Raw genomic sequence first — 144,179 nt, forward strand, 5'->3', positions numbered from 1 at the left:
GTTCGAGACAGTCCAGCCAGGGGAATCAACCTCTCAGCATCTCACCTGTCAGTCCCCTTCAGAAACTTGTATGTTTCAATGAGATCACCTCTCATTATTCTAAACTCGAGAGTGTATAGGCCCATTCTACACACTATCTCATCATAAGATAGCCCTCTCATCCCAGGAATCTTGTGAACCATTGTTGCACTGTCTCCAAGGCAAGTGTTTCCGTCCTTTGATAAGAAAACAAAACTGTGCCCAGTTCTCCAGGTGTGGTCTCACCAAGGCCCTGTACAATTGTAGCAAGACCTCCTTACTCTTATACTCCAAACCCTTGCAATAAAGGACAAACCATTTCCCTTCCTTATTGCTTGCATACCTGCATGCTCACTTTCTGTGTGTCTTGCACAAGGACACCCCAAATCTCTCTAAACACCAATGTTTAAAAGTTTCTCATAATTTAAAAGATACTCTGTTCTTCTGTTCCTACCAAAATGAATAACCTCACATTTCCCTACATTATACTCCATCTGCCACCTTACTGCCCACTCACATAGTCTATATATATATATATATATATCTTGCAGACTCTTGTGTTCTCACAGCTTATTGTCCCACCTAGTTTTGTATCATCAGCAAATTTGGATACATTACACTCGGTCCCTTCATCCAGGTCATAAATCATAAAATCATCGAAATTTACAGCATGGCAGGAGACCATTTCAGCCCACCGTGTCCGTGCCGGCCGACAAACAGCTATCCAGCCTAATCCCACTCTCCAGCTCTCGGTCCGTAGCCCTGTAGGTGATGACACTTGAAGTGCACATCCAAGTATTTTTCAAATGTGCTGAGTGTTTCTGCCTCTACCACTCTTTCAGGCAGTGAGTTCCAGACCCCTTCCATCCTCTGGGTGAAGAAAATTAACTTCGTATCTCCTCTAAACCAATTACTTTAAATTTGTGTCCCCTTGTTGTTGATCCCTCTGCCAAGGGAAACAGGTCCTTCCTATCCACTCTATCCAGGCCCCTCATAATTTAATACACTTTCATCAGGTCTCCCCTCAGTGTCCTCTGATCCAAAGAAAATGGACTCTGCATCTCCAATCTTTCCTCATAGCCAAAATTCTCCAGTCCAGGCAACATTCTTGTAAATCTCCTCTGCACCCTTTCCAGTACAATCACATCTTTCCTGTAATGTGCTGACCAGAACTGCACACAGTATTCCAACTGCGGCCTAACCAGTTCAAGCATAACCTCCCAGCTCTTGTATTCCATGCCTCGACTAATAAAGGCAAGTATTCCATATGCCTTCTTAACCACCTTATCTACCTGGCCTGCCACTTTCAGGGATCTGTGGACCTACACTCCAAGGTCCCTTTGTTCCTCTACAATTTTCAGTGTTGTAGCATTTGATGTATATTCCCTTGCCTTGTTAGACCTCCCCAAATGTATTACCTCACACTTATCCGGATTAAATTCCATTTGCCACTTTACTGCCCACCTGACCAGTACATTTATAGTTTCCTGCAGTGTGCAGTTTTCTTCTTAATTCTCAACCACACAGCCTATTTTAGTGTCACCTTCAAACTTCTTAATCATACCCCAACATTGAAGTCCAAGTCATTGATATATATCACAAAAAACAAGGGACCCAGCACTGAGCCCTGCAGAACCCCACTGGAAACAGCCTTCCAGTCACAAAAACACCGAATGGCCCACTCCTGCAACTATTTTCTATGTTTCTATGACCCAACTTCCACAGCTCTCTGAGGCAGCAAATTCCACAGATTTACAACCCTTTGAGAGAAGACATTCCTCCTCATCTCAGTTTTAAATGGGTGGCCCCTTATTCTAAGATTATGCCCTCTAGTTCGAGTCTCCCCCATCAGTGGAAACATCCTCTCTGCATCCACCTTGTCCCGCCCCCTCATAATTTTATACGTTTCGATAAGATCACCTCTCATTTTTCTGAATTCCACTGGGAAGAGGCCCAAACTACTCAACCTTTCCTCATAAGTCATCCCCCTCATCCCCGAAACCTTCTCTGACCTGCCTCCAAAGCAAGTATATCCTTTCATAAACATGGATCAGGAAGGCCAAGATTCCGTTTGCCTTCCTGATCACTTGCTGTACCTGCATACTATCCTTTTGTGTTTCATGCACAAGTACCCCCAGTTCCCGCTGTACTGCAGCACTTTGCAATCTTTCTCCATTTAAATAATAACTTGCTCTTTGATTTTTTTTTTTCTGTCAAAGTGCATGACCTCACACTTTCTAATATTATACTCCCATCTGCCAAATGTTTTCTCATTCACTTAGCCTATCTATGTCCTTTTGCAGATTTTATGTATCCTCACACATTGCTTTTCCTCCCATCTTTGTATCGGCAGCAAACTTGGCAACGTTACACTCAGTCCCTTCTTCCAAGTCCTTTAATATAGAATGTGAATAGTTGGGGTCCCAGCACTGATCCCTGCAGCACTCCACAAGTTACTGGTTGCCAACCAGAGAATGAACCATTTATCCGACTCTCTGTTTTCTGTTAGTTAGCCAATCCTCTATCCTTGCTGATATATTACCCCCAACCCTGTGAACTTTTATCTTGTGCAGTAACCTTTTACGTGGCACCTTGTCAAATGCCTTCTGGAAGTCCAAATACACCACACTCACTGGTTCCCCTTTATCCACCCTGTTTGTTACATCCTCAAAGAATTCCAGCAAATTTGTCAAACATGCCTTCCCCTTCATAAATCCATGCTGACTCTGCCTGACTGAATTTTGCTTTTCCAAATATCCTGCTACTGCTTCTTTAATAATGGACTCCAACATTTTCCCAACCACAGAAGTGAGGCTAACTGCTCTATAGTTTCCTGCTTTTTTTCTGCCTCCTTTTTTAAATAAGGACGTTACATTTGCAGTTTTCCAATCGCTGGGACCTCCTCAGAATCCAGGGAGTTTTGGTAAATTACAACCAATGCATCCACTATCCCTGCTGCGACTTCTCTTAAGACCCGAGGATGCAAGCCATCAGGTCCAGGGGATTTATCCGCCTTTAGTCCCATTATCTTACTGAGTACCACCTTCTTAGTGATTGTGTTAATTTCCTCCACCCTGTAGCCCCTTGACTGTCCACTGTTGGGATATTGTTCGTGTCCTCTGCCGTAAAGGCTGATAGAAAATATTTGTTCAGAGTTTCTGCCATCTCCATGTTCCCCATTCCTAATTCCCCGGTCTCATCCTCTAAGGGACCAACATTTACTTTAGCCACTCTTTTCCATTTTATATACCTATAGAAACTCTTGCTATCTGTTTTTATATTTTGTGCTAGTTTACTTTCATAGTCTATCTTCCCTTTCTTAATCATTTTTTTCAGTCATTCTCTGCTGGCTTTTAAAAGCTTCCCAGTCTTCTGTCCTCCCACTAGTTTTGGCCACTTTGTATGCCCTTGTTTTTAATTGGATACCGTCCTTTATTTCTTTAGTTAGCCACGGCTGGCTATCTTTTCTTTTACACCCTTTCCTCCTCACTGGAATATATTTTTCTTGAGAGTTATGCAATATCTCCTTAAATGTACACCACTGTTCATCAACCGTCCTGCACTTTAATTTATTTTCCCAGTCCACTTTACCCAACTCTGCCCTCATACCTACATAGTCTCCTTTATTTAAGATTAGTACGCTGGTTAGAGATCCAACTTTCTCACCCACCATCTGAATTTCAAATTCAGATCATGCTGTGATCACTCATTCCAAGGGAATCCTTTACTAGGAGATTGTTTATTAATCCTGTCTCATTACACAGGACCAGATCTAAGATAGCCTGCCCCCTGGTTGGATCCGTTACATACTGCTGAAGGAACCCATCCCTTATGCACTCTATGAACTCCTCCTCAAGGCTACCCTGACCAATTTGATATATCCAATCAATATGGAGGTTAAAATCACCCATGATTATTGCTGTTCCCTTTTTACAAGCCCCCACTATTTCCTGGTTTATGCGCTGACCAACAGAGTAGCTCTTGTTAGGGGGCCTATCGACTACACCCACCAGTGACTTTTTCCGCTTATTGTTCCTTATCTCCACCCAAACTGTTTCAACATCCTGATCATTTGAGCCAATATCGTTTCTTCCTATTGCAGTGATTCCATCCTTTATCAATAGAGCTACTCCACCTCCTTTTCCTTTCTGTCTGTCCTTCCGGATTGTCCAGTACCGCTGAATATTTAATTCCCAGACCTGGTCACCTTGCAACCACGTCTCTGTAATGCCTATCAGATCATACCCATTTGTATCTTTGTGCCGTCAACTCATCTATTTTGTTACAAATGCTACGTGCATTTAGACAAAGTGCCTTGTTTTTTTACACTTTTTTCCTGCTTGTTTCCTCTCTCCTTCAAACTCACTTTCTTTCTTTTTGCTTCCTAATTCCAGCTTTACTCCCCTCCCTACTGACTCTATTTTCAGGTTCCCATCCCCCTGCCAAGCGAGTTTAAACTCTCCACAACAGCACTAGCAAACCCCCCGCGAGGTTATTGGTCCCGGCTCTTTTAAGGTGCAACCCGTCTGGATTGTCCATGTCCCACCTCCCCCAGAAGCAGTCCCAGTGCCTCAGGAAACTAACGCCCTCCCGCCTGCACCATCTCTCCAGCCAGGCATTCATCTGCTCTATCCTCCTGTTTCTGTACTCACTAGCTCGTGACATTGGGAGGAATCCGGAGATTACTACCTTTGAGGTCCTGCTTTTTAATCTCTCTCCTAGCTCCCTAAACTCTGCGTGCTGGAGAGGGGAGGGAGGGGAAACAGTGAGTGTGGAATTGAACACAGCCAGAGTTAGCGCTTTAAGGGACAGGGCAGATGGGAGGGAGGGGAACCACTGAGTAGACAACTGAACCCAGGCAGAGTCAGCACCTTCAGGGGAGGGGAACCAGTGAGTGTAGAACTGAACCCAGCCAGAGTCAGCACCTTCAGGGGAGGGGAACCAGTGAGTGTAGAACTGGACCCAGCCAGAGTCAGCACCTTCAGGGGAGGGGAACCAATGAGTGTAGAACTGGACCCAGCCAGTGTCGGCATCTTGAAGGGATGAGAGGGGAACCAGTGACTGTCGAACTGATTCCAGCCCGAGACAGCACCTTCTGGGGCGGAGAGCGAGGGGAACCAGTGAGTGCAGAACTGAAACCAGACAGATTCAGCATCTTCAGGAGAGGAAAGGAGTGGGAGTTGAGAGAAGGTTCATGAGGTTGATTCCGGAGATGAGAGGGTTGACCTATAAGGAAATATTGAGTCGGGATAAATGGATCATTCTCAGTTTGGCAATCAGTAACTAGTGGGTTGCCGCAGGGTTCAGTGCTGGGACCCCAACTATTTATAATCTATATTAGTGACTTGGAAGAAGGGACCGAGTGTAGTGTAGCCAAGTTTGCTGATGATACAAAGATGGGAGGAAATGCAATGTGTGAGGAGGACACACAAAATCTGCAAAACAACATTGACAGGCTACGTGAGTTGGCAAAAATTTGGCAGATGGAGTATAATGTTGGAAAGTATGAGGTCATGCACTTTGGCAGAAAAAAAATCACAGAAGAAGTTATTATTTAAATGGAGAAAGATTACCAAGTGCTACTGTACAGCGGGACCTGGGGGGACTTGTGCATGAAACACAAAAGATCAGTATGCAGGTACAGCAAGTGATCAGGAAGGCCAATGGAATCTTGGCCTTTATTACAAAGGGGATGGAGTATAAAAGCTGGGAAGTCTTGCTACAGTTGTACAGGGTATTGGTGAGGCCACACTTGGAATACTGCGTGCAGTTTTGGTTTCTGTATTTACGAAAGGATATACTTGCTTTGGAAGCAGTTCAGAAAAGGTTCACAAAGTTTATTCTGGAGATGAGGGGGTTGACTTATGAGGAAAGGTTGAATATGTTGGGCCTCTACTCATTGGAATTCAGAAGATAGAAAAGTGATCTTATCGAAATATATAAGATTATGAGGGGTCGTGACAAGGTGGATGCAGAGAGGATGTTTCACTGATGGGGGAGACTCGAACTCGAGGGCATAATCTTAGAATAAGGAGCCCCCATTTAAAACTGAGATGAGGAGAAATTTCTTCTGAGGGTTGTGGATGTGTGGAATTCACTGCCTCAGAGAGCAGTGGAAGCTGGGACATTGTATAAATTTAAGACAGAAATAGTCACTTTCTTAAACGATAAGGGGTTCTGGGGAGCGAGCAGGGAAGGGACCTGAGTCCATGATCGGATCAGCCACGATCGTATTAAATGGCAGAGCAGGTTCGAGGGGCCACATGGCCGACTGCTGCTCCGATATCGTATGTTAACCAGTGAGTGCAGAACTGAACAAAGCCAGAGTCAGTGCTTTCAGGGAGGAGGCACAGAGGTTTAGGGAGGGAGTTCAGAGCTTGGGGCCTCGGCAACAGAAGACAAGGCCACCAATGGTTGGGCGATTATAATCAGGGATGCTCAGGAGGCAGAATTAGAGGAGTGAAGACATCTCTGGGGGTTGTGGGGCTGGAGGATATTACAGAGATAGGGAGGGGCGAGGCCATGGAGGGGTTTGTAAACAAGGATGATAATTTTGAAATCGAAGCGTTGCTTAACCGGGAGCCAATGTTGGTCAGCGAGCACAGGGGGTGATGGGTGAACGAGACTTGGTGCGAGTTAGGACACGGGCAGCCGAGTTTTGGATGAGGTGAAGATTACGTGGGGTAGAATGTGGGAAGCCAGCCAGGAATGTGTTGGAATAGTCAAGTCTTGAGGTAACCGAGGAATGGACGAGGGTTTCAGCAGAGGGTGAGCTGAGGCAGGGGTGGAGAGGGCCGATATTACACAGGTGGAAATAGGTGGTCTTGGTTTTCTGGGGATATGTGGTCGCAGCATTCTGGATAAGATCATCCGCCATTTTCATAGAATGAAAGCGCAGGAGACCATTCGGCCCATCGTGCCTGTGCTGGCTCTATGTTCGAGCTATCCAGTTCGTTCCACTTCCCTGCTCTTTCCCCATAGCTCTGCAAATATTGTCCCTTTAGTATTTATCCAATTCACTTTTGAAAGCCACTATTGAATCTGCTTCCACCGCCCTATCAGGCAGTGCATTCCAGATTGCAACAACTCGCTGCTTATACAATGATTCCTCAGGTCGCCTCTGCTTCTTTTACCAATCACCTGAACTCTGTGTCCTCTGGTTACCGACCCTTCTGCCACTGGAAAGTGTTTCTCCTTATTTAGTCTATTAAAACCGTTCATGATTTTGAACACTCTATCAAATCTCCTCTTAACCTTTTCTATTCCAAGGAGAATTACCGCAGCTTCTTCAGTATCTCCACATAACTGAAGTCCCTCCTCCTTCGGACCATTCTAGTAAATCTCTTCTGCTCCCTCTCTAAGGTGCAGATACCCTTCTGAAAGTGTGGTGCCCAGAATTGAGCACAATGTGTCAGCTGAGGCCTAACCAGTGTTTATAAAGGTTGAGCAGAACTAAACATCAAATGCTGCTATTTGTGTGATGGGGTTTAGACGGGCGAGGTTTATCCAGTCAGTTGGATGTGAGCTGAAACATGTGCACTTGGAGCGGGGAGCCAGGGACACGCTGTGTAACCGGGCACAGACACTCTGCACAGCCCACACATCACTTGTTTCCCACTTGGCCCAGAAGGATGTATTAAATGTAACAATTCATTTGATTTGACTTTTAATAGTTTTGTTCATAAATTTAATCATTTATTTCTAATTTTATTTCTTAATGCAGATTCACGGCCCCATTTTATTTCTTCCTCTGAGCCTCTCAACTTAATCTGTCAGCGTAATGTTGGCGAGTGGTGATTGATTGCCCTGGGAACCAACAGGAAGAGAGGTCAGAGGCCGGAGGGCCCAGGGAGCAGCGTGTTCTGCAACCAATCGCGGTGCTTGAGGGGTGGATCCTGAGTCGGCCTGTCAGGTGAGTCTGTGTGAACCCCTGTTAAACAATTTTATCTTTTAAAGTTAAATCGAGATTTCTTTTGTCAGCAAAACAGTTTACCATTTGTCAGTATTTTGTTTCCCTGGAGTTCCTATAATGAGTTTCAGACACTTCAGTGCCAAGTGGACCAGGTGTTTAAAGGTCATTCATTTCCCTCATGTCGCTGTTAGTTAAAGATACAGAGATTGATTTCCCTTCATTATGCATCTTTTGTAAGTAAACAAAAATCCTTTCTGTTAGCAGTGAGTCACATTCTGCACTGGGGGAGACGGCTGGTGGCTTCAGGCTTTAAAATTCTCATCCTCTTGTTCAAATCCCTCCAAGGCCTCGCCCCTCCCTATCTCTGTAACCTCCTCCAGCCCGTCAATCCTCTTAATAAGGAGAAACAATTTTCAGTGTCAGAAAGTTCAGTAACCAGAGGCACAGATTGAATGTGATTGGTAAATGAACCAGATGCTACATGAGGGGACTAATGAAGCAGCGAGATGTTCTGGCCTGGAACGCACTGCCTGTTCGGGTGCTGGAAGCAGATTCACTTGTAACTTTCAAAAGAGATAAACATGGGTTGAAAAAATTTTCAGCGCTATGGGGCAAGAGTAGGACAGGAGTCCCCTGAGTGCATCTCGCTCGCTAACCGGTTTTCAGTTCTGGATACTGATGAGGGCGATGGTTTCTCTGGGGAGTGCAGCCAGAGCCATGTCCACGACACCATGGGTGGCTCAGCTGCACAGGGCGGGGAGGAAGAAGAGTGGAAGAGCAATAGTGGTGGTGGATTTGATGGTTAGGGGAACAAACGAGCGCTTCTGCAGGCACAGACATGATTCCAGGATGGTATGTTGCCTCCCTGGTGCCAGGGTCAAGGATGTCACTGAGCGGCTGCAGGGCATTGTTGAGGGAGGAGGATGAACATCCAGAGGTTGTGGTCCATATCGGGACCAATGACACAGGTAGAAAGAGGGATGAGATCCTGCAGGCAGATTTTAGGGAGCTGGGAAAGAGATTAATAAACCGGACTTCAAAGGTAGTAATGTCCGGATTACTCCTGGTTCCCCATGCTGGTGAGTACAGAAATAAGAAATAGAGCAGATGAATGCATGGCTGCAGTTTGGTGCCGGAGGGAGGGCTTTAGATTCCTGAGGCATTGGGAGCGTTTCTGGGGGAGGTGGGACCAGTACAAGCCGGACAGGTTGCACCTCAACAGGACCGGACAATATCCTCACTGCGGGTTTTGCTAGTGTTTGGAAGGCAGAGGAAACAAAGGCTAGAAAATAGACAATAAGGGAGTTTGGCAGCGCTAAATGCCAGTGCCAGTGTGTTTCAATGAGATCACCTCTCATTCGTCTAAACTCCAGAGAGTATAGGCCCATTCTACACAAACTCTCATCATAAGACAGCTCTCATCACAGGAATCAATCTAGAAATACTTCAATGCCAATGCAAGGAGTCTAGGGATTAAGGCAGATAAGCTGAGGGCACAGACAGACATGTGGGGGTATGGTATTGTAACTATTGGTGAAACACGGCTAAAAGAACTGCAGGAATGGCAGCTCAACATTTCTGGTTACAGGGTTTTAAGACGAGATAGAGACAGGGATAAAAAAAGGTGGGCGCGCCGCAGTGTTGATTAAAGAAACAATTCCAGCTGTGGAGAGGGATGATATGTTCGAAGGATCATCAAATGAGGCCACATGGGAGAAGTGAAGAACAAAAAAGGGCCGATCACACTGCTGGGGATGTACTATAGACCCCCAAACAGTCAGAGGGAGACAGAAGAGCAAATATGTCGGCACATTTCTGATACGTGCAAAAATAATAGGGCAGTAATAGTCGGGGATTTCAACTACCCAAATATTAACTGGGATAGAATTAGTATGAAAGATATAGAAGGAGCAGAATTCTTAAAATGCATTCAGGAGAACTTTTTTAGCCATTACGTAGCAAGCCCAACAAGAGAGGGGGTGGTTGTGGACTTCGGTTTAATGAATGAAGCTTGGGCAGGTGGAAGGGGTATCAGTGGGAGAGTATTTTGGTGCTGGTGATCATAATTCAGTTAGATTTAGGGTAGTGATGGAAAAGGACAAAGATGGACCAGGAATAAAAGTTCTCAATTGGGGTAAAGCTAATTTTACTAAGCGGAGATGTGATTTAACCAAAGTGGACTGGAAACAGCTACTTGAAGGTAAATTAGTGTCAGAGCAGTGGGAGACATTCAAGGAGGAGATAGCGAGGGTTCAGAGCAAGTATGTTCCCTTAAGATAAAGGGTGGGACTATTAAATCTAGAGCACCTTACATGTCAATATTAGAATATCAGAGATAGGAGCAGGAGTAGGTCATACGGCCCCTCGAGCCTGCTCCGCCATTCAATAAGATCATCGCCCTCAACTCCACTTTCCCACCTGATCTCCATATCCCTTGATTCCCCGAGAGTCCAAAAATCTATCTATCTCAGCCTTGAATAGACTGAGCATCCACAGCCCACTGGGGCAGAGAATTCTAAAGATTCACAACCCTCTGAGTGAAGAAATTTCTCATCTCTGTCTTAAATGGCCTCCCCCTTATCATGAGCCCCCGAGTTCTAGTCACTCCAGCCCGGGGGAATCGAGCTCTCAGCATCTACCCTGTCAATACCCTTCAGAATCTTGTATGTTTCAATGAGATCCCCTCTCATTCTTCCAAACTCCAGAGAGTATAGGTCCATTCTACACAATCTCTCATCGTAAGACAGCTCTCTCATCCCAGGAATCAATCTTGTGAACCTCCGTTGCACCATCTCCAAGGCAGGTATATCTTTCCTTAGATAAGGAGACCGAAACTGCCCAGTACTCCAGGTGTGGTCTCACCAAGGTGTGCCCTGTACAATTGTAGCAATAGATCCTTACACCTATACTCCACCCCCTTACTGCTTGCTGTAACTGCATGCTCGCTTTCTGTGTTTCTTGCACAAGGACACCCAAATCTCTCTCAACACCAACATTTAAAGTTTCTCACCATTTAAAAGATATTTTGTTTTTCTATTCTTCCTACCAAAGTGAATAACCTCACATTTCCCGACATTATACTCAATCTGCCACCTTACTGCCCATTCACATCGTCTGTCTATATATCTTTGCACTCTTGTGTTCTGCTCACAGCTTACTGTCTCACCGAGCTTTGTATCGTCAGCAAATATTACACTGGGTCCCTTTATCTAGGTCATTAATATAGATTGTAAATAGCTGAGGCCCCAGCACTGATCCTTGCTGCACCCCACGAGTTACAGCCTGCCGGAAGCCCCGCCCCTCACACACTCCAATTGGTTGGAGGACCAACCGCCCATTTGGTCCTCCAGCCCCGCCCCACTCTTCCTATTGGTGGGGAGATGCCGTCAATCACCCGGGCAGTGTGAGCTGAGCATGTGCAGGCGGCGGTGGCAGACGCTGACGCAGGAGGTGAGCGAGATCCAGGGAGTGGGTTAAAGAAACGCTGGGGACAACAACACCGAGTGCAGCCCCGGGCCCAGATATAAACCGGGGAACATTCTCCCCACACCGGGGGGGGGATATAAACCGGGGAACATTCTCCCCACACCGGGGGGGGATATAAACCGGGGAACATTCTCCCCACACCTGGGGGGGATATAAACCGGGGAACATTCTCCCCACACCGGGGGGGGATATAAACCGGGGAACATTCTCCCCACACCGGGGGGGGATATAAACCGGGGAACATTCTCCCCACACGGGGGGTGGGGATATAAACCGGGGAACATTCTCCCCACACCGGGGGGCGGGGGGGGGGGAAATAAACCGGGGAACATTCTCCCCACACCGGGGGGGATATAAACCGGGGAACATTCTCCCCACACCGGGGGGGGATATAAACCGGGGAACATTCTCCCCACACCGGGGGGGGGGGGAGATATAAACCGGGGAACATTCTCCCCCTGCCTGCCGGGTCCTGGGTCCGTTTCAGCCCGAAGGAGCGGTCAGTGCATGCGCTGTGTCTGCGTCAAACTCTCGGAGCGTCTGTAAATCAACGAGAAATAGTAATGGACCAGGGAGCGTCTGTTAATGAAGGAGCAATGGTGACTGAGCAGAGAGCGTCTGTAAAGAATTCTCGAATCACAGAATATTGCAGCACAGAAGGGGGCCATTCGGCCCATCAAGTCTGCGCCTATACTTTCGGGGAGCAATCCGGTTATCCCGCTTGCCCCGCCCTTTCCCCAAATCCCTGCAATATCATTCTGCTTCAAGTGTTTGTCCAGTTCACTTTTGAAGGCCACTATTGACTCTGTCTCCACCGCTCCGTCAGGCAGTGCATTCCAAACCCTAACCACTCCTTGTGTGAAAATGGTTTTCCTCATGTGACCTCTGTTTTTGCCAATCGCCTCAAATCTGTGCCCTCTGGTTATCAGTGTTAGAAACAGTTTCTCTATTTATTCTATCTCATCTTCATGATTTTTATCACCTCTATCAAATCTGGTCTTAGCCTTCTCTGCCCCAAGGAGAACAATCCCAGCTTCTCCAGTCTCCACATAAATGAAGTTCCTCATCCCTGGCACCATTCCAGTAAATCTCTTCTGTCCCCTCTCCAAAGCCTTTGTGTCCTTCCTGAAGTGTGCCCAGAATTGGACCCAATCCTCCAGCTGGGGTCGAGCTAGTGTTCTATATCGCTTTAGCATAACTTCCCGGCTTTAGTACTCTGTGCCTCGATTTATAAAGCCCAGGATCCTTTACGCTTTATTAACAGCTTTGTTAACCTGTCCTGCGACCTTCAAAGATTTATTAAACTCTTTAAATATTTCAAAAAATGTAGCAGAAATGGAGAGTGGTCAGGGAGCGTCTGTAAAGGAAGGAGAAATGGTGACTGGGCACGAAGTTCAATTTTAACATTCTCATCCTTGTTTTCAAATCCCTCTGTGGCCTCGCCCCTCCCTATCTCTGTAACCTCCTCCAGCCCTACAACCCTCCAGGATCTCTGGCCTCCCTCGCATTCCTGGTTTTAATCACACCACCATTGGTGGCCATACCTTCAGCTGCCTCGGCCCTAAGCTCGAGATTTCCCTCCCTAAACCTCCTTCCTACTTGAAGACCCTAAGAACATAAGAAATAGGAGCAGGAGTCGGCCATTTGGCCCCTTGAGCCTGCTCCACCATTCAATAAGATCATGGCTGATCTGATCATGAATTCAGCTCCACTTCCCTGCCCACTCCCCATAATCCTTTACTCCCTTATTGTCAAAAATCTGTCTATCTCCACCTTATATATATTCAATGACCCAGCCTCTGCAGCTCTCTGGGGCAGAGAATTCCACAGATTTACAACCCTCTGAGAGATGAAATTTCTCCCCATCTCAGTTCTAAATGGGCGGTCCCTTATTCTAAGCATGTGTCCTTTAGTTTTAGTTTCCCCTATGAATGCAAATATCCTCTCTGCATCCACCTTATCGAACCCCCTCATTATCTTGTATGTTTCAATAAGATCACCTCTCATTCTTCTGAACTCCAATGAGTATAGGCCCAACCTATTCAACCGATCTTCATAAGACAACCCCCTCATATCCGGAATCAACCGAGTGAACCTTCTCTGACAGCCTCCAATGCAAGTATATCCCTCCTTAAATAAGGAGACCAAAACTGTACGCAGTACTCCAGGTGTGGCCTCACCAATACCCTGTACAGGTGTAGCAGGACTTCTCTGCTTTTATACTCTATCCCCCTTCCAATAAAGGCCAGCATTCCATTTGCCTTCCTGATTACTTGCTGTACCTACATACTAACTTTTTGTGCTTCATGCACAAGGACCCCCAGGTCTCTCTGTACTGCAGCACTTAGCAATTTTTCTCCATTTGAATTATAATTTGCTTTTCTATTATTTCTGCCAAAGTGGATAATCTCACAGTTTCCCACATTATACTCCATCTGCCAAATTTTTGCCCACTCACTGAGCCTTTGCAGATTTTTTGTGTCCTCCGCACAATTTGCTTTCCCACCCATCTTTGTATCATCAGCAAACTTGGCTACATTACACTCTGTCCCTTCATCCAAGTCATTAATATAAATTGTAAATAGTTGAGGACCCAGCACCGATTCCTGCGGCACCCCACTAGTCACTGTTTGTCAACTGGAAAATGACCCATTTATCCCGACTCTGTGTTTTCTGTGAGTTCGTCAATCCTCTATCCATGCTAATATATTACCCCTAACCCAGTGAGCTTTTATCTTGTGCAGTAACCTCTTATGTGGCACCTTATCGAATGCCTTCTGGAAATCCAAATACACCTCATCCACTGGTTCCCCCTTTTCCACTCTGCTCATTACATCCTCAAAGTACTCCAGTGAATTTGTCAAACCTGATTTCCCTTTCATAAAACCATGCTGACTCTGCTTGATTGAATCATGCTTTTCCAAATGTCCCATTACTGCTTCCTTAATAATGGACTCCAACATTTTCCCAACGACAGATGGTAGGCGAACTGGTCTATAATTTCCTGCTTTTTGTCTGCCTCCTTTTTTAAATAGGGGCGTTACATTTGCGGCTTTCCAATCTGCTGGGACCGCACCAGAATCCAGGGACTTTTGGGAGATTACAACCAATGCATCCACTCTCTCTGCAGCCATTTCTCTTAAGACCCGAGGATGTAAGGCATCAGGTCCAGGGGACTTGTCTGCCTTTAGTCCCATTATTTTACCTAGTACTACGTCATTAGTGATAGTAATTGTTCCTCCCTACCTATCGCCCCTTGATTATCCACTATTGAGATGTTTTTAGTGTCTTCCACCGTGAAGACCGATACAAAACATTTGTTCAACGTCTCTGCCATTTCCCTGTTCTCCATTATTAATTCCCCAGTCTCATCCTCCAGGGGACCAACATTTACTTGAGCCACTCTTTTCCTTTTTAACCCTCTTTAAAATGTGCCTCTTTGACCCTCAGTGTCAAATTCTATCTGATAATGCTCCTGTGAAGCACCAGGGGCCATTTTACAGAGTTATTTCAAGGCTGAGATAGATACATTTTTGGTGTTTCGGGGAATCGAGGGATATGGAGATCGGGCGGGAAAGTGGAGTTGAGGTTGCTGATCAGCCATGATGTTATTGAATGGTGGAGCAGGCTCGAGGGGCCGTATGGCCTACTCCTGCTCATAACTCTTATGTTCTTAAAGGTGCTATATAAATGAAAGTTGTTGTTGTCTATAAAGGAAGGAGAAATGGTGATGGGTCAGGGAGAGCATTTGATCAGAACTGGGAGATATGGCAGATGGACAGCTTATAGGGAGCGATAGAGTGAGGGAAAGGAGAGAGAGAGAGAGAGAGACCATGTACACAAGAAATGAACTGTAAAGTTGGGTGGGGAAGAGGAGGTGGGGAAGTGACAGCAGACAAAAGGAGGCACAATGGGAGAAGGGAGAGCAATAAAAGACATATAGAAAATAAAAAGACTTGCATTTATTTTGCACCTTTCACCACCACGAGATGCCCCAAAGCCCTTTACAGTCAATTAAGTTCTTTTTGAAGTGTAGTCACTATCGTAATGTAGGAAACGCAGCAACCAATTTACAATGTGATAATGACCAGATAATCTGCTTTACTGATGTTAAGGGAAAATATTGGCCAGGACATCGGGGATAACTCCCCTGTACTGCTTGAAATAGTGCAATGGGACCTTTTACGTCCACCTGAGGGAGCAGACGGGGCCTCGGTTTAACATCTTATCCAAAAGACAGCACCTCCGACAGTACAGCAGTCCCTCAGCACTGCACTGGAGCATCAGCCGAGAGTTTTGTGTTCATTTCTCTGGAGTGCGACATCAACCCACAACCTTGTGACCCAGAGGCAAGTGTGTTACCCACTGAGTCACAGCTGACACAAATACTGACATAGTTAGAGCAGGTTAGCTCAGTTGGAGATGTTAGATGATGCATTTATCAATGCTTAGATATTTTGTCTATTCCTCAAAATCAGTAACATTTTAGAACGTTCAGGTCAAGGTTCACAGATTAACAATAAGAAATAGGAGCAGGAGTAGGCCATTGGATCCCTCGAGCCTGCTTTGACATTCAATAAAATCATGGCTGATCTGATCTTGACTTCAACTCCACTTTCCTGCCTGCTCCCCATAACTCTTGACTCCCTTATAATTCAAAAATCTATCTATCTCCCCTTTAAATATATTGAATAACTCAGCCTCCACAGCTCTCTGGGGTAGAGAATTCCAAAGATTCACCACCCTCAGAAGAAATTCCTCCGCATCTCCGTTTTAAATGGGCGACCCCTTATTCTGAAACTATGCACCCTAGTTCTAGATTCCCCCACGAGGGGAAACATCCTCTCTGCATCTACCCTGTCAAGCCCCCTCAGAATCTTACACGTTTCAATAAGATCACCTCTCATTCTTCGAAACTCCAATGAGTACAGGCCCAACCTGCTCAATCTTACTTCATAAGACAACCCCTTCATCTCAGGAATCAACCTCGTGAGCTTCTCTGAACTGCCTCCAATGCAAGTATATCCCTCCTTAAATAAGGAGACTAAAACCGTACGCAGTACTCCAGGTGTGGTCTCACGAATACCCTGTACAATTGTAGCAAGACTTCTCTACTTTTATACTCCTTTCCCCTTCAATAAAGGCCAACATTGCATTTGCCTTCCTGATTACTTGCTGTACCTGCATGCTAACTTTTTGTGTTTCATGCACAAGGACCCCCAGATCCCCTCTGTACCGCAGCATTTTGTAGTCGCCATTTAAATAATAATTTGCTTTTTTATTCTTCCAACCAAAGTGCATAACCTCACATTTTCCCTCATTATACTCCATCTGCCAAATTTTTGCCCACTCACTGAGTCTATCTATAACCCTTTGCAGATTCTTTGTGTCCTCCTCACAACTTGCTTTCCCACCTATCTTTGTATCAGCAGCATATTTGGCTGCAGTGCACTCCGTCCCTTCATCCAAGTCATTAATATAGATTGTAAATAGTTGAGGCCCCAGCACTGATCCCTGTGGCACCCCACTAGTTACAGTTTGCCAACCTGAAAATGACCCATTTATCCCGACTGTCTGTTTTCTGTTAGTTCGCCAATCCTACATCTATGCTAATATATTACCCCCAACCCTGTGAGCTCTTATATTGTGCAGTAACCTTTTATCTGGCACCTTATCGAATGACTTCTGGAAATGCAAATACACAACTGCTACTGGTTCCTCTTCATCCACCCTGCTCGTTACATCCTCAAAGAACTCCAGCAAATTTGTCAAACCTGATTTCCCTTTCATAAAACCATGCCGTCTCTGCTTGACGATTATGATTTTCTAAATGTCCTGCTACTATTTCCTTCATAATGGACTCCAGCATTTTCCCAATTTTAGATGTTAGGCTAACTGCTCTATAGTTTCCTGCTTTCTCTCTTCCTCCCTCCCTTGTTGAATAGTGGTGTTGCATTTGAGGTTTTCCAATCCACTGGGACCTTGCCAGAATGCAGGGAATTTTGGTAGATTATAACCAATCCATCCACTTTCTCTGCAGCCACTTCTTTTAAGACCCCAGGATGCAGGCCATCAGGTCCAGGGGACGTCCACCTTTCGTCCCAATAGTTTGTCTGGTACTTTTTCTCTAGTGATAGTGATTGTTTTAAGTTCCTCGCTCTCTGTGACCCCTTGATTATCTATTATTATTGGGATGCTTTTAGTGTCTTCCACCGTGAAGACCACACAAAATATTTGTTTAAAGTCTCTGCCATTTCCCTGTTTCTCATTTTTAATTCCCCGTCTCATCCTCTAAGGGACCAACTTTTATTTTAGCTATCTCTTCCTTTTTATATATCTGTAGAAGCTCTGACTGTATTTATATTTCTTGCCAGTTTACTCTCAATCTACCTTCTCCCTCTTTATTATTTTTATTAAGACAATACTTAAAACCACATAGCAGAAGGAAAGAATGTTCCATAGAAACGAGAATTGTCTCTTCTGAATATCAATCCTGTACTTACAGTGATGACTTTTGTAAACTCCTTTTGCAGGGTGTTAGAAGGGGAGGATTTGAAGGAGGGAAACTCAAACTAAACGTCACGTCAAGATCAGATAGAGTCACTCGATGCATCAGAACTTGAATATCATCGGCCTTTGAATGTGGAAGGAGAAATGTTTGTTTGTTCTGTCTGTGGGGAAAGATTACAAACATCAGTGTGACTGTGAAAGCAGAGACCCACACACCCGAGTGAGAGTGTTTCAGTGCACTGATTGTGGAAAGAGCTTTAACCAGTTACACAGCCTGAAAAAACCATCGTACCATTCACCAAGCACACCCGTACCACGGAGAAACCGTGGAAATGTGGGGACTGTGGGAAGGGATTCAGCTACCCGTCTGCACTGCAAATTCATCAACAGTCACACTGGGGAGAGGTCGTTCACCGGCTCCGTGTGTGGGAAGCGATTCACTCATTCATCCGACCTGCTGAAACACCAGCTTGTTCACACTGGGGAGAGGCCGTTCACCTGTTCTGAGTGCGGGAAAGGATTCACTCAGTCATCCGACCTGCTGATACACCAGCGAGTTCACACTGGGGAGAGGCCATTCACCTGCTCGGAGTGTGGGAAGCGATTCAGTGTGTCATCCCGCCTGCTGACACACCAGCGGGTTCACACCGGCGAGAGGCCGTTCACCTGCTCAGAGTGTGGGAAGCGATTCACTCATTCATCCAGCCTGCTGACACACCAGCGAGTTCACAAGTGACTGCAGTGGTTGGATTCTGCTATCATTGCAGCTGTTAATCACATCCCGACTGAATCGTGTCCATTCCGACAGTTGAAGTTTGTTTCTGATGATAATAACCCTATAACTGGGCTGGAATATAATATTTTGATGTTTCAATAACACAGTGTGTCGACATTTAATGTTCCAAGATAAGAGGAGACTAATTGATATCCTGTTACTGACTGCACCATTTTGGGGCCTTTTCTCCTTTCTAACTCTGGATTATTTCAGTTCTCATACCTTCGGTTACTCTCGTGGACAAATGCCACTTCCCCTTACCTTCCAGAGTGCCTCTCCTAGCCTTGGTATTGTGGGATGGTGTCGGTAACATGCCTGTGTGCCCTGAACACAAAACCCAGTCTGTGAATTACTTTCAGATACTGGACTTAGCGTGTGCCCCACAGCATCTCTCTCACCTTCGATGTGTGAATGGAGCATCACGCCTGCAAACCTGGGTTCAATTTAAATTTGAATCCACTCAGGAAATGTATTTAAGAGAATACAGATCACATCAAATAATTGGCAACGGTTTTGAGTCAACAAGATGAACAAGTAAATACATCCCGGCCCAATATTCCAGCTCTACATTCACAGGAGAAAGTCTGTTATCAAACTCCTCGAGTAGACAGAATAGAGAACAATGCTAACTCTAAGAATATCTAGCATCTGTTGTAAATATCTTTCAAATCCCGACCGATGCAATCTGGCATTTTCCTTTCAGTTGAAGTGAATGGAAGATGAGAGGGGTGTTGGCATCGGGAACTCGGTTAATTCAGCTTCTGAAAGGTGTTGATGTTTAGTTCATTCCATATCGGGGAAAATGTGGTTGTTATCATTCGAGAGAGATTTCACTGAGCAACAGTTGGTGTTTGCAACCAACTGGCCATGGATATTTTCATCATAGAATGTTTAGATTAGAAATATTGTGTTAGAATAAAAAAAAGTTCAGAGACGAGTGGTTTGTGCTTGTCACAGGAAGACCAGTGCTTCTAACATTGTTGATGTATGTTGAAGAAAATGCAGACTTGTGTCTCTGGACTATGCCGTAGCCAAAGACGACCATATCAGGCAATGCCAGTTCCAGTTGGATAAGAGGTTGATGGCACAGCAAAAGATCCAGCCGTTAAAACAAAATTATCTCCAGTTATCTGCAGACATCGAATGTCGCAGCATGCTGACAAAGTTGGACTTAAGAATTTAAAGTATTGAGTTAAATTATTGGGATTGATTGTTATTGAATTAAATTGTTATAGAATGGAAAAGTGGTGAAGTTATGCTAAACTTGTATCGAACCTTGGTTAGACTTTGTGTGTGCAATTCTGGTCACCATATTATAAAAAGGATATGGAGGCACTGGAGAGGGTGCAGAGAAGATTTACAAGGATGATACCAGAAAGGCGAGAGTATACCTATCGGGAAAGGATGGACAGGCCGGGTCTCTTTTCTCTTGAAAAAAGGCTGAGGGGTGACCTAATGTCTTTAAAATGATGAAAGGTTTTGATAGAGTAGATACAGTGTTTCCACTTGTGGGGACCAGCATAATTAGAGGCCATCAACATAAGATAGTCACCAAGAAATCAAATAGGGAATTCAGAAGAAACGTCTACCCAGAGAGTGGTGAGAATGTGGAACTCACTGCCACAGGGAGTGGTTGAAGTGAATAGTATCGATGCATTTAAGGGGAGGCTAGACAAGTATATGAGGGAGAAGGGAATCGAGGGTTATGTGGATATAGTTAGATGAGGAAAGAAGGGAGGAGGCTCGAGTGGAGCATAAACGCCGGCATGGACTGGTTGGGCCGAATGGCCTGTTTCTGTGCTGTATATCCGATGTAATCCTATTGTCCAAGATACACTGCTCGAAGGGGAAGATAAATGACCTGTATCCAAACGCGATTGTTACTTTTGTCTTCTTTGTAAAATGACAAAGCCTGGGCATAATTTGTTTGTGAAATTAAAACTGATTTTATATATATATATATTGCTAAGCATCGCTGGTCAAACCCATGGGAAGGAAAATTTACTGAAAATTGAGATAATTAAGTTTTATTTTTGAAAACGTCCCGTCTCTGTGGTTCTGTCCAAACTATGTATTCAGAAATAAATTTTTGGGGGCGACTGTTATGCTAAAGGTAACTAACATCCTTCTTGTTGTCGACTGAATTGCTCTCTGGCATATTTTGGAGAATAAAAGGTCCAAGAAGAAGTTCGGTTAAATAAAATTAAACAAAGAAACTGGGTCAAAACTTGGACCAAGTGGGAATGTTTGATCGATGTTTAAAGACAGTATGATAATATTGTATTCGACAGTAAAGTTCCTCCGGGCTCATGAATGAAATGGTGAACACTGTATAAAATGTAATGAGAGGAAATGAGTGAGGATATAAGAGGAAAACAGGAAAGTTACACCTCCAAATAGAAATGTTTCTTCACTCATTGTTCCTGGGCGAATTGTCATAAATCACCTGGGTACAATCTGGTGAAAATGTAAATTCTTGTTAAAGTCAGGGAAGTGTAGGAAATTGCTAATATTTCTCTGAGATGTTTGTGTCATTGCCTATACTGAACAATAAGTATACTGAACAATAAGAAAACTGAATTTGATCGCCTGGTCACTACCGGAGACATCGGGAACATGCAGAGGGAGATGAGCAAAGATCTTCAGACATCCCACGATCTTTTGATAAGATCACCTCAAATGGCTTGGATCAGATGTCACATGTGGCATGATACTGGGATACCGCTGCGTGTGTGTGTGTGAACGAGTCTCAGGCATGCTCAGTTATCGACAACAGCACAACATGAAATGGCTAATGTGGCACAGGAGAGTGAGAGAACTTTTTAAACCATCAAGGTCATGAAACATTCTCCATAGAGAAACCGACTTTGAAATAATCCGGATAGAGTTAAACACACTGTTACCTGTCAGAGGCATTAGAATTAACAGTAGCGAGAATGCTGACCAAATTAGGATTTCGTTACAGCTGGAATGGTCGTCAGTTTCAAGGCCTCCACTAAGTACTGAACAAAGGAAGCTTGTAGAGAGGCTAAAAACAAAAAAAGTCAGCCGGTCTCTGTCTGGACAAGGTGGCCATGGCAGTGTACAGATCAGCTACAAGCTGAAGGTGGGAGATAAGGAGGCCAGACCTTACAGGTTCCATAACAAAACATGGATCCAAGTGAGAGGCGATCTCCAGGAGGAAGCAGAGGACCTCAAAAGGGTTAGTTTTGGAATCTGTGATAAACCGAGGTATAGACCCTCAAAAGCATAATTTTGGTGGTAATGGAGAAAGAACCCTAAAGCGTGCTCCTTGGGAAGATTGGGAGACCAGGAAGACTCCCCTGAACCAGGTGGGTTGGGACACATCCTGACCCCAAACATTAAATTAATAGTGTTCACTTAAAGAGTTAGTATCACTCCAGGGCAATAAGTAATTCAAGAACATTATAAAATACTTCAATACAAACTTAAAAGATAATGACAGCAGATTATTTTAAAGTAAGAAATGTTGTATGTTGATCAGTAATGTTAACTATTGGTTTGCCAAGTACAAATGCTGATAGTGATCATCATATGTGGAACTTAAATAAAATGACATCCCACCTCACAAAAAGAACTCGACCTGTCCGATCCAGTAAAAGAACCCACATTTTAATGGACTAGAAGTAACTGAATCAGGAAATGTATTATATAACAATGTGTGTTTTTAAATTGTTCATTGAAATCAAAAGTTTTAAACATGAGCTTGAATCTATCAACTAGATTATGTGAAGGGAGATATTCACAATTAATAGATAAAATGGGAAGAGAATTAGTAAAGGATGTGTTAGTAAAGAATAGAAAACAGGAACCAAGGGATGAGGAAGATGGGGAACACAAGGAGAATCAGTTTAAATCGCAAGGAAAGTGAGAGCTGACAGGATAGCTCAGAATAGGAGCCACAGCAAGGTTAGCAGGAGTAAACAGAATAGATATAGAAAATGAATGGGAACACGATGTGGCTTACTGGTGGTATTGTGTGTAGCCTCTGTGACATTTATGATGAATGTGGTACAGAAGGGACTGGACAAGAGAGAGAGTAATCAAATCCCTTTGTTTATTCATGAAGAACAACTGAGAAAATGGTTTAGGGGAACCAAGTCATAGGCTTTGATGTGATGCAGCCAATAGGAATGGGGATTTTGACCCCCCAGGGAAAGAGAAAGAAGTGAAGATATTAGACCAGTCGGACTGGTCTTGCCTTTGCTGAGGAAAAATGGAAATGAAATGAAACCTTGGCCGGTGTATAGGGTAGAATCGTTTGCAAGGCTGGAAGACTGAGTTAAGTCCGATCCATAAACAGTATGAGGAATATCCAAGATATCTGATTGAGAGGGGAGGAACTTGGATAGCACCAGATATACAGTGTTGTACTCTGAAAGGGACAACATGGGTTTGTAGATGTTCCAGCTTGTGGGTTCACCCTCGACAAAGAATCTCCAGAATGCCAGATTGAAATAAGTAAATGGGGCGAAGGCCAAACGAATACAGTGTATAAAGGAAAAGGACAGTATTGTGTGACTACTACTGTCACGTATATGACTGTTACTGTCACGTATATGACTGTGGGTTCAACCCGATGCCCCATACTAGAACATCACTTTAGCTTGATTCCACCGAGGAACACATGTATCGGTGCTAAACATTGGTTCTGGTACATCATCATAACGCAACTTATCTGCAGATGAGACTGCCTCTGGAGGATGAACCCATTCGAGTCATTCCACATATTGGACACTATATTCTCCCTGTTTCTGGCTTTAAAGCTCATAATTCAGCGAATTAGGACATCCCAGAAACACACAGTGCAAATCATATAGAGGAAGAGAGAGACAGAACGGGCAATCCCGAGACATGAGAATCAGGAATGGTGGAAAGTAGCATCTAGTTAGATTGTTCTAGCTGGGATTGGTGATAGCACGGATAATAGCTTCAGGGATTCTGGTCATTGCATTATGCTGTAAGGAAGTCAATAAGGGACATTGAAAATATAAGAAAAGGGAAGGACGCTGAGAGGAAACCAGGATTAGTAAAGACAAAAAAAGATATAAAACACTTTGTCAACAGGTAATGTAACCCATAAAAAAACCTGTGGGACAGGTTGACATGTGGACCCTGGTTAATTCAGCTTCTGAAAGGGGTTTATGTTTCATTCATTCGATAGAGGGAAAAATGTGGTTCGTATTATTAGGGAGAGAGAGACAGATTTCACTTAGCAACAGCTGGTGTTTTGCGACCAACCAGGCTTCGATATTCATAATAAAATGGATTAGAAATATTGTTTGGACAAGGTAAGTCCAGAACTAGTGGTTTATGATCACCGTAGCCAGGCCACAATGCTTCTAAATGTGTTGCTGATGTAAACTTGTGTCTCTGGACTATGCAGTAGCCAGAGACTACCATATTAGGCAATGCCGGCTCCAGTTTAATAAGAAAACAGTCTATAAATGTAAGCTTTTTCCTTTGTTTGTTAGCGTGGAGATACCCATGCCTGGTTACACGTGCTCCATCTGTGACTATACTCCACTTGTAAATTGATTATAAACAAAAGACTGAATTTGTTACTACTCAAGTGAACAAACAGAAGTTTGTTTTAAATCAACACTTGGTTCTTTTTTTAAGTTTGGAACTTCAAAACTTCCTTCGGAATTAAAAATACGTTAAAACAGCAAAAATCATTCGTAAAGCTATCATCATTAACCTTGAATAAAACATAGCTTAGTTAATTTCAATAACTCCAATTTAATTCGGACCAATATTTTATTAACTAAACACAATACAGAACAGATAAAATAAAACAAAATAGCACATGCTTACAGAACACAGTAAATTACATCATTGTTACCTTCAGGTGCTTTTAAGGAAAGATAAACTTGCTATAGAGGGAGTGCAATGAAGGTTCATCAGACTGATTCCTGGGATGGGGGTATTGTCCTATGAGAGATTGAGTAGACTAGGCCTATATTCTCCAGTGTTTAGAAGAATGAGAGGTGAGAGGCGACACCCACATCCCATGAACAAATTTTTAAAAAGATGTGAGATGTTTAAATTTGATCAAGGACACCAGCCAAATTAATAGAGACACTCCCTGTCCTTCAGGACCTGTGTCCAGGGGAGAAGCTGATGGGTTTATCTGATCATCTTTGGGATAAATGTTGTGCTCATCGAGCTGAGCAGCTCATGCCAGCATCAAACACTCTCCAGTCGGGCACAGCACGAGTTAGATACAGAGTGAACCCATCGGTCACTCCCCGACACAGATACTGAGGGACAGGGAGTGTCCGGGACACTGACATTTCTCACTCAATAAGGTATAAATTGATCCTGTACCTCTCCCCATTAATCCTGGGCTCCACACGGGTCGCACCCTGCTCCTGTTTCCCTTCCTGTAACAGCACTGAGCTCAACCCAGCCCATAATGAGCAGGGCTCAGGGAGGTTGGTTGCTCGGCACTGCAGTGATGTCATAAAGCAGAGCCATTCAGCCCAGCTGGTCCTCTCCATGTACCTTTAAAGGTGGAGAGCTGGGACATCCTGTCTCAACACACATCCTCCTGTTCATACTGAGTCCACGGGGAAGGCCCAAGGCCCAGGGCCCAGAGTGTGGAACACAACCAAGGGGGAAAGAGGAGGAGAGAAGGGGAGGTAAATCAAGGAGTGGGGACTGAGGGCCACCAAGCTTCAGTTTTAGAGCCTGAAGACTTCAGGAGGGATCAGTGAGTTCTGTAGTTTCAGGATCCAGGGAGAGAACAAGGAACAGATGGGGAGACTGGTGTAGATTCCAGCACAGTGAGGATGTAGGGGGAGGGAGATTGTGTTGGGCTGTATATTAGGGATGTAGGAGGGACAAGAGAGGAAAGGTCAGAGGAGCAATTACTGCAGCAGTGTCCATCAATAGTGAGAGAGAGAAGGTGGAGGTCAGAGTGGGCCCTGGACAGGCAGGTAAACTGTTTGTTTGCTGTGAACAGCTTTCCTTCTGTCACAAATAGCCTCCTGTAGCCCAGTGACACAAACAGCCCATTAAACACCACCAATGTCCTTTGGTCTGGTGAGGTCTCCCTTTGTGAAACATCGGCTGTTGTTAAAGCTTCTCATTCTAACTCGCTCACAGTGAGACAGTATCCATTGTCCCTTTTATTCCATGGGCTTCATCTTTGCTGGTATTGGTAACACGCCCGGGATCACTAAACACAAAACCCAGTCTGTTAATCACTTTCAGCTACTGGACTGAGTGTGTGCCCCACAGCATCTCTCTCACCTTCAATGTGTGAATAGAGCATCACACCCGCAAAGCTGGTTTAAGTTTATATCCACGTAGCAAATCTATTTAAGAAAAGCCTGTAGACCAATGAGACACTGTTCAGGTGCCAGTGTGCTGCTGGTTTGTCCGGAATTTTGCCAGTAATGGCAAATAACTGAACATTTCTCCCAGTGTAACCTTTGCTGTAATGAAATGTGTCTTTTAATAAGCCTCATGTCCTTGCTCATGTCTGCTGCAATTGTGTAGAAAGAGGATGTGTGAAATGATGGTGTTTGTATGAAGATGTGAGACAAGGAAACAGTATCTGTGTGTGGCAGTGACACAGTCTTGTGGTCACAGGCAGAACCATGCACCGATATCCTTGTGGTTATGGTTTGAGCAGGGTCAGTTCATGAATGCTCAAGCTAAGATGTGCCAGGGATCGGGAGCAGCGGCAGTAAATAAAATCTAAATGTAAATTCCGATGTAGTTTATCTTCATTTATTCCTATTTTCATAGCTTTTGCTGAGTGTGGCCCAAGCCAAGTGCCAGGATATTGGATCGGGCCCACCATAGAAAATGAGTTTGACACCTTGAGGTAGACAATGTCAACCAGATTCCCCCATCCACCAACCGAACAACTTCTTTACAAACTGAAGATAGTTTGTAAGACGTGACCATGTTTACCAGAATCCGTGTTCAGTATCTGTAATGGCCCCTTCCCTTTCCCCATGATGGAAAACAACAGCTCTCAGGATCCCTTCAAGCACCTTCCCGGTGATCGAGGTCACGTTGATGGGCCTTTAGTTCCCGAGCTCTGACTTGTGGCCAATTTGGAAAATGGGAACTAAATGTGCTACCTTCCAATCTCAGGGAACAACCCCTGACTCTACTGAGCTGTTGGAGATATGGGCAAGGGGCTGACAGAGCACCCATCCCATCTCTTTAAATACCCTTGGGTGGATATCATCTGCACCTTACACGTCAAGGTTAACCCACGCAGTGACTTTGCTGTCAGTGAAGAGAAATGAGAAAGACCAAAGTGCCGTTTGCCCCTCTCAGTGTGACCTTGAAGGACTGTATCCAGGCTGAAGTTTTCTCCCCATATGATCCTCCCCCCAGTGTGTCCTCTCTGAGCTCCAGCCAGGTGATGATAAACACACAGGTGGGAAAGACAAAAATCTACAGCAATGTGTTGAAAGCAACACGAATTTATTTGTCTATAACCCAAATATTAAACTCCAGTCCAGTTACTGGAGTTATTGACATCAGCAGAAACAAACCCCAACTGTCAGAATGAACATGGTTCAGTCGGGATGTGATTAACAGCAGGATTAATAGCAGATCCCAACCTTGCAGTCACCTGTGAACTTTCTGGTGCCTCAACACATGGGCTAACGTACTGAATCCCTTCCCACACTCAGAGCAGGTGAACAGCCTCTCCCCAGTGTGAACTCGCTGATGTGTTAGCAGGTTAGATGATGTAGTGAATCCCTTCCCGCACTCAGAGCAGGTGAACGGCCTCTCCCCGGTGTGAACTCGCTGGTGTGTCAGCAAATGGGATGATGTACTGAATCCCTTCCCACACTCAGAGCAGGTGAACGGCCTCTCCCCAGTGTGAACTCGCTGGTGTGTCAGCAAATGAGATGATGTCGTGAATCCCTTCCCACACTCAGAGCAGATGAACAGCCTCTCCCCAGTGTGAACTCGGTGGTGTTTCAGCAGGGTAGATGAATGAGTGAATCCCTCCTCACACTCGGAGCAGGTGAACGGCCTCTCCCTCGTGTGAACTTGCTGGTGCCTCAACAGATGGGATGAACAACTGAATCCCTTCCCACACTCTGAGCAGCTGAATGGCCTCTCCCCAGTGTGAACTCGCCAATGTATTTCCAGCTGGGACGGGTAGTTGAAACATTTCCCACAGTCCTCACATTTACACAGTTTCTCCCCAGTATGACTGCACTTGTGTCTCTCCAGGTTGGATGATCGGCTGAAGCCTTGTCCACACACAGAGCACGTGTACTGTTTCTCCCCGCTGTGAACAGTGCTTTTCCCTTCCATGGTCAAAGGCCGATGATATTCCGTTCCCGATGAATCGAGTGACTCTGTCACATCTTAATGTGATGTTTGGTTTGAGCCTCTGGTCGACAAATCCTCCCCTTTTAATACCCTGTAAAGTGAGTTTCAAACAGGAAAAAGGGTGGGTGAGAGAGAACCCACAAAAACACAAAGGCAGGTTGTGAAATTGAGCTGAATGAACCTGGCTATTTGTGCGGCCATCAGCAGAAAATAAGTGACCATGAAAGCTGTTGGATTGTCGTAATAACCCAACTGGTCACTAATGTCTATAGGATTCACAACATTCTGGGACCCCCTACTCAATGGACATGTGTCTGGAATATAAATTGGAACTGTGTTAGACTTTTGGAGGAGAAATGTGGACAGAAATATCTCACTATTAGGTGCCTTTGGACTAAACTAAGGCCTTTTAGATTGAGTTTGGACATTTTAAATTGTATGCTGGGTCTGCATAGGGCTGCTAACCCACCTGGGAGGCAGGCCCCAGGGAGACATTAGCAGTCTAACAAAAGCCCACTTACCAGGGACCCAGATACATACATATTTTAATAGTTCTTAAAACGGCTATACAGAAAAACCCTGGATTCAGCAAAACACACAATGGACAGTATCAAGACCCGATTACATTCTAACGGCACCATTTGAAAACCCCATCAACACCTTTGGGAATCTTGTATCAGGCTAATACTCAATCAGCCCACCAAAATATCTCACAAAGGGATCACATTAGAGTTGATCAGCCTGCCAACATCGCACAAAAGCAGTCATCAGAAATCAATTGTGCACTCAGGTATAACTGGGGGCCTTGGTGGTGACTTTTGGGCTGTGGTACCTTTTGGGCATAGAAAGTAGGTGCAGGAGTAGGCCATTCAGTCCTTCGAGCCTGCACCACCATGCAACAGGATCATGGCTGATCATTCACCTCAGTACCCCTTTCCTGCTTTCGCTCCATATCCCTTGATCCCTTTCGCCGTAAGGGCCATATCTAACTTCCCCTTGGATATATCAAATGAACTGGCATCAACAACTCTCTGCGGTAGGGAATTCCACAGGTTAACAACTCTCTGAGTGAAGAAGTTTCTCCTCATCTCAGTCCTAGATGGCCTACCCCTTATCCTTGGACTATGTTCCCAAGTTCTGGACTTCCCCAACATCGGGAACATTCTTCCTGCATCTAACCTGTCCAGTCCCGTCAGAATTTTATATATATCTATGAGAACCCCTCTCATCCTTCTAAACTCTAGTGAATACAGGCCCAGTTAATCTAGTTTCTCCTCATATGTCAGTCCTGCCATCCTGGGAATCAATCTGGTGAACCTTCGCTACACTCCCTCAATAGCAAGAACGTCCTTCCTCAGATTAGGAGAACAAAACTGAACACAATATTCCAGGTGAGGCCGCACTACGGCCCTGTACAACTGCAGTAAGACCTCCCTGTCCCTATACTCAAATCCCCTCGCTATGAAGGCCAATGAAGCATTTGCCTTTTTCACCGCCTGCTGAACCTGCATGCTAACTTTCAATGACTGATGTACCATGACACCCAGGTCTCGCTGCACCTCCCCTTTTCCTAATCTGCCACCATTCAGATAATATTCTGCCTTCGTGTTTTTGCCACGAAAGTGAATAACCTCACCTTATACTGCATCTGCCACGTGTTTGCCCATTCACCTAACCTGTCCAAGTCACCCTGCAGCCTTTTAGCGTCCTCCTCACAGCTCACACTGCTACCCAGCTTAGTATCATCTGCAAACTAGGAGATATTGCACTCAATTCCTTCATCCAAATCATTAATATATATTGTAAGTAGCTGTGGTCCTAGCACTGAGCCCTGCAGTACCCTACTAGTCACTGCCTGCCATTCTGAAAAGGACCCATTTATCCCGACTCTCTGCTTCCTGTCTGCCAAGCAGTTCTCTATCCACATCAGTACATTACCCCCAATACCATGTGCTTTAATTTTGCACACCAATCTCTTGTGTGGGACCTTGTCAAAAGCCTTTTGAAAGTCCAAATACACCACATCTACTAGTTCTCCCTTGTCCACTCTACAAGTTACATCCTCAAAAAATTCTAGAAGATTTGTCAAGCAGGATTTCCCTTTCATAAATTCACGCTGACTTGGGCCGATCACGTCACTGCTTTCCAAATGTGCTGCTATTTCATCTTTCATAATTGATTTCAAGATTTTCCCCACTACTGATGTCAGGCTAACCAGTCTATAATTACCCATTTTCTCTCTCCCTCCTTTTTTAAAAAAGTGGTGTTACATTAGCTACCCTCCAGTCAATAGGAACCGATCCAGAGTCGATCGACTGTTGGAAAATGGTCACCAATGCATCCACTATTTCTAGGGCTACTTCCTTAAGTACTCTGGGATGCAGACTATCAAGACCCGGGGATGTATTGGCCTTCAATCCCATCAATTTCCCCGACACAATTTCCCACCTAATAAGGATTTCCTTCAGTTCCTCCTTCTTACTCTACCCTCGGTCCCCTAGTATTTCCGGAAGGTTATTTGTGTTTTCCTTTGTGAAGACAGAACCAAAGTATTTGTTTAACTGGTCCACTATTTCTTTGTTACACAGTATAAATTCACCTGAATCTGACTGCAAGGGACCTACGTTTGTTTTCACTAATCTTTCACATATATATATAGAAGCTTTTGCAGTCAGTTCTTATGTTGCCAGCAAGCTTCCTCTCATACTCTATTTTCCCCCTCCTAATTAAACCATTTGTCCTCCTCTGCTTTGTTACAAAATTATCCCAGTCTTCAGGTTTGCTGCTTTTTCTGGCCAATTTATAAGCCCCTTCCTTGGATTTAACACTATCCTTAATTTCACTTGTTAGCCACGGTTGAGCCATCTTCCCTGTTTTATTTTTACTCCAGACAGGGATGTACAATTGTTGAAGTTCATCCATGTGATCTTTAAATGTTTGCCATTGCCTATCCACCGTCATCCCTTTAAGTATCATTCATCAGTCTATTCTAGCCAATTCATGTCTCATACCATCAAAGTTACCTTTCCTTAAGTTCAGGACCCTAGTCTCTGAATTAACTGTGTCACTTTCCATCTCAATAAAGAATTCTACCATATTATGGTCACTCTTCCCCAAGGGGCCTCGCACAACAAGATTGATAATTAGTTCTTTCTCATTACACATCACCCAGTCTCGGATGGCCAGCCCTCTAGTTAGGTCCTTGATACATTGGTCGAGAAAACCATCCCTAATACATTCCAAGAAATACTCCTTCACCACATTGCTACCAGTTTGGTTAGCCCAATCAATATGTAGATTAAAGTTGCCCATGATAACTGCTGAAGAGAGAAAGCAGTGTGCAACTGGTCTAAACTGTGGAGAAATCCTTTGGTGAGCATAGTCCCTGCAATTTCTGAGCCGAGCTCAGTTAGTGTAGTGGTGGGAGGTGTTTTTATTCCACTGCATAGCCTCTGTACCCGTTGCGTATATGTTTTCCCCCTTTTTCTGTACATTTTGTTATATGCTATTCAGGTAATTAGTGTGGTGTGCTATTTCCTAAATAAAATATTTGTTCTTGCACCAAACAGTTGTCTGTCTACATCTATCACATCTGCTAAATAATTCCAAGCCCGAGAACCAGGGAGTGAGACGATTCGGACCATCAAGGTCAGAAAAGGCTGACACACCCACCACCCCCTACATGTCCTTCAGGGACAGGAACTCACCACCCGGTCTGGGCCGACACAAGACTCTGGTCTCTATGCGAGGAGGGAGGGGTGGGCGGGGTGAAGGGGAGGGAATTTAAACATCTGTAACTCGACCAGAACTTTGACAGAACCTCCCAAACCCACAACCTCTCCCGCCAAGATGGACCAGGGCAGCAGGTGTATGGGAAATCCATCACCTCCAAGTTCCTCTCCAAGTCTCACACCATCCTGACTTGGGCATATATCACCGTTCCTACATCATCACTGGGTGAAAATCCTGGAACTCCTCACCTAACAGCATTGTGGGAGGGCCTTCACCACACGGACTGCAGCAGTTCGAGAAGGCCCACCATCACCTTGTCAAGGGGCAAATGAAAATTGGAAATATATTCTGGCCCGACTGGTGACATCCACATCCCAAGAATGGATTAAAACAAATCTGTATATTGAAAGCCCCTACAGAAATATTTGTTCCTAAAACAATACTCTTCTACATTGTGCGGGCAGTGTCTGTTTCACAACCTAATCTCCCCTAGAATCCACCGCTGTTGACACTCTCTCATCGGAAATTGTTGGGCACGACTGGGCCCAGAGGTACTGGGGGTTAAACCCAGCAGCTTCTCCCCCTCTCCACTCCAGCTCAAACTGATGCAACAAACAGACCCACACAGGAGGCCAGGGAGCGACTTCCGTATCCAGCGCCCACCCTGATACAGAGCGGCTCTGGATTGGTCGCTCTGTGTTTCCAGTATCGATGCACTGAAGATCAGCATATGAGGGAGGTGAATAGAGGCTGATGATGAGAGAGTTAGAACCATAGAATCAGAGAATGGTTACAGCACGGAACAAGACCATTCGGCCCGTCGAGCCCGTGCCAGCTCTCTGCAAGAGCACCTCAGCTAGTCCCACTCCCCCGCCCTTACCCCACAGCCCTGCAAATGTTTTTCTTTCAGGTACTTATCCAACTCCCTTTTGAAAGCCACAATTGAGTCTGCCTCCACCACCCTTTCAGGCCGTGCAATCCGGATATTAACCACTCGCCACGCAAAAAGGTTTTTTCTTGTGTCGCCTTTGGTTCTTTTGCCAATCACCTTAAATCTGTGTCCTCTGGTTCTCGACCCTTCTGCCAATGGGAACAGTATCTCTCGACCACTCATGATTTTGAACACCTCTATCAAATTTCCTCTCAATCTTCCCTGCTCTAAGGAGAACACAAGAAATAAGAGTGGGAGTAGACCATTTGGCCCCTCGAGCCGGCTCCATCATTCAATAAAATCATGGCTGATCTGATCCTGGACTCAACTCCACTTACCCCTCGCTCCCATAAACCTTTACTCCCATATCGCTCAAAAAATCTGTCTATCTCCGCCTTAAATATATTCAATGATCCAGCCTCCACAGCTTTCTGGGGCAGAGAATTCCACAGAATTAGAACCCTCAGAGAAGAAATTCCTCCTCATCTCAGTTTTAAATGGGCAACCCCTTATTCTGAAACTATGCCCCCAGTTCTAGATTCTCCTATGAATGGAAACACCCACTCTGCATCCACCTTGTAAAGCCCTCCAGTATCTTTTATGTTTCAATAAGATCACCTCTCATTATTCTGAACTCCAATGAGTATAGGCCCAAACTACTCAACCTTTCTTCATAAGTCAACCCCCTCATCTCAGGAATCACCCAAATGAACATTCTCTGAACTGCCTCCAATGAAAGTATATCCTTCCTTAAATACAGAGACCAAAACTGTTCACAGTACTCCAGGTGTGGCCTCACCAATACCCTACAGTCGTAGCAGGACTTCTCTGCTTTTATACTCTATCCCCCTTGCAACCCCAGCTGCTCCAGTCTGTCAAGGTAACTGAAGTCCCTCATCCCTGGAATCATTCTCGTAAATCTTTTCTGCACCCTCACCAAGGCCTTCACATTATTCCTAAAGTGTGTTGCCCACAATTGGGCATAATACTCCAGTTGAGGCCGAACCAGTGTTTTGTACAGGTTCATCATAATATCCATGCGTTTGTACTTTATACTTCTATTTATAAACAGGGATACTGTTGTTGTAGAGAGTAGAAATATATATAGACTTAGGCATTAGGCACCTGCTGGATATTTAAAACTCACATAAGCTTAAATGGACACACACATAAAATGGCTGCCCAGGCATGATGGGAAACCAGGTAGTCAAGCTGTGAACTGTTGAACGTTCACTGACCGAGCAATAACCCTGTGAGGCCCACTGTAGGAATGCCTGGGAAGACAGAGATAAGAAGGAAACCATCTCCTGTGAACAAGGCCATGAAACCAATTATTTCAGGAAGAAAGATAAGAGGGAAACCATTTGCTGTAAACAAGGCTATATACCAATTATTTCTCCAAGAAGAAAGAACTAGTGAGAGAACCTATATCAATCAGCCCAAGCTGACAAAAGACGAACACATGGTTCCTGAGACATAAGGGGAATTCTATTGGGTTAAAATAACCTATATGTAATCTATAATCGTTGTGATTGGCTTGTGTCCAGCCGTGATGAGCTGTGTAGCTGCAGTAAACTGTTTTGTAACTGTTGTGAAACATATAAAGGTACATGTAACTCTTTGTTCTGTGAAGAGAAACCTGGATACGGTCCTGAGTTTTTCCTTCCCGCTGAGCGTAATAAAAGCTGCTTCAGCATTGGAACCGACCCTGAGTGTTGAGTGATTCTTCTAAGAAAACACTAACGCTAACAATGGCGTAGTCGACGGGATTTCCCGGAGTCGCTGGACGCCCTTGGAAAAAAACCCGGGTGAGTATAAAAAACAATTTTTAAGTATAAAGGGTGCGGAAGGTGGAAGCTGGTTGATCGACATGAGGAGACGGTCTAATATCTCAAACGCCTAGCCTGAGCCTGAATTAAGAGGACTTTTGTCCCACGTGACGGCCAGGAACCAAGTAGGCGTAGGGAACACACTTAGACCGTGGGATCGTGATACCGAGAGACATCTTCCGGACCCAGTAGTGAAATTTGAAATACCCCGGGGTAGAACCAAGCGGTGTACAGCGGCTAACGGAATCCAAACCTGTGAACAGGGTCGGACCAACAGGCTGAGCGGTGGTAGGTAGTCGTTAAGGATATGTAGAGCACTGCGGGAATTGCTTAAACGCGTTTTTAAGAATTGTATAAGTTTGTGTAACAGCAGAACTTGTGACCTGACAGTAGCCAAGAGACAGTTTACTACAAGTCGCGCTAGAAAGAAAGCGGACCGCTGAGAGTAGATTCCTAACGATACCAGTCCTACCCAGGAATGGCCATGAAAACAAGTAAACTCGAGTGGGGACCAGAAGGGTCGCTTACCCGCCACCTGGCGGAAAAACAAAAGAAGCTAATTGAAAAAATTCCCTGAAAGGTCATGGATCCAAAAATAGAGCCGGCCAAAACAAGAAGAGAGACTTTGTAAATGTCTGATCGTTGAGTGAGAAGTGTCTGTGTGATTTTTGACTGCAGAATGAATTTTTGTTTTATGTTTTCATGTTCCGAAAGCCTGGTTGGAAGAGGAATGCAAGTGTCTGTTTATTTTAGAAACAGAGTGAAAGTCTTTTTTTTTTAAACCCTTTGTAATGTTGTCCTGTATGTGGGAAGTTTTAAGACATTTAAGTTAGAAACGCAGGTGTGGATTTATTCGGATGATAAGTTACGGAGCTAGGAAAATAAACAAATAAAGAATAGGTTTGTTGAGCAAAATATTTATTTGACATGCTCACTTACTTGCCGAAAGAAAACATGCAATGATTGATTGGGTTGAAAGACATAAATTTAGTCTCGGAATGAGATAAAGAATGCTTTAAAAAAAAAGAGCTTCTAAAAAAAAAAGTTTTAAATAAAGATTGAAATTACAACGTTTGAATTGGGATTTTGAGATATTCAGAGAAGGCACAGGAAATACTGAGGTGGATTTAAAAAAAAAAGAGAAAGATTAAATTAAATCTGATCAGGTCAAACTCCTGGGCAAGTGGCGAGCTATCTGCGAAGGTGTAAAAGGAACTTTTGGAAAATGTTAAAAAAAAAACAGCAAGCTTCAGTAACGACTTTGAAACTGGAGCATTTTGAGATAACGAAAAAGCACTCAAACTCTCAAAGATGGACTTCATTCCAGTTATGGAGAAAAAGAAAAAGATAAAGACGCCACTTTGAAAGTAAACAAATTAACAACTTTATGGAGTTACGAACCCTCCGTGTAAAATACAAAACCTAATTTGAAGAAAGAAAAAAAAAGATGTAACGGACTAAATGGAAAAAGACATAACTTACTAAATACTAGTTGATGTTTGCTGTGAAAAAGATATTGGTTTAATTAGAAAAAAAAAAATTGGAATAAGTAAAAAACACTCTACATGGATTCGAATTTTCAATTATGAAAAAGTTTCAATGCAGTTTGAAAAGATTTCCAAAATGTCCCGAACAGTCTAAACAAGCAGGAGGGTTTTGAAGATAACGAGGAGAAAGAGAGAAATAAAAAAAAACAGAATTGAATTTCAGTAAACAAAATTGCTATTGTATGTGTGGTCTTGTTTTAAAACAATTTAAAAAAAAAAATTCTTTGGCAAGTACTTGAATTAGAAGTTAAGAAAACATTGGAGTTTACTCTAATGATTTATGCTGTTTAACGGATTCCTAATTTCGAAGCCAGTTTTGAAGGCACAAAGACTTTTTTTTTCAGATGATTACGTGAAGTCACGTAATGACATCAGGTCTTCTTACAAACCTGGAAAGGAGTTAACCCTTTCCATTGACAGCCGTTTTATACTGAACATTATTAATTTGGATTTCTTAATAGGGAAAAAAAAAGACTCACCTAACAGAGGAAACAAAAATAAAAACAGAACTAGCTTATGTAATAATACTTGCCTGATACAATAAAGAAATAGATATTCAATAAAACAAATTGAAGAGTTAAAAGCTAAGATAAACAGGCTGGAAGAGATAACGGGACTAGACGGATAGTGCAGTGCGCAGCCATAGCACCATCACCTCTGGCAATAGAGCCAATGTACCCCACGGTGGGTAGGTGTAGTCCACAAACCCAACCTAACGGTAAAGCAGACAGCGATGTTTGGAGGAATAGCTTTGGCCTTGGTCATAATAGGAGTTTGGGTAATATTTAAGTGGGTAAAGACACAGGCGCACGCCCTACAGATTCAGCTCGAAATGGTTCGATTATAACCTTGTGCTTCTGATTTTGCAGGGTGACAGGGACACTCGTAGAGCAAAAAAACTTAACCCCTGGTGACGACCAGGCTGTCTGTTTAAAATTACAGATAATACTTACCGGAATGGGAATACGAACGGCGCTACTCGTAATATGGATAGCCCTGCGACAGGCACGTACCCTGGGCAACACCGACGGACAGCAGAGCACGCTGGAAATAAACAACTATATGAACTATGGAGTCTTGTTTAATTTAACGGACGGAATGTGCATCCCAGCAGCCAAGGACTGGAGCAAGGACAGGACTTATTTTAATAAGAATCCTAATAAGAATAAGAGTATGTGTACAGTGCTCCACGGGTATAAGGAGCAGATGCATTAAACGGAGGGATGTCAAAGGGCCTGATGAATGTACTTTCGGCATAATTTGCGCGCCTCCGGGACAATCCCAGCAATCAGTCATCCGCAAGAAGGGAATGGGGCTGTGTGTGTATTACGAGGAGGCGGGGGCGGCTGCAATATAATTGTATGTATGTTTCTCACCCCCTCCGACACCGCGCCCCATAAGAATCACTACATTGCCCGAAGAACTGCCTTGTCCCATAACTACTAAGGGACCAGAAAATGGGATTGCAATGTACAACGAAGGGGAATTATTGTATGATAATGTTAAACATGAAATTGTGCCTGTTCTGATCAATATTTCAGGCATCCAGATGCCGGAATATTGTACCGAACAGTCAAGGAAGATGTACAATGTATTAAGTAAAGTCGTAATGCAGCAGGCTGCCGATGCCATGGGTGCCAGTAAGTTCCGGGGACAGGGGTTAGCACCCAGGGTGAAGAGGGAAATAGTAAATGATGTTGCTACCGTTTTCAATACAGGAACCTCCGTAGTGAACTCGATAGACATACAAGGGCTAAATGAGAGGGTAGAACAGCTTAAAAGGGGTGATGAAGGGGTTATTGGAGAGGGTGGAGCAAAACCAGGAAGACCAGGCCAACCTAGGAAAGGAGGGTGCCGAAATCCAGTTGGATGGCATCTCAGTCCTGGAAGCTCACGCTAAAACCATCAATCACCTCATTGATAGAGAACAAGAAGATAAAATAAAGCAAAGACAGGGGCAACTCTGTCATGCTTATGGTCTGTGGATGGTGGGACAGATCCGCCACAACCTCGACCAGATCCAACGCGGGGAAGTACCCGATTGGATAGACAGTTCACATTTGGCTCAGTTGGCGAACCAAAGGGGGACACTGGATAATTGTACTCTGAAGGGACTGACCCGAGTATACCCCGCAATTCCAGATTGCCAGATGGGTAGGACTACCGGGATAGGGATAGTCCTGTTGATCCCCATAGCAACGCCGGACTCAGGGCCGTTCCCCTTATACCAACTAGAGAATATCGGAGTAATACGGGAAAATGTCTCCATACGCTACTACCTAACCACCACCTCTGCCGTTCGTCGAAACAACATACTTACTGGGATTTCCCTAGCAGATTGCAAGCAAAGGGGGGAAATCACAGTATGCCCTCACCCGGTGGGCCGAGGGGAACTAGACGAGTGCGGGTTTAACCGAACCAACGGGTGTGTACTAGAAATAGTGCCCGCACACATGCACTTCGCGAGGGCAGGCTACGGAGGGAGGGGAAGATACTGCGTCTCTACTACTGAGCGTTCATACCAGTATAATGACCTGCAGTGCCCTATACCGCAGCCAAACTTTTGCTTCACACCACTACGACCTGTCGCGATCGGGCAATCGCATATCACCCAGGTTAGGCGCCGGAAGTCCAAAGTTATTGAAGTAACTGATCAGCTCCATGATCATTTGCAGGATTATGACGAGCCAGAGCAGGTCCCTATCCCACATCTAACCGAAGTATTACGGGAGTTGAGGCTCAGAGTGGGTCAATCTGTAAAACTCTATCACCAGCTACAAACTAAAATCAAAGAAGATACCGAGGTAGACTTACAAAGTCAGAGTTGGTGGAGAAAGGTCTGGGACTGGGGAATAAATGTGAACATCCACCCATGGATTCGAATTCAATAACATGGGGCGTGATGGCCTGCCAGGTATGCAGGCGCCACAAACGGCGGAAACGGACCAATCACCGTTCCCTGGATATTAAACAAGCCTGTTTGATAAGGGGACGGGAGGAGCTAGCCTTTGTTAATTTGATCTAAGCAACCGGGACTCCTGAAACCGCGTGACTGGCCAGCACGTTGAGGCAAGGAGTACCGGGCAGTGCACAAATATCAGATAAAGGCAGTACGGTCGGTTAAAAGGGGACTAGGACTAGTCCCTTTACCGAAAGGGGGGAATTGTTGTAGAGAGTAGAAATATATATAGACTTAGGCATTAGGCACCTGCTGGATATTTAAAACTCACATAAGCTTAAATGGACACACACATAAAATGGCTGCCCAGGCATGATGGGAAACCAGGTAGTCAAGCTGTGAACTGTTGAACGTTCACTGACCGAGCAATAACCCTGTGAGGCCCACTGTAGGAATGCCTGGGAAGACAGAGATAAGAAGGAAACCATCTCCTGTGAACAAGGCCATGAAACCAATTATTTCAGGAAGAAAGATAAGAGGGAAACCATTTGCTGTAAACAAGGCTATATACCAATTATTTCTCCAAGAAGAAAGAACTAGTGAGAGAACCTATATCAATCAGCCCAAGCTGACAAAAGACGAACACATGGTTCCTGAGACATAAGGGGAATTCTATTGGGTTAAAATAACCTATATGTAATCTATAATCGTTGTGATTGGCTTGTGTCCAGCCGTGATGAGCTGTGTAGCTGCAGTAAACTGTTTTGTAACTGTTGTGAAACATATAAAGGTACATGTAACTCTTTGTTCTGTGAAGAGAAACCTGGATAGGGTCCTGAGTTTTTCCTTCCCGCTGAGCGTAATAAAAGCTGCTTCAGCATTGGAACCGACCCTGAGTGTTGAGTGATTCTTCTAAGAAAACACTAACGCTAACACTGTCAAGTGTAGTATAAACAGGGACAGGGTCTAGTGTAATATAAACAGAGGCAGGGTCGAATGTAATATAAACCGAGACTGTGTAATTATAAACAGTGACATGGTCTAGGGTAATATTTAGAATGACTCCTGGCGCCATGAACTAGTGAGTACAGAAATAGGAGGATAGAGCAGATGAATGCCTGGCTGGAGAGATGGTGCAGGAGTGAGGGCTTTAGATTCCTGATGCATTGGGACCGCTTCTGGAGGGAGGTGGGACCTGTACAAACCGGACGGGTTGCACCTCAACAGAGCCGGGACCAATATCCTCGTCCGGGGGGGGGGGGGGGTTTGTCAGTGCTGTTGGACAGAGGAAAAAAGCAGGAAAAACAGGTAAAAATAACAAATTTAAAGCTCTTTGTCTAAATGCACATAACATTTGTAACAAAATAGATGAGTTGACGGCACAAATAGATACAAATAGATACGATCTGATAGCCATTACAGAGACGTGGTTGCAAGGTGACCAGGACTGGGAACTAAATATTCAGGGGTATTTGACAATTCGGAAGGACAGACATGAAGGAAAAGGAGGTGGGGTAGCTCTGTTAATAAAGAATTAGATCAGTGCGTTAGTGAGAAACGATATTTGCTCAGAGGATCAAGATATTGAATCAGTTTGGGTGGAGATGGGGAATAATAAAGGGAAAGTCACTGGTGGGCAGAGTCTATAGGCCCCTAACAGTAGCTACACTGTTGGACGGAGTATAAATCAAGAAATAATGGAGGCTTGTAATAAAGGAACGGCAATATTTATGGGTGATTTTAAACTTCATATTGATTGGACAAAGCAAATTGGCCAGGGTAGCCTTGAGGAGGAGTCCATAGAGTGTATCTGGGATAGTTTCCTTGAACAGTATGTTGTGGAACCAACCAGGGAGCAGGCTATCTTAGATCTAGTAGTGTGTAATGAGGCAGGATTAATAAATGATCTCGTACTAAAATGGTTGGTGAGAAAGTTGGTTCTCAAACCAGGGTCCCAAGCTGAAATAAAGGAGAGTACAATGGTATGAGGGCAGAGTTGGCAAAAGCGGACTGGAAAATAGATTAAAGAATGGGACGGTTGATGAGCAGTGGCAGACATGATTGAGAGGGAAGATAGATTATGAAAGAAAACTAGCACAAAATATAAAAACAGATAGTAAGAGTCCTTCATGGTAGAAGACACTAAAAACATCCCAGCAGTGGATAAGCGAGAGATCGGGAGGAACGCAATACAATCACGATCACTAATGACGTAGTGCTAGGTAAAATAATAGGACTAAAGGCAGACAAGTCCCCTGGACCTGATGGCTTGCATCCTAGGGTATTAAGAGAAGTGGCTGCAGAGATAGTGAATGCATTGGTTGCAATCTACCAAAATTCCCTGGATTCTAGGGCGGTCCCAACAGATAGGAAAGCCGCCAATGTAACGTGCCTATTTGAAAAAGGAGGCAGACAAAAAGCAGGACAATTGAGACCAGTTAGTCTAACATCTGTCATTGGGAAAATGCTGGAGTCCATTATAAAGGAAGCAGTAGCAGGACATTTGGAAAAGCATGATTCAATCAAGCAGATTCAACATGGTTTTATGAAAGGGAAATCATGTTTGACAAATTCGCTGGAGTACTTTGAGGATGTAACAAGCAGGATGGATTAGGGGGAAGCAGTGGGTATGGTGTATTTGGATTTCCAGAAGGCATTCGATAAGGTGCCACATAAGAGGTTACTGCACAAGATAAAAGCTCACAGTGTTGGAGGTTATGTATTAACGTGGATAGAGGATTGGCAAACCAACATAAAACAGAGGGTCGGGATAAATGGTAATTTTCCAGTTGGCAAACATGACTAGTGGGGTGCTACAGGGATCGGTGCTGGGTCTTCAACTAATTACAATCCATATTAATGACTTGGATGAAGGGACCGAGTTTGCTGTTGTTACAAAAATTGTGCGGAGGACACAAAAAATCTGCAAAGGGATATAGACATGTTAAGTGAGAAGGCAAACATTCGGCAGATGGAGTATAATGTGGGAAAATGTGAAGTTATCCACTTTGGCAGAAATAACAGAAAAGCAAATTATAATTTAAATGGAGAAAAATTGCAAAGAGCTGCATTACAGAGAGACTTGGGGGCCTTGTGCATGAAACACAAAAAGTTAGTATGCAGGTACGGCAAGTAATCAGGAAGGCAAATGGAATGTTGGCCTGCATTGCAAGGGGGATAGAGTATAAAAGCAGAGAAGTCCTGCTGCAACTGTAAAGAGTATTGGTGAGGCCACACCTGGAGTACTGTGTACAGTTTTGGTCTCCGTATTGAAGGAAGGATATACTTGCATTGAAGGCTGTTCAGAGAAGGTTCACGAGGTTGATTCCGGAGATGGGGGGTTGACTTCTGAGGATAGGTTGAGCCTATACACATTGGAGTTTCGAAGAAATGAGAGGTTATCTTATTGAAACTTAATGATAATGAGGGGGCTCGCCAAGATGGATGCAGAGAGGATATTTCCACTCATAGGGGAAACTAAAACTAGGGGGACATAGTCTCAGAATAAGGAGCCGCCCATTTAAAAGTGAGATGAGGAGGAATTTCCTCTCTGAGGGTGGCAAATCCCTGGAATTCTCTGCCCCAAAGAGCTGTGCAAGCTGAGTCATTGAATAATTAAAGGTGGAGATAGACACATTTTTGAATGATAAGAGAGTAAAGGGTTATGGAGAGCGGGCAGGGAAGTGGAGCCGAGTCCATGATCAGATCAGCCATGATCTTATTGAATAGGGAGCAGGCTCGAGGGGCCAAATGGCCTATTCCTGCTACTATTTCTTATGTTCTTATGTTATAGACTGTTTTCCCTCCACTCCCAATTTTCAACACCAATTCTGGCTGCGTTCAGTTGGACACTCACTGGCTCCCCTCCATCTCCTTCCCTGAAGGTGCTGGCTCTGGCTGGGTTCAGTTCTACACTCACTGGTTCTTCTCACTTCCCTCAAGATGCTGACTGTGGCTGGGAACAGTTCCACACTCACTGGTTCCCCTCTCCTCCCCTGAAGATGCTGGTTCTGTCTGGGTTCAGTTCCACACTCACTGGTTCCCCTAGCTCACATCCGCTGATGGTGCTGACCCTGGCTGGGTTCAGTTCCGCACTCACTGGTTCCCCTCCCTCTCATTACCAGAGGGTGCTGACTGGCTGGGTTCAGTTCTACACTCACTGGTTCCCCTGCCGTGAAGGTACTGACTCTGGCTGGGTTCAGTTCTACACTCACTGGTTCCCCTCCCGTGAAGGTACTGACTCTGGCTGGGTTCAGTTCTACACTCACTGGTTCCCCTCCCGTGAAGGTACTGACTCTGGCTGGGTTCAGTTCTACACTCACTGGTTCCCCTCCCCTGAAGGTACTGACTCTGGCTGGGTTCAGTTCTACACTCACTGGTTCCCCTCCCCTGAAGGTACTGACTCTGGCTGGGTTCAGTTCTGCACTCACTGGTTCCCCTCCCCTGAAGGTACTGACTCTGGCTGGGTTCACTTTCAGAAACTGACATAATACACTTTGTTCCGACACCAAGATAGCAGCGCATGCGCTATGATACTCACTGAACCAAGATGGCGGAGCGATGAACCTACCTTCCTGTACGAAGATGGCCGCCGTTAGTCTGGGCCTGTGGCCGGGAGAAAGCCCCGAAGCTGCAATCGCCGATATTCCGGTTATTATTCTGGGCTTGCGGCGGGCACCGGTTGTTTATGAAGCCTCCCCGGCTCCCCGCTGGTCCATTATTCCGCTCCGTCCCGCTGAAAAGGAGACTGCTGAGGAGCCTGTCCAAACCGTGTCTCCTCCGCCATTACACGCACCGCGCATGCTCCAAACACATCCAAGATCGGCGCCTGCGCACTGAGCTCCTCTAGTCTGGATGCGGCTCATTCTTCCGCGCGGGGCATGCTGGGTACATAAGACCATGAGAAATTGGAGCAGGAGTGGGCCACCCGGACCCCCGAGCCTGCTCCCCATTCAATAAGATCATGGCTGGTCTGATCATAGACTCAGCTCCACTTCTCTGCCCGCTCCCCAGAACCCTATACTCCATTATCACACAAAAATATGGCTATCTCCGCCTTAAATATATTCAATGACCCAGCCTCCACTGCTCTCTGGGGCAGAGAATTCCACAGATTTACACCCTCTGAGAGAAGACATTTCTCCTTATCTCAGTTTTGAATGGGCTGAGGAGAAAGGCTGCATTTGTAAATAGAACAGGATTTACTGTGATTGCATTGGGCACTGAAACATGTTCACTCTGGCAGCTCTACTTTGTTTCTGATGATCTTAATAACCCCTATACCTGAGCTGGAGATTAATATTGTGTATAAATGTTGAATAAATTATCTTTGTTTCAAACACAGTGTGTCGAATATTTGATTCCTCCATGATCAGAGGAGACTAATTGATGTTCTGTTACTGACTGTTCCATTTTAGTGCTTTTTCTTAATCTAACTTATGTCATTTCTCACCTAGTTCGCCTTCGATCAAACCCCAAACTTGTTCCATTTGAGTACGAGTTGTAGTTGTAGTAGACTTAACTGCAGTGTGTCAGTTTAAACTCAACTGAAATCCTTTGAACCACCCTTTTATTGAACCATCTTGCATAAGGTTCGAAATCCGTTACTTTCTGTAACCCGTTTTTGTAACCGATTGAATTTTACAAACTCATCCACACATTTTGCACGTGATAGCCTGTCAAATATACTGATATTTGTAATTGTCATTGCCACAAACTCCGTTCCCTAGCCACAGACTCCGTCCCTCTCCCCAACTTCTCTCTGAGCCTGAACCAGACTGTTTGCAACCTTGGTGTCATACTTAACCCTGAAATAGGTTTTTTAACCAGATATCCACGGCATAATTAAGACTGCCTATTTCCATCTCTGTAACATCATCCGTCTCCGCTCTTGCCTCAGCTCATCCACTGCTGAAGCCCTCATCCATGCTTTTGTTACTTCTGGACTTGACTATTCCAACGCACTCCTCCCACATTCGACTCTAGATAAACTAGAGTTAATCAAAAATTCGGCTGCCCATGCCCTAACTCGCACCAAGTCCAGCTCACCCATCACCCCTGTCCTCACTGACCTACATTGGCTTCTAGTTAAGCAATGCCTTGATTTTAAAATTCTAATATTTTTAAACCACTCCATGGCGTCATCCCTCCCTAGCTCTGTAAATTCCTCCAGCCCCACAACCACCATCCTGTCCCCCACCCATGAGATATCTGTCTTCCTGAGCATCCCTGATTATAAATGGTGATGGTGCCTTCTGTTGCCCAGGTCCCAAGTTCTGGAAAACCCAGCCTTAACCTTTCTGTCGAACCCATGCTGTACCTGCTCTGGCAGTTTTTGATGGGATAGTGTATAGCAAGCTTTTCTCTCTTATCTAATCCACGCTGTATCTTCCCTCGTAGTGTTTGATGGGACAGTGTAGAGTGAGCTTTACTCTGTATCTAACCTGTGTTGTTCCTGCCCTGAGTCTGTTTGATGGGACAGTGTAGAGTGAGCTTTACTCAGTATCTAACTCGTGCTGTACCTGCGATGGGAGTGTTTGATGGATCAGTATATGGAGAGCTTTGCTCTCTGACTAACCCGTGCTGTGTCTGTTGTGCGAATGTTTGATCGGACACCAGAGAGGGAGATTAACGCTGTATCTAACCTATGCTGTACCTACCCTGGGAGTGTTTGGGGTAGGCTAGAGTGAGATTTAACCTTTAATAACCCACGCTGTTCCGACCTGGGAATGTCTGGTGAGACAGTGTAGAGGGAGCTTTACTCTGCATTTAACCTGTGTTGTCATCATCATCATCATAGGCAGTCCCTCGGAATCGAGGAAAAATAGAAGGAAGACTTGCTTCCACTCCTGAAGTGAGTTATTTGGTGGCTGACCAGTCCAATATGAGAGCCACAGACTCTGTCACAGGTGGGAAGATAGTCATTGAGAGAAGGGGTGGGTGGGATTGCTTTGCCATATGCTCCTTCCACTGCCTGCGCTTGATTTCTGCATGCTCTCGGCATTTAGACTCGAAGTGCTCAGCGCCCTCCCGGATTCACTGTCTCCACTTAGGGCAGTCTTTGGTCAGGGACTCCCAGGTGTCAGTGGGGATGTCGCACTTTATCAGGGAGGCTTTGAGGATGTCCTTGTAATGTTTCCGCTGCCCACCTTTGGCTCATTTGCTGTGACGGCGCTCCACATAGGGCACTTGCTTTGGGAGTCTCATGTCTGGCATACGAACTATGTGGCCTGCCCAGCGGAGCTGATCAAGTGTGGTCAGTGCTTCAATGCTGGGGACATTAGCCTGGACAAGGACGCTGATGTTGCTGTGCCAGTCCTCCCAGGTGATTTGTCGGACCTAGCGGAGACATCATTGGTGATATATCTCCAGTGACTTGAGGTGTCTACTGTACATAGTCCATTCCTCTGAGCCATACAGGAGGGCGGGTATTACTACAGCCCTGTAGACCATGAGCTTGGTGGTACCTGCCCTGGGAATGGTTGATGGGACAGTGTAAGGGGAGCTTTACTCTGTATCTAACCCGTGCTGTACCTGCCCTGGGAATGTCCAGCAGAACAGTATAGAGGGAGATTTTCTCTGTATCGAACTGATGCTGTATCTGCCCTGGAATGGCTGGACAAGTCAGAGGGAGATGTAGTCTGTGTCTAACCTGTGCTGTACTTGCCCTGGGAACGTCTGATGGAAAAGTATAGAGGGAGCTTTACTCTCTATTTAAGCCATGTTGTACTTGCCCTGGGAATATTTGATGGGACAGTGTCGAGGGAGCTTTACTCTGTATCTGACCCATGCTGTACCTTCCCTGCAAGTGTCTGGTGGGAGAGTGTATTGAGATCCTTACTGTGTAACTACTCAGGTCCGTTATACTCCGCAGAGGATGAAAACCACACTGTGACTCCGGGAGGAGCTCCTCAGCCTCAGGGAGAAGATGGTTGAGGAGGATTCTAGCGATGGCTTTCCCAGGGCGATTCATCTGTAATTGCCACAGTCGGACTTGTCCTCTAGTTAAAATGGTCACGATTACTGCATCTCTGAGATCTTCAGGCATGCCTTCCTTCTTCCAGATGAGAGAGATGAGGTCATGCATTTGTGCCAATAGTGCCTCTCCGCCATACTTTAGTGCCTCAGTGGGGATTTCATCCACTCCCATTGCCTTGTTGGTTTTGAGCTGGCAGATGGCCTTTTCCACCTCATACAGGGCTGGGGTTTTGCTGAGATGGTAGTGGGTAGCATGCTGTGCGTTGGAGTCGAGGACACTCGAGTCAAAGGCAGTGTGTCGGTTAAGGAGATCTTCGAAGTGTTCCTTCCAGCGGGTCCTGGCTGCCTCGGTGTCCTTGATGAGTGTTTCCCCGTTCTTGGCCAACAGTGGGGTGGTGCCTTGGGTGGCTGGGCTGTAGGTGGCGTTGACTGCTGTGAAGGATCCTCACATATCATGGCTGTCAGCCAGCTGCTGAACCTCATGTGATTTCTCCACCCACCATCTATGCTTTAGGTCACAGGTTTTTTCTTGGACCTCGGCCTGAAGCCACCTGTAATGCTGCTTTGCTGGTCCTGAGTTGTGTTGTTGTTTTAGGTTCAGAAATGCCCTGCGCTTGCGATTTATTAGCTCTTGGATCTCCTGGTCATTCTCATCAACCATTCCCGGTGTTTCCTCGATCAAGCCAACATCCTCAGCATCAAAGCACTGACCGCACTCGACCAGCTGCATTGGGTGGGCCACATTGTTCACAACTATTTTAAGTCGAACAATGATCAAGTGCCCTCTGATTAAAGGCGGGGGGGGGGTCACACTCCAGAAACTTTCATTAAAGTGCCCCCTTGTTTTTTTTTTGAGGGCACCAAAAACACAACTTAATAATTCAACATAAAGGGAACCTTTGTCAAATCAAATAAATTAATTAAAATAAAAATTCTGTTCTCTCTTAAAATGATGCACTCCAGTCTCTGCAGTGTCCATCTCTTGTGGACACGGCGTGCTCCCACTCCAGAGATACCCTGGCTCGCCACATTGTTCACATGGCTGACACAAGACTCCCAAAGCAAGCGTTCTGCTCAGAACTCCTACATGGGAAGCGAGCCCAAGGTGATCAGAGGAAACATTTCAAGGACACCTTCAAAGCCTCCTTGATAAAAATGCAGCATCCCCACTGATACCTAGGAGCCCTTGGCTAAATTCTGCCCTAAGTGGAGGAAGTGCATCCGGGAGGGTGCTGAGCATCTCGAGTCTCATCACTGAGAGCATGCAGAAACCAAGCGTAGGAGCATGCGGCAATCCAGTCCCACCCAACCTTTCCTTCAATGACCGGCTGTCACACCTGTGACAGAGACTGTAATTCCCGTATTGGAATGTTTAGTCACCTAAGAACTCACCTTTAGAGTGTAAGCAAGTCTTCCTTGATTTCGAGGGACTGCCTATGATGATAATGTGTACCTAACCTGTGTTGTGCTTGTCCTGTTAATTTTTGGATTGGCTGTTTTGAAAGACGTTTATCCTGCATTTAATTTATGCTGTTCTTGCCCAGGGAGTGTTTGAAGGGACAGTGTAGAGGGAGCTTCACTCTGTCTCTAACCCCTGCTCTACCTGCTACCGGTACGCTTGCGGCCTTCTGTAAGAGGTTGGCACTGGAGAGACTGGAGTGCATCGTCACCTCGAGCAACCAAATTTTAATTTGATTTAAGTTTACCATCCAAAGTTTAATTAGTTTATTTTGTTGGTTATAGTGCTCCCCTCCCTTTAATCAGCGGCATTTGATTTACAGATTAACAACAAAATAGTTGCGTTGTACCTGCCCTGGGATTGTTTCTTGGGACAGTGCAGAGGGAGCTTTATTCTTTATCTAACCTGTGCTGTGCATACCCTGGGAATACCTGGTGGGACAGTGTGCAGGGACCCTTACTGTGTATTTAACATGTGCTGTACCTGCCCTGGGAGTGTTTGATGAAAGTCAGCGTACAGCAAGCTTTAATGCAGGAGCTGTGTTTGCAGCATGCGCGGTGCAAGTAATGGCGGAAAAGCCATGTTTTGGGCAGGCTTCTCAGGATTCTCTTTTTCAGCGGGACGGAGCGGGGTAAGGGACCAGCGGGGAGCGGGGGAGGCTTCATAAACAACTCGTGCCCGCCACAAGCCCGGAATAATAACCGAAATATCGGTGGTTGCAGCTTCGGGGCTTTCTCCCGGTCACAGGCCCAGGCTAACGGCGGCCATATTTGAGCAGGAAGGCAGATTTAGTGAGTAGCACAGCGCATGCGCGGCCATCTTTGTGCAGGTACAAATTGAGTGATGTCAGTGTCTGGAACTGAACCCAGCCAGAGTCAGTACCTTCAGGGGAGGGGAACCAGTGAGTGTAGATCTGAACCCAGCCAGAGTCAGTACCTTCAGGGGAGGGGAACCAGTGAGCGTAGAACTGAACCCAGCCAGAGTCAGTACCTTCAGGGGAGGGGAACCAGTGAGCGTAGAACTGAACCCAGCCAGAGTCAGTACCTTCAGGGGAGGGGAACCAGTGAGTGTCGAACTGAACCCAGCCAGAGTCAGTACCTTCAGGGGAGGGGAACCAGTGAGTGCAGAACTGAACCCAGCCAGAGTCAGTACCTTCAGTGGAGGGGAACCAGTGAGTGTAGAACTGAACCTAGCCAGAGTCAGTACCTTCAGGGGAGGGGAACCAGTGAGTGTAGAACTGAACCCAGCCAGAGTCAGCACCTTCAGGGGAGGGGAACCAGTGAGTGTAGAACTGAACCCAGCCAGAATCAGTACCTTTCAGGGGAGGGGAACCAGTGAGTGTAGAACTGAACCCAGCCAGAGTCAGTACCTTCAGGGGAGGGGAACCAGTGAGTGTAGAACTGAACCCAGCCAGAGTCAGCCCCTTCAGGGTGCCGCCCCCCCGCCACTGATTGGTGCGGAGCAGCGCGCTTGGTGGGCTGGTGCCCTGCGCCCCCTCGCCATTGGCTGTGGGCTGAGTGTTGCGGGCGGGCGGTTCGGGGGTTTGTTGGTGGGCTCCGCTCGCAGCCGTTGAGCCCGGGGCCCAGGTGAGGCGAGGCGGATTTGTGCGCAGGCGTGGAGCCAGCCTATTGTGGGAGAACAGCCGTGGATGGACGCCGTGTTGCCCTCCCCCGCGGAGGATGGATGAGCAGCCCGGGCAGTGCGCCCAGCCTCCCAGAGGACTCACAGACTCACGCTGGCGGTGAGATTTGTCGGCGGGTGTCAGCTGCGGGGCAACTTCGGGCGGGGATGGGCCTTGGTTATTGTTGGGGTTTGCCGGGAGTTTGGCCACCATCTTTGGGCAGCACGGGGTCCGCCCGCCACGTGGAGCAGGGAGCAACAGGGGCGGTGCTTCCTCGATGTCACAATACTTTCCATTGTCCCGCTGCAGGGCAGGGAGCATGCGCGGCGGCCATCTTACTGCAGGGAGCAGGTGCAGGATGGGGACCAGTGACATGAATACATGAGAACATCAGAAATAGGAGATGAGTCGGCCCTTTGGCCCCTCGAGCCTGCCGCCACTCAATAAGATGATGGCTGCAGCATCTGGGGTGGTTCTCCTTGGAGCAGTGAAGGTGCAGGGCAGGTTTAACAGAGGTGCTCACAATCAGGAAGGCTTTAGATTGAGTCAGGGAACAGAGTGGTTCTGCTCACAGAATCAGAGAATGGTTACAGCACGGAAGGCCATTCGGCCCATCGAACCCTTGCCTACTCCCCTCTCTTTCCCCCAGCCCTGCAAATGTTGTTTTTCAGATAATTATCCAACTTTTTTTTTTGAACGCTGTGATTGAGTCTTCCTCCACCACCCTTTCAGTCCGTGCTTTCCGGATCCTAACCACTCTGCATAAAATTGATTTTTTTGATGTCACCTTTGGTTCTTTTGCCATTCACCTTAAATCCGTCTCCTCTGGTTCTCGACCCCTCCACCAATGGGAACAGTATCTCTCTATCTCCTCTGTCCAGATCCCTCATGATTTTGAAAACCTCTATCAATTCTCCTCTCAACGTTATCTGCTCCAAGGAGAACAACCCCAGCTTCTCCAGTCAATCCACGGAACTGAAGTCCCTCATCTCGTGAATCATTCTTGTTAATCTTTTCTGCACCCTCTCTCAGGCCTTCACATCCTAATGTGTGGTGCCCAGAATTGGACACAATGCTCCAGTTGAGACCGAACCAATTTTTAGAAAGGTTAATCATAACCTCCTTGCTTTTGTACTCTGTGATGCCCAGGATCCTCTAAGTTTTTTTAACTGCTTTCTCAACCTGTCCTGCCACCTTCAGCGATTTGTCCACATATACCCGCAGGTCTCACTGTTCATGCACCCCCTTTAGGATTGTACCCTTTAATTTATATTGCCTCTCCTTGTTTATTTAATCATGCTTTTCTAATTTTATTTCTTAACTCAGATTCACGGCCTCATTTTATTTCTTCCTCCAAGCTCCTCAACTTAATCTGGCAGCGTAATGTTGGCGAGTGGTGATTGATTGCTCTGGGAACCAACAGGAAGAGAGGTCAGAGGCCGGAGGGCCCAGGGAGCAGCGTGTTCTTCAACCAATCGCGGTGCTTGAGGGGTGGATCCTGAGTCAGCCTATCAGGTGAGTCTGTGTGAACCCTGTTAAACAATTCATCTTTTAAAAGTTAAATCGAGATTTCGTTTGTCAACAAAACAGTTTAACATCTGTCAGTATTTTATTTCTATTTATGAGTTCCTATTATGAGTTTCAGACACTTCAGTGCCAAGTGGACCAGGTGTTTCAAGGTCAATCATTTCCCTCTTTCCATATCGCTGTTAGTTAAAGGGACAGAGATTGATTTCCCCACATTATGCATCTTTAGCAGTTAAAGTAACATCCTTCCTGTTGGTAGTGAGTTACATTCTGTGCTGGGCGAGATGGCTGGTGGCATCAGCCTTTAAAATACTCATCCTCTTGTTCAAAGCTCTCCAGGGTCTCACCCTTTCCTATCTCGGTAACCTCCTCCAGCCCACCAACCCTCTTAATATTTTTTTTTCTTTGGAACAGAGGAGGCTGAGGCAAGACCTTTAATGAGGTGTATAAAATTATGAGAGTCCTAGATAGAGTGGATAGGAAGGACCTATTTCCCTTCGCAGAGGGGTCAGCAACAAGCAGAACTTTTTAGCCAGTGCGTAGCAAGCCCAACAAGAGAGGGGGAAGTTCTGGACTTAGTATTAGGTACTGAAGCTGGGCAGGTGGAAGGGGTATCAGTGGGAGAGCATTGGTGCTAGTGATCGTAATTCAGTTAGATTTAGGTTAGTTATGGAAAAGGACAAAGATAGACCAGCAATAAAAGTTCTCAACTGGGGAAAAGCCAATTTTACTAAGCTGATCTGTGATTTAGCCAAAGTGGACTGGAAACAGCTACTTGAAATGGTGAGAGATTGGGAAATGTTGGTGTTTAGAGGGACCTTGGTGTCCTTGTACACGAATCACTGAAAGTTATATGCAGGTACAGCAAGCAATGAAGAAACCAAATGGTATGTCGGCCTTTATTACAAGAGGATTTGAGGATAAGAGTAAACATAAGAACATAAGAAATAGGAACAGGAGTAGGCCGTACGGCCCCTCGAGCCTGCTCCGCCATTCAATAAGATCATGGCTGATCTGATCATGTATTCAGCTCCACTTACCCGCCCACTCCCCATAACCCCTTATCCCCTTATCGTTTAAGAAACTGTCTATTTCTGTCTTAAATTTATTTCATGTCCCAGCTTCCACAACCGTCTGAGGCAGCGAGTTCCACAGATTTACAACCCTCGGAGAAGAAATTCCTCTTTATCTCTGCTTTAAATGGGTGGCCCTTATTCTAAGATCATGCCCTCTAGTTCGAGTCTTCCCCATCAGTGGAATCATCCTCTCTGCATCCACCTTGTCAAGCACCCTCATAATGTTGTACATTTCGATAAGATCACCTCTCATTCTTCTGAATTCCAATGAGTACAGGCCCAAAACTACTCAACCTTTCCTCATAAGTCAATCCCCTCATCCCCAGAATCAACCGAGTGAACCTTCTCTGAACGGGCTTTGAAGCAAGTAAATCCTTTCGTAAATATGGAAACCAAAACTGCATGCAGTATTCCAGGTGTGGCCTCACTAATAACTTGTATAGCTGTAGCAAGACTTCCCTGCTTTTATACTCCATCCCCTTTGCAATAAAGGCCAAGATACCATTGGCCTTCCTGATCACTTGCTGTACCTGCATACTATCCTTTTGTGCTTCATACACAAGTGACCCCAGGTGCCACTGTACTGCAGCATTTTGTAATCTTTCTCCATTAAAATAATAACTTGCTCCTAGACATCTTACTGCAATTATATCGGGCCCTTTTGAGACTACACCTGGAGTATTGTGGACAGTTTGGCTGCTTACCCAAGGAAGGATGTACTGTCCATTGAAGATGGTAACGTAGGTTCGCCAGACTGAATCCTGGGGTTGGGGGATTGTCCAGTGAGCAGAGATTGAGTAGACCAGGCCGATATTCTCTACAGTTTAGAAGAACGAAAGGTGATCTCATTGAAACATAGAAAACTCTTACAGGGCTTGACAGTGTAGCTCAGGGGTGTCAAACATATGGCCTGTTGGCAGGACACGGCCCCCCCAAGCCCCTTCCTCCGGCCCGCCATGTGTTTTAATTTATACACCCCCACTCCCAATCTTTCGCTTGCAGACTGGAACACAACCTGAATTTGTCGGCCGTCACGGAACAGGAGGAGGGCGGTGGAAGCACGGGGAAGGTCAGTCAGTGTCCACGGGGAGCAATTCTGGGACAACGAGGGCTCTCACATGGATTGTCAATGGGAGATAAGTTTTGAGTGAGGCAGTGAGTGGATAAATACCGAGAGAGAGGGGGAGGAGTGTCGCTGGAACTCCAGGTGATTTAACAGATGATGGGGGTTAGTGCAGGATAGGTAGTGAGGGGGTTGTGTTCCTGCACTTCTCTCCCCTCCTCGGCCCCAGTGAGGCGCTGATTTAAAATTCTCAGCCTCCTGTTCAAATCCCTCAATCTCCCCTCCCCTCCCCATCCCATCTCTGTAACCTCCTCCAGCCCCTCCCCATCTCTGTAACCACCTCCAGCCCTACAACCCTCCCGTTCTCTGTAACCTCCTCAGCCCTACAACCCTCCCTATCTCTGTAACCTCCTCCAGCCCTGCACCCCTCCCTATCTCTCTCAACCTCCTCCAGCACCGACACCTCTCATATCTCTCTAAACCTCCTCCAGCCCCAAAGCCCCACCCCTACATCCCTCCCTATCTCTCGAACCTCCTCCTGCCCTACATCCCTCCCTATCTCTAAACCTCCTCCAGCCCCTACACCCCTCCCTATCTCTCTAAACCTCCTCCAGCCCCTACAGCCCTCCCTATCTCACTAACCCTCCTCCAGCCCCTACACCCCTCCATATCTCTAACCCTATCCACCTCCGTATCTCTGTAACCTCCTCCAGGCCTACACCCCTTGCTATCTCTTTAACCTCCAGCCCCTACACCCCTCCCTATCTCTGCAACCTCCTCCAGCACGACAACCCTTCCCCTCTGTAACCTCCTCCAGCACTACACACCTTGGTATCTCTCCAACCTACTCCAGCACCTACATACCTCCCTATCTCTAACCTCCTCCAGCACCTACATACCTCCCTATCTCTGTTATCTCCTCCAGCCCGTACACCCCTCCCCATGTTTGTACTCTCCTCCAATTGCTGCACCCCTCCCGATCTCTGTAACCTCCTCGAGCCCCTAGACCCTTCCTTATCTCTGCAATCTCCTTCAGGCCGACACCTCTCCCTATTTCTGTAACCTCTCCAGCCAATACACCCCTCCCTATCTCTAATCTCCTCCATCCCCGACATCTCTCCCTATCTCTGTAACCTCCTCCAGACCCTACACCCCTCCCCATCTGTAACCTCCTCCAGTGCAACACACCTCCACATCTCTCTAACCTCCTCCAGCCCCTACACCCGTCCCTATCGCTGTAATCTTCAGAACCTACAATGCTCCCTATCTCTGTAACCTCCTCCAGCACTAGACCCCTCCCTATCTCTGTAACCTCCAGACACTACACCCATCGCTATCTCTGTAACCTCCTCCAGCCTAAACCCCTCATCTCTGTAACCTCCTTCAGCACTACACCTCTTCCTATCCGTGTAACCTCCTCCAGCCCCTACACCCCTACCTTTCTCTGTGACCTCCTCCTGCCCCTACACCCCTCCCTATCTCTGTAACCTCCTCCAGACCAGATACCCGTCCCGATCTCCAACCACCTCCAGCCCCTAAACCCCTCCCTATCTCCGTAACCACCTCCAGCCCGACAACCCTCCCTTTCTCTGCAACCTCCTCCAGCCCTACATCTCTCCCTATATCTGTAACCTCCTCCAGCCCTATACCACTCCCGAGCTGTGTAACCTCCTCCAGCCCTATACCCCTCCTTATCTCTAACCTCCTCGAGCCCCTACAACCCTCCCAATCTCTGCAACCTACTCCAGCCCCTACACCCCTTCCTCTCTCTTAACCTACAGCCCCTACACCCTTCCCTATCTCTGTAACCTACAGCACCTACACCCTTCCCTATCTCTGTAATCGCCTCCAGCCCTCCACCCCTCCCTATCTCCATAACCACCTCCAATACCAGAACCTTCCCTATCTCTGCAATCTCCTCCAGCCCCTTCCTATCTCTGTAACCTCATCCAGCACTGCACACCTCCCTATCTCTGTAACCAGCTGCAGCCCTACAATCCTCCCTATCTCTGTAGTCTCCTCCAGACCCTACAAACATCTCTCTCTCTAACCTCCTCCAGCCCTTACACTCATCCTGTTCTTGAAAACCTTCTCCAGCCCTAAACCCCTCCCTATCTCTGTAACCTCCAGACCCTACATCCCTCCCTCACTGTAATCTCCTCCAGCCCTAAACCCCGCCCTATCTCTAACCTCCTGCAGGCCCTACACATCTCCCTATCTCTGTAACACCCTCCAGCACTACAATCCTCCCCCTCTGTAACCTCCTCCAGCACTGGACCCCTCCCCCTCTGTAACCTCTTTCAGCTTTTCACCCTCCCGATCCCTCTAACCTCCTCCAGCACCTACACACCTCTCTATCTCTCTAACCTCCTCCAGCCCGACACCCCTCTGTATCTCTGACCTTCCCCTTCCCACTGCCCCCCCCTTTACAGTTGAGCCACCCATGATGCCTTGGACTTGGCTCTGGCTGTACTCCCTGAGGAACCACCAGTACAGAGAGTGAGATGCACTGAGAGGTGTCCTGCACTACCTGCCTGGTCCTCCATGTCTGTCTGGGCAGTCACCCATTCCCTCTCTGCCTGCACACTCTTCTGCTGCGAGGTGACGACCCCCTGAAAGGTGATATCCACGTAGCTCTCAGCCTCGCGGATGCAGTGACACTCGCTGCTGCTCAAGCTCACAAACCCCATGCTCAAGCATGCCTCCCCCAGCTGAAGTGCCTTACCCCACTCCCGGTGCATGACTCCCCCAGCTGAAGTGCCTTACCGCAGTCCCAGTATATGCCTCCCCCAGCGGAAGTGCCTTACCCCAGTTCCAGTATATGCCTTACCCCAGTCCTGTTTCTCGGCACCACCTGCATGGAATGATTTGGGCTTAGAGGGGCGGACCATGACACGGTGTGGGGCTTGTCGCCTGTCCATCAGAAAAGTGCAGAACAAATAGTTCCCTGCGTTAATAAACCCCGGGGGGGTCACGCAGCCCTAGCGCGGGCCCAGGCTCGAGAGACAACACTCCGCACCATCCGTTACACAAACACCGGGGCTCGGTCCCAGGCCCTGAATCACAGCACGCAGGCCCAGTGTTTGCACCCCTGGTTCCAACCTGGGCATACGCTATTGGGCCAGCCTGGGCTCACTCTATTGGGCAGCACAAAAGACCCAGGGTCCAGCGTAATACAAACGGAGACAGGGTCCAGCGTAATTCAAACGGAGACAGGGTCCGGCGTAATTCAAACGGAGACAGGGTCCGGCGTAATACAAACGGAGACAGGGTCCGGCGTAATACAAATGGAGACAGGGTCCGGCGTAATACAAACGGAGACAGGGTCCGGCGTAATACAAACGGAGACAGGGTCCGGCGTAATACAAATTGAGACAGGGTCCGGCATAATACAAACGGAGACAGGGTCCGGCATAGTTTTACACTGTAAACAAGTATTTAATAACTGAAACAGCGTTTTTGCAATAATAACTGAAAGTGTGACACTATCCCCTCTAACAGAAGCCTTTAACACTTTAACAATACCAGAAACATACCCTATAGAATACAACAGAGACACGATCTACAGTTATAATAATAGAGGTGTGGACTAGAACTGGAACTACAGGGGCAGGTTATTTTCAGGTCTAGTGTAACAATTCCAGAGACAGGGTCCGGAGTAATAACAGCAAATGCATGGCCCACTGTGAGAGTAACAAAGACAGTGTTTGATCCAATAATAACAGAGGCAGACTCGAGTGTAATTGTGAACACAATGCTGGATCGAGTGTGATGGTCACACAGGCAGTGTCTAGTGCAACAAAACAAAGATTGGGTCTCCTCTAATAGTGTGTGCAAGTCGGGGCCTATTGCTATAACCTCATTCACCCATCCCCCTGTGCTCACTGACCTACATTGGCTCCAGTTTAAGCAACGCCTCGATTTTAAAATTCTAATCTTTGGTTTCAAAACTCTCCCTGGCCTCGCCCCTCCCTATCTCTGTAAACTCTTACAGCCCCACCACCCTCCGAGTTTCTGCACTCCTCCAAATCTGTCCTTGCCCATCCCTGATTTTAATCGCCCCACCATTGGTGGCCGTGTCTTCAGCTGCCGAAGCTCTAAGCTCTGGAATTCCCCCCTAAACCTCCACCTCCTCCTTTCAAGGTTCTTTTTAAAAACTACCTATTCAATCAACCTTTTGGGAATCTGTCCTGATATCTTTCTCTGTGGCTCTGTGTCAAAAATGTTTTCTTATTGATATCGATCGTGTTAAGCGCCGTGAGATGTTTCATTGCATTAAAGGCGCTATATTAATGTAAGTTCTGGTTGTTTTCTTGTTGTAACAAATGCTTTGCCGAATGTGTGATAACAGAGTCAAGGCCCACTGCAGTATGAATGTGTGGGTCAGTGTAATAACACCGGCACGGTCTAGTGTAACGGGAACAGGGAACAGACCCTGTCAGCCTTGGCTCAGTGGTAGCACTCTCGGCCGAGTGAGGGTTCAATTCCCAATCCAGAGCCCGAGCACATCATCTAGGCCCAGACTCCAGGTGTCAGTACAGAGTGAGTGCTGCACTGTCAGAGGTGCCGTCTTTCAGATGAGACATTGAACCGATACCCTGTCTAGATTTTAAGTTACATGTAAAAGATCCCACGGCCACGATTCAGAGGAATAGCAGGCAGAGTTCACCCCGGTGTCCTGGGTAATGTGTGTCCCTGAACTTACATCACTGAGAACGGATTGTCTTGTCATCATTACATGGCTGATTGTGGGATCCTGCTGTGCACAAATTGGATGCTGCATTTCCCACATTACATCCCCCCCCCCCCCCTTGTCCCTTTGTGTCTTGAATTGCCTTCACTGTCATGGAAACTGACAATTGGAACCGGTCAGGATTTGAACGCTATTTACAACAGATTCGAGATGTTCTGAGTGTCAGTATCTTTCTCTATTCTGCCCACTCGAGGAGTTAGATGACCAACTTTCTCCTGTGAATATAGAGCTGGAGTATTGGGTCGTGATTTATTCACTAGTTCATCCTGTTGACTCTAAATATTGAGTCTTGTGGTTTCAGACACCAGATAATCAAGCTCAGAACACCAGACTGACTTTTACTGACGTTATTAACAGCACTGCAAACATACAGACAGTATCGTTACCGGATCCAGAGAACAGGGATAATGGAGTGGGTTCCCAGGGCTCCTCTCCCCAGGTGTGTCTGACAAGCTGCGGTTACACTGGCGATATTTATACTGAACTTGTTTGCTACATTCCTGATCTGACCCTGCTCAAACCATAACCACAAGGATATCGGTGCAAGGTTCTGCCTGTGACCACAGGGCTGTGTCACTGTCACACACAGATACCGTTTCCTTGTTTCACATCTCCATACAAACACCATCACTTCACACATCCCCTTTCTACACAGTTATAGCCGCCATGAGCAAGGATATGAGCCACATTCAACTACACAAACATTTCATAATAGCAAAGGTTAAACTGGGATAACTGTTCAGTTATTTTCTGTTCAGGCAAAATGCAAAACAATCCAGCAGCTCACCAGCACCTTGACAGCATCTCATCGGCCGACAGGCTTTTATTAAGTCGGGGCCGTCTAGGGGAGGGGGGGGCCGCCTGGGGGGGGGGGAATAGTGGTCGTCTATGGGGGTTGGGGGTAGGAGGCGAGGGGCCGTCGGGGGAGAGGGGAGGAGGGGCGATCCGGGAGGGGGGGGTGGAGTTCCGGGAGTAGCGATGGCCCAGGAGGAGGGGAGGAGCGGCGGCCCGGGAGAAGGGGAGGAGGGGAGGAGGGGCGGTCCGGGAGGAGGGGGGCGGGGCGTTCCGGGAGGAGCGGTGTTCCGGGAGGAACCGGCTGGTGCAGGGTCACAGCCCAGCGGGTAAGTGATTGGCTGGTGGATTGGTAAATCTTTTTCTTTTGCTTTTCAGTAGGAAACCTTTGTCATTGTTGTAAGTCAGTCTGCCAGTAAATATATGTGAACTTTATTATCTAAGGAAAGCCAGTTAATTCAATCAGCGGATTGCTGAGTAGTTGCTGGGTGTATTTCTCTAAGGTTTAGAGTTTAGTTCTACTTGATAGTTGCGAGTGTAACTTGAGGGATGACAGAACAGCTCAGTCCCGTGGATTACACATCCTGGAAGCTTCGCACAGCCGGGACGTCCACATGTGCAGGAGGTGTCTCCAGCTCCGCGTTTTGGAGCTTGAGCGGCGGCTGGAGTCACTGCGGTGCATCCATGAGACTGAGAGCTCCGGGGATCTCACGTTTCTAGAGGTGGTCACCCCGCAGCTTAAGAATGTGCAGGCAGATAGGGATTGGGTGACCCCTGGACAGAAGAGGAGGACGAGGCAGGTAGTGCAGGAGTTCCCCGAGTCCATCTCGCTCTCCAACCGGTTCTCTGTTCTGAGTACTGCTGAGGGCGATGGTGGCTCTGGGGAGTGAGCCAGAGACAAATCCACGGCACCACGGGTGTCTCAGCTGCACGGGGTAGGGGGGGTAGGGGGGGAGGAAGAAGAATGGAAGATCTATAGTGGGAGGGGATTCAATAGTCGGGGAGCAGACAGGTGTTTCTGCGGCCGTAGACGTGACTCCAGGACGGTATGTTGCCACCCTGGTGCCAGAGTCAAGGATGTCACTGAGCAGCTGCAGTGCATTCTGGGGGGAGAGGGTGAACAGCCGGAGGTTGTGGTCCATATCGGGACCAATGACATGGGTAGAGGAAACTAACAATATTCGGATAGTGGATAGTCAAGGGGCTATAAGGCGGGGGTGGAACGTTACACAATTACAATCACTAAGGAGGTGGTACTCAGTAAGATAATGGGACTGAAGACAGATAAATCCCCTGGACCTGATGGATTACATCCTAGGGTCTTAAGAGAAGTAGCGGCGGGGACTGTGGATGCATTGGTTGTAATTTACCAAAATTCCCTGGATTCTGGGGAGGTCCCAGCAGATTGGAAAATTGCAAATGTAACGCCCCTTTTTAAAAAAGAAGGCAGACAAAAAGCAGGAAACTACAGACCAGTTAGTCTAACATCTGTCGTTGGAAAAATGTTGGAGTCCATTATTAAAATAGCAGTTGTAGGACATTTGGAAAAGCAAAATTCAGTCAGGCAGAGTCAGCATGGATTTATGAAGGGAAGTCATGTTTGACAAATTTGCTGGAGTTCTTTGTGGATGTAACAAACAGGATGGATAAAGGGGAACCAGTGGATGTGGTTTATTTGAATTTCCAGAAGGCATTTGACAATGTGCCACGTAAAAGGTTACTGCACAAGATAAAAGTTCACGGGGTTGGGGGTAATAATTTAGCATAAATAGAGGATTGGCTAACGAACAGAAAACCGAGAGTCGGGATAAATGGTTCAATCTCTGGTTGGCAACCAGTAACTAATGGGGTGTCGCAGGGATCAGTGATGGGACCCCAACTATTTAGAATCTATATTAACGACTTCGAAGATGGGACCGAGTGCAACGTTGCCAAGTTTGCTGATGATACAAAGATCGGAGGAAAAGCAATGTGTGAGGAGGACACACAAAATCTGCAAAAGGACATAGACAGGCTAAGTGAGTGAGCAAACATTTGTCAGATGGTGTATAATGTTGGAAAGTGTGAGGTCCTGCACTTTGGCAGAAAAACAATCGAAGAGCAAGTTATTATTTAAATGGAGAAAGATTGCAAAGTGCCACAGTACAACGGGATCTGGGGGTACTTGTGCATGAAACAAGGATAGTGTGCAGGTACAGCAAGTGATCAGGAAGACCAATGGTATCTTGGCATTTATTGCAAAGGGGATGGATTATAAAAGCAGGGAAGTCTTGCTACAGCTATATAATGAATCGGTGAGGCCACACCTGGAACACTGCGTGCAGTTTTGGTTTCCATATTTATGAAAGGATATACTTGCTTTGGGGGCAGTTCAGAGAAGGTTCACTCGGTTGATTCCAGGGACGAGGGGGTTAACTTATGAGGAAAGGTTGAGGAGGTTGGGCCTCTACTCATTGGAATTCAGAAGAATGAGAGATGATGTTATCGAAACGTATAAGATTATGAGGGGGCTTGACAAGGTGGATGCAGAGAGGATGTTTCCACTGATGGGGGAGACGAGAACTAGGGGACATAATCTTAGAATAAGGGGCAGCCCATTTAAAACTGAGTTGAGAAGGAATCTCTCTGAGGGTTGTAAATCTGTGGAATTCACTGCCTCAGAGAGCTGTGGAAGCTGGGACATTGAATACATTTAAGACAGAAATAGACAGTTTCTTAAATGATGAGGTGATAAGGGATTATGGGGAGTGGGCAGGGAAGTGGAACTGAGTCCATGATTGGATCAGCCATGATGGTGTTAAATGGCGGAGCAGGCTCGAGGGGCCGAATGGCCCACTGTTGCTCCTATTTCTGATGTTATGATGTTCTAACACGTCCAAGATGGCAGCCAGTGACCCCGCTGACCCAGGCCTTTCACCACGGGGTAAACCCGGGGCCTCTGGGCTGTGATTGGGGCCTGGGGCCTACAGCAGGTGTTTGACGTTCACCTGCCCACTCGTGGCTCCAATTCCTGCCCCGCACCGACAGTCGACTGTCTCCTGTCCGACATCATCCGGGCTCCACCAACTGTGCCCGCCGCTGCCCGTCATGCTCAGTGCGGGAGATCCGGGCCCGGCCCCGCCCACCGCCCGCTCGGACCTCCAGCCCCGCCCCTCGCTCTTCCTATTGGCCCAGAGCTGGCCTTGCCAGCGACACACACATCCCATGTCCCATGAACAAATAAAAAAACAGGTCAGCTTTGTTTCAAACGCACAGTTGAGTATTTTTTTCTAATTGATGTCCCGTTACCGACTGTTCAATTTTGGGACCTTTTCTCCTTTCTAACTCTGGATTATTTCAATTCTCATACCTTCGGCTACTCTCAGGGACAAGTGCCAGTTCCCCATACCTTCCAGAGTCCCTCTCCAAGCTTTGGTATCAAGGGAAGGTGTCTGTAACACACCCGGGATCACTAAACACAAAACCCAGTCTGTTAATCACTTTCAGATAGTGGACTTAGCGTGTGCCCCACAGCATCTCTCTCACCTTCGATGTGTGAATGGAGCATCACACCTACAAACCTGGTTTTAAATTTAAATGCACTCAGCAAATGTACTTAATGAAAGCCTGTCGGCCGATGAGACGCTGTAAAGGTGCTGGTGAGCTGCTGGATTGTTCTGCATTTTGCCTGAACAGAAAATAACTGAACATTTATCCAAGTTTAACCTTTGCTATTATGAAATGTTTGTGCAGTTTAATGTGGCTCATGTCCTTGCTCATGTCCGCTGTAATTTGTCGAAAGGGGATGTGTGAAGTGATGTTGTTTGTATGGAGATGTGAAACAAGGAAACGGTATCTGTGTGTGACAGTGACACAGCCCTGTGGTCACAGGCAGAACCTTGCACCGATATCCTTGTGGTTATGGTTTGAGCAGGGTCAGATCTGGAATGTAGCAAACCAGTTCAGTATAAATATCGCCAGTGTAACCACAGCTTGTTCGACACACCTGGGGAGAGGAGCCCTGGGAACCCACTCCATTATCCCTGTTCTCCGGATCCGGTAACTATACTGTCTGTATGTTTGCAGTGCTGTTAATAACATCAGTACAAGTCAATCTGTTGTCCTGAGCTTGATTATCTGGTGTCTGAAACCACAAGACTCAATATTTAGAGTCAACAGGATGAACTCGTGAATACATCACGACCCAATACTCCAGCTCTATATTCACAGGAGAAAGTTGGTCATCTAACTCCTCAAGTTGGCAGAATAGAGAAAGATACTGACTCTCACAACATCTCGAATCTGTTGTAAATATTGTTCAATTCCTGACTAGTTCCAATTGTCAGTTTCCATTAAAGTGAAGGCAATTCAAGACACAAGAGGGGCTGGGAGTAGGGGTGAAGGAGGGGTTGGGATGAGGAGTTGGAGAGTAGGGGTGAAGTGGGGATTTGAGAGTAGGGGTGAAGGAGGGGTTGGGGTAAGGGGGGTTGGGGAGTAGGGGTAAGGGGGGTTGGGGAGTAGGGGTGAAGGAGGGGTTGGGGTGAGGGGGAGTTGGAGAGTAGGGGTGAAGGAGGGGTTGGGGTGAGGGGGAGTTGGAGAGTAGGGGTGAAGGAGGGGTTGGGGTGAGGGGGGTTGGGGAGTAGGGGTGAAGGGAGGGGTTGGGGTGAGGAGGGTTGGAGAGTAGAGGTGAAGGAAGGGTTGGGGTGAGGGGGGTTGGAGAGTAGGGGTGAGGGGGGTTGGAGAGTAGGGGTGAAGGAGGGGTTGTGGTGAGGGGGGTTGGAGAGTAGGGGTGAAGGAGGGGTTGGGGTGAGTGGGGTTGAAGAGTAGGGGTGAAGGAGGGGTTGGGGTGAGGGGGGTTGGAGGGTAGGGGTGAAGGAGGGGTTGGGGTGAGGGAGGTTTGAGAGTAGGGGTGAAGGAGGGGTTGGGGTGAGGGGGGTTTTGGGGAGGAGATGTAATGTAGGAAATGCAGCAGCCAATTTGTGCACAGCAGGATCCCACAAACAGCCATGTAATGATGACAAGACAATCCGTTCTCAGTGATGTAAGTTGAGGGATACACATTGCCCAGGACACTGGGGTGAACTCCGCCTGTTATTCCTCTGAATCGTGGCTGTGGGATCTTTTACATCCAACTTAAAATCTAGGCAGGGTATCGGTTTAATGTCTCACCTGAAAGACGGCACCTCTGACAGTGCAGCACTCCCTCTGTACTGACACCTGGAGTCTGGGCCTAGATGATGTGCTCGGGCTCTGGATTGGGAATTGAACCCTCACTCGGCCGAGAGTGCTACCACTGAGCCAAGGCTGACAGGGTCTGTTCCCTGTTCCCATTACACTAGACCGTGCCGGTGTTATTACACTGACCCACACATTCATACTGCAGTGGGCCTTGACTCTGTTATCACACATTCGGCAAAGCATTTGTTACAACAAGAAAGCAACCAGAACTTACATTAATATAGCGCCTTTAATGCAATGAAACATCTCACGGCGCTTAACACGATCGATATCAATAAGAAAACATTTTTGACACAGAGCCACAAAGAAAGATATCAGGACAGATTCCCAAAAGATTGATCGAAGAGGTAGTTTTTAAAAAGAACCTTGAAAGAGGAGGTGGATGTTTAGGGGGATTTCCAGAGCTTAGAGCTTCGGCAGCTGAAGACACGGCCACCAATGGTGGAGTGATTAAAATCAGGGATGGGCAAGGACAGATTTGGAGGAGTGCAGAAACTCGGAGGGTGGTGGGGCTGTAAGAGTTTACAGAGATAGGGAGGGGCGAGGCCATGGAGAGTTTTGAAACCAAAGATTAGATTTTAAAATCGAGGCTTTGCTTAACCGGGAGCCAATGTAAGTCAGTGAGCACAGGGGGATGGGTGAATGAGGTTATAGCAATAGGCCCTGACTTGCACACACTATTAGAGGAGACCCAATCTTTGTTTTGTTGCACGAGACACTGCCTGTGTGACCATCACACTCGATCCAGCATTGTGTTCAGTATTACACTAGAGTCTGCCTCTGTTATTATTGGATCAAACACTGTCTTTGTTACTCTCACAGTGGGCCATGCATTTGCTGTTATTACTCCGGACCCTGTCTCTGGAATTGTTACACTAGACCTGAAAATAACCTGCCCCTGTAGTTCCAGTTCTAGTGCACACCTCTATTATTATAACTGTAGATTGTGTCTCTGTTGTATTCTATAGAGAATGTTTCTGGTATTGTTAAAGTGTTAAAGGCTTCTGTTAGTGTGACACTATCACCTCTTTCAATTATTATTGCCAAAATATTAATTCAATATTAAATACTTGTTTCTAGTGTAAAACTAGGCTTTGTATCAGTTATTAATGCACCATATCCTGTCTCTGTTTATATTACACTGGACCCTGTCTCTGTTTATATTACACTGACCCCCAAACACTGTTTATATTACACTACACGCTGACACTGTTTATATTACACTTAGCCTTGTCTCTGTTTATATTACACTGGGCCCTGTCTCGATTTATATTACACTAGACCCTGACACTGTTTATATTACACTACACCCTGTCTCTGTTTATATTACACTGGGCCGTGTCTCTGTTTATATTACACTGGGCCCTGTCTCTGTTTATATTACACTGGACCCTGTCTCTGTTTATATTACACTGGACCCTGTCTCTGTTTATATTACACTGGGCCCTGTCTCTGTTTATATTACACTGGGCCCTGTCTCTGTTTATAATACACTGGGCCCTGTCTCTGTTTATATTACACTGGGCCCTGACACTGTTTATATTACACTGGGCCCTGTCTCTGTTTATATTACACTGGGCCCTGTCTCTGTTTATATTATACTGGGCCCTGTCTCTGTTTATATTACACTGGGCCCTGACACTGTTTATATTACACTGCACCCTGTCTCTGTTTGTATTACACTGCACCCTGTCTCTGTTTATATTACACTGCACCCTGTCTCTGTTTATATTACACTGGACCCTGCCTCTGTTTATATTACACTGGACCCTGTCTCTGTTTATATTACACTGGACCCTGTCTCTGTTTATATTACACTGGACCCTGTCTCTGTTTATATTACACTTGGCCCTGTCTCTGTTTATATTACACTAGACCCCGTCTCTGTGTATATTACACTAGACCCTGTCTCTGTTTATATTACACTAGACTCTGTCTCTGTTTACATTACACTAGACTCTGTCTCTGTTTATATTACACTAGACCCTGTCTCTGTTTATATTACACGAGACCCTGTCTCTGTTTATATTACACTAGACCCTGTCTCTGTTTATATTACACTAGACCCTGTCTCTGTTTATATTACACTAGACCCTGTCTCTGTTTATATTACACTAAACCCTGTCTCTGTTTATATTACACTAGACCCTGTCTCTGTTTATATTACACTAGGCCCTGTCTCTGTTTATATTACACTAGATCCTGTCTCTGTTTATATTACACTGGGCCCTGTCTCTGTTTATATTACACTGGGCCCTGTCTCTGTTTATATTACACTAGACCCTGTCTCTGTTTATATTACACTAGGCCCTGTCCCTGTTTATATTACACTAGACCCTGTCTCTGTTTATATTACACTAGACCCTGTCTCTGTTTATATTACACTAGACCCTGTCCCTGTTTATATTACACTGGACCCTGTCTCTGTTTATATTACACTAGACCCGGTCTCTGTTTATATTACACTAGACCCGGTCTCTGTTTATATTACACTAGACCGTGTCTCTGTTTATATTACACTAGACCGTGTCTCTGTTTATATTACACTCGACCCGGTCTCTGTTTATATTACACTAGACCCGGTCTCTGTTTATATTACACTAGACCCTGTCTCTGTTTATATTACACTAGACCCTGTCTCTGTTTATATTACACTAGACCCTGACTAGACCCTGTCTAGACCCTGTCTCTGTTTATATTACACTACACCCTGTCTCTGTTTATATTACACTACACCCTGTCTCTGTTTATATTACACTAGACCCTGTCCCTGTTTATATTACACTAGACCCTGTCTCTGTTTATATTACACTAGACCCTGTCTCTGTTTATATTACACTGGGCCCTGTCTCTGTTTATATTACACTAGACCCTGTCTCTGTTTATATTACACTGGGCCCTGTCCCTGTTTATATTACACTAGACCCTGTCTCTGTTTATATTACACTAGACCCTGTCTCTGTTTATATTACACTAGACCCTGTCCCTGTTTATATTACACTGGACCCTGTCTCTGTTTATATTACACTAGACCCGGTCTCTGTTTATATTACACTAGACCCGGTCTCTGTTTATATTACACTAGACCGTGTCTCTGTTTATATTACACTAGACCGTGTCTCTGTTTATATTACACTAGACCCGGTCTCTGTTTATATTACACTAGACACGGTCTCTGTTTATATTACACTAGACCCTGTCTCTGTTTATATTACACTAGACCCTGTCTCTGTTTATATTACACTAGACCCGGTCTCTGTTTATATTACACTAGACCCGGTCTCTGTTTATATTACACTAGACCCGGTCTCTGTTTATATTACACTAGACCCGGAGAGAGGTGGGAGTCGAGAGAATCAGCTGCCTATAAAAGGCTCAGCAGTCCGGGGAGCGTCGAGCGTCGAGAGAAGCGGGAGTCGAGAGAGGCAGCGGCCTTTCAAAGGCTCAGCAGTCCGGGGAGCATCGAGAGAGGCGGGAGTCGAGAGAGGCAGCGGCCTTTCAAAGGCTCAGCAGTCCGGGGAGCGTCGAGCGTCGAGAGAGGCAGCGGCCTATAAAAGGCTCAGCAGTCCGGGGAGCGTCGAGCGAGGCGGGAGTCGAGAGAGGCAGCGGCCTATAAAAGGCTCAGCAGTCCGGGGAGCGTCGAGAGAGGCGGGAGTCCAGAGAGGCAGCGGCCTATAAAAGGCTCAGCAGTCCGGGGAGCGTCGAGAGAGGCAGCGGCCTATAAAAGGCTCAGCAGTCCAGGGAGCGTCGAGAGAGGCGGGAGTCGAGAGAGGCTGCGGCCTATAAAAGGCTCAGCAGTCCAGGGAGCGTCGAGAGAGGCGGGAGTCGAGAGAGGCAGCGGCCTATAAAAGGCTCAGCAGTCCGGGGAGCATCGAGAGAGGCGGGAGTCGAGAGAGGCAGCGGCCTATAAAAGGCTCAGCAGTCCGGGGAGCGTCGAGAGAGGCGGGAGTCGAGAGAGGCAGTGGCCTATAAAAGGCTCAGCAGTCCAGGGAGCGTCGAGAGAGGCGGGAGTCGAGAGAGGCAGCGGCCTATAAAAGGCTCAGCAGTCCGGGGAGTCCAGAGAGGAGTGACTTGTGCAGCTCCAGCTGAGAGAAGTCAAAAAAGAAGTAGAAAGAAATCAAAAGGTGACGTCACAGCCAACGTGGTAAGTGATTGGCTGCTGATTGGTGAGTAGTTTTTCTTTTTCTTTATAAATCAGTAACTTTTAACATTGTTGTCGGCAATTTAAGTGTATCTAAGGGTTAAGTCATGGCAGGACAGCTCAGTTACGTGATATGCTCCTCCTGTACCATGTGGGAACACGGGGACAACACCAGTGTCCCTGACGACTACATGTGCGGGAAGTGTGTCCACCTCCGGCTACTGACAGTCCGCGTTGCGGAGTTGGAGCTGAAGGTGGATTCACTCTGGAGCATCCACGATGCTGAGAATGACGTGAGTATCACGTGTAGCGAGTTGGTCTTACCGCAGGAGAAGGGTCCACAGCCAGCGAGGGAATGGAAGACCAGCAGGAAGAGTAGTGCAAGGAAGGTAGTGCAGGGGTCCCCTGTGGTCATCCCACTGCAAAACAGATACACTGCTTTGCGTGCTGTTGAGGGATTGGCTCATCAGGAGCAGGCAGCAGCAGCCAAGTTCATGGCACTGTGGCTGGCTCTGTTGCACAGGAGGGCAGGAAAAAGAGTGGGCGAGCGATAGTGATAGGGGATTCAATTGTAAGGGGAATAGATAGGCGTTTCTGCGGCCGCAACCGAGACTCCAGGATGGTATGTTGCCTCCCTGGTGCAAGGGTCAAGGATGTCTCGGAGCGGGTGCAGGATATTTTAAAAAGGGAGGGAGAACAGCCAGTTGTCGTGGTGCACGTTGGTACCAATGACATAGGTAAAAAAAGGGATGAGTTCCTACGAAATGAATTTAAGGAGCTAGGAGCTAAATTAAAAAGTAGGACCTCAAAAGTAGTAATCTCGGGATTGCTACCAGTGCCACGTGCTAGTCAGAGTTGGAATCGCAGGATAGCTCAGATGAATACGTGGCTTGAGCAATGGTGCAGCAGGGAGGGATTCAAATTCCTGGGGCATTGGAACCGGTTCTGGGGGAGGTGGGACCAGTACAAACCGGACGGTCTGCACCTGGGCAGAATCGGAACCAATGTCCTCGGGGGAGTGTTTGCCAGTGCTGTTGGGGAGGAGTTAAACTAATATGGCAGGGGGATGGGAACCAATGCAGGGAGATAGAGGGAAACAAAAAGGAGGCAAAAACAAAAGACAGAAAGGAGATGAGGAAAAGTGGAGGGAAGAGAAACCCAAGGCAAAGAACAAAAAGGGCCATTGTACAGCAAAATTCTAAAAGGACAGAGGGTGTTAAAAAAACAAGCCTGAAGGCTTTGTGTCTTAATGCAAGGAGTATCCGCAATAAGGTGGATGAATTAACTGTGCAAATAGATGTTAACAAATATGATGTGATTGGGATTACGGAGACGTGGCTCCAGGATGATCAGGGCTGGGAACTCAACATTCAGGAAGGATAGAATAAAAGGAAAAGGAGGTGGGGTAGCATTGCTGGTTAAGGAGGAGATTAATGCAATAGTTAGGAAGGACATTAGCTTGGATGATGTGGAATCTATATGGGTAGAGCTGCAGAACACCAAAGGGCAAAAAACGTTAGTGGGAGTTGTGTACAGACCTCCAAACAGTAGTAGTGATGTTGGGGAGGGCATCAAACATGAAATTAGTGGTGCGTGCAATAAAGGTGCAGCAGTTATAATGGGTGACTTTAATATGCACATAGATTGGGCTAACCAAACTGGAAGCAATACGGTGGAGGAGGATTTTCTGGAGTGCATAAGGGATGGTTTTTTAGACCAATATGTCGAGGAACCAACTAGGGGGGTGGCCATCTTAGACTGGGTGTTATGTAATGAGAGAGGATTAATTAGCAATCTCGTTGTGCGAGGCCCCTTGGGGAAGAGTGACCATAATATGGTGGAATTCTGCATTGGGATGGAGAATGAAACAGTTAATTCAGAGTCCATGGTCCAGAACTTAAAGAAGGCTAACTTTGAAGGTATGAGGCGTGAATTGGCTGGGATGGATTGGCGAATGATACTTAAGGTGTTGACTGTGGATGGGCAATGGCAGACATTTAGAGACCGCATGGATGAACTACAACAATTTACATTCCTGCCTGGCATAAAAATAAAAAAGGGAAGGTGGCTCAACCGTGGCTATCAAGGGAAATCAGGGATAGTATTAAAGCCAAGGAAGTGGCATACAAATTGGCCAGAAATAGCAGCGAACCCGGGGACTGGGAGAAATTTAGAACTCAGCAGAGGAGGACAAAGGGTTTGATTAGGGCAGGGAAAATGGAGTATGAGAAGAAGCTTGCAGGGAACATTAAGACGGATTGCAAAAGTTTCTATAGATATGTAAAGAGAAAAAGGTTAGTAAAGACAAATGTAGGTCCGCTGCAGTCAGAATCAGGGGAAGTCATAACGGGGAACAAAGAAATGGCGGACCAATTGAACAAGTACTTTGGTTCGGTATTCACGAAGGAGGACATGAACAACCTTCCGGTTATAAAAGGGGTCGGGGGGTCCAGTAAGGAGGAGGAACTGAGGGAAATCCTTATTAGTCGGGAAATTGTGTTGGGGAAATTGATGGGATTGAAGGCCGATAAATCCCCAGGGCCTGATGGACTGCATCCCAGAGTACTTAAGGAGGTGGCCTTGGAAATAGTGGATGCGTTGACAGTCATTTTCCAACATTCCATTGACTCTGGATCAGTTCCTATGGAGTGGAGGGTAGCCAATGTAACCCCACTTTTTAAAAAAGGAGGGAGAGAGAAAACAGGGAATTATAGACCGGTCAGCCTGACATCGGTAGTGGGTAAAATGATGGAATCAATTATTAAGGATGTCATAGCAGTGCTTTTGGAAAGAGGTGACATGACAGGTCCAAGTCAGCATGGATTTGTGAAAGGGAAATCATGCTTGACAAATCTTCTGGAATTTTTTGAGGATGTTTCCAGTAGAGTGGATAAGGGAGAACCAGTTGATGTGGAATATTTGGACTTTCAGAAGGCGTTCGACAAGGTCCCACACAAGAGATTGATGTGCAAAGTTAGAGCACATGGGATTGGGGGTAGTATACTGACATGGATTGAGAACTGGTTGTCAGACAGGAAGCAAAGAGTAGGAGTAAATGGGTACTTTTCAGAAAAGGCAGGCAGTGACTAGTGGGGTACCGCAAGGTTCTGTGCTGGGGCCCCGGCTGTTTACACTGTACATTAATGATTTAGATGAGGGGTTTAAATGTAGTATCTCCAAATTTGCAGATGACACTAAGTCGGGTGGCAGTGTGCGCTGCGAGGAGGATGCTGTGAGGCTGCAGAGCGACTTGGATAGGTTAGGTGAGTGGGCAAATGCATGGCAGATGAAGTATAATGTGGATAAATGTGAGGTGATCCACTTTGGTGGTAAAAATAGAGAGACAGACTATTATCTGAATGGTGACAGATTAGGAAAAGAGGAGGTGCAAGGAGACCTGGGTGTCATGGTACATCAGTCATTGAAGGTTGGCATGCAGGTGCAGCAGGCGGTTAAGAAAGCAAATGGCATGTTGGCCTTCATAGCAAGGGGATTTGAGTACAGGGGCAGGGAGGTGTTGCTACAGTTGTACAGGGCATTGGTGGGGCCACACCTGGAGTATTGTGTACAGTTTTGGTCTCCTAACCTGAGAAAGGACATTCTTGCTATTGAGGGAGTGCAGCGAAGGTTCACCAGACTGATTCCCGGGATGGCGGGACTGACCTATCAAGAAAGACTGGATCAACTGGGCTGGTATTCACTGGAGTTCAGAAGAATGAGAGGGGACCTCATAGAAACATTTAAAATTCTGCCGGGATTAGACAGGTTAGATGCAGGAAGAATGTTCCCAATGTTGGGGAAGTCCAGAACCAGAGGTCACAGTCAAAGGATAAGGGGTAAGCCATTTAGGACCGAGATGCGGAGGAACTTCTTCACCCAGAGAGTGGTGAACCTGTGGAATTCTCTACCACAGAAAGTTGTTGAGGCCAATTCACTAAATATATTCAAAAAGGAGTTAGATGAGGTCCTTACTACTAGGGGGATCAAGGGGTATGGCGAGAAAGCAGGAATGGGGTACTGAAGTTGAATGTTCAGCCATGAACTCATTGAATGGCGGTGCAGGCTAGAAGGGCCGAATGGCCTACTCCTGCACCTATTTTCTATGTTTCTATGTTTCTATGTTTCTATGTTTCTATGTTTCTATTTCTCTGTTTATATTACACTAGACCCTGTCTCTGTTTATATTACCCTGGACCCTGTCTCTGTTTATATTACACTAGACCCGGTCTCTGTTTATATTGCACTGGGCCCTGTCTCTGTTTATATTACACTACGCCCTGTCCCTGTTTATATTACACTAGACCCGGTCTCTGTTTATATTACCCTAGACCCTGTCTCTGTTTAAATTACACTAGACCCTGTCTCGGTTTATATTACACTAGACCCTGTCTCGGTTTATATTGCACTAGACTCTGACTCTGTTTATATTACCCTAGACCCTGTCTCTGTTTATATTAAACTACACCCTGTCTCGGTTTATATTACCCTAGACCCTGTCTCTGTTTATATTACACTAGACCCTGTCTCGGTTTATATTACACTACACCCTGTCTCTGTTTATATTACACTACACCTTGTCTCTGTTTATATTACACTACACCCTGTCTCTGTTTATATTACACTACACCCTGTCTCTGTTTATATTGCACTACACCCTGTCTCTGTTTTTATTGGGTCTTTTGTGCTGGCCCAATAGGGTGAGTCCAGGCTGGCCCAATAGTGTGTGCCTGGCCTGGAACCGGGGGGTGAACACGAGGCCTGCGGGCGGTGAGTCGTGGCCTGGGCCCGAGCCCGGGAGTGTGTGAAGCGGATGGTGCGGACTGTTGTCACTCCGGCCTTGGCCCGCACTCGGGCTGTGTGACCCCTCCCTCCCACCCCCGGGGTTTATCTAACCGAAGGGAACTATTGGTTCTGCACTTTGTGACGGACAGGCGACAAGCCCCGCCCACTGTTTAGCCTCCACCCCCCCCCCCCCGAATCATTCCATGCAGGTGGTGCTGAGAAACAGGACTGGGGGAGGCATGTTCTGGGACTGGGGTAAGGCACTTCGGCTGGGGGAGGCATGCACTGGGACTGGGGTAAGGCAAATACTGCGACTGGGATAAGGAACTTTGGCTGCGGGAGGCATGCACTGGGACTGGGGCAAGGCACTTCAGCTGAGGGAGGCATGCACTGGGACTGGGCAAGGCACTTTGGCTGGGGGAGTGCATAGCTGAGAGCTACGTGGATAGCACCTTTCAGGGGGTCGTCACCTCGCAGCATAAGAGTGTGCAGGCAGAGAGGGAATGGGTGACTGCCCAGACAGACATGGAGGACCAGGCAGGTAGTGCAGGACACCTCTCAGTGCATCTCACTCTCTGTACTGGTGGTTCCTCAGGGAGTACAGCCAGAGCCAAGTCCAAGGCATCATGGGTGGCTCAACTGTACGGAACGGGGGGAAGGGCAAGGTCAGGTAGGCAATAGTGAAAGGGGTTTCATTAGTTACAGGAACAGACTGACCTTTCTGCGGCCACCGACATAACTCCAGGATGGTAGGTTGTCTTCCTGGTGCCAGGGTCAAGGATATCATTGAGAGGCTGCAGGACATTCTGAGGGGCGAGCGTGAACAGACAGATTCCTGAGGGGCTGGGGACAGTACAAGCCGGATAAGGTCACACCTCAACAGGGCCCCTACCATTATCCTCCCAGGGGTTTTGCTAATGCTGTTGGGGAGGGTTTAAACTTGCTTGGCAGGGGGTTGGGAACCTGAGCTTAGATTCAGGAGGGAGAGAAGCAAAGCTTGGAAATGGGAGCAGAAAATTCGTTAATTAGTTTAGAAGGCAGAGGAAACAAAGGCTAGAAAATCGACAACAAAGGAGTTAGGCCGTGCTTAATGGTATATACTTCAATGCAAGAAGTCCAGGGGATAAGGCAGATAAGCTGAGGTGTTGTTATAGCAGTGAGGAGGGATGAGATGTTGGAAGGATCATCAAATGAGGCCATATCTGTTGAACTGATGAACAAAAGCGGGCCAATCACAATGGTGGGAGTGTACTATAAACAGTCAGAGGGAGATAGAAAAGCAAATATGGAGGAAGGTTTCTGAGAAGTCCAAAACCAATAGGGCAGCAATAGTCGGGGATTTCAACGACCACAGAATCATAGACCTTTACAGCACAGAAGGAGGCCATTCGGCCCACTGTGTCTGTACTGGTCGAAAAAGAGCTATCCAGCCGAATCCCACTTTCCAGCTCTTGCTCCACAGCCTTGTGTGTTATGACACTTCCAGTGCACATCCAAGTATGTTTCAAATGTGGTGAGGGTTTCTGCCTCTATCACCCTTTCAGGCAGTGAGTTCTAGATCCCCACCACCCTCTGGGTGAAAAGTTTCTGCTCAACTCCCATCGAATCCTTCTACCAAATACTTTAAATCTGTGCCCCCTGGTTATTGACCTGTCTGCGAAGCGAAATAGGTCAGATCAGAGAAGGTTCACAAGGCAGTTCAGAGAAGGTTCACAAGGTTGATTCCTGAGGTGAAGGGGTTGTCATATGAAGATAGATTGAGCAGGTTGGGCCTATACTCATTGAAGTTTAGAAGACTGAGAGGTGATCTTATTGAAATGTATAAGATGCTGAGGGGGCTTGACAGTGTCGAGATGTTTCCCCTCGAGAGGGAAACTAGAACTAGGGTGCATAGTTTCAAAATAAGGGGTTGTCCATTTAAAATGGAAATGAGGAAGAATTTCTTCTCCCAGAGGGTCCTGAATCTTTGGAATTCTCTACCTGAGAGACTGTGTCATTGAACATATTTAAGGTGGAAATAGACAGATTTTTGATCGTTAAGGGAGTCGACAGTTTATGTGAGTGGGCAGGGAAGTGGAGTTGGGACCAAGATCAGATCAGCCATGATCTTATTGAATGGCGGAGTGGGCTCGAGGGGTCCGGTGGCCTACTCCTATTTATTTGTCCTTTTGTTCTAATGTCCCGATCCACTCCATCTGGGACCCTCATAATTTTGTACGCAATTCTATCCTCAGCCTCCTCTATTCCAAAGAAAATAACACCAGCCCATCGAAACATTCTTCAGCTAAAATTATTCAGTCCAGTCCAGGTAAATCTCATCTGTACCCTCTCCAGTGCAATCACATATTTCCTGCACTGCGGTGACCAGATTTGTGCGAATACTCTAGCTGTGGTCTAACTAGTGTTTTACACGGTCCTAGCATAACCTCCAGAGTCTGGAACTTACTGCCTGAAAGAATAGTAGAGGCAGGAACCCTCATCGCATTTGCCAAAGTACTTGGATATGCACTGCAAGTGCCATAACCTACAGGGTTATGAACCAAGAGCTGGAAAGTGGGATTAGGCTGGATAGCTGTTTTTCAGCCACACAGACAAAGTGGACCAAATGACTTCCTTCTGTGTTGTAAACTGCTGTGATCCAATGTCACCAATCCCCTCCTGTCTGATATAAACCCACCCCACAGTTACTGACACCAATCCCCTCCTGTCTGATATAAACCCACCTCACAGTCACTGACACCAATCCCCTCCTGTCAGATATAAACCCAACTCACAGTCACTGGCACCAATCCCCTCCTGTCAGATATAAACCCATTCACAGTCACTGAAACCAATCCCCTCCTGTCTTATATAAACCCACCCCACAGTCACTGACACCAATCCCCTCCTGTCTGATATAAACCCACCTCACAGTCACTGACACCAATCCCCTCCTGTCAGATATAAACCCATCCACAGTCACTGACACCAATCCCCTCCTGTCTGATATAAACCCACCCCACAGTCACTGACACCAATCCCCTCCTGTCTGATATAAACCCACCTCACAGTCACTGACACCAATCCCCTCCTGTCTGATATAAACCCACCCCACAGTCACTGACACCAATCCCCAACTGTCTGATATAAACCCACCTCACAGTCACTGACACCAATCTCCTCCTGTCTGATATAAACCAACCCCACAGTCACTGACACCAATCCCCTCCTGTCTGATATAAACCAACCAACATCATCGGCTGTGCCTTGGAGTCGAGGATGACTTGCTTCCACATTACAAATGAGGTCTCAGATGTCTGTTAAGTCCAATGCGGGAGCTACAGTCTCTGTGTCGCAGATTGGACAGACGGTGGTTGAAAGTACGTTGGTTGAAGTGCCGGTTTGTTGAAGTGCTTGGGTTGTCTTGTGCTCCTTCCGCCGTAAGCACTTGGTCTCCGCTTGCTCCAGGTGGAGAGACTCGAAATGTTCGACGCCCTCACGGATATTTCTCTTCCACTTTCAGCAATCTTGTGCCAGGGATTCCCAGGTGTCAGTCGGGATGTTGAACTTCAAGGATGCCTTGAGGGTGTCCTTGAAGTGTTTCCTCTGCCCCCCGGGGCTCGCTTGCCATGTTGAAGCTCCAAGTAGAGTGCTTGCTTTGGGAATCTCGTATCGGGCATGTGGACGATGTGTCCCATCCATCGTAGCTGATCGAGCGAGGTCAATGCTTCAATGCTGAGGATGTTGGTCTGTGCGAGAACAGACGTTAGTGCGTCTATCCTGCCAATGGATTTGCAGGATCTTCCGGAGGCATGTTATTTCTCCAGTGCTTTGATGTGCCTGCTGTACATAGTCCATGTCTGAGAAGCGTGTCTGAGGGCAGGTATCACTACTGCTCGGTAGACCATGAGCTTTGTGCCGGTTTTACGGTTCTGGTCTTCAAACACTCTATGCCTTAGGCGACCGAAGGCTGCGCTGACACACAGAAGGTGGTGTTGGCCCTAGTCATTGATATGTGCCCTTGTTGACAGGAGGCTCCCGAGTTATGAAAAATGGTCCACGTTGTCCAAAGGCCTCATCGTGGATTTTGATCATCCGGGGTGGGGTGGGGGTGAAGGGCAGTGCTGTTTGGTGGGGATAGGTTGATAGAGCACCTTTCTTTTACGGAGATGTTTAGTGTAAGGCCTATACTCTCAGACACTACGGTGAACGTGTTGACGATGGTTTGGAGCTCGTCCTCTGAGCGAGTGCAGACACAAGCATCATCTGCATATTGTAATTCGATGACAGAGGATGGCACGACCTTGGATCTGGTCTGAAGGTGATGGAGGTGGAACAGTTTCCCATTTATTCTGTAGATTATCTCCACTCCAGCAGGAAGCTTACTGACGGTGAGATGTAGCAATGCAGCAAGGAAGATGGAGAAGAGCGTGGGTGCAGTGACACAGCCTTGCTTCACCCCGGTCCGTACATGAATTGTGTCTGTGGTGGATCCATTGCTCAGGATCACAGCTTGCAGGTTATCACCAAGCAAGTGGAGGATGGTGACAAATTTTTGAGGACAGCCGAATTTTAAAAGTACACCCCATAATCCCTCACGGTTGACAGTGTCAAAGGCCTTGGTCAGGTCAAAGAAGGTTGAACCAATTCCACAGTCACTGACACCAATCTCCTCCCATGTGATATAAACCAATCCTTGTCACTGACACCAAGTGGACTGGGAAAATATGTTCAAGAGTAAGAATGTAGAAATGCATTGTGAAACATTTAAGGAGATATTTCATAATCTCAGCAGAGAAATAATGATGCTAAGAGAAGGATGAACCATCCCTGGCTAACGAAGGATGCAAAGGATGATATCAAATTGAAAAAAAAGCATACAATGTTGCCAAGGACAGTGGAAAGCCAGAGGATTGGGAAATTTTAGAAACCACCAAAGGACGACTAAAAATAATGATAAAGACAGAGATGATAGCATATGAGATCAAACTAACAAGAAATATAAAAACAGGCAGTAAGAGCTTCTGCAGAGAGTAGGTAAAGTAAACGTTGGTCCTTTAGAGGATGGGACTGGAAAATTAATAATGGGACACACGGAAATGGCAGAGACTTTGAACAAATATTTTCCATCGGTCTTCACGATAGAGGACACTAAAAACATCCCAATAGTTGATAAAAGTGTCATTGCTGGGGGCGGGGACCTTAGAAGAATCACTATCACTGGAGATAAAGTACTCAGCAAACTAATGGGATTAAAGGTGGACAAGTCCCCTGGACCTGATGACATGCATCCCAGGGTCTTAAAAGAAGTGGCTGCAGAGATAGTGGATGCACTGGTTGTAATCTACCAAAATTCCCTGAATTCTGGAGCGGTCCCAGTGGACTTGAAACTGCAAATGTAACATCCTTGTTGAAGAAAGGAGGGAGACAGAAAGCAGTAAACTATAGACCAGTTAGCCTACCATCTGTCAAAGGGAAAATACTGGAGTCCATCATTAAGGAAGTAGTAGCAGGACATTTAGAAAATCATATTGCAGTCAAGCAGAGTCAGCATAGTTTTATGAAAGGAAAAGTATGGTTGACAAATTTGCTGGAGTTGTTTGAAGATGTAACGAGCAGAGTGGATAAAGGACAACCCGTTGATGTTGTATTTGGATTCCCAGAAAGTATTCGATAAGGTGCCACACAAAAGGTTACTGCACAGGCTAAGAGCTCACGGGGTTGTCGATACTATATCAGCATGGATCGAGGATTGGGTAACACACAAAACACAGAGTCGGGATAAATGGATCATTTTCAGGTTGGCAAACTGTAACTAGTGGGGTGCCGCTGGGACCTCAACTATTTATAATTTATATCAATGACTTGGATGAAGGGACACAGTGTAACGCAGCCAAATTTGCTGATGATACAAAGATAGGTGGGAAAGCAAGTTGTGAGGAGGACGCAACAAATCTACAAAGGGATATAGACCGGCTCAGTGAGTGGGGAAAAATCTGGCAGATGGACTATAATGTGGTAAATGTCAGGTTATCTCCTTTGGTAGGAAAAATAAAAAAGCAAATTATTATTTAAATGGACGATTACAAAATACTGTTATACAGAGGGATCTGGGGTTTCTTGTACATGGAACTCAAAGTTAGTATGCAGGTACAGCAAGTAATCAGGAAGGCAAATGGAATGCTGGCCTTTATTGCAAGGGGGACGGAGTATAAAAGTCAGGAAGTCCTGCTACAACTGGACAGGTTATTGGTAAGACCACACATAGAGTACTGCGTACAGTTTTGGTCTGCACTTGTCTCCATTCCCGTGCTGAGGGGATTGCTACAACAGACGGGAGGGCAACCAGGGAGTGAACCTGAAGGTACCGTCTGTGGCTGGGTTCAGTTCTATACTGCATGCTTCCCCTCCCTCACATCTCTCCCCTCCCCTGAAGGTGCTGAATCTGGCTGGGTTCAGTTCTACACTCACTGGTTCCCCTCCCCTGAAGGTGCTGACTCTGGCTGGGTTCAGTTCTACATTCACTGGTTCCCCTCCCCTGAAGGTACTGACTCTGGCTGGGTTAAGTTATGCACTCACTGGTTCCACTCCCCTGAAGGTGCTGACTGTGGCTGGGTTCAGTTCCAAACTCAGAAGAACATAAATAGGAGTAGGAGTAGGCCATACGGTCCCTCGAGCCTACTGCGCCATTTAATACGATCATGGCTGATCTGATCATGGACTCAGGTCCACTTTCCTGCCCGCTCTCCATAACCCCTTATTCCCTTATCGGTTGATAAACTGTCTATTTCTGTCTTAAATTTATTCAATGACCCAGCTTCCACAGCTCTCTGAGGCAGTGAATTCCACAGATTTACAACTCTGAGAAGAAATTCCTCCTCATCTCAGTTTTAAATGGGCGGCCCTTTATTCTAAGATTATGCCCTCTAGTTCTAGTCTCCCCCATCAGTGGAAACATTCTCTCTGCATCCACCTTGTCAAGCCCCCTCATAATCTTATACATTTCGATGTGATCACCTCTCATTCTTCTGAACTTCAACCTCCTCAACCTTTCCTCATAAGCCAACCCCCTCATCTCCAGATCAACCGACTGAACCTTCTCTCAACTGCCTCCAAAGCAAGTATATCCTTTCGTAAATATGGAACCCAAAACTGCATGCAGTATTCCAGGTGTGGCCTCACCAATACCCTGTATAACTGTAGCAAGACTTCCCTGCTTTTATACTCCATCCCCTTTGTAATAAAGGCCAAGAGTCCATTGGCCTTCCTGATCACTTGCTATCCCTGCGTACTAACATTTAGCGTGTCAGGCACAAGTTCCCCCAGGTCCCGTGTACTGCAGCAGTTTGCAATTTTTTTCCATTAAATAATAACTTGCTCTTTCATTTTTTCTGCCAAAGAGCATGACCTCACACTTTCCAACATTATATACCATCTGCCAAATTTTTGCCCACTCACTTAGCCTGACTATGCCCTTTTGCAGATTTTTTGTGTCATCCTCACACATTGCTTTTCCTCCGATCTTTGTATCATCAGCAAACTTGGCTGCATTACATTCGGCCCCTTCTTCCAAGTTGTTGATATAGATTGTAAATAGTTGGGGTCCCAGCACTGATACCTGCAGCACCCCATTAGTTACTGGTTGCCAACCTGAGAATGAACCATTTATCCCAATACTCTGTTTTCTGTTAGTTGGCCAATCCTTTGTACATGCTAATATATTGCCCCCAACCTCCTCAACATTTTATCATAAGTCAACCCCCTCATTTACGGAATCAACCTTGTGAACCTTCTCTGAACTGCCTCCTCTCTTCTCCACTGAAGATGCTGACTCTTGTCTGGTTTCAGTTCTAAACTCACTGGTTCCCATCTCTCTCCTCCCCTGAAGGTGCTTACTCTGGCTGGGTTCAGTTCAGCAATCACTGGTTCCCCTCCCCTGAAGGTGCTGACTCTGGCTGGGGTCAGTTCTACACTCAATGGTTCCCCTCCTTCTCATCCCCGATAGGTGTAGACTCTGTCTGGGTTCAACTCTACACTCACTGGTTCCCCTCCCCTGAAGGTACTGACTCTGGCTGGGTTCAGTTCTACACTCACTGGTTCCCCTCCCCTGAAGGTACTGACAGTCTGGGTTCAGTTCTACACTCACTGGTTACCCTCCCCTGAAGGTGCTGACTTTGGCTGGAATCTGTTCTACACTCACTGGCTCCCCTCTCATCCAATGCAGATGCTGAATCTGTCTGGTTTCAGTTCTGCACTCACTAGTTAACATAAGAACATAAGAAATAGGAGCAGGCATAGCCCATACGGCTCCTCGAGCCTGCTCCTCTATTTAATACGATCATGGCTGATCCGATCATGGACTCGAGTCCATTCCCCTGTCCGCTCCCCATAACCACTTATTCCCTTCGCGTTTATGAATCTCTGTTTCTGTCTTAAATTTATTCAATGTCCCGGCTTGCACAGCTCTCTGAGGCAGTGAATTCCACAGACCTACAACCCTCTGCGAGAAGAAATTTCTTCTTTTAAGTGGGCGGCCCCTTATTCAAAGATTATGCCCCGTAGTTCTAGTCTCCCCATTATCAGTGGAAATTCCTCTCTTCATCCACCTTGTCTAAACCTCCTCATAATCTTACACATTTCGTTAAGACCACCGCTCATTCTTCTGAATTCCAATGAGTAGAGGCCCAACCTCAACCTTTTCTCATAAGTCAACCCCCTCATCCCTGGAATCAACCTTGTGAAAATTCTCTGAGCTGCCTCCAAAGCAAGTATATCCTTTCGGAAATATGGAATCCAAAACTGCACGCAATATTCCAGGTGTGGCCTCACCAATACCCTGTACAACTGTAGCAAGACTTCCCTGCTTTTATACTCCATCCCCTTTGTAATAAAGGCCACGATTCCATTGGCCTTCCTGATCAATTGCTGTACCTGCATACTATACTTTTATGTTTCATGCACAATTACCTCCAGGTCTCGCTGTACTGCAGCACTTTGCAACCTTTCAACATTTAAATAATAACTTGCTGTTTAATTTTTTTCTGCCGAAGTGCATGAACTCACACTTTCCAACATCATACTCCATCTGCCAAATTTATGCTCACTCACTCAGCCTGTCTGTGTCCTTTTGCAGAATTTGTGTCCCTGCCTCACACCTTGCTTTTCCTCCCATCATTGTATCATCAGCAAACTTGGCTTCGTTACACTCGGTCCCTTCTTCCACGTCATTAATATGGATTGTAAATAGCACTGATCCCTGCGACACCCCACTAGTTACTGACTGTCAATCCGAGAAGCAACCATTTATCCTGATTCTCTGTTTTCTGTCAGTCAGCCAATCCTCCATCCATGCTAATATATTACCCCCAACCCCATGAACTCTTATCCCCTACCTGTCCCCCACCCCCCAACCCCTGGAGGTACTGACTCTGGCTGGGTTCAGTTCTACACTCACTGGTTCCCCTCCCCTGAAGGTACTGACTCTGGCTGGGTTCGGTTCTACACTCACTGGTTCCCCTCCCCTGAAGGTACTGACTCAGGCTGGGGTCAGGTCTACACTCACTGGTTCCCCTCCCCTGAAGGTACTGACTCTGGCTGGGTTCAGTTCTACACCCACTGGTTCCCCTCCCCTGAAGGTACTGACTCTGGCTGGGTTCAGTTCTACACTCACTGGTTCCCCTCCCCTGAAGGTACTGACTCTGGCTGGGTTCAGTTCTACACTCACTAGTTCCCCTCCCCTGAAGGTACTGACTCTGGCTGGGTTCAGTTCCAGACATTGACATCATTCACTTTGTTCCTGCACCAAGATGGCCACGCATGCGCGGTGCTACTCACAATCAAAATAGCGGAGCGCTGAACCTGCCTTCCTGTACGAAGATGGCCGCCGTTAGCCTGGGCCTGTGACCGGGAGAAAGCCCCGAAGCTGCAACCACCGATATTCCGGTTATTATTCCGGGCTTGCAGCGGGCACCGGCTGTTTATGAAGCCTCCCTGGCTCCCCGCTGGTCCATTATTTCGCTCTGTCCCGCTGAAAAGGACGCTTCTGAGGAGCCTGTACAAAACGTGTCGATGCCGCCATTACACGCACCGCGCATGCTCCAAACACAGCCAGGGCCTGCGCATTGAGCTCCTGGAGTCTGGGTGCGGCACATTCTCCCCCGCGGGGCATGCTGGGTACATAAGACCATGAGAAATAGGAGCAGGAGTGGGCCACCCGGACCCTCGAGCCTGCTCCCCATTCAATAAGGTCATGGCTGGTCTGATCATCGACTCAGCTCCATTCCCTGCCCGCTCCCCAGAACCCTTCACTCCCTTACCATATCTGGAGCCCTGTGCACTGTTTTGGTCTTCTTCTCTCAGGAAGGATATCCTTGCCTTGCTGAGATACAGAGCAAAGCTTCCTCAACACTATCCCACGAGACATTCCAAGGTAAGATATGGACTATATCTCCCTCAACCTGTCCCATGCATTCCAGAGTGGATACTGCATTGGTTAGATAATGAATAAAGCTCACTCTACACGATCCTATCAAACATTCCCAGGATAGGTACAGCACAAATTAAATATACAGTAAATCTGTGCCAAAGGAACTGTACCCCATTGAGAGTCAGTGCCAGAGGAAACTACAGCATGGGATAGATACAGAATAAAGCTCCCTCTACACTGTTCTGAACAATCCCAGGGCAGGTAAAGCACGGGTTAGATGATCATAGCTGGCCCCTCGAACGAGGATGATTTGCTTCCACATGAGTTCACAGATGTTTCAATGAAGGACCCAATGTTCCAGTCCTGACCTCCAATTGAGGAGGTGGAAGATGCCGATGGGTGGATTGTTTTTAACGTGTGGTGACCGTTGCACACCAGCCACGACACGGGCATGACAGAGCTAGGATTGGTCCAGTGGCCAGGGTTAATCAGGATTACTGGAGACCTGTTTTGCTGTACGGAGCTAGTGTGCATAAATATAACAGTGTGGGCTGGTCCGTGCTGCCCCTGGGCTCTCGCCTCTTTTGCGCCCGGTACCCTCATTCGCCGCACCTCCGCCACGATCACTCGCCACTCCTCCACCACAAACATTCGCTTCACCTCCGCCACGATCCCTCTCCGCTCCTCCTCAAAAAAAACACTCGCCGCACCTCCGCCACAATCTACTGCCCCATCTCTGCACCAAACATTCGCATGAACCTCCATCACGATCACCCACCAAATCTCAGGCATGCTCCCTCATCACTCCTCTGCCCCGATCACTCGTCGCAAGTCCAGCACATCCTTCCATGTTCCTCTGCTGTACCAGGGCCCTGCCGATGCTCCTGCCCACGCTCCAAATGGCAATCTGGGCCCTGATGATGTCACTCGGTCGTCTACCTCAAAGCCGTCACACATTTATGTCAGCTCACACTGAAGCTGCAGTGGCTCGCTCCTGCTCTTTTTATAGCCCCAAACTGTGGAGATGTTCTCTCGCAGGTTGGGGTGGCCCATGATGTGATACATGGGTTAGATACAGTGTAGAGCTCCCGCTACTCTACTCTGCCACATTAAATACTCTCAGGTGAAGTACAGCACGGTTTAAACAGAGAGTAAATCTCTCTCTATACGGTCCCATTAAACAGTCCCAGGGCAGGTACAGCATGGGTTATATCCAGAATAACATTGTCGCAACAAACAGACGAGGGTTGGTACAGCACATATGGAGTACATGTCCCACAAACACTCCAGGGCAGGAACAGCACTGGATAATTACAGAGTAATTTCTCCCTCTACACTGTTCCAATAAAAAAATCCCAGGGCAGGTATCGCACAACTATTTTGTTGTTGATCTTTAAATCAAGTGCCCCCTGATTAAAGCTTGGGTGGGGGGGGCACTATAACCAACAAAATAAACCAATTAAACTTTGGACAGTCAAATTAAAATTTGGTTGCTGGGGGTGATGATGCACTCAAGTCACTCCGGCTGAGGAGCTCCTCCCGGAGTCACAGTGCACATTTCGTCCTCCAAGGGGTATAACTGATATGAGTAGGTATACAGTAAGGATCCCAATACACTGTCCCATCACACTCTCCCAGGGCAGGTACAACATGGATTAAATACAGACCAAAGCTTCCGCTATACAGATCCCAGGGCAAGTACAGTACAGGTTAGACACAGAGTACATCTCCCTCTAACGTCCCAGGCATTCCAGGGCAGATACAGCATTTATTAGATATTGAGGAGATCTGCCTCTATAATGTTCAACCAGACATTCCCAGGGCAGGTACAACACGGGTTAGATACAGAGGAATGTTCCCTCTACACTGATCTATCAAACACTCCCATCACAGGTACAGCACGGGTTAGATACAGAGTAAAACTCCCTCTACACTGTCCATCAAACACTCCTGGGGCACGTACAGCACTGGGTAAAAACAGAGTACCGTTCCCTCTACACTGTCCCAGCAAACATTCCCAGGGCAAGTACACAAATGATAGATACAGAGTAAATTCCCTCTACACTGTCCTATCAGCCACTCCATGGCAGGTACAGAAAGCGTTATAATGCAAAGTAAATATCCTTCTACATTGTCCCATTAACCAGTCCCAGAGTAGGTAAAGCACGGGTTAGATACAGAGTAAATCTCCCTCTACACTGTCCCATCAAACACACCCAGGGCAGGAACAACACGGGTTACATATTGAGTAAAAATCACTCTACACTGTCCCGTTAAACACTCTGAGCGAAGATACAGCACAGAGTAGATACAGAGAAAAACGTGCTCTACACCATCCCATCAAAAACTGCCAGGGCAGGTACAGCAGGGGTTAGACAGAAATGTTTAGGCTGGATGTTCCAGAATTGAGGCCTGGGCAACAGAAGGCACAGCCACAAAAACCACCAATGGTTGAAAAATTATAATCAGGAATACTCAGAAAGACTGATATCTCATGGGCGGGGAGGTGGGGATGTTGTGGGGGCAGTGTGAGTGGGAATTTTGAAATCAAGGCGTTGCTTCACTGGAAGCCAATGTAGGTCAGCGAGCACAGGGGTGATGGGTGAGCTGGACTTGGTGCGAGTTCGGACATGGGCAGCCGAGTTTTGGATCAACACTAGTTTATGTAGGTCAGAATGTGGGAGGAGTGCATTGGAATAGTCAAGTCCAGAAGTAAAAAAAGGCATGGATGAGGGCTTCAGCAGTGGATGAGCTGAGGCATGAGCGGAGATGGGCGATGTTACAGAGGTGGAAATAGGCATTCTTAGTTATTTTGTGGATATGTGGTCAAAAACTTATTTCAGGGTTAAGTATGTCACCAAGGTTGTGAACAGTCTGGTTCAGGCTCAGACAGAAGTTGGGGAGAGGGATGGAGTCGGTCACTCGGGAACGGAGCTTGTGGTAATGATGATTACAAATATCAGAATATTTCACAGGCTATCACGTGCAAAATGTGTGGATGAGTTTTTAATATTCAATTGGTTTCTAAAACAGGTTAACTGATCGAGAAAATAACGGATTTCAAATATTATGCAAGACAGTTCAATAAAGGGGTGGTTCAAAAGAATGCAGCTGAGTTTAAAGTGAGACACTGCAGTTAAGTCTACTACAACCACAAATCATGTATGCAAATGGAACAAGTTTGGAGTTTGATATGCTAGAAAGCGAACTAGGTGAGAAGTGATAAAAGTTAGATTAAGAAAAAGCCCTAAACGGGAACAGTCCGTAACAGAACATCAATTAATCTCCTCTGATCATGGAAGAATCAAATATTCAACAAACTGTGTTTGAAACAAAGATCATTTATTCAACATTTATAGAGGGTATTAATCTCCAGCTTTACAATCTATATTAACGACTTGGAAAAAGGGACTGAGTGTAACATAGCCATGTTTGCTGATGATACAAAGATCGAAGGAAAAGCAATGTGTGAGGAGGACAAAACAAATCTGCAAAAGGACATAGACAGGCTAAGTGAGTGAGCAAAAATTTGGCAGATGGACTATAATGTTGGAAAGTGTGAGGTCATGCACTTTGGCAGAAAAAAATCAGAGAGCAAGATATTGTTTAAATGGCGAAAGATTGCAAAGTACTGCAGTACAGCAGGACCTGGGGATACTTGTGAATGAAATGCAACAGGATAGTATGTAGTTTCAGCAAGTGATCATGAAGGCCAATGGTATCTTGGCCTTTATTGCAAAAGGGATAGGGTATAAAAGCAGGAAAATCTTGCTACAGCTATATGTGAGGCCACACCTGGAATACTGCGTGCAGTTTTAGTTTCCATATTTATGAAAGGGTATACTTGCTTTGGAGGCAGCTCAGCGAAGGTTCACTAGGTTGATTCAGGGCATGAGGGGTTTGACTTATGAGGAACAATTAATTAGGTTGGGCCTCTACTGACTGGAATTCAGAAGAATGAAAGGTGATCTTATCAAAACGTATAAGATTATGAGGGGTCTTGATAAGGTGGATGCAGAGAGGATGTTTCCAGTGATAATGGGGAGTCTAGAATTAGAGTGCATGATCTTAGAATAAGGGGCCGCCCATTTAAAAGAGAGATGAGGAGCAATTTCTTCTCTCAGCGCGTTGTAAATCTATGGACTTCACTGCCTCAGAGAGCTGTGGAAGTTGGGCCATTGAATACATTTAAGACAGAAATAGAGAGTTTCTTAAACGATATGGGAATATGGGGGCATGGGGAGCGGGCGGGGAAGTGGAACTGAGTCCATGATCAGATCAGCCATGATCTTATTGAATGGCGGAGCAGGCTCAAGGGGCCGTATGGCCTACTCCTGTTGCTATTTCTTATGTTCTTATGTTCAGGTATGGAGGTTATTAAGATAACCAGAAACAAACAAGAGCTGCCAGAATGAACATGGTTCAGTGCCCAATGCAATCACAGTACATCGTGTTCTAGTCACAAATGCAATCTTTCTCCTCAACCGATTTAAAACTGAGATGAGGAGGAATTTCTTCTCTCAGATGGTTGTAAATCTGTGAAATTCTCTGCACCAGAGAGCAGTGGAGGCTGGGTCATTGTATATATTTAAGGCGGAGATAGCCAGATTTTTGAGCGATAAGGGAGTAAAGGGTTCTGGGGAGTGGGCAGGGAATGGAGCTGAGCCTATGATCAGACCAGCCATGAGCTTATTGAATGGGGAGCAGGCTCGGGGGTCTGGGTGGCCCACTCCTGCTCCTATTTCTCATGGTCATATGTACCCAGCATGCCCCGCAGGGGAGAATGTGCTGCACCAGACTACAGGAGCTCACTACGCAGGCGCGGGCCCTGGCTGTGTTTGGAGCATGCGCGGTGCGTGTAATGGCGGAGGAGACGCGTTTTGTACAGGCTCCCATGGAGTGTCCTTTTCAGCGGGACAGAGCACAGTAATGGACCAGCGGGGAGCCGGGGAGGCTTCATAAACAATCGGTGCTCGCCGCAAGCCCGGAATAGTAACCGGAATATCGGCGGTTGCAGCTTTGGGGCTTTCTCCCGGTCACAGGCCAAGGCTAACGGTGGCCATCTTGGTGCAGGAAGGCATGTTCACGCCGCCAATTTCATTCACTGAGCAGCACAGCGCATGCGTGGCCATCTTGGTGCAGGAACAAAGTGAATGATGTCAGTGTCTGGAACTGAACCCAGCCAGAGTCAGCGCCTTCAGGGGAGGGGAACCAGTGAGTGCAGAACTGAACCCAGCCAAAGTCAGCAACTTCAGGGGAGGGGACTCAGTGAGTGTAGAACTGAACCCAACTAGAGTCAGTACCTTCAGGGGAGGGGAATGAGTGAGTGTAGAACTGGACCCAGCCAGAGACTGCACCTTCAGGGGAGGGGAACCAGTGAGTGTAGAACTGAACCCAGCCAGAGTCAGTACCTTCAGGGGAGGGGAACTAGTGAGTGTAGAACTGAACCCAGCCAGAGTCAGCACCTTCAGGTGAGGGGAACCAGTGAGTCTAGAACTGAACCCAGCCAGAGTCAGTACCTTCAGGGGAGGGGAACCAGTGACTGTAGAACTAAAGCCATCCATCGTCAATACCTTCAAGGGAGAGGAACCAGTGACAGTAGAACTAAACCCAGCCAGAGTCAGCATCTTCAGTGGTGGGGAAAGAGGGGAGGGACGGAGAGGACCCAGTGATTGCAGAAATGACCCCAGCCAGAGACCGCCCCATCAGGGGAGCAGAGGTAGGGGAACCACTGAGTGCGGAACTGAACACAGCCAGACTCAGCATCTTCAGTGGAAGTGGGGAACCAGTGAGTGTCGACCTGAACCCAGCCACAGGCAGAACATTCAGGGGAGGAGAGGGACGGGAACCAGTGAGTGTAGAACTGAACCCAACCAGAATTCGTGGTGAAAACTGGGAGTGGAGGGGAAACAGGCTAGAAATGTGTGTTGATTTGGATTTCAGTGCTGCAGGAGGGACAATGTGTGGGACAGGGATTTACAGCTTTGGAAGAAAAAGAGAGGAAAGAATGTTAAATGAAACTAGATGTGTATATCCTGAATTTGTGTCTTGTACTGACAGTGATGAGTTTTGTTATCTCCTTTTACATCGTATTAGAAGGGGAGATTTTCAGACAGGAAACACAAACTAAACCGCGTGTCAAGATCTGATGGAGTCAATCGATTCATCAGGACCTGAATATCATCGTCTTTGAAAGTGGAAGGAGAAATGTTTGTCTGTTCTGTCTGTGCGAAAAGATTTCAAATATCAGTGTGACTGGAAAAGCACCGAGACACACAGACCCGAGTGAGTGTTCCAGTGCACTGCCTGTGGAAAGAGCTTTAACCAGTTACACAGCTTGAAGAAACATCGCACCATTCACAGCGGGGAGAAACTGTAAACGTGTTGTGTGTGTGGGCGAGGCTTCAACTGATCGTCCAACCTGAAGAGTCACAAGGATACCCGCACCATGGAGAAACCGTGGAAATGTGGGAACTGTGGGAAGGGATTCAGATCACCATCTGTCCTGGAAATTCATCAACACAGTCACACTGGGGAGAGGCCGTTCACCTGCTCTGAGTGTGGGAAGCGATTCACTCAGTCATCCGACCTGCTGAAACACCAGCGAGTTCACACTGGGGAGAGGCCATTCACCTGCTCGGAGTGTGGGAAGGGATTCACTGCATCATCCGACCTGCTGGCACACCAGCGAGTTCACACTGGGAAGAGGCCGTTCACCTGCTATGAGTGTGGGAAGGGATTCACTTGTTCATCCAAACTGCTGACACACCAGCGAGTTCACACTGGGGAGAGGCCGTTCACTTGCTCTGAGTGTGGGAAGGGATTCACTCAGTCATCCCACCTGCAGTCACACCAGCGAGTACACACTGAGGAGAGGCCGTTCACCTGCTCGGAGTGTGGGAAGGGATTCACTTGTTCATCCAACCTGCTGGCACACCAGCAAGTTCACACTGGGGAGAGGCCGTTCACCTGCTATGAGTGTGGTGAAGGATTCACTTGTTCATCCAACCTGCTGACACACCAGCGAGTTCACACTGGGGAGAGGCCATTCACCTGCTCGGAGTGTGGGAAGGGATTCACTCAGTCATCCAACCGGCTGAGACACCAGCGAGTAGACACTGGGGAGAGGCCGTTCACCTGCTCGGAGTGCGGGAAGGGATTCACTCAGACATCCCACCTGCTGAAACACCAGCGAGTTCACAAGTGATTGCAGGAGTTGGATTCCACTGTTATTGAGGCTGTTAATCACATCCCGACTGAACCATGTTCATTCTGACAGTTGGGGTTTGTCTCTGTTGATGTTAATAACCCGATAACTGTGCTGGATTTTAATATTCTGGATATATTGCTGATTGTGTTCTCAGGGCTGCAGTGTCCATTTAAGAAACACTGTGGGTTATCTTTCCCCTTAATTCAGCAATTGTCAACAGAAATTTACTTTGCAATAAAATTAAGAACTTTTACTTTAATCCTAAATTGATCTTTGGTACAAAATCTACAATAGTGTGTGAAAGTTTCCACTGAATAAAATCTCCAATTGGAAAGAGCTTGCTGACAATTCTTAATGCCTTGCTCATTACACACAGTGGCCCCTCCATATCCACCAGAAAGAAGGGGAATGGGAATTGGTGGGGAATCAGTGTACCCAAATGTTGTTGTTCCCATCTGGGTGGATCAATCCTCTCGGCACGAGAATGGAGACAATACCAGACAAAAACTGTGCGCAGTAGCCCAGGTGTGGTCTTACAGTTGTAGCAGGACTTCCCTACCTTTATACTCCATCCCCTTTGCAATAAAGGCCAGCATTCAGTTTGCCTTCCTGATTATTGCTGTACCTGCATGCAAACATTTTGAGTTTCATGTACAAGAATCCCCAGATCTCTCTGTATAACAGCATTTTATAATCGTCCACATCTAAATAATAATTTGCTTTTTTTTCCTACCAAAGGAAATCACCTGATATTTTACCACATTATAGACCATCTGCCAGATTTTTGCCCACTCATTGAACCTATCTATATCCCTTTGTAGATTATTTGCGTCCTCCTCACAACTTGCTTTCCCACCTATCTTTGTACCATCGGCAAATTTGGCTATGTTACACTCGGTCCCTTCATCCAAGTCATTAATATAAATTGTAATTAGTTGAGGCCCCAGTATTATCACTGCGGCACCCCACTAGTTACTGTTTGCCAACCTGAAAATGACCCATTTATCCGGACTCTCTGTTTTCTGTTAGTTCAGCAATCCTCTCTTCATGCTGATATATTACACCCAACCCCATGAGCTCTTAGCATGTGCAGTAATATTTTGTGTGGCACCTTATTGAATGCTTTCTGGAAATCAAAATATACAACATCAAGTGATTCTCCCTTATCCACTCTGCTCGTTACATCCTTAAACAACTACAGCAAATTTGTCAAACATGATTTCCCTTTCATAAAACCATGCTAACTGTGCCTAACTGCAGTATGGTTTTCTAAATGTCCTGCTAGTACTTCCTTAATGATGAACTTGAGTATTTCCCACTGATAGATGGTAAGCTAACTGATGTATAGTTTCCTGCTCTCTGTCTCCCTCTTTACTTGTATAGGCGTGTTACATTTGCAGTTTTCCAGTCCACTGGGACCTCTCCAGAATTCAGGGAATTTTGGTGGATTACAACTAATGCATGCACTATCTCTGCAACTAATTATTTTAAGACCTGAGGATGCATGCCATCAGGTCCAGAGGACTTGTCCACCTTTAGTCACATTAGTTTGATTAGCACTTTATCTGTAGTGATAGTGATTGTTTTAAGTCATCCCACCCAACTTCCCCTCCGCAATAGCTCCTTGGTTAGCAACTGTTGGGATGTTTTTAGTGTCCTCGACCGTGAAGCCTAATACAAAATATTCGTTCAAAATCTCTGCCATTTCCGTTTTCCCATTAGTAATTCTCCAATGTCATCCTCTAAGCGAGCAATGTTTACTTTAGATACTCGTTTCCTTTTTATGTCCCTGTAGAAGCTCTTATTGTTTGTTTTTATATTTCTTGCCAGTTTGCTCTCATCTGCTATCTTCTCTATCTTTTTCATTTTTTAGTTGTCCTTTGCAGGTTTCTACAAATTCCCAATCCTCTGGCCTTCCACTGTCCTTCACAACATTATATGCCTTTTTTTCCAATTTGATACCATCCTTTACTTCCATGACGACACTTGTTGCACACGTGATTGACCAGGACACGAGAAGTGTGGTTGTTCCACAACGACAGGGTTTCATCTGTTTCAACAGAAACAACTAAACTGTGTTATTTCCTGAAATAATCCCCGCTGTCTGGCCTGAATGAATCCATGTCACTACCAAATGCTGCAATGTTTCCTCCACCCCACAGAGTTCCATCTGTTCAAAGCCACGACAGAAATGTCCCATTTCCTCCTGGAGTTTGAGTGACATCAACTTTAACAATGGGGCAGAGTTTCAGCCAATGAGCGAGAGCCAGACCCAGCCCCGCCCACTGGGGGCTGCAAGCTCCACCTCTCGTACACTGTGATTGGTTGGAGGATCAACCGCCTGCCTGGTCCTCCAGCCCTGCCCCCACTCTCCCTATTGGTCGGGAGCTGCCGTCAATCAGCCGACCAGTGTGAGCTGAGCATGCACAGTGGATGAGTCAGCAGGTGAGAGATGGGCGGAGGGAGGGAGCGGGTTAATAAAGAACACGCTTATTTGTACTGCCAAAATTGCCGCCACGCCGCACCATTTGTCTATGATTGGTCCCTTGGAGGATAAGCCACACCCTGAGATTTCACTTTATGTGTCACTGGAACCACCCATCCCAAGGTCTCACTGACTTTGCAAATTGTAACTCAATCCACTTTGAATTCCTGAAGCGACAGAGGACAGAGCTCCCCATAAGATAGCAAGGGCCAGCCAAAGTACCTTGCCCCCATCCCAGTGCATGCCTCCCCCAGCCGAAGTGCATTACCCCAGTGCATGCCTCCCCCAGTCAAAGTGCATTACCCTAGTTCCAGTACATGCCTCCCCCAGCCGAAGTGCATTACCCCAGTTCCAGTACATGCCTCCCCCAGCAGAAGGGCTTTACCCCAGTCCCAATACATGCCTCCCTCAGCCGAAGTGCTTTACCCCAGTCCCAATACGTGCCTCCCCCAGCCGAAGTGCTTTACCCCAGTCCCAATGCATGCCTCTTCCAGCAGAAGGGCTTTACCGCAGTCCCAAGATATGACTCCCCCAGCTGAATGCCTTACGCCAGTCCCAGTGCATGCCTCCCCCAGCAGAAGTGCCCGACACTAGTCCCATTGCATTGCTCCTCCCGCCGAAGTGTCTTACCACCGTCCAAGTATATGCCGCCCACAGCCAAAGTGCCTTACCCCAGTACCAGTATAAGCCTCCCCCAGCTGAAGTGCCTTACCCCAGTCCTAGTAAATGCCTCCCCCAGGCAAAGTGCCTTACCCCACTCAGAGTGCATGCCTCCCCAGCCGAAGTGCCTTACCCCAGTCAGAGTGCATGCCTCCCCCAGCCGAAGTGCCTTACACCAGTCAGAGTGCATGCCTCCCCCAGCCGAAGTGCCTTACCCCAGTCAGATTGCAGGCCTCCCCCAGCCAATGTGCCTTACCCTAGTCCCATTGCATTTCTACCTCATCCGAAGTGAGTGTCTTACCACCGTCCCAATATATGCCTCTCCCAGCCAAAGTGCCTTACCAAAGTTCAAGTGCATGCCTCCCCCAGCCGAAGTGCCTTAACCCAGTCACAGTGTATGCCTTCCCCAGCCGAAGTGCCTTACACCAGTCCCAGTGCATGCCTCCCACAGCAGAAGTGCCTTACGCCAGTCCCAGTGCGTGCCTCCCGCAGCCGAAGTGCCTTGTCACAGTGTGAGTGCATGCCTCCAACAGCCAAAGTATTTTACCCCAGTCGCTGTGCATGCCTTGCCCAGCCGAAGTGCCTTACCCTAATCCCAGTATATGCTTTCCCCAGCCAAAGTGCCTTACCCGAGTCCCGGTGCATGCCTCCCCCAACCGAAGTGCCTTATCCCAGTCCCAGTGTATCCCTCCCCCAGTTGAAGTGCCTTAGCCCAGTCTCAGTTTATGCCTCCCCCAGTTGAAGTGTCTTACTCCAGTCCCAGTGTTAGCATCCCCCAGTTGAAGTGGCTTACCCCAGTGCCAGTGTATCCCTCCCTCAGTTGAAGCGTCTTACCCCAGTCCAGTGTATCCCTGCCCCAGTTGAAGTGCATTACCCCAGTCTCAGTATATGCCTGCCCCAGCCGAAGTGCCTTAACCCAGTCGCAGTACATGCGTCCCCCAGTCGAAGCGCCTCACCAAAGTTCAAGTGCATGCCTCCCCCAGCCGATGTGCCTGACCCCAGTCCCATTGCATGCCTCCCCCAGCCAAAGTGCCTTACCCCAGTCACAACGTATGCCTCCCCCAGCCGAAGTGCCTTATCCCAGTCACAGTGCATGCCTCCCCCAGCCGATGTGCCTTATCCCAGTCACAGTGCATGCCTCCCCCAGCTGAAGTGCCTTACCCCAGTCCAAGTATATGTCTCCCCCAGCCGAAGTGCCTTACAGCAGTCCCAGTGCAAGCCTCCCCCAGCCAAAGTGCCTTAACGCAGTCCAAGTGAATACCTCCCCCAGCCGACGTACCTTACCCCAATCCCAGTTTATCCCTCCCTCAGTTGAAGTGCCTTACCCCAGTTCCAGTGCATGCCTCCACCAGTTGAAGTGCCTTAGCCCAGTCCCAGTGTTAGCGTCCCCCAGTTAAAGTGCCTTACCACAGTCCCAGTGTATCCTTCCACCAGTTGAAGTGCCTTACCGCAGTCCCAGTGCATGTCTCCCCCAGTTGAAGTACATTACACAAGTCCCAGTTTTCCCTCCCCCTGTTGAAGTGCGTTACCCTAGTCCCAGTGCACTCCTCCCCCAGCCGAAGTGCCTTACCCCAGTCCCACTGTATCCCTCCAGCCGTTGAAGTACATTACCCTAGACCCAGTGCATGCTTCCCCCAGCCGAAGTGCCTTACCCAAGTCACAATTATGCCTCCCCCTGCCGAAGTAGCCTTTCTCAGTGCAAATGCATGCCTCCATCAGCCAAAGTACCCTACCCCAGTTCCAGTATATGCCTCACCCAGCCAAAGTGCCTTAAACCAGTCCCAGTGAATGCCTCCCCAAGCCAAAGTGCCTTACCCCAGTCCCAGTGTATCCCTCCACCAGATGAAGTGCCTTACTGCAGTCCCAGTGCATGCGTCTCCCAGTTGAAATGCCTAACCGCAGTCCCAGTGTATGCCTCCACCAGTTGAAGTGCCTTACTCCAGTCCGAGTGCACACCACTGCCAGCCGAAGTCCACTACATGCCTCTCCCAGCCAAAATGCCTTGTCCCAGTCCCAGTATGTGCCTCCAGCAACCAAAGTGCCTAAAAGCAGTCGCAGTTTATGCCTATCCCAGCCAAAGTGCCTTACCCCAGTCCCAGTGCATGCCTCCCCCAGCCGAAGTGCCTTGCCACAGTGTGAGTGCATGCCACCCCCAGTCAAAGTATTTTACCCCCAGTCCCAGTGAATGCCTCCCCAAGCCGAAATGCCTCACCCCATCCCAGTGCATGCCTCCCCCAGCCGAAGTACCCTACCCCAGTCCCAGTATATTCTCCACCAGCCGAAGTGCCTTACCCTAGTCCCAGTGCATGCCTCCCCCAACCGTAGTGCCTTACCCCAATCCCAGTGTATCCCTCCCCCAGTTGAAGTGCCTTAGCCCAGTCCCAGTTTATGCCTCCCCCATTTGAGGTGGCTTATTCCAGACCCAGTGTAGCCCTCCCACAGTTGAAGTGCCTTTCCTCCAGTCCCAGGGAATCCCTCCCCCAGTTGAAGTGCCTTACCCCAGTCCCAGTGTCTGCCTCCCCCAGTTGAAGTACCTTGTTCCTGTCCCAATGTATCCCTCCCCCAGTTGAAGTGCCTTACCCCAGTGGCAGTTTATCCCTCCCTCAGTTGAAGTGCCTTACCTCGGTCTAGTGTATCCCTTCCCCAGTTGAAGTGCCTTATCCCAGTCCCATTATATGCGTCCCCCAGCCGTAGTGCCTTACCCCAGTCCCAGGGTATCCCTCCCCAGCTGAAGTTTCTTAGCCCAGTCCCAGTGTAAGCCTCCCGCAGTTGAAGTGCCTTATTCCAGACCCAGTGTATCCCTCCCACAGTTGAAGTGCCTTTCCTCCAGTCACAGTGTATCGCTCCCCAGCTGAAGTTTCTTACTCCAGTGCCAGTTTATCCCTCCCCCAGTTGAAGTGCCTTACCCCAGAGCAAGTTTATCCCTCCCCCAGTTGAAGTGCCTTACCCCAGCGCAAGTTTATCCCTCCCCCAGTTGAAGTGCCTTACCCCAGTCCCAGTATAAGCCTCCCCCAGTTGAAGTGCCTTACCCCAGTCCCAGTGCATGCCTCCTCAGCCAAAGTGCCCTACCCCAATCCCAGTATATGCCTCCCCCAGCTGTGGTGGCTGAACAGTCCAATTTGAGAGCCACTGACTTGTCACAGATGGTACAGATAGTCGTTGAGGGAACGGGTGGGTGGGACTGGTTTCGATATGCTCTTTCTGCTGCCTGCACTTGATTTCTGCATGCTCTCGGCGTTGAGACTCGAGGTGTTCAGAGAATTACTATCTCCTAAACCTCATCATCATCATAGACAATCCCTCGAAATTGAGGAAGAAATGCTTCCACTCTAAAAGTGAGTTCTCAGGTGATTGTACAGTGCAATATGGGAATTATAGTCACTGTCACTGGTGGGACAGACAGTCGTTGATGGAAAGTCTGGGGGAGGAGTCTGCTTTGCCAGATGCCACCTTCGCTTGTTTTCTGTATGCTCTCGGTGATGAGACTCGAGGTGTTCAGCGCCCTCCTGGATGCTCTTCCTTCGCTTATGGTGGACTTTGGCCAGGGATTCCAAGGTGCCTAATATCTGACTGACTATCCCAACCACTAACCCCAATCCTAACAAATAACCACAACCACTAAACCCTAAACCCGTGCCCAAACCCAGTCCCGAATCAAAGGTTGTTCACAGGGATCAGTGGAGGAGCTAAAGACCCGATAATGGAAGTACTTAAACAATTATCTTGATGCAAGAAATTCTGCAAGCTATGTTAGTAACAAGAAATTATATCAACAAAACTATTAAATCAGGAAAGACAGTTAAAAAGATCACACATTTCAAAGATGATTACATATAGTAACCACATTCAAAAAGCGTTAAACAATGTACAAAATAATAGATTTCCAGTCTTAAGCAACATAGTTTTTTCAATGGATGCTTGAAAGGAATGTCATATGAGTGTAATGTGAAACATTCCGGTTCAGTTTCTGACACCCACAAGCCATATACTCAAAGAGAACAACCTTGGGATTTGATATCATAAAAGATCAACTGGGGGAGAAGTGAAATAATCTACATTAAGAAAAGGCTTCAAAATGGAACAGTCGGTAACAGAACATTAATTAGTTATTATTATGGAGAAATCAAACATTCGACACACTGTGTTTGAACCAAGCTGATTTATTCAATATTTATAGAAACATAGAAACATAGAAAATAAGGTGCAGGAGTAGGCCATTCGGACCTTCGACCCTGCAATGATCACATGGCTGAACATGCAACTTCAGTACCCGCTTCCTGCTTTCTCACCATACCCCTTGATCCCCCGAGTAGTAAGGACTACATCTAATTCCTCTTTGAATATATTTAGTGAATTGGCCTCAACAACTTTCTGTGGTAGAGAATTCCACAGGTTCACCACTCTCTGGGTGAAGAGGTTTCTCCTCATCTCGGTCCTAAATGGCTTACCCTTATCCCTGGTTCTGGACTTCCCCAACATTAATAAGAACATAATAACAAAAGAACATAAGAATTAGGAACAGGAGTGGGCCATCTAGCCCCTCGAGCCTGCTCCACCACCCAACAAGATCACGGCTGATCTGGCCGTGGACTCAGCTCCACTTACGCGCCCGCTCCCCATAACCCTTAATTCCCTGACTGGTTAAAAATCTATCGATCTGTGATTTGAATATATTCAATGAGCTAGCCTCAACTGCTTCCTTGGGCAGAGAATTTCACAGATTCACAACCCTCTGGGAGAACAAATTCCTTTTCAACTCAGTTTAAAATTGGCTCCCCCGTATTTTGAGGCTGTGCCCCCTAGTTCTAGTCTCCCCGACCAGTGGACACAACCTCTCTGCCTCTATCCTGTCTACCCCCTTCATTATTTTAAATGTTTCTATAAGATCACCGCTCATTCTTCTGAACTCCAACGAGCAAAGACCCAGTCTACTCAATCGATCATCATAAGGTAACCGCCTCTTCTCCGGAATCAGCATCGTGAATCGTCTCTGTACCCCTTCCAAAGTACTCCTTAAGAAAGGTGACCAAAACTGCACGCAGTACTCCAGGTGCGGCCTCACCAATACCCTGTACAGTTGCAGCAGGACCTCCCTGCTTTTGTACTCCATCCTTCTCGCAATGAAGGCCAACATTCCATTCGCCTTCCTGATTACCTGCTGCACCTGCAAACCAACTTTTGGGGATTCATGCACGAGGACGAGGCCGTGTGGTCTAATGGGAAAGGCGTCTAACTGCGATTGTATCTGCGATATTATCAGATGATTGCAGGTTCGAGTCCTACCGTGGTCATTTAATTCGCTGCGTGAACTGTCATGTTCTTTATCCAAAAAGAGTTTCATGCACGAGGACCCCCAGGTCCCTCTGCACTGCAGCATGTTGTAATTTCTCCCCATTCAAATAAAATTCCCTTTTACTGTTTTTTGTCCCAAGGTGGATTAACTCACATTTTCCGACATTGTGTTCCATCTGCCAAACCTTAGCCCATTCGCTTAACCTATCTAAATCTCTTTGCAGCCTCTCTGTGTCCTCACACAACCCGCTTTCCCACTAATCGTTGTGTCATCTGCAAATTTTGTTACACTACACTCTGTCCCTTCTTCCAAGTCATCTATGTATATTGTAAACAGTTGTGGTCCCAGCACTGATCCCTGTGGCACACCACTAACCACCGATTTCCAACCCAAAAAGGACCCATTTAACCCGACTCTCTGCTTTCTGTATGCCAGCCAATTCTCGATCCATGCTAATACATTTCCTCTGACTCCGCGTACTTTTATCGTCTGCAGTAACCTTTTGTATGACACCTTATTGCATGCCTTTTGGAAATCTAAATACACCACATCCATCGGTACAACTCTATCCATCATGCTCTTTGTATCCTCAAAGAATTCCAATAAATTAGTTACACGTCATTTCCCCTTCATGAATCCATCTTGTGTCTGCTTGATTGCACTATCCCTATATAAATGTCCCGTTATTTCTTCCTTAATGATAGCTTCAAGCATTTTCCCCACTACAGATGTTAAACGAATCGGCCTATAGTTACCTGCTTTTTGTCAGCCCCCTTTTTTAAACAGAGGCGTTACATTAGCTGCTTTCCAATCCGATGGCACCTCCGCAGAATCCAGAGAATTTTGGTAGATTATAACGAAAGCATTTGCTATAACTTCCGCCATCTCTTTTAATACCCTGGGATGCATTTCATCAGGACCAGGGGACGTGTCTACCTTGAGTCCCATTAGCCTGCCCAGCACTACCCCACTAGTGAAAGTGATTATCTCAAGGTCCTCCCTTCCCACATTCCCGTGACCAGCAATTTTTGGCATGGTTTTTGTGTCTTCCACTGTGAAGACCGAAGCAAATTAATTGTTTAAGGTCTCAGCCATTTCCACATTTCCCATTATTAAATCCCCTTTCTCATCTTCTCAGGGACCAACATTTACATTAGACACTCTTTTCCATTTTATATATCTGTGAAAGCTTTTACTATCTGTTTTTATGTTTTGCACAAGTTTACATTCGTAATCTATCTTCCCCTTCTTTATTCCTTTCTTAGTCATTCTTTGCTGTCGTTTAAAATTTTCCCAATCTTCTAGTTTCCCACTAATCTTGGCCACCTTATACGCATTGGTTTTTAGCTTGATACTCTCCTTTATTTCCTTGGTTATCACCGGCTGGTTATCCCTTCTCTTACCACCCTTCTTTTTCATTGGAATATATTTTTGTTGAGCACTATGAAAGAGCTCCTTAAAAGTCCTCCACTGTTCCTCAATTGTGCCACCGTTTAGTCTCTGTTCCCAGTCTACTTTAGCCAACTCTGCCCTCATCCCACTCTAGTCCCCTTTGTTTAAGCATAGTACGCTCGTTTGAGACACGACTTCCTCACCCTCAATCTGTATTACAAAATCAACCATACTGTGATCACTCATTCCGAGAGGATCTTTTACTAGGAGATCGTTTATTATTCCTGTCTCATTACACAGGACCAGATCTAAGATAGCTTGCTCCCTTGTAGGTTCTGTAACATACTGTTCTAAGAAACAATCCCGTATGCATTCTGTGAATTCCTCCTCAAGGCGACCCCGTGTGATTTGATTTGACCAATCGATATGTAGGTTAAAATCCCCCATGATTACTGCTGTTCCTTTTTCACATGCCTCCATTATTCCCTTGATTATTGTCCACCTCACCGTGAAGTTATTATTTGGGGGCCTATAAACTACGCCCATCAGTGACTTTTTCCCCTTACTATCTCTAATCTCCACTCACAATGATTCAACATTTTGTTCATTAGAGCAAATATCATCTCTCACAACTGCCCTGATATCATCCTTTATTAACAGAGCTAATACACCTCCTTTCCTTTCTTGTCTATCTTTCCGAATTGTCAGATACCCCTGCATGTTTAATTCCCAGTCTTGGCCACCCTGTAACCACGTTTCTGTAATGGCCACCAAATCATACCCATTTGTAATGCTTTGTGCCATCAACTCATTTACATTATTTCGAATGCTGCGTGCGTTTTAGTAGAGATTTTTAATACTAGTTTTTAAACCATGATTTTTTAGTTTTGACGCCTCCTGCAGCCCCTTTATATTCATACATATTGTCCCTTCTTATCAACTTGTGGTTTACACTTCCACCAGTGCGAATCTGCTTTGTTGCCTCCTGGCTTTTGCATTCTTTCTTGGAGTTCTGTTCATCTGAGCTCTCACCCACTCTAACTAGCTCAGAGACCCCTCCTGGGTTCCCATCTCCCTGCCAAGCGAGTTTAAAGCCCTCCCAACTGTACTGTCAAAACCACCCGTGAGAACATTCGTCCCGTCGCTCTAGAGGTGTATCCTGTCCCGACTTGTACAGGTCCCACCTTCCCCAGAAGCGGTCCCAATTGTTCAGGAAACTAAAGCCCTCCCTCTTACACCAACGGGAGAGTCGAGAGCACCAGCTCCAACTGTCGCAGGAGAGAGATTGGAGAGCACCAGCTCCAAGTATCACAGGACGAGAGAGTGGAAAGCACCAGCTCCAACTGTCGCAGGATAGAGAGAGGAGAGCACCAGTTCAAACTATCACAGGACATTAATATAGAACATTAATCTCCAGCGCAGATATAGGGGTTATTAAGATCAGCAGAAACAAACAATAACTGCCAGAATGAATATGGTTCAATGCCCAATGCAATCCCAGTAAATCCTGTTCTTTTCACCAACGCAGTATTGCAATGGCGGCGTATTTACCCAATATGCAGCACGGGCAAGAAAATGCCGAACCCAGACTACAGGAGTTCAGTGCGCAGGCGCGTGTTCTGGCTGTGTTTGGAGCATGCGCGGCGAATGTAGTGGCGAAGGAGAAATGGGTAACATGCCTTCCGCAGAAGCGCTTAATTTGAGCGGGTGAAGGGGAGCAATGGACCAGCGGGTGGCGCGGGAGGCTTCATAAACCAGCGGTGCCCGCCGCCAGCACGGAATAAAAACCGGAATATCGGCGGTTGCAGCTTCGGGTCCTTCTCCCGGTCACAGGCCCAGGCTAACGGCGGCCATCTTCGTGCAGGAAGCCGGGTTCAGTGCTCCGCCTTCTTGATTTGGTGAGTCGCACCGCGCATGCGCAGCCATCTTGGTTCAGGAACAAAGTGAGCGATGACAGTGTCTGTTTGCAACCGGGTCCCAATGGGTAAAGGAGTGTTTCAGATATTTTATTCTCACTCTCCACACCTCGAATTTCTCAGCATCTCCCCTAAAGGCGATGCTTAGTACCGACCTTATGGTTTAAGTCCTACATAATTGTAACAGAGAAGGCCCAGAAATATTCACTCCTTGGGTTAGAATCCCCATGTTCAGTCCCAGGGTTAGAATCCCCATTTCATCATTATCATAGGCAGTCCCTCGGAATCGAGGAAGACTTGCTTCCACTCCTGAAGTGAGTTTATTGGCGGCTGTACAGTCGAATACGAGAGCCACAGATTCTGTCACAGGTGGGACAGATAGTCGTTGAGGGAAGTGGTGGGAGGGACTGGTTTGCCGCACGCTATTTCCGCTGCCTGCGATTGATTTCTGCATGCTCTCTGAGACTCGAGGTGCTCAGCGCCCTCCCGGAAGCACTTCCTCCACTTAGGGTGGTCTTTGGCCAGGGACTCCTCGGTGTCAGTGGGGATGTCGCACTTTATCAGGGAGGCTTTGAGGGTGTCCTTGTAACGTTTCCGCTGCCCACCTTTGGCTCGTTTACCATGAAAGGCCTCCGCATAGAGCACTTGCTTCGGGAGTCTCATGTCTGGCATGAAAACTAATTTGCCTGCCCAGCGGAGCTGATCGAGTGTGGTCAGTGCTTCAATGTTGGGGATGTTATCCTAGACGAGCACGCTGATGTTGATGTGCCTGTCGTCCCAGGGGATTTGTAGGATCTTGCGGAGACATCGTTGGTGATATATCTCCAGCGACTTGAGGTGTCTACTGTACATAGTCCATGTCTTGAGCCATTCAGGATGGTGGGTATTACTACAGCCCTGTAGACCATGAGCTTGGTGGTAGCTTTGAGGGCCTGGTCTTTGAGCACTCTTTTCCTCCGCTGGCTGAAGGCTGCACTGCCGCACTGGAGGTGGTGTTGAATCTCCTCATCAATGTCGGCTTTTGTTGATAGGATGCTCCCGAGGTATGGGAAATGCTCCATGTTGTCGAGGGCCATGCCATGGATCTTGATGACTGGGTGGCAGTGTTGTGGGTCGAGTACAGGCTGGTGGATGATCTTTGTCTTACGGATATTTAGCGTAAGGCCCATGCTTTCGTGTTCCTCAGTAAATACATCGACTATATCCTGGAGTTCAGCCTCAGAATGTGCACAGACGCAGGCGTTGTCCACATACTGTAGCTCAACAACAGAGGATGGGGTTATCTTGGACTTTGTACCAGAGGCGGCAAAGATTAAACAGCTTCCTGCTGGTTCTGTAGTTTTGTTCCACTCCAGTAGGGAATTTGTTGACTGTGAGTTAGAGCGTGGCAGTGAGGAAGATTGAGAAGAGGATGGGAGCGATGACGCAGCCCTGTTTGACCCCGGTCCGGACGTGGATTTGGTCTGTAATGGATCAGTTGGTAAGGATTATAGCCTGCATGTCGTCGTGGAGCAGGCGAAGGATGTTGACAAATTTTTGAGGGCATCCGAAATGGAGGAGGATGCTCCATAGAGCCTCATGGTTCACAGTGACAAATCCCTTTGGAAGGTTGAAAAAGCCCATGTATAACGGCTGGCGCTGGTCCCTGCATTTTTCCTGCAGCTGTCGCGCTGCAAAGATCATGTCTGATGTGCCCCGTGGGGCACTGTGACTCCAGGAGGAGCTCCTCAGCCACAGGGAGAAGACGGTTGAAGAGGAATCTGGCAATAACTTTCCCAGTGACTGATTAGCAGGGAGATTCCTCTGTAGTTGCTGCAGTTGGACTTGCCCCCTTTTTTAAAGATGGTCACGATCACTGCATCTCTGTGATCTCCCGTCATGCTCTCCTCCCTCCAGATGAGCGAGATGAGGTCATGTATCCATGCTAACAGCGAATCTCCGCCATGCATTAGCGCCTCAGTAGGGATTCCATCCGCTCCCGTAGCCTTGTTGTTCTTGAGCTGCCTTATGGCTTTTCCTACCTCATGCAACGTTGGTGTTTTACTGAGGTGGTGGCGGGACGCATGCTGCGGGATGGAGTCGAGAACACTCGAGTCAAAGTCAGAATCTCGATTGAGGAGATCTTCGAAGTGCTCCTTCCAGCGGGCCTCGACAACCTCGGTGTACTTGATGAGTGTTTCTCTATTCTTGGCCAGCAGTGGGGTGGGGCCTTGGGAGTTTGAACCGTAGGTGGCCTTGACTGATATGAAGAATCCTCGCACATCATGGCTGTTGGCCAGTTATTGTATCTCCTGTGCTTTCTCCATCAACCAGCTGTTCTTTTGGTCTCAGGTTTTTTGTTGGATCTCAGCTTTGAGCCGCTTGTAATGTTGCTTTGCTGCTCCTGAGTTGGGTTGTTGCTTGAGGCTCAGAAATATTAATTCTTGGATCACCTGATAATTCTCATCAAACCAGTCCTGGTGTGTTCTGGTTGAATGACCAAGTGTCTCTGCACAGGCACTGGTTATGGAGGCCTGGAGGGCAGACCAAGCGCTGTGGGCATTCAGCATCTCAGCGTCATCAAGACACGACAGGTTAGCTCTGAAGCGTTGGCTGTATAGGGCTCTCTTAGCTGGGTCTTTAAGTGCCCCGGCATTGACTTTCTTGTGGCACTGCTTCTGCTGTCCCCTCCGCTTTGGGGCTATGTTAATGTCGATGATGGATCAGGCGGTCGTCCGTCCAGCAGTCGTCAGCTCCTGTCATGGCGCGGGTGATTCGCACACCCTCACGATCCCTGGCTCGGACGATGACCTAGTCGAGCAGGTGCCAGTGTTTGGAGCGAAGGTGTTGCCACGATGCCTTGTATTTGTCCCTCTGGTGGAACAAGGTGTTGGTGATGAGAAGTTCATGTTCTTGACATTTTGTCAGGATTAGGGTACCACTGGAGTTGGCCTTCCCTACCCCCTCACTGCCAATCATGCCTCCCCAGAGGACTGTGTCTTTGTCGACCCTGGTGTTGAAGTCACCTAAGAGGATCAGTTTGTCACCTGCAGGGACGCAGGACAGGGATGTTTCGAGGTTGGAATAAAAACCCTCTTTGGTCTCCTCTATTGAATCGACTGTTGGGGCATACGCACCGATGACTGTTGCGCATTGGTTCCGGAATAGAAAATAGGTGCAGGAGCAGGCCATTCAGCCCTTCTAGCCTGCACCGCCATTCAATGAGTTCATGGCTGAACATGAAACTTCAGTACCCCCTTCCTGCTTTCTCGCCATAACCCTTGATCCCCCGAGTAGTAAGGACTTCATCTAACTCCCTTTTGAATATATTTAGTGAATTGGCCTCAACTACTTTCTGTGGTCGAGAATTCCACAGGTTCACCACTCTCTGGGTGAAGAAGTTTGGGTGAGTTGAAGAGTCAAGAGGCGTTTGTTAACCCCACAGGGGGTGTCCTTGCGGCTGTCGACCAGCTCCTTTTGATGGCGAAGCCGACTTTATGAAGGTGGAGTTCTTCCTCTCTTTTCTTTTCCAGATAAAGGTGTAACCTCCATCTTGTTCCTTGAGCTGGCCTTCCCCTGCCTGCCGGATCTCGCTTAGGGTGGCGATGTCGATGTCAAAGCTTCTAAGTTCCCGGGCAATTATGATGGTGTGGCATTCTGGCCTGTTGCTGTTGGAGTTGTACAATGGAAGTCCTGACGTTTCAGGTCCATACCTTCATGTTAACGGAGTGGAAGATGCCTGTGTGTGAGTTCATTCAACGTGGGGTGGCATAGCTGAGCAAGGTCTTGGTCCAGTGGCAAGGGATCCAAGACGACTGGAGACCAGGCACTTCTGTATGAGCCTAATTGCCGAAGGTGAAATGTTGGCTGCAAGCTCGGTGCTGAGCAGCACCCTTGTTGGTAAGTGGTCCGAGGCTTGGTTCGGGGCAGGCATTAGGAAGTCAGTTGTCCGCTGGAGTTCCAAGTGGGAGGCCAGCAAGGAGTAGGAGGGTGAAAGAATCATAGCCAGGCCACCAGCCATCGATGAGGAGAGACATGTAGGCCCGCTGCTGGAGGGATGAAAACCCGCCGCTGGAGGGATGTAGGCCCGCCGCAGGAGGGGCCGGGTGATGTCACGGTCGCCGGGTCGGAGGCACACCTGCTTGCTGGGCGTCGTCGTGAGTAACCTGGTTTCAAATGGCTGAAAATGATGCTAATAAAACACACCAAACTATTTTCTATTTAGATTGGGGTACAGTATTCAATTGCTTAATAAAACATTTTTAAAATAAAATTATTCTTAAACGTTCCTCCACGTTGTTTAAAAGTTTCTTCAGAAGTTTTAAAAGTTTCTCCCGGAGTTTTAAAAAAGGTTTTCCAAGTTATTTAAAATTTTCTCCAGAGGTTTCAAAAATTTCCCCAAGTTGTTTAAAAGTTTCTATTGAAGTTTTAAAAATTTTCACAAGTTGATTAAAAGTTTAAAATGAAAGTCAGTAGTAAGCTACCTGCCTTCATAGTGTTCCATGGTGCTGCCATCCCTCTGCAGCTGCACAAAGCCCTGGCTAGACCACACCTGGAGCACTGCGGGGAAGTAGAGGCTCAGTCATCTCTGAAGGGGGCCCGAATGCCTGGACGCCATGTACATTCCCAGTGTTAGAATCCCCATGTACAATGCCAGCGTTAGAATCCCCATATACCGTCCCATAGTTAGATTCCCCATGTACTCTCCTAGGGTTAGAATGCCCACATACTCGCTCAGGGATAAAATCCCCATGTACAGTCCCAGGGTTAGAATCCCCATTTACAGTGCCTGGGCTAGAACCCCCATGTATGGTCCCAGGGTTAGAATCCCCATGTATTCTCCCAATGTTAGAATGCCCAAGTACTCTCCCAGGGTTCGAATCCCCATGTGCAGTCCCAGGATTGGAATCCCAATGTACAGTCTCGGGTTTGGAATCCTGTGACTACACAGATGAAGAGAAAAATTGAGGCCTTGAATCTGAGTTGGGGAAAAATCATAGAAACATGATTAAATTTCTATCCTAAACTATTTGAAATCAAATCAAATGAATTTTTGCAATTAACACATTACTTTCATGCCAAATGGGAAACAAGTGAAGTGTGGGCTGTGCAGGACTGTTTGCACCCGGTTACACGGCATGTCCCTGGCTCTCCACTGTAAATGCACTTCTTTAGGTTCACAGTCTCATTGACACATCCAACTGACTAGATGGACCTCGCCCTTTAAAGCACATCAGAGAAATATCAGCATTTGATGTTTAATTTGCTAAACCTTTATAAAACACTGGTTAGGCCTCAGCTGGAGAATTGTGTTCAAGTTTGGGCTCCAAACTTACATAATGATGGCAAGCTTTTAGAGAAGGTGCAGAAGGAATGGTACCAGGGAGATGGGACTTCCGTGATGTGGAGAGCCTGGTGAAGTTTTCTCCAGAGAGCAGGAAAGGGTAAAAGGAGATTTGATGGAGATGTACAAAATTATGAACGATTTAGATAGAGTAAATATGGAGAAAGTGTTTCCAGTGGCATGAGGGAAAGTAACCAGAGGAGCCAAACTTCCGATGATTGGCAAAATAAGGAGAGGTGAGATGTGGGATCATTTGTTACTCAGCAAATTGTTCCAATCCAGATTGAACGGTCTGAAAGGGTGGTGGAAGCAGATTGAATTATAACTTTTAAAAGGGAATTGGATAAATACTTGCTGGGAAAAATATATCTAGTAATGGGTAAAGAGCAGAGGAGTGAGACTCATTGAACAGCTCCACCAAAGAGCCGGCACAGACAGGATGGGCTGCATGGCCTCCTGTGCCGTACTCTCTGTGATAATGGCAGATGATCTTACCCAGAGTGCTCCGCCTGGCAGAATACACCCTATCTCCATCAGCAGGGGGGCAACGTGGGTAGGCCTGGTCCCTGGAGAGCCGGGGACTGATTGGAGCGAGCATGGCATCAGCATCACCAAGTGTGGCTCTCAGGCGCCAGGCAACACCGAGTGTGACTCTCAGTCCCGGGCAGCACCGATTGTGGCTCCCAGGCCTCATGCAACAGGCCCCATGCATCATAGAGTGCGGCTCTCAGGCCCCGGTCAACACCGAGAGTGGCTCTCAGGCCCCGGGCAACACCGCTTGCGCCTCTCAGCCTGCGTGTCAAAGCCTCCGGGCCCGGCACCAGCAAACCCCAGGGGCAGTGCCTCCCCCACACCATGAAATACAGCATGCCCAGCAATTCCCAGCCGCTCCGTATCAGGGTGGGTGCTGGATGCGGAAGTCACTCCCTGGTCTCCTGAACAGTATAGTATTCGGCATCCCTTGAATCGAGGATGACCCACTTCCACACCAAAAAGGGATGAGTTCACAGATGTTTCAATATGAGACTTGATATTCCAGGTCCCGAACTACATATTGAAGGGTGGGAGATGCCTGTGCGTGGATTCTTTTAACGCGTGTGTCCGTTGCATACCAGCCACCACACGGGCTGGACAGAGTGAGGTCTTGGTCCAGTGGCAAAGGTTAACCAAGACGACTGGAGACCAAGTTCCGCTGCGCAGACCTGGGGCACATACTCCTACTGCCCATAGATCGCAGTGTGGTCTGGCCCATGCTGTCCCTGGGCCCTTGCCTATCCCGGGCCCCGAACTCGCGCCTCTTGTTGCCCCAATCTCTCCGCCCCAAACTCTTGTCTCTTGTGGGGCCCAATCTCTCCGCCCCGAACTCTCGCCTTTCGTGGGCCCCAATCTCTTCCCCCCCTGAACTCTCGCCTCTCGTGGGGCCCAATCTCACCGCCCAGAACGCTCGCCGCTTGTGGGCCCCAATCTCACCGCTCCGATCCCTCACCTCTCCTGGGCCCCAATCTCTCCGCCCTGAACTCTCATCTCTCCTTGGCCCCAATCTCTCCTCCCCGAACACTCACCTCTCCTTGGCCCCAATCCCTCCATTTCGAACACTCACCTCTCCTTGGCCCCAATCTCTCCATTCCGAACTCTTCCCTCTCCTTGGCCCGAATCTCTCAGCCCCCAACTCTCGCCTCTTGTGGGCCACAATCTCTCAGCCCCGATCTCCCGGTGCTACTCCACCCCGACCTCACCACTCCTCTGCTGCTTGCCGCACCACCTGCTGTACATGGGCCATTCTGATGATCCTGTCCATGCTCCAATCGCTGACCTGGATTCCGGTACAAAGCCAAATCTAGAATCTCAAGTCTACAAATCAATGGCAATTTAGAATAAATCGCCTCTCAACTATGCTGCAAATATTAGAAAGACGCTTTGGATACCTGGTCTCCTGTGTGGGTCTGTTTGTTGCATCTGTTTGAGCTGGAGTGGAGATGGAGGAGAAGCTGCTGGGTTTCACCCCCAATATTTCTGTGCCCAGTGGGACCAACAATTCCCCATGTGGGGCTCTCAATGGAGGCGAGTTCCCTTTCCTGAAGGACATTAATGAACCAGTTAGGTTTTACCACAAACTGCAGCTTTCATGGTTACTATTTCTAGTGCTGGTGCCAGAAATTACCAAGTTCATTAAGCTCAATTTCTCAAAGTGCCTTTGTGTTTTTGTGGGATCTCTCTCATCCACCCTTTTTCTTGACTGAAATTCACTTTACAGGGTATTAAAAGGGGAGGATTTATCGACCGGAGGCTCAAACATCACATTAACATCTGACGAAGTCACTCGATTCATCGGGAATGGAATATCATCCAGCAACTATGGATGCAAAAAGCACTGTTCATAGCGGGGAGAAAGTGTACACATGCTCTGTGTGTGGACAAGGCTTCAGCCGATCATCCAACCTGGAGAGACACAAGCGCAGTCACACTGGGGAGAAACTGTGTAAATGTGGGGACTGTGGGAAACGTTTCAACTACCCGTCCCAGCTGGAAACACACCAGCGAGTTCACACTGGGGAGAGGCCATTCACCTGCTCTGAGTGTCAGGAGAGATTCACTCAGTCATCCAACCTGCTGATACATCAGCGAATTCACACTGGGGAGAGGCCGTTCACCTGTTCCGTGTGTGGGAAGGGATTCACTCAGTCATCCGCCCTGCTGACACACCAGCGAATTCACACTGGGGAGAGGCCGTTCAGCTGCTCTGAGTGTGGGAAGGGATTCAATGAGTCATCCAACCTGCTGGCGCACCAGCGAATTCACACCGGGGAGAGGCCGTTCACCTGCTATGAGTGCGGGAAGGGATTCACTCAGTCATCGCACCTGTTGAGGCACGAGCGAGTTCACACTGGGGAGAGGCCATTCACCTGCTCTGAGTGTGGGAAGGGATTCACTCGGTCATCCCATCTGTTGAGGCACCAGCGAATTCACACTGGGGAGAGGCCATTCACTTGCTCTGAATGTGGGAAGGGATTCACTCAGTCATCCCACCTGTTGAGGCACCAGCGAGTTCACAAATGTTTGTAGAGGTTGGATGATGCTGTTATTGCTGCTGTTAATCACAACCCGACTGAACCATGTTCATTCTGACAATTGGGGTTTGTTTCCGCTGATGAAAATTCCTTTAACTGGACAGGAGTTTAATATTCGAGATATAGACAAATAAATTCGTGTTGCTTTCAACACATTGCTGCAGTCTTTTCTCTTTCCCACCCGAGTGTTTAGCATCACCTGGCTGGAGCTCAGAGAGGACAATCTGGGGGGAGGATCATATGGGTGAAGAACTTCAGCATGGACACAGTCCTTCAGGGTCATACTGAGAGCGGCAAATGCACTTTGTTCTTTCTCATCTCTCTTCACTGACAGCAACCCGTGCGGGTAAATCTTGACAGTGTAAGGTGCGGATGATATCCACCCAAGGGGGTTAAAAGAGATGGGATGGGAGCTCTGCCAGCCTCTTGCCCATATCGCCAACAGCTCAGTAGATTCATGGGTTGTTCCCTGAGATTGGAAGGTATCACATGTAGTTCCCATTTTTCAATTGTGCACAAGTCAGAGCTCAGAAACTGAAGGCCCATCAACGTGACCTCGAACACTGGGAAGGTGCTTGAAGGGATCCTGAGAGATGCTGTTTTCCATCATGGGGAAAGTGAAGGGGCCATTAGAGATACTGAACATGGATTCCGGTAAACATGGTCACGTCTTACAAACTAGCTTGAGTTTGTAAAGAAGTTGTTAGTTTGGTGGATGGGGGAATCCGGTTGACATTGTCTACCTCAGGGTGTCAAACTCATTTTCGAGGGTGGGCCTGATCCAATATCCTGGCACTTGGCATGGGACACATTCAGCAAAAGCCATTAAAATAGGAATAATTGAAGATAAACTACATCAGAATTTACATTTAGATTTTATTTACTGCCACTGCTCCTGATCCCTGGCACCTCTTAGCTTGAGCATTCATGAACGAACCCTGCTCAAACCATAAGCACAAGGATATCGGTGCATGGTTCTGCCTGTGACCACAAGGCTGTGTCACTGCCACACACAGATACCATTTCCTTGTTTCACATCTCCATGCAAACATCATCTCTTCACACATCCCCTTGCTACTCAATTGCAGCAGACATGAGCAAGGACGTGATGCTTATTAAAATACATATTTCATTACAGCAAAGGTTACACTGGGAGAAATGTTCAGTTATTTTTCATTACAGGCCAAATTCCGGACAAACCAGCAGCACATTGGCACCTGAACAGTGTCTCATCGGCCTACAGGCTTTTATTAAATAGATTTTCTGCCTGGATATAAACTTAAACCAGCATTGCAGCGTGATGCTCTATTCACACATTGAAAGTGAGAGAGATGCTGTGGGGCACACGCTAAGTCTAGCAGCTGAAAGTGATTAACAGACTGGGTTTTGTGTTTAGTGATCCCGGGCGTGTTACCAATACCAGCAAAGATGAAGGCCATGGAATAAAAGGGACAGTGGATACTGTCTCACTGTGAGCGAGTTAGAATGAGAAGCTTGAACAACAGCCGAATTTTCACAAATGGAGACCTCACCAGACCAAAGGACATTGGTGGTGTTTAATGGGCTGTTTCTGTCACTGGGCTACACGAGACTATTTGTGACAGAAGGAAAGCGGGTCACAGGAAACAACCAGTTTACCGGCCTGCCCAGGGCCCACTCTGACCCCCACCTTCTCTCTCTCACTATTGATGGACACTGCTGCAGTAATTCTGACCTTTTCTCTCTTGTCCCTCCTACACCCCTAATACACGGCCCGACACAATCTCTCTCGCCCTGCATCCTAACTGTGCTGGAATCCACACCAGTCTCCCCATCTGCTCCTTGTTCTCTCCCTGGATCCTGAAACTACAGAACTTACTGATCCCTCCTGAAGTCGTCAGGCTCTAAAACTGAAGATTGATGGCCCTCAGTCCTCACTCCTTGAATTACCTCCCCTTCTCTCCTCCTCTTTCCCCCTTGGTTGTGATCCACACTCTGGTCCTTGGGCCTTCCCCGGGGATTCTCAGTATGAACAGGGGGATGTGTGTTGAGACAGGATGTCCCAGCTCTCCACCTTTAAAGGGACAAGGAGAGGACCAGCTGGGCTGGATGGCCCTGCTTGATGACATCACTGCAGTGCCTAGCAACCACCCTCACTGAGCCCTGCTCATTATGGGCTGGGTTGAGCTCAATGCTGTTACAGGAAGGGAAACAGGAGCAGGATTCGAGCCATGTGGAGCCCAGGATTAATGGGGAGAGGTACAGGATCAATTTATACCTTATTGAGCGAGACATGTCAGTGTCCCTGGCACTCCCTGTCCCTCAGTATCTGTGTCGGGGAGTGATTGATAGGTTCACTCTGTATCTGACCCGTGCTGTGCCCGACTGGAGTATATTTGATGCTGACATGGGCTGCTCAGCTCGATGAGCACAACATTTAACCCAAAGATGATCAGATAAACCCATCAGCTTCTCCCCTGGACACAGGTCCTGAAGGACAGGGAGTGTCTCTATTAATTTGGCTGGTGTCCTTGATCAAATTTAAACACCTCATCTCTTTTTAAAAATTTGTTCATGGGATGTGGGTGTCACCTCTCACCTCTCATTCTTCCAAACGCTGGAGAATATCGGCCTGGTCTACTCAATCTCTGATAGGACAATCCCCCCATCCCAGGAATCAGTCTGATGAATCTTCATTGCACTCCCTCTATAGCAAGCTTAACTTTCTTTAAAAGCACCTGAAGGTAACAATGATGTAATTTACTGTGTTCTGTAAGCAAGTGCCATTTTGTTTTATTTTTTCTGCACTGTATTGTGTTTAGTTAATAAAATATTGGTCCGAATTAAATTGGAGTTATTAAAATTAACTAAGCTATGTTTTATTCAAGGTCAATAATGATAGCTTTACGAATAATTTCTGCTGTTTTAACGGATTTTTAATTCCGAAGGAAGTTTTCAAGTTCCAAACTTAAAAAAAAGAACCAAGTGTTGATTTAAAACAAACTTCTGTTTGTTCACTTGAGTAGTAACGAATTCAGTGTTCTGTTTATAATCAATTTACAAGTGGAGTATAGTCACAGATGGAGCACGTGTAACCAGGCACGGGTATCTCCACGCTAACGAACAAAGGAAAAAGCTTACATTTATAGACTGTTTTCTTATCAAACTGGAGCCGGCTTTGCCTAATATGGTAGTCTCTGGCTACTGCATAATCCAGACACACAAGTTTACATCAGCAACACATTTAGAAGCATTGTGGCCTGGTACGGTGATCATGAACCACTAGTACTGGACTTTCCTTATCCAAACAATATTTCTAATCCATTCTGTTATGAATATCGTAGCTTGGTTGGTCGCAAAACACCAGCTGTTGCTAAGTGAAATCTGTCTCTCTCTCTCCCTAATAATAAAACCACATTTTTCCCTCTATCGAATGAATGAAACATAAACCCCTTTCAGAAGCTGAATTAACCAGGGTCCACATGTCAACCTGTCCCACAGGTTTTTTTATGGGTTACCTTACCTGTTGACAAAGTTTTTAATATCCTTCTTTGTCTTTACTAATCCTGGTTTTCTCTCAGCGTCCTTCCCTTTCCTTATATTTTCTATGTCCCTTATTGACTTCCTTACAGCATAATGCAATGACCAGAATCACTGAAGCTATTATCCCTGCTATCACCAATCCCAGCTGGAACAATTTAACTGGATGCTACTTTCCAGCATTCCTGATTCACAAGTCTCGGGATTGCCTGTTCTGTCTCTCTCTTCCTCTATATGATTTGCACTGTGTGTTTCTGGGATGACCTAATTCGCTGAATTATGAGCTTTAAAGCCATAAACAGGGAGAATATAGCGTCCTATATGTGGAATGACTCGAATGGCTTCATCCTCCAGAGGCAGTCTCATCTGCAGATAAGTTGCGTTATGATGATGTACCAGAACCAGCGTTTAGCACCGATACATGTGTTCCTCGGTGGAATCAAGCTAAAGTGATGTTCCAGTCTGGGGCATCGGGTTGAACCCACAGTCATATACGTGACAGTAGTAGTCACACAATACTTTCCTTTTCCTTTATACACGGTATTAGTTTGACCTACGCCCCATTTATTTATTTCAATCTGCATTCTGGAGATTCTTTGTCGAGGGCGAACCCACAAGCTGGAACATCTACAAACCCATGTTGTCCTTTGCAGAGTACAACACTGCATATCTGGTGCAATCCAAGTTCCTCCCTTCTTAATCAGATATCTTGGCTATTCCTCATACTGTTTATGGATCGGACCGAGCTCAGTCTTCCACCCTTGCAAACTATTCTACCCTATACACCGTCCATGGTTTCGTTTCATTTCCATTTTTCCTCAGCAAAGGCAAGACCAGTCCCACTAGTCTAATATCTTCACTTCTTTCTCCTTCCCTAGGGTATAAAAATCCCAATTCCTATTGGCTGCATCACATCAAAGTCGATGACTTGGTTCCCCGAAACCATTTTCTCAGTTGTTCTTCATGAATAAACAAAGGGATTTGATTACTCTCTCTCTTGTCCAGTTTCTTTGTACCACATTCATCATAAATGTCACAGAGGCTACGCATGATACCTCCAGTAAGCCACATCGTGTTCCATTCACTTTCTATATCTATTCTGTTTACTCCTGCTAACCTTGCTGTGTCTCTTATTCTGAGCTATCCTGTCAGCTCTCACTTTCCTTGCGATTTAAACTAATTCTCCTTGTGTTCCCCATCTTTCTCATCCCTTGGTTCCTGTTTTCTATTCTTTACTAACACATCCTTTATTAATTCTCTTCCCATTTTGTCTATTAATTGTGAATATCTCCCTTCACATAATCTAGTTGATAGATTCAAGCTCATGTTTAAAACTTTTGATTTCAATTGACAATTTAATAACACACATTGTTATATAATACATTTCATGATTCAGTTACTTCTTGTCCATTAAATGTGGGTTATTTTACTGGATGGGACAGGTCGCGTTCTTTTTGTGAGGTGGGATGTCATTTTATTTAAGTCCCACATATGATGATCACTATCAGCATTTGTACTTGGCAAACGAATAGTTAACATTACTGATCAACATATGACATTTCTTACTTTAAAATAACCTGCCGTCATTACCTTTTAAGTTTGTATTGAAGTATTTTATAATGGTCTTGAATTACTTATTGTCCTGGAGTGATACTAACTCTTTAAGTGAACACTATTAATTTAGTGTTTAGGCTCAGGATGTGTCCCAATCCACCTGGTTCAGGGGAGACTTCCTGGTCTCCCAATCTTCCCAAGGAGCACGCTTTAGGGTTATTTCTCTATTACCACCAAAATTATGCTTTTGAGGGTCTATACCTCGGTTTATCACGGATTCCAAAACTAACCCTTTGGAGGTCCTCTGCTTCCTCCTGGAGATCGCCTCTCACTTGGATCCATGTTTTGTTATGGAGCCTGTGAGGTCTGGCCTCCTTATCTCCCACCTTCAGCTTGCAGCTGATCTGTACACAGCCATGGCCACCTTGTCCAGACAGAGACAGGCTGGCTTGTTTTGTATTTAGCCTCTCTACAAGCTTTCTTTGTTCAGTACTTAGTGGAGGCTTGAAACTGATGACCATTCTAGCTGTAAGGAAATCCTAATTTGATCAGCATTCTCACTCCTGTTAATTCTAATGCCTCTGACAGGTAGCAGTGTGTTTAACTCCATCCTGATTATTTCAAAGTCGGTTTCTCTATGGAGAATGTTTCACGACCTTGACGGTTTAAAAAGTTCTCTCACTCTCCTGAGCCACATTAGCCATTTCATGTTGTGCTGTTGTCGATAACTGAGCATGCCTGAGACTCGTTCACACACACGCAGCGGTATCCCAGTATCATGCCACATGTGACATCTGATCCAAGCCATTTGAGATGATCTTATCAAAAGATCGTGGGGTGTCTGAAGATCTTTACTCATCTCCCTCTGCACGGTCCCGATGTCTCGGGTATTGGCCAGGCGATCAAATTCAGTTTTCTTATTGTTCAGTGTAGGCAATGACACAAACATCTCAGAGAAATCTTAGCAATTTCCTACACTTCCCTGACTTTAACAAGAATTTACATGAACACCAGATTGTACCCAGGTGATTTATGACAATTCTCCCAGGTACAATGAGTTAAGAAACATTTCTATTTGGATGTGTAACTTTCCTGTTTTCCTCTTATGTCCTCACTCATTTCCTCTCATTACATTTTATACAGTGTTCACCATTTCATTCATGAGCACGGATGAACTTTACTGTCTATTACAATATTATCCTACTGTCTTTAAACATCGATCAAACATTCCCACTTGCTCCAAGTTTTGACCCAGTTTCTTTGTTTAATTTTATTTTACCGAACCTCTCCTTAGACCTTTTGTTCTTCAAAGTATGCCAGAGAGCAATTCAGTCGACAAGAGGAAGGATGTGAGTTACCTTTAGCATAACAGTCGCCCCCTAAAACTTATTTCTGAATACATAGTTTGGACAGAACCAAAGAGACGGGACTTTTAAAAAAAAAACTTAATTATCTCAATTTTGAGCTAAATTTTCCTTCCCATGTGTTTGACCAGCGATGCTTAGCAATATATATATATATATATATATAAAATCAGTTTTAATTTCACAAACAAATTATGCCCAGACTTTGTCATTTTACAAAGAAGACAAAAGAAACAATTGCGTTTGGATGCAAGTCATTTATCTTCCCCTTCGAGCAGTGTGACTTGGACAATAGGATTACATCGGATATACAGCACAGAAACAGGCCATTCGGCCCAACCAGTCCATGCCGGCGTTTATGCTCCACTCGAGCCTCCTCCCTTCTTTCCTCATCTAACTATATCCACATAACCCTCTATTCCCTTCTCCCTCATATACTTGTCTAGCCTCCCCTTAAATGCATTGATACTATTCGCTTCAACCACTCCCTGTGGCAGTGAGTTCCACATTCTCACCACTCTCTGGGTAGAGGTTTCTTCTGAATTCCCTATTTGATTTCTTGGTGACTATCTTATGTTGATGGCCTCTAATTATGCTGGTCCCCACAAGTGGAAACACTGTATCTAATCTGTCAAAACCTTTCATAATTTTAAAGATATTAGGTCACCCCTCAGCCTTCTTTTTTCAAGGGAAGAGAGACCTGGCCTGTCCAGCCTTTCCCGATAGGTATACGATCACCTTTCTGGTATCATCCTTATAAATCTTCTCTGCACCCTCTCCAGTGCCTCCATATCCTTTTTGTAATATGGTGACCAGAATTGCACACACAAAGTCTAACCAAGGTTCGATACAAGTTTAGCATAACTTCATCACTTTTCCATTCTATAACAATTCAATTCTATAACAATCGATCCCAATAATTTAACTCAATACTCTAAATTCTTAATTCCAACTTTGTCAGCATGCTGCGACATTCGATGTCTGCAGATAACTGGAGATAATTTTGTTTGAACTGCTGGATCTTTTGCTATGCCATCAACCTCTTATCCAACTGGAAGTGGCATTGCCTGATATGGTCGTCTTTTGCTACGGCATAGTCCAGAGACTCAAGTCTGCATTTTCTTCCAACATACATCAACAACGTTAGAAGCACGTAAAACACTGGTCTTCCTGTGGCAATCGCAAACCACTAGTCTCTGAATTTTTCTTATTCTAACAGAATGTTTAGATTAGAAATATTCTATGATGAAAATATCCACGGCCAGTTGGTTGGAAACACCAACTGCTGCTCAGTGAAATCTCTCTCTAATGATAACAACCACATTTTCCCCGATATGGAATGAACTAAACATGAACACCTTTTAGAAGCTGAATTAACCGAGTTCCCGATGCCAACACCCCTCTCATCTTCCATTCACTTCAATTGAAAGGAAAAAACCAGATTGCATCGGTTGGGATTTGAAAGATATTTACAACAGATGCTAGATATTCTTAGAGTTAGCATTGATCTATATTCTGTCTACTCGAGGAGTTTGATAACAGACTTTCTCCTGTGAATGCAGAGCTGGAATATTGGGCCGGGATGTATTTACTTGTTCATGTTGTTGACTCGAAAATGTTGCCAATGATTTGACGTGACCTGTATTTTCTTAAATACATTTCCTGAGTGGATTCAAATTTAAATTGAACCCAGGTTTGCAGGCGTGATGCTCCATTCACACATCGAAGGTGAGAGAGATGCTGTGGGGCACACACTAAGTCCAGTATCTGAAAGTGATTCACAGACTGGGTTTTGTGTTCAGTGATCCCGGGCATGTTACCGACACCTTCCCACAATACCAAGGCTAGGAGAGGCACTCTGGAAGGTAAGGGGAACTGGCACTTGTCCACGAGAGTAACCAAAGGTATGAGAACTGAAATAATCCAGAGTTAGAAAGGAGAAAAGGCCCCAAAATGGTGGAGTCAGTAACAGGACATCAATTAGTCTCCTCTTATCTTGGAACATTAAATGTCGACACACTCTGTTATTGAAACATCACAATATTATATTCCAGCCCAGTTACAGGGGTTATCATCAGAAACAAACTTCAACTGTCAGAATGGACACGATTCAGTCGGGATGTGATAAACAGCAGCAATGATAGCAGAATCCAACCACTGCAGTCACTTGTGAACTCGCTGGTGTGCCAGCAGGTGGGATGACACAGTGAATCGCTTCCCACACTCAGAGCAGGTGAATGGCCTCTCCCCAGTGTCAACTCGCTGGTGTGTCAGCAGGTTGGATGACTGAGTGAATCGCTTCCCACACACGGAGCAGGTGAACGGCCTCTCCCCAGTGTGACTGTGTTGATGAATTTTCAGCTTAGACGGGTAGCTGAATCCCTTCCCACTGTCCCCACATTTCCACGGTTTCTCCGTGGTGCGGGTGTGTATCCGTCTCTCCAGGTTGGATGATCAGTTGAAGCCTCCTCCACACACAACACATTTACAGTTTCTCCCCACTGTGAATGGTGCGATGGTTTTTCAGGCTGTGTAACTGGTTAAAGCTCTTTCCACAATCAGTGCACTGAAACACTCTCACTCGGGTGTGTGGGTCTCTGCTTTCACAGTCACACTGATGTTTGTAATCTTTCCCCATAGACAGAATAAACAAACATTTCTCCTTCCACATTCAAAGGCCGATGATATTCAAGTCCTGATGAATCGAATTAATCTATCAGATCTTGACGTGACGTTTAGTTTGAGTTTCCCTCCTTCAAATCCTCCCCTTCTCACACCCTGCAAAAGGAGTTTACAAAAGTCATCACTGTAAGTACAGGATCGAAATTCAGAAGAGACAATTCTAGTTTCTATGGAACATTCTTTCCTTCTTCTGTGTGGTTTTAAGTATTGACTTAATAAAAATAATAAAGAGGGAGAAGATAGACTGAGAGTAAACTGGCAAGAAATATAAATACAGTCAGAGCTTCTACAGATATATAAAAAGGAAGAGATAGCTAAAATAAACGTTGGTCCCTTAGAGGATGAGACGGGAAATTAATAATGAGAAACAGGGAAATGGCAGAGACTTTAAACAAATATTTTGTGTGGTCTTCACGGTGGAAGACACTAAAAGCATCCCAATAATAATAGATAATCAAGGGGTCACAGGGAGCGAGGAACTTAAAACAATCACTATCACTGGAGAAAAAGTACTGGACAAACTATTGGGACTAAAGGTGGACGTCCCCTGGACCTGATGGCCTGCATCCTGGGGTCTTAAAAGAAGTGGCTGCAGAGAAAGTGGATGGATTGGTTGTAATCTCCCAAAATTCCCTGCATTCTGGCAAGGTCCCAGTGGATTGGAAAAACTCAAATGCAACACCCCTATTCAACAAGGGAGGGAGGGAGAGAGAAAGCAGGAAACTATAGAGCAGTTAGCCTAACATCTATCATTGGGAAAATGCTGGAGGCCATTATTAAGGAAATAGTAGCAGGACATTATGAAAATCATAATAGTCAAGCAGAGACGGCATGGTTTTATGAAAGGGAAATCACGTTTGACAAACTTGCTGGAGTTCTTTGAGGATGTAACGAGCAGGGTGGATGAAGAGGAACCAGTAGCAGTTGTTTATTTACATTTCCAGAAGGCATTCGATAAGGTGCCAGATAAAAGGTTACTGCACAATATAAGAGCTCACAGGATTTGGGGTAATATATTCGCATAGATGTAGGATTGGCTAACTAACAGAAAACAGAGAGTCAGGATAAATGGGCCATTTTCAGGATGGCAAACAGTAACTAGTGGGGTGCCACAGGTATCAGTGCTAGGGCCTCAACTATTTACAATCTATATTAATGACTTGGATGAAGGGACGGAGTGCACTGCGGCCAAATATGCTGCTGATACAAAGATAGGTGGTAAAAAAGTTATGAGGAGGACACAAAGAATCAGCAAAGGGTTACAGACAGTCTCAGTGAGTGGGCCAAAATTTGGCAGATGGAGTACAATGAGGGAAAATGTGAGGTTATGCACTTTGGTAGGAAGAATAAAAAAGCAAATTATTATTTAAATGGCGACTACAAAATGCTGCGGTACAGAGGGATCTGGGGGTCCTTGTGCATGAAACACAAAAGGTTAGCATGCAGGTACAGCAAGTAATCAGGAAGGCAAATGCAATGTTGGCCTTTATTGAAGGGGAATGGAGTATAAAAGTAGAGAAGTCTTGCTACAACTGTACAGGGTGTTCGTGAGACCACACATGGAGTACTGCGTACAATTTTGGTCTCCTTATTTAAGGAGGGCTATACTTGCATTGGAGGCAGTTCAAAGAAGGTTCACGAGGTTGATTCCTGAGATGAAGGGGTTGTCTTATGAAGTAAGCTTGAGCAGGTAAGGCATGTACTCATTGGAGTTTCGAAGAATAAGAGGTGATCTTATTGAAATGTGTAAGATTCTGAGTGGGCTTGACAGGGTAGAAGCAGAGAGGATGTTTGCCCTCGTGGGGGAATCTAGAACTAGGGTGCATAGTTTCAGAATAAGGGGTCGGCCATTTAAAACAGAGATGCGGAGGAATTTCTTCTCTGAGGGTGGTGAATCTTTGGAATTCTCTACCCAGAAAGCTGTGGAGGCTGAGTCAGTCAATATATTTAAAGGGGAGATAGACAGATTTTTGAATTATAGGGGAGTCAAGAGTTATGGGGAGCAGGCAAAAAAGTGGAGTTGAGGTTCAAGATCAGATCAGCCATGATTTTATTGAATGACAGAGCAGGCTCGAGGGATCAAATGGCCTACTCCTGCTCCTATTTCTTATTGTTAATCTGTGAACCTTGACCTGAACGTTCCAAAATGTTACTGATTTTGAGGAATAGAAAAAATATCTCAGCGTTGATAAATGCATCATCTAACATCTCAAACTGAGCTAACCTGCTCTAACTATGTCAGTATTTGTGTCAGCTGTGACTCAGTGGGTAACACACTTGCCTCTGGGTCACAAGGTTGTGGGTTCACGTCGCACTCCAGAGACAAAAACACAAAACTCTCGGCTGATGCTCCAGTGCAGTGCTGAGGGACTGCTGTACTGTTGGAGGTGCTGTCTTTCGGATAAGATGTTAAACCGAGGCCCCGTCTGCTCCCTCAGGTGGATGTAAAAGGTCCCATTGCACTATTTCAGGCAGAACAGGGGAGTTATCCCCGATGTCCTGGCCAATATTTTCCCTTAACATCAGTAAAGCAGATTATCTGGTCATTATCACATTGTAAATTGGTTGCTGCGTTTCCTACATTATGATGGAGACTACACTTCAAAAATAACTTAATTGACTGTAAAGTGCTTTGGGGCATCTGGTGGTGGTGAAAGGTGCAAAATAAATGCAAGTGTTTTTATTTTCTATGTGTCTTTTATTACTCTACCTTCTCCAATTGTGCCTCCTTTTGTCTGCTGTCACTTCCCCACCTGCTCTTCCCCCACCCAACTTTACAGTTCATTTCTTGTGTACATGGTCTCTCTCTCTCCTTTCCCTCACTCTATCGCTCCCTATAAGCTGTCCATCTGCCATATCTCCCAGTTCTGATCAAATGCTCTCCCTGACCCATCACCATTTCTCCTTCCTTTATAGACAACAACAACTTTCATTTATATAGCGCCTTTAAGAACATAAGAGTTATGAGCAGGAGTAGGCCATACGGCCCCTCCAGCCTGCTCCACCGTTCAATAACATCATGACTGATCATCAACCTCAACTCCACTTTCCCGCCCAATCTCCATATCCCTTGATGCCACAAAACGCCAAAAATGTATCTATCTCAGCCTTGAAATAACACTGTAAAATGGCCCCTGGTGCTTCACAGGAGCATTATCAGATAGAATTTGACTCCGAGGGTCAAAGAGACACATTTTAAAGAGGGTTAAAAAGGAAAAGAGTGGCTCAAGTAAATGTTGGTCCCCTGGAGGATGAGACTGGGGAATTAATAATGGAGAACAGGGAAATGGCAGAGACGTTGAACAAATATTTTGTATCGGTCTTCACGGTAGACACTAAAAACATCCCAATATTAGATAATCAAGGGGTGATAGGTAGGGAGGAACTTAATACAATCACTATCAGTAATGAAGCGGTACTAGGTAAAATAATGGGACTAAAGGCGGACAAGTGTCCTGGACCTGATGCCTTACATCCTAAGGTCTTAAGAGAAATGGCTGCAGAGTGGATGCATTGTTTGTAATCTCCCAAAATTCCCTGGATTCTGGGGCGGTTCCAACAGATTGGAAAACCACAAATGTAACGCCCCTATTTAAAAAAGGAGGAAAACAAAAAGCAGGAAACTATAGACCAGTTACCCTAACATCTGTCGTTGGGAAAATGTTGGAGTCCATTATTAAGGAAGCAGTAATGGGACATTTGGAAAAGCATGATTCAATCAAGCAGAGTCAGCATGGTTTTATGAAAGGGAAATCAGGTTTGACAAATTTGCTGGAGTTCTTTGAGGATGTAATGAGCAGGATGGATAAGGGGGAACCAGTGGATGTGGTGTATTTGGATTTCCAGAAGGCATTCTATAAGTTGCCACATAAGAGATTACTGCACAAGGTAAAAGCTCACTGGGTTGGGGGTAATATATTAGCATGGATAGAGGATTGACTAACTAACAGAGTCAGGGTAAATGGGTCTTTTTCCAGTTGGCAAACAGTGATTAGTGGGGTGCCGCAGGGATCGGTGCTGGGTCCTCAACTATTTACAATCCATATTAATGATTTGGATGAAGGGACAGAGTGTAATGCAGCCAAGTTTGCTGATGATACAAAGATGGATGGGAAAGCAAATTGTGAGGAGGACACAAAAAATCTGCAAAGGCTCAGTGAGTGGGCAAAAATTTGGCAGATGGAGTATAATGTGGGAAACTGTGAAATTATCCACTTTTGGCTGAAATAATAGAAAAGCAAATTGTAATTTAAATGAAGAAAAATTGCAAAGTGCTGCAGTACAGAGAGAACTGGGTGTCCTTGTGTCTGGAACACAAAAAGTTAGTATGTAGGTACAGCAAGTAATCAGGAAGGCAAATGGAATGTTGGCCTTTATTGCAAGGGGGATAGAGTATTAAAGCAGAGAAGTCCTGCTACACTTATACAGGGTATTGGTGAGGCCACACCTGGAGCACTGCGTACAGTTTTAGTCTCCTTATTTAAGGAGGGATATACTTGCATTGGAGGCTGTCAGAGAAGGTTCACTAGGTTGATTCCGGATATGAGGAGGTTGTCTTATGAAGATAGGTTGAATAGGTTGGGCCTATACTCATTGGAGTTCAGAAGAATAAGAGGTGATTTTATTGAAACATACAAGATAATGAGGGGGCTCGATGAGGTGGATTCAGAGAGGATATTTGTACTCATAGGTGAAACTAAAAGTAAAGGACATAGTCTTAGAATAAGGGGCCGCCTATTTAGCAGTGAGATGAGGAGAAATTTCTTCTTTCAGAGGGTTGTAAATCTGTGAAATTCTCTGCCCCAGAGAGCTGTAGAGGCTGGGTCACTGAATACATTTAAGGTGGAGATAGACAGATTTTTGAACGATAAGGGAGTAAAGGGTTATGGGGAGCGGGCAGGGAAGTGGAGCTGAGTCCATGATCAGATCAGCCATAATCTTATGGAATGGTGGATCAGGCTCGAGGGGCCAAATGGTCTACTCCTGCTCCTATTTCTTACGTTCTTAGGGTGTTCAAGGAAGAGGGAGGGAATTTTGGAGCTTCGGGCCTAGGCAGCTGAAGGCATGGCCAGCAATGGTGGTGTGATTAAAACCAGGAATGTGCAGGAGGCCAGAAATCCTGGAGGCTTGTAGGGCTGGAGGAGGTGACAGAGATAGGGAGGGGCGAGGCCACAGAGGGATTTGAAAACAAGGATGAGAATTTTAAAATTGAGGCTTCATGCCCAGTCACCATTTCTCCTTCCTTTACAGACGCTCCCTGACCACTCTCCATTTCTCCTTCCTTTACAGATGCTCCCTAACCACTCCCCATTTCTCCTTGCTTTACAGACGCTCCCTGACCACTCTCCATTTCTCCTTCCTTTACAGACGCTCCCTGACCACTCCCCATTTCTCCTTCCTTTACAGACGCTCCCTGACCACACTGCATTTCTCCTTCCTTTACAGACGCTCCCTGACCACTCCCCATTTCTCCTTCCTTTACAGACGCTCCCTGACCACTCTCCATTTCTCGTACCTTTACAGACGCTCCCTGACCACTCAAAATTTCTGCTACATTTTTTGAAATATTTAAAGATTTTAATAAATCTTTGAAGGTCGCAGGACAGGTTAACAAAGCTGTTAATAAAGCGTAAAGGATCCTGGGCTTTATAAATCGAGGCACAGAGTACTAAAGCCTGGAATTTATGCTAAAGCGATATAAAACACTTGCTCGACCCCAGCTGGAAGATTGGGTCCAATTCTGGGCACACTTCAGGAAGGAAACAAAGGCTTTGGAGAGGGGTCAGAAGACATTTACTGGAATGGTGCCAGGGATGAGGAACTTCATTTATGTGGAGACTGGAGAAGCTGGGATTGTTCTCCTTGGGGCAGAGAAGGCTCAGACGAGATTTGATAGAGATGTTAAAAATCATGAAGATGAGATAGAATGAATAGAGAAACTGTTTCTAACACTGATAACCAGAGGGCACAGATTTGAGGTGATTGGCAAAAAACAGAGGTCACATGAGGAAAACCATTTTCACACAAGGAGTGGTTATGATTTGGAATGCACTGCTTGACGGAGCGGTGGAGACAGAGTCAATAGTAGCCTTCAAAAGTGAATTGGACAAAGACTTTAAGCAGAATGATATTGCAGGGATTTGGGGAAAGAGCGGGGGAAGTGGGATAACCGGATTGCTCCCCGAAAGTATCGGCACAGACTCGATGGGCCGAATGGCCCCCTTATGTGCTGTAATATTCTGTGATTCTAGAATTCTTTACAGACGCTCCCTGCTCAGTCACCATTGCTCCTTCATTTACAGACGCTCCCTGGTCCATTACTATTTCTCGTTGATTTACAGACGCTCCCTGACAGTTTGAGGCAGACACAGCTCATGCACTGACCGCTCCTTCGGGCTGGAGTGGACCCAGGACCCGGCAAGCAGGGGGAGAATGTTCCCCGGTTTATATCCCCCCCCCCCTGGTGTGGGGAGAATGTTCCCCGGTTTATATCACACCCCCCGGTGTGGGGAGAATGCTCCTCGGTTAATATCCCCCCCCCCCCCGGTGTGGGGAGAATGTTCCCCGGTTTATATCCCTCCCCAGTGTGGGGAGAATGTTCCCCGGTTTATATCCCTCCCCCCCCCCGGTGTGGGGAGAATGTTCCCCGGTTAATATTTCCCCCACCCCGGTGTGGGGAGAATGTTCCCCGGTTAATATTCCCCCCCCCCGCTGTGTGGGGAGAATGTTCCCCGGTTTACATCCCCCCCCCGGTGTGGGGAGAATGTTCCCCGGTTTCCATCCCCCGGTGTGGGGAGAATGTTCCCCGGTTTATATCACCCCCCCGGTGTGGGGTGAATGTTCCCCGGTTTATATCCCCCCTCCCCCCGGTGTGGGGAAAATGTTCCCCGGTTTATATCCCTCCCCCCGGTGTGGGGAGAATGTTCCCCGGGTTATATCCGCCCCCCCCCCGGTGTGGGGAGAATGTTCCCCGGTTAATATCCCTTCCCCCCCGGTGTGGGGAGAATGTTCCCCGGTTAATATTCCCCCCCCCCCGGTGTGAGGAGAATGTTCCCTGGTTAATATTCCCCCCCCCGGTGTGGGGAGAATGTTCCCCGGTTTATATCCCCCCCCCCCCCGGTGTGGGGAGAATGTTCCCCGGTTTATATCCCCCGGTGTGGGGAGAATGTTCCCTGGTTTATATCCCCCCCCCGGTGTGGGGAGAATGTTCCCCGGTTTATATCACCCCTCCCCCCGGTGTGGGGAAAATGTTCCCCGGTTTATATCCCTCCCCCCGGTGTGGGGAGAATGTTCCCCGGGTTATATCCCCCCCCCGGTGTGGGGAGAATGTTCCCCGGTTAATATCCCCCCCCCGGTGTGGGGAGAATGTTCCCAGTTTATATCCCTCCCCCCCCCAGTGTGGGGAGAATGTTCCCCGGTTTATAACCCCCCCCGGTGTGGGGAGAATGTTCCCCGGTTTATATCCCTCCCCCCCCTCGGTGTGGGGAGAATGTTCCCCGGTTAATATTCCCCCCCCCCCGGTGTGGGGAGAATGTTCCCCGGTTAATATTCCCCCACCCCGGTGTGGGGAGAATGTTCCCCGGTTTACATCCCCCGGTGTGGGGAGAATGTTCCCTGGTTTATATCCCCCCCCCCCGGTGTGGGGAGAATGTTCCCCGGTTTATATCACCCCCCGGTGTGGGGTGAATGTTCCCCGGTTAAATCGCCCCTCCCCCCGGTGTGGGGAAAATGTTCCCCGGTTTATATCCCTCCCCCCGGTGTGGGGAGAATGTTCCCCGGGTTATATCCGCCCCCCCCCGGTGTGGGGAGAATGTTCCCCGGTTAATATCCCTCCGCCCCCGGTGTGGGGAGAACGTTCCCCGGTTAATATTCCCCCCCCCCCGGTGTGGGGAGAATGTTACCCGGTTAATATTCCCCCCCCCCGGTGTGGGGAGAATGTTCCCCGGTTTATATCCCCCCCCCCCGGTGTGGGGAGAATGTTCCCCGGTTTACATCCCCCGGTGTGGGGAGAATGTTCCCTGGTTTATATCCCCCGCCCCGGTGTGGGGAGAATGTTCCCCGGTTTATATCACCCACCCGGTGTGGGGTGAATGTTCCCCGGTTTATATCCCCCCTCCCCCCGGTGTGGGGAAAATGTTCCCCGGTTTATATCCCTCCCCCCGGTGTGGGGAGAATGTTCCCCGGGTTATATCCCCCCCCCCCGGTGTGGGGAGAATGTTCCCCGGTTAATATCTCCCCCCCCGGTGTGTGGAGAATGTTCCCAGTTTATATCCCTCCCCCCCCAGTGTGGGGAGAATGTTCCCCGGTTTATATCCCTCCCCGGTGTGGGGAGAATATTCCCCGGTTTGTATCCCCCCCCCGGTGTGGGGAGAATGTTCCCCAATTTATATCCCCCCCCGGTGTGGGGAGAATGTTCCCCGGTTTATATCCCCCCCCGGTGTGGGGAGAATGTTCCCCGGTTTATATCCCCCCCCCGGTGTGGGGAGAATGTTACCTGGTTTATATCCCCCCCCGGTGTGGGGAGAATATTCCCCGGTTTACATCCCCCGGTGTGGGGAGAATATTCCCCGGTTTATATCCCGCCCCCGGTGTGGGGAGAATGTTCCCCGGTTTATATCCGCCGGTGTGGGGAGAATGTTCTCCAGTTTATATCCCCCCCCCCCGGTGTGGGGAGAATGTTCCCCGGTTTATATCTCCCGGTGTGGGGAGAATGTTCCCCGGTTTATATCCCACCCCCGGTGTGGGGAGAATGTTCCACGGTTTATATCCCCCCCCCCCGGTGTGGGGAGAATGTTCCCCGGTTTATATCCCCCCGGTGTGGGGAGAATGTTCCCCGGTTTATATCCCCCCCGGTGTGGGGAGAATGTTCCCCGGTTTATATCCAGGCCCGGGGGCTGCACTCGGTGTTGTTGTCCCCAGCGTTTCTTTAACCCGCTCCCTGGAGCTCGCTCACCTCCTGTGTCAGCGTCTGCCACCGCCGCCTGCACATGCTCAGCTCACACTGCCCGGGTGATTGACGGCAGCTCCCCACCAATAGGAAGAGTGGGGCGGGGCTGGAGGACTGAATGGGCAGTTGGTCCTCCAACCAATTGGAGTGTGTGAGGGGTGGGGCTTCCGGCAGGCTGTAACTCGTGGGGTGCAGCAAGGATCAGAGCTGGGGCCACAGCTATTTACAATCTATATTAATGACCTAGATAAAGGGACCGAGTGTAATATTTGCTGACGATACAAAGCTAGGTGAGACAGTAAGCTGTGAGCAGAACACAAGAGTGCAAAGATACATCGATAGACGATGTGAATGGGCAGTAAGGTGGCAGATTGAGTATAATGTCGGGAAATGTGAGGTTATTCACTTTGGCAGGAAGAATAGAAAAACAGAATATCTTTTAAATGGTGAGAAACTTTAATTGTTGGTGTTGAGAGAGATTTGGGTGACCTTGTGCAAGAAACACAGAAAGCAAGCATGCAGGTACAGCACGCAGTAAGGGGGTGGAGTATAAGAGCAAGGATCTATTGCTACAATTGTACAGGGCCTTGGTGAGACCACACCTGGAGTACTGGGCAGTTTCAGTCTCCTTATCGAAGGAAAGATACACTTGCCTTGGAGATGGTGCAACGGAGGTTCACAAGATTGATTCCTGGGATGAGAGAGCTGTCTTTCGATGAGAGATTGTGTAGAATGGACGTATACTCTCTGGAGTTTCGAAGAATGAGAGGGGATCTCATTGAAACATACAAGATTCTGAAGGGCATTGACTGGGTAGATGCTGAGAGCTCGATTCCCCCGGGCTGGAGTGACTAGAACTCGGGGGCTCAAAATAAGGGGCAGGCCATTTAAGACAGAGATGAGAAATTTCTTCACTCAGAGGGTTGTGAATCTTTGGAATTCTCTGCCCCAGAGGGCTGTGGATGCTCAGTCTATTCAAGGCTGAGATAAATAGATTTTTGGACTCTCGGGGAATCAGGGATATGGAGATCAGGTGGGAAAGTGGAGTTGAGGGCGATGATCTTATTGAATGGCGGAGCAGGCTCGAGGGGCCGTATGACCTACTCCTGTTCCGATCTCTGATATTCTAATATTGACATCTAAGGGGCTCTAGATTTATTAGTCCCACCCTTTATCTTAAGGGAACATACTTGCTCTGAACCCTCGCTATCTCCTCCTTGAATGCCTCCCACTGCTCTGACACTAATTTACATTCAAGTAGCTGTTTCCAGTCCACTTTGGTTAAATCACATCTCTGCTTCGTAACATTAGCTTTACCCCAATTGAGAACTTTTATTCCTGGTCTATCTTTGTCCTTTTCCATAACTACCCTAAATCTAACTGAATTATGATCACCAACACCAAAATGCTCTCCCACTGATACCCCTTCCACCTGCCCAAGCTTCATTCATTAAACCTAAGTCCAGAACCAGCCCCTCTCTTGTTGGGCTTGCTACGTAATGGCTAAAAAAGTTCTCCTGAATACATTTTAATAATTCTGCTCCTTCTGTATCTTTCATACTAATTCTATCCAAGTTAATATTTGGGTAGTTGAAATCCCCGACTATTACTGCCCTATTATTTTAGCATGTATTCGAAATGTGCCGACTATTTGCTCTTCTGTCTCCCTCTGACTGTTTGGGGGCCGATAGTACATCCCCAGCAGTGTGATTGCCCCTTTTTTGTTCTTCACTTCTCCCATGTGGCCTTATTTGATGATCCTTCGAACATATCATCCCTCCTCACAGCTGGAATTGTTTCTATAATCAATACTGCGGCGCGCTCTCTTTTTTATCCCCGTCTCTATCTTGTCTTAAAACCCTGCAACCAGGAATGTTGAGCTGCCATTCCTGCAGTTCTTTGAGCCGTGTTTCACCAATAGTTACAATATCATACCCCCACATGTCTGTCTGTGCCCTCAGCTTATCTGCCTTAATCCCTAGACTCCTTGCACTGGCATTGAAGTATTTCTGGATTGATTCCTGTGATGAGAGGGCTGTCTTATGATGAGAGTTTGTGTAGAATGAGCCTATACTCTCTGGAGTTTAGACGAATGAGAGGTGATCTCACTGAAACACACTGGCACTGGCATTTAGCGCTGCTAAACTCCTTATTGTCTATTTTCCAGCCTTTGTTTCCTCTGCCTTCAAAACACTAGCAAAACCCCAGTGAGGATATTGTCCAGTCCTGTTGAGGTGCAACCTGTCCGGCTTGTACTGGTCCCACCTCCCCCAGAAACACTCCCAATGCCTCAGGAATCTAAAGCCCTCCCTCTTGCACCAAACTCCAGCCATGCATTCATCTGTTCTATCCTCTTATTTCTGTACTCACCAGCACGGGGCACCGGGAGTAATCCGGACATTACTGCCTTTGAGGTCCTGTTTCTGAATCTCTTTCCTAGCTCCCTAAAATCTGCCTGCAGGATCTCATCCCTCTTTCTACCGATGTCATTGGTCCCGATATGATCCACAACCTCTGGATGTTCATCCTCCCCCCTCAACAATGTCCTGCAGCTGCTTAGTGACATCCTTGAACCTGGCACCAGGGAGGCAACATACCATCCTGGAATCATGTCTTTGCCTGCAGAAGCGCTAGTTTGTTCCCTAACTATCATATCCATTCCCACTTTTGCTCTTCCACTCTTCTTCCTCCCCGCCCTGTGCAGCTGAGCCACCTACGGTGTCGTGGACATGGCTCTGGCTGCACTCCCCAGAGAAACCATCGCCCTCATCAGTATCCAGAACTGAAAACCGGTTAGCGAGCGAGATGCACTCAGGGGACTCCTGTCCTACTCTTGCCCCATAACGCTGAAAATGTTTTAAACTCATGTTTATCTCTTCCGAAAGTTACAAGTGAATCTGCTTCCACCACCCGAACAGGCAGTGCGTTCCAGGCCAGAACATCTCGCTGCTTCATTAGTCCCCTCATGTAGCATCTGCTTCATTTGCCAATCACATTAAATCTGTGCCTCTGGTTACTGAACTTTCTGACACTGAAAATTGTTTCTCCTTATTAAGACGATTGGCGGGCTGGAGGAGGTTACAGAGATAGGGAGGGGTGAGGCCTTGGAGGGATTTGAACAAGAGGATGAGAATTTTAAAGCCTGAAGCCACCAGCCGTCTCCCCCAGTGCAGAATGTGACTCACTGCTAACAGAAAGGATTTTTGTTTACTTACAAAAGATGCATAATGAAGGGAAATCAATCTCTGTATCTTTAACTAACAGCGACATGAGGGAAATTAATTACCTTTAAACACCTCACTTGGCACTGAAGTGTCTGAAACTCATAATAGGAACTCCAGGGAAACAAAATACTGACAAATGTTAAACTGTTTTGCGGACAAAAGAAATCTCGATTTAGCTTTAAAAGATGAATTGTTTAACAGGGGTTCACACAGACACACCTGACAGGCCGACTCAGGATCCACCCCTCAAGCACCGCGATTGGTTGCAGAACACGCTGCTCCCTGGGCCCTCCGGACTCTGACCTCTCTTCCTGTTGGTTCCCAGGGCAATCAATCACCACTCGCCAACATTACGCTGCCACATTAAGTTGAGGGGTTCAGAGGAAGAAATAAAATGGGGCCGTAAATCTGAGTTAAGAAATAAAATTAGAGAAGCATGATTAAATTTATGAACAAAACTATTTAAAGTCAAATCAAATGAATTGTTGCATTTAATACATCCTTCTGGGCCAAGTGGGAAACAAGTGATGTGTGGGCTGTGCAGAGTGTCTGTGCCCAGTTACACAGCGTGTCCCTGGCTCCCCGCTCCAAGTGCACATGTTTCAGCTCACATCCAACTGACTGGATAAACCTCGCCCGTCTAAACCCCATCACACAAATAGCAGCATTTGATGTTTAGTTCTGCTCAACCTTTATAAACACTGGTTAGGCCTCAGCTGACACATTGTGCTCAATTCTGGGCACCACACTTTCAGAAGGGTATCTACACCTTAGAGAGGGACCAGAAGAGATGTACGAAGGAGGAGGAACTTCAGTTATGTGGAGATACTGGAGAAGCTGCGGTAATTCTCCTTGGAGCAGAAAAGGTTAAGAGGAGATTTGATAGTGTTCAAAATCATGAACGGTGTTGATAGACTAAATAAGGAGAAACACATTCCAGTGGCAGAAGGGTCAGTAACCAGAGGACACAGAGTTCAGGTGATTGGTAAAAGAAGCAGAGGCGCCATGAGGAACCATTGTATAAGCAGCGAGTTGTTGCAATCTGGAATGTACTGCCCGATAGGGCGGTGGAAGCAGATTCAACAGTGGCTTTCAAATGTGAATTGGATCAATACGAAAGGGACAATATTTGCAGAGCTATGGGGAAAGAGCAGGGGAGTGGAACTAACTGGATAACTCGACCATAGAGCCAGCACAGGCACAATGGGCCGAATGGCCTCCTGCACTTTCATTCTATGAAAATGGCCAATGATCTTATCCAGAATGCTGCGACCACATATCCCCAGAAAACCAAGACCGCCTATTTCCACCTGTGTAATATCGGCCGTCTCCATCCCTGCCTCAGCTCGCCCTCTGCTGAAACCCTCATCCATTCCTCGGTTATCTCTAGACTTGACTATTCCAACACACTCCTGGCTGTCCTCCCACATTATACCCCACGTAATCTTCACCTCATCCAAAACTCGGCTGCCCGTGTCCTAACTCGCACCAAGTCTCGTTCACCCATCACCCCCTGTGCTCACTGACTTACATTGGCTCCCGGTTAAGCAACACTTCGATTTCAAAATTCTCATCCTTGTTTACAAATCCCTGCATGGCCTTGCCCCTCCCTATCTCTGTAATCTCCTCCAGCTCCACAACCCCCAGTGATGTCTGTGCTCCTCTAATTCTGCCCTTCTGAGCATCCCTGATTATAATCGCTCAACCATTGGTGGCCTTTTCTTCTGTTGCCGAGGCCCCAAGCTCTGGAACTCCCTCCCTAAACCGCTGTACCTCCTCCCTGAAAGCATTGACTCTGGCTTTGTTCAGTTCTACACTCACTGGTTCTTCTCTCTCTCCTCCGCTGAAGGTGCTGACTCTGTCTGGGTTCAGTTCTCCACAGACTGGTTCCCCTCCCCTGAAGGTACTGACTCTGGCTGGGTTCAGTTCTACACTCACTGGTACCCCTCCCCTGAAGGTGCTGACTCTGGCTGGGTTCAGTTCTACACTCACTGGTTCCCTGCCCTGAAGATACTGACTCTGGCTGGGTTCAGTTCTGCACTCACTGGTTCCCCTCCCCTGAAGGTACTGACTCTGGCTGGGTTCAGTTCCACACTCACTGGTTCCCCTCCCCTGAAGGTACTGACTCTGGCTGGGTTCAGTTCTGCACTCACTGGTTCCCCTCCCCTGAAGGTACTGACTCTGGGTGTCTGTGCTCCCGTCACCTCTTTATACACTCTGAACCTCCCTATATATCTGTAATATCTCCCTGTTTTGGTGATGAGCTCTCCCTGACCACTCACTCCCTGACTCTCACCACTTCAGGGAATCATACGGCACTGAATGAGGCCATTCGGCCCATCGAGCCTGTCCTACTCACTGAAAGACCCACTTCCTGCACCTGCCCCAAAACACCAGAAAATGTTCCCTTTGAACATTGCTGGTTTTGAAAGTTATTATTGATGTCCCAGAATTGAGGCCAACCCTCAATATCTGAGGCTAACTAGTGAGTGATAAAGGTTGACCAGAACTTGCTTGTTGTACTCTATACTGCTATTAATGCTGGAACAGATTGATCAGCGGACCCTGCCCCTCACAGCTTTATGTTCACCTGCAAATTGCACCATTTGCTTTAGAATGTCTCCCATTTTTCCTCTTTCCCAAATCCCAGCTGGCGGCCGGTGACCCCGCTGACCCCGGGCCTGTCACCGCGGGTCAAGCCCGGGGTCAGCCTCTGGGCTGTGATTGGCCCTGGGCCCTACACCACGTGTTTATGACGCTCACCAGCCCCACGCGCGGCTCCAATTCCTGCCCCGCGCCGACAACCGACATCATCCGGGCTCCACCAACTGTCGCCACCGCCGCCCGCACATGCTCAGTGCGGGAGATCCGGGGTCAGCCCCGCCCCTCGCACACTCCGATTGATTGGAGGACCCACCTCCCGCTCGGTCCACCAGTCCCGCCCCTGCTCTTCCTATTGGCCCGAGCCGCCGTCAATCACCCGGGCAGCGTGAACCGAGCATGCGCAGTGGGGCGGCTGTGTCTGAGGCAGCGGTTGAGAAATGGGCGGAGGGAGGGAGCGGGTTAATAAACCCGGGGGGCCGCGGGCCTCACACACACCGAGTGCGGGCCCAGGCCCCGCCCGCCCGAGAGACAACACTCCGCCATTATCCGCTTCACACACACCCGCTGTGGGCATCAGGCCCCGAACAACAACCTGCGGCTCCGGCCTTTCCCCGAGCGGGGCCCCCGGGGAGGTGGACTCTGGGCCCGTGCGGGGCCCCCGGGGAGGTGGGCTCTGGGACCGTGCGGGGCCCCCGGGGAGGTGGGCTCTGGGCCCGTGCGGGGCCCCCTGGGAGGTGGGCTCTGGGCCCGTGCGGGGCCCCCGGGGAGGTGGGCTCTGGGCCCGTGGGGGGCCCCGGGGAGGTGGGCTCTGGGCCCGTGCGAGGCCCCCGGGGTGTTGGGCTCTGGGCCTGTACGGGGCCCCCGGGGAGGTGGGCTCTGGGCCTGTGAGGGGCCCCCGGGGGAGGTGGGCTCTGGGCTTGGTGCCCCCGGGGAGGTGGGCTCTGGGCACATGCGGTGCCCCCGGGGAGGTGGGCTCTGAGCCCGTGCGGGGCCCCCGGGGAGGTGGCCTCTGGGCCCAAGCGGGGTCCCCGGGGAGGTGGGCTCTGGCCCTGTGCGGGGCCCCCGGGGAGGTGGGCTCTGGGCCTGTGCGGGGTCCCCGGGAAGGTGGGCTCTGGGCCCGTGCGGGGCCCCCGGGGAGGTGGGCTCTGGGGGAGATTAGATTGTTAAACACACTTTGTCCAGACAATGGAAAAGTTTTTGAGGAACAAGTATTTCTGGAGAGACTTTTAATCCATTGAACATTTACAGATTTTTAAATTTGTTCCGGGGTGTGGCCGTCGCTGCCAAGGCCGGCATTTATTGGCCATTCCTAATTACACTGGAGAAGTTGGTGAGGAGTCACCTACTGGAACCGCTGCAGTCCGTGTGGTGAAGGTACTCCCACAGTGCTGTTAGGGAGCCAGTTCCAGGATTTTGACCCAGTGACGATGAAGGAACGGCGATATATGACCAAGTCCGGATGGTGTGTGACTTGGAGGGGAACTTGCAGATGATGGTGTTCCCATTCACCTGCTGCCCTTTTCCTTCTGGTTGGTAAAAGCCGTGGGACAGGTTTGTTGGCAGGTTCCCTTCCATCAGAACATAAAAATTAGGAGCAGGAGTCAGCCATATGGTCCTTCGAGCCTTCTCCACCGGTCAATACGACCATGGCTGATCTTCGACCTCAACTTGACTCTCCCGCCCAATCCCCATATCGCTGGAGGACATTAGTGTGCCAGTTGGGATTTTAGTGACAATCCGGCAGCTTTCATGGTGACTGTTTTTCTAGAGCCCGCCCCACAAATTCCCCGGTTCATTAATCTCAATTTTACAACAAGCCTGTGTGTTTTTCTGGGTTCTCTCTCACTCCCTTTTATCTGTTTTATATTCATTGTACAGGTTATTAGAAGGGGAGGATTTGTGGACGGGAAATTTAACTCCAACATCACATCAAGGTCGGTCAGTCTATTCATCGGGACCTGAATATCATCAAACATAACATGGACGCAAAAAGCAGAGTTGACAGCGGGGAGAAACCGTACACGTGTTGTGTGTGTGGACGAGGATTCAGCCTATCCTGTGGCCTGGCGAAACATAAATGCAGTCACACTGGGGAGTACTGTGAAAATACGGGGACTGTGGGAAAGGATTCAATTACCCGTCTGAGCTGGAAACTCATCAACACAATTACACTGGGGCGGAGGCTGTTCAGCTGCTCCATGTGTGGGAAGAGATTCACTCGGTCATGAGAGGTGGGCACCGGAGGGACTGGAGTGCATCATCACGCCCGGCAACCAAATTTTAATTTGATTTTACGTTTTAAAGTTTATTTTGTTTTAATTGCCTGTGCTTTTAGTGTCCCCCTCTCCTTTTATAGGGGGCACTGGAAAAAGGGAAAAATTTGATTTTAGTGCCTAAAAAAAAAAACCAAAAAAACCCAAAAAAACAACAAAAAAAACAAAAAAAAGAAAAAAAAAGGGCCTTGTAAATGTCTGGTGTGTCATCCAGGTCGGGTGGCACGGATACATGTTTTATGTTTTGCAGGTAGACTCTATAAGAGTTTCACTCGGTCATGTGAGCTGCTAACACACCAGCGAGTTCACACTGGGGAGAGACCTTCACCTTCTCCGTGTGTGGGTCAGGATTCATTTCTTCAACCCACCGACTGACACACCAACTTGTTCACACCAAAGTGAGACCGTTTAAATGTTCTGCCTGTGAGAAGAGCTTTAAAAGCAAAAAGGAACTGCTGACACACCAGCGCACTCACACTGGGGAGTGGCCGTTCACCTGCTCCATCTGTGAAAACACATTCAACAGTAATTACTGTAGTGTTTGCCAGCACTCTAGTAATGGCTCCACGAGGTAAGGTATTGCACTTGCACTGTTGTGACCTTAGTCCTTTTATTTCAGCTCCTGAATGAGGTTATAGTAAGGTGGGCTCCCTTTTATACCTGCGGTGTGCAGGTGACCCTTAGGTCTCCACCCGTTGCACCCTCTGGTGGTACAGGCATATTGTATACAGTGTAAAGATACATTCATAGGTCTTATGTAACTGTACATTTAGTGTACAGGGTATATACATGCACAACAATTATCACCTTCTGAGACACCAGCGAGATCAGACCGGGGATAGGCCGTTCACTTGCTCCATATGTGGGAAGGGATTCCCTTGATCATTCAGCCTGCTGAGACACCAGCGAGTTCACAAGTGACTGCAGGGTTTGGATTCTGCTGTTAATCACATCCAGTACTGAACCATGTTCATTCCATTGTAGAGCTCCGCTGAAGGTTGTAAGCTCAGGGAGTGGGACCTCAAGGATTGGAGTGTAAGAAAGCTGTGTTTCGGTATCCTGACAAATATATGGCGCGGAACCAGAGGAATCCTTACTGGTTAGGATCTGGAAGGATGGTGGAGGCAGACTCAATCGCGGCTTTCAAAAGGAAATTGTATAAGTGCCTGAAAGAAAAAGATTTGCAGGACTACAGGGAAAGGGCGGGGGAGTGGGACTAGCTGAAGAGCTCTTGCAAAGAACCGGCACAGACTTGATGGGCCAAATGGCGGCCTCCTGTGCTGTAACCACTCTGATTCTCTACTAAGGAACCGTCCAGCGTAGGCCTAGGGGTGAATGATGCCGGATTCCCTGAACTGTTTCACATTGAACCCAGTTCAGATCCGGATCAATTCAGTTTACAGAAGAATAGAGAGAAATATCACCCCCAACTGAGGGAGACAAAAGCAGCCATTGGAGAAGCTCAGAGATCTTTGGAAAAGAAGAGAGTGCTCAATTATGGTAATCATTGCAAAAGCTTTTCCAGCTACATCAGGAGGCAGAAGATGGTTAAAGATGGTTTCGTGCAGGGGTGGGCCATTATTTGGGCTGGAGGGCCACTGAACAAGTTTTGCTGAGCTGTTGAGGACCGCCCACCAATGTACCCCCTAAGGTGGACGGCCGCACGGTCACGCATCAATCATAGGGTCCCGCGCAGGGTGCTCACCAGCTCCCACCGCTGGAAGAGACACCGTGCAGCAGATTTAAAGGGACCGCTCACCAGCTCCCACTGCTGGAAGAATCACCGTGCAGCAGATTTGAAGGGAGCGCGCACATTGGTGAGAATAAAGTGCTAAATTGGTAAATTTAAAACAGTCCCGCTCTTGGGGCCTAAATTTGACCAGTAGAGATTTCTGGCGAACTCACCAGAGGTGCGCCGCTTTTCTACACCGATTAGGGCGCCAAAAATCTTCAGGCCGAGTTAGGCCACTCCCCAGCCTCTCCTCGATGGAGGCGGAGCCAGGTCCCGGTGCTGAAAACAGTGCCAGGACCTCTGCACATGCACGCTAGAGTGTGCACACATGTGCAGTAGCTCCTCGCCCCAGAATCTCTGCGTGTGCTCTGCAGGCTGTGTGGGAGGGGCCCGAAGCGCGCTGCCACAATCCCTGGCCGATTGGGCTCCCTCATTGTTGGCCCGCTGAAGGTACATAAGAACGTAAGAATTAGGAACAGGAGTAGGCCATCTAGCCCCTCGAGCCTGCTCCGCCATTCAACAAGATCATGGCTGATCTGGCTGTGGACTTAGCTCCACTTACCCGCCCGCTCCCCATAACCCTTAATTCCCTTATTGGTTAACAATCTATCTATCTGTGACTTGAATACATTCAATGAGCGTGCCTCAACTGTTTCCTTGGGCAGAGAATTGCACAGATTCACAACCCGCTGGGAGAAGAAATTCCTTCTCAACTCGGTTTTAAACTGGCTCCCCCATATTTTGAGGCTGTGCCCGCCTAGTTCTAATCTCCCCGACCAGTGGGAACAACCTTTCTGCCTCTATCTTGTCCATCCCTTTCATTATTTTAAATGTTTCTATAAGATCACCTCTCATCCTTCTGAACTCCAACGAGTAAAGACCCAGTCTACTCAATCTATCATCATAAGGTAACCCTCCCATCTCCGGAATCAGCCGACTGAATCGTCTCTGCACCCCCTCCGAAGCTAGTATATCCTTCCTTAAGTAAGGTGACCAAAATTGCACGCAGTACTCTAGGTGCGGCCTCACCAATACCCTATACAGTTGCAGCAGGACCTCCCTGCTTTTGTACTCCATCCCTCTCGCAATGAAGGCCAACATTCCATTCGCCTTCCTCATTGCCTGCTTCACCTGTAAACTATCCTTTTGGGATTCATGCACAAGGAACCAATGGTAGAGCAGTGGAGGCGTGTCCTGCTCAGTTGGAGCTGTGAGCAGTGAGAGAAGCAGCTAGCAACTTGAGCTCCTGCCTGGAGAGCCCTGAGACCAGCCCAGGAAAAGAAGGAAGGAAGGGGCTTCACCTTCAACTTTATCCAGAGGGAGAGGAGGAGAACAGAAAACTTTTAAACAACTTTACCATTCTGCAAGGAGTTGGAGAGAGGGGGAAAAGACCAACAACATCCAGTGTGGAAGGAGGGAGACTCAACAACTCTACAGGTGGGTGTGGGTGCATTTCCCCAAACAGACTTTGTTGTATCGGTGGGGGGAGGAAAGAAGACCACTGAGGGCCGGAACATCGCGGGGGGTGTGTGTGTGTGTGGTAGTGTGTGTGGGGGCCTTGCTTACAACTAGGCCCCCCCCACAATTGGAACCCCCCCCACCCCCCACATTTGCCTAGCCTGGGATAGCTGGAGCTACCAGGCTGAAGAGTCATTAATCACCCTATTGAGGATCGTTAGGAGTGCCTGGTGGCTCCAGCTACCCCAGGTGAAGACATCTTCTCCCCCCACCTGAAGACCACCCCAAAGACTTTTGTGTTTTGCCATCTGGGGAGTGCACCCACCCACAGCTGCGAGGGGAGACCTGCCCTCGCAGCCCCCCCCCCTTCCCACCCCCCCCTCTCTCTTTCTCCGTTACCCTCTGTTTCTCCCCTCTCTCTCTGAGAACCCTTTCCTTCCAAATTAATAAAAAAAAAACCAATTAAGACAACTGAGCAGAGGGAGCAAGGCCTCTCCCCAATTGTCAACGAGGGGAGAGGTGCCTCGTTAAGGGCTCCTCTGCTCAGTTAACATAAGAGGCCATTAAAGACCATTAAGGCCTGTGACTTTGGGGTGGGTGTAGCCCTTAAAGGGACCCCGTGATGGCGACCCCATCCACGCCGGTGGCAGGGCCAGCAAGGTCGTATGCGCAGGCGGTGTCCACATCCACGGCACCTCCTGCGCCAGCCGCTGCCCTGCCACCTTTCAGACTAATAACAAAAAAACACGGGGTCAAGAGCTACACTCACCCCACAATGAGCATCGAGGAGTGCGTGCGGGCGATGGCTGGGGTAGTCGGCCCCTCGGCCATTGTCGCAGCCTCCAAGATGTCTGGGAAGGCCGTGTTCTTCCTGGGGTCGGAGCGGGCGGTGTCCCTGGCCCTTGAAAAGGGGCTCACGGTGGGCGGGACGTTCCTGCCGGTGGACCCTCTCGAGGCCACCGCGCAGAGGGTCATCATTTCAAACGTCCCGCCCTTTGTTCCCGCTGAGCTCCTCCTCCCTCACCTACACCAACTGGGGGAGGTAAGGTCGGGGATCAACCCCATACCGCTCGGCCTCAGGGAGAACAGCCTGCGCCACGTGTTCTCCTTCCGCCGCCAGCTCTTTGTCCGGCTGGCGCGGGAGGAGACGACGGAGGGGAACTTTAATGTGGTGCACGAGGGGACTGCCTACCGCGTCTTCTGGACGTCGGACGGCGTGCGGTGCCATGCCTGTAGGGAGGTGGGGCATGTTCGTAAGAACTGCCCCGCCTCCAAGGCCGCCAAACCACCGAAGGCGGCCAAGGCTGGCGCCGCCGCCACCCCTCCCCCTAGTTGCGTCCGCGTGCCGGGAGCCATGGGTGCGCGGGCATCGTCGGAGGCCTTTGTTTTCAGGGCCTCCGGCGGGGGGGAGGGAGAGCGTTCGACCGGAAAGAAGGCGCGGAAGAAGGAGAAACATCTAGAGGCGGGTCCCCTCGGTGCGCCGGAAAGTCTGACCACCGCGCTCAGCCCAACCCAGTCACCGGCGAGCGCGGGGTGCCCCGAGCCCGTGCCCGGGCCCTTGAATACCACCACAGAGGGGCCCAGGCGCGGGCAAGAAAAGGAAAAGGGGGGGGCGGAGCGGGAGGCCTCGGCAGACATGGAGGTCTCCCTGACTCCGCGCGCCCCCAGGAACAAAAAGAGGCACCGCCCCAATGAGGCGGAGGGGGAACAACATCCCTCCGCGGAGGAGGCGGTGCCCGCCGCGTGTCCCGCGTCCCCCACCAGCGCCCCCAAATTGCGCTGCAGGCGCGAGGAGTCTTTCCCCGGGGAGGGTGAGACAGTTGAGGCTGCCCAGCCTCTGCCTCCCGGGGATGGAGTGGAAGATCTGCCTGTCGTGGGGGGCGTGGGGACCGCGGAGGAATGCGTAGCCGCCGGGCCGGGCGTCCCGGGGACTGAGGCGGGCGAGGCCGAAAAGGCCGAACCTGAGCCCGCCCAGCTATTACCCAACTTCCCCCGGGATTTGCTCGACCCGGCAGAGAATGAAACAAATAATTATGACACTGTAGATGCTGGGCCGGGGGGTGGCAGCGGGGAGGGGGAGGAACACCCACCCTCGCCCCTTACTTTGGAGCTGGAGCACTTGGAGGGCCTGGGGATTTCCTATGGCCGGGTCTCTCCTTGTTCTCCGGTTCCTGGGGCGGAGGGGGAACCCCTTCCGCTGTCATTTCCCGACCCAGCACCATTTTTAAAAGAGCCCAGTGGGGACTCCTCTGCCGACGATCCTGGGGGTGGGATCGGGGCAGTGCCAGGGCCGGTTGGAGCGGCCGGTTCATTTGCCGTACCTTGTGCGGTCGATGGGCCGGCTGCTGGCGGCCACCTCCCGGAGGAGGACGGGGACTCGGTGGGGGACGCGGGTGAAGACCTAGAGACCACCGCCAGGGAGGCGGTGGATCTGCTCGCGGCCGCCGCTGAGGCCCTCCTCGTTCCTGCAAAGGAACTCCGGGACTTTTTGGCCCAGAGCCGGGGTCGCCGCGACCAAGCCCGACTGGCCCTGGAAAAATGGTCCGAGCCGGAGCTGATCAAGGGGTCCGTCCGCGCCGCCGTTAAAACCTTGGCCGCGGGCGGGCCCTTGACAAAGGAGCAGCACCTTGAGCTGCGCGAGCTCGAGGGACTCCTCGCTGGGCTGCGGAGGGAGCGGAGTTCAACAAAAGACTCCGCTCCCTCCCCCACAATAGGTTAAGGTAGAGGTTGCACTATGCTTTTGTCATGAAGATAACCATAGCCAGCCTCAACATCAACGGCGGCAGAGGGGCACGCCGTAGATTTGATAATTTTTCGCTCCTGCGGGAGGGGAAATATGCGGTGTGCTTCCTGCAAGAAACCCACACCGTTCCGGGAGACGAAGCCACGTGGCTCCTGGAATGGCAAGGAGAGGTCCGCATGAGCCACCTCACCGCCATTTCTAGTGGGGTGGCCATCTTGCTGGGCCCGCATTTTCAGCCGGAGATCTTGAGGGTCGAGGAGCCCGTGCCAGGCCGCTTGCTGCACGTAACGGTTCGCCTGGGGGACGTGCCGCTCCATCTCGTGAACGTGTACGCCCCTCATCCCGGCCCGCAGCAAACGCGCTTCTTTGAAGAGGTGTCCGCTCTTCTTGGCTCCGTCGACGTCGGCGACTGCATTGTCCTCGGGGGGGATTTTAACTGCACCCTCGAGGCGAGGGACCGCTCCGGTGCCCCGCAGTGCATGACGGCGATGGAGAAGTTGAGGGACCTGGTCGGGTCCTTCGACTTGGTGGACGTCTGGCGAAATCTCCACCCCGACTCCAGCGCCTTTACTTGGGTGAGGCCTGGAGTTGGATGGTCTAGAGTCGACCGCCTTTACGTGTCTCGGGCGTACGTTTCCTGCGTCCCGGCGGCCTCCATGCGGCCGGTGCCGTGTTCGGACCACCACCTGGTGTGGGCGGAGCTCGCTTCGCTCCGCGCGAGGACGGGGTCCGCGTACTGGCACTTTAACAACCGGCTGCTGGAGGACGTGCGGTTCCAGGACTCGTTCCGTCGATTCTGGTCCGACTGGAGAAGGAAGCAGGGGGGCTTCCCCTCCTTGAGGCTATGGTGGGACGTGGGCAAGGCTCACGTCCGCGTCTTCTGTCAAGAGTACGCGAGGGGGTCGACCAAGAGGCGGGCGGCCAGAGTCGGGCGCCTAGAA

General features: G+C 47.5%; 2 protein-coding genes across 2 annotated transcripts; both read left to right on the forward strand.

The window, feature by feature from the left end:
- The first annotated feature begins 18,034 nt into the window (after nucleotides 1-18,034).
- Nucleotides 18,035-91,096, forward strand: LOC139235339 (zinc finger protein 229-like). Its single transcript, XM_070866479.1, has 3 exons — nucleotides 18,035-18,658; nucleotides 19,947-19,953; nucleotides 90,246-91,096. The coding sequence occupies exons 1-3, from the start codon at nucleotides 18,057-18,059 to the stop codon at nucleotides 90,996-90,998; spliced, it is 1,362 nt and encodes a 453-aa protein (XP_070722580.1). The 5' UTR covers nucleotides 18,035-18,056; the 3' UTR covers nucleotides 90,999-91,096.
- Nucleotides 91,097-110,335: 19,239 nt separating this feature from the next.
- On the forward strand, nucleotides 110,336-111,133 carry LOC139235474 (zinc finger protein 664-like). The gene has a single exon (XM_070866569.1). The coding sequence runs from the start codon at nucleotides 110,405-110,407 to the stop codon at nucleotides 111,131-111,133; it is 729 nt and encodes a 242-aa protein (XP_070722670.1). The 5' UTR covers nucleotides 110,336-110,404.
- Nucleotides 111,134-144,179: the final 33,046 nt, after the last annotated feature.

This window comes from Pristiophorus japonicus, chromosome 23, assembly GCF_044704955.1.
Source record: "Pristiophorus japonicus isolate sPriJap1 chromosome 23, sPriJap1.hap1, whole genome shotgun sequence".
NCBI classification, from domain to species: Eukaryota; Metazoa; Chordata; class Chondrichthyes; family Pristiophoridae; genus Pristiophorus; species Pristiophorus japonicus.

Excerpts from the sequence above, each read along its gene's own strand:
- LOC139235474 (XM_070866569.1), top strand. The coding sequence starts at position 110,405 with ATGGAATATCATCCAGCAACTATGGATGCAAAAAGCACTGTTCATAGC.
- LOC139235339 (XM_070866479.1), top strand. The coding sequence starts at position 18,057 with ATGTGGAAGGAGAAATGTTTGTTTGTTCTGTCTGTGGGGAAAGATTAC.